Source organism: Stegostoma tigrinum, chromosome 25 (assembly GCF_030684315.1).
Source record: "Stegostoma tigrinum isolate sSteTig4 chromosome 25, sSteTig4.hap1, whole genome shotgun sequence".
Lineage (NCBI taxonomy): Eukaryota > Metazoa > Chordata > Chondrichthyes > Orectolobiformes > Stegostomatidae > Stegostoma > Stegostoma tigrinum.
This window is the reverse complement of record NC_081378.1, coordinates 31,013,137-31,157,315: the sequence shown is the minus strand read 5'-3', so window position 1 is coordinate 31,157,315 and position 144,179 is coordinate 31,013,137. Positions and strand designations below refer to the sequence as shown.

General features: G+C 39.5%; 1 long non-coding RNA gene across 2 annotated transcripts; it reads left to right on the top strand.

Moving 5' to 3' along the window:
- The first annotated feature begins 37,021 nt into the window (after nucleotides 1-37,021).
- Nucleotides 37,022-138,784, top strand: LOC125463322 (uncharacterized). Of its 2 annotated transcripts, none has more exons than XR_007249808.2 (4): nucleotides 37,022-37,153; nucleotides 70,787-70,943; nucleotides 102,182-102,356; nucleotides 138,252-138,784. It is a non-coding gene; the product is annotated as an uncharacterized LOC125463322 (long non-coding RNA). The 2 variants fall into 2 exon arrangements; XR_007249807.2 differs by lacking the exon at nucleotides 138,252-138,784 and adding an exon at nucleotides 115,796-118,127.
- The last annotated feature ends 5,395 nt before the right edge of the window (nucleotides 138,785-144,179 follow it).

Genomic DNA, 144,179 nt, shown 5'->3' with positions numbered 1-144,179 from the left:
CTATAATCCTTTAGAACTGAGATGTAAAGGGGTTTTCGTCAGTCAGAGGGTGATGAATCTGTGGAACTCATTGCCACAGAAGGCTATGGAGGCCAAGTCATTGAGTACATTTAAGACACAGTCAGAAAGGTTCTTGATTGGTAAAGGGATTAAAGGCTGCAGGAGAAGGTGGGAGAATTGGTTGAGAAACATAACAGCCATGATTGAATGGTAGAACATACCAAATGCACTGAATGGCTTAATTCTGCCACTCTCTTTTATGGCCTTATAGCGAGGGCATAGAACATTTTCTGGACTGGGAGGCTTACGATGTATCATCAAATGATAACACCAATACTGACCAAGTTGCCAGAGACTCCCAGGAGACAGTTACCAGCCTAGGCTAGCTGCAAATGGCCAGAATTATAACAAGGCAAAACATATGTTATTTGACCTTCACCAATTTATATGCTGTAGCTATCCATAATGTTATTGGTTAAGAGTGACCACTGACCAATCTTTATGGAGACAAAGTCCCATTTTCACTTGGTGTGTAACCATGTTACAGTGACAATGGAAAATAAAAAATCAGAACAAATAAATAAACTCAAAATTTGACATCCATTAGGTGCTGTGGGCCAGCAGCAATAGAAGATTTGTTTTTCACATATAACCTGAACTCTCATGGTCCAACAACATGCCTCATCATTGTAACATTACTATCAAGCCAGGGAGGATTGCAGTATTATAGGGCAGGTAATTCACTAATGTATCTAAAGATGTGATGCCAGCCTGAAGAACCTAGAGCACCAGACCATGTATATGATAAACAAGAAAAGCATCATGCAACAGACACTGTTAAATGATCTCACAACCAACAAGACAGATCTAAACTCTGCAGTTTTGACACACACATTTGTGAATGGTGGGGAAAAATTAAATAAGGAACAAGAGAATTCTTGATTTCTTGAACATTCCAATCCTCAATTATGGTAGAGTACAGAATGTTGATGCAAGAGACAATTTGGAAATATTTGAAATTATCTTAACCAGAAATACTAAATGAATGATCCATCTTGGATTGCTTCTCAGGTTCTTGCTACCATTGATGCCAGTCTTTAGCCAATTCAATTCACTCCGCGTGACAGCACAAAGCAGTTAGAAAAAATGCTATGTATCGTCATAAAATGGGGGCTGCAGTGCTGAAGATTTATGCTCCAAGACTAGCCATGCCTCTAACACAACACAACAGCAACTTTGGGAATTTAACCAACAAAATGAAAATTTACTGAGTTGTTTCCTGTCTAGCAAAAGCTAGGCAAATCAAATCTGCTTGATTATTGCCCTGTTAATTTGTTATAAATCATTATAAACCTTCTCATGGTGCTAGTGTCCCTGTCTCAGGGCCAGAGGTCCAGGTTCAAGCCCCTGTTGCTCCTGAGGTGGGTCATAACATCTCTGAACAAGCAGATTGATAAATATCTAAAATATGTGATGGCAGGGCCATTTTGATACAGTAGTTTTGTTCCTACCTCCATGCCAGGAAGTCTGGGATCATGTTCCAGCTGCTGTACTGGTGAGTAACAAAAACTCTGAACAGATTATTCACACATTATCTAGAAAGTGTGATGGCAATGTCATTGAGTCACACTTAATCACAAATCATCTCACGAATGTTCAATTTGGGTTCTACCAGGACCAGTCAGTTCCCAATCCAAATACAGCATAGCTCCTCATGTGGAAAGAAAGAGCTTAACTCCAGAGGTGAAGTAGCAGTGACTGCCCTTGTCATCAAGACAACATTTGACAGAGTCTGGCATCAAAGAGTTGGGACATGATTGAAATCAATGAGGATTTTGGAAAAGTGTTGCCCTTTTTGGAGTCGTGCGTAGTACGAAGATTATGTTTGTGATAAACTAATCATCTCAGCGGCAGGACACTGCTGTCAGAATTACTCAGACCAGATATTTTTAATCAACCTGTTCAGATGCATTATATTGCATGTCTGGAGCAAGTGAATCTTGAACCCTGACCTCCTGGTCCTGAGGTAGAAACATCAACATTGCACCTCAAAAGCCCAATCACTCAGCCCATTATCCTACATCCAATCATCACAAATATTTCATCAATGGCTTTCACTCCATCATACAGTCAATGTGGGATATTTGCTAATGATTGCAGTGTTTAAATTAACTTAATTTAATTTAATTCATCACCCTCCTGAAGATGAAGCACTTCTTTCCCCATATGACAAGTTCAGGACAATATTTAAGCTTAAGCTGGTAAGGGACAAATATTAACTGTGCTAAATAAGTGCCACGCAAAGAGCATCATTAGCAGTAGAAATTCAAGTAGCTTCAAAGTCTGACAGTTTCATTTCTGAGGAAGGGTCATATTGAACTTGAAACATTAACTCTGTTTCTCCCTCCACAAGTGCTGCCAGGCTTGTTGAGTTTCTCCAGGGCTTTCTGTTTTTATTTCCAATACTTGATCTTCCATTTTCATTGCAAAATCCTCTACCATAAACATTCCGGAGCTGACTATTGGCAGGAGATTTAAGTGATTCAACTGCATAAGTACTATGGCTGCAAACAGCAAATCAGAGATTGGATGCTCTACTGTGAGTGAGACACCATCTAATCCCCCAAATCTTTTACACCGTCATACAGCTGAGTTCAGGAGTGTCATAGAATACTCTCTCTTTGATTGTTCATGAGTGCAGATTAAAACCACTGAAGAAGCAATGTGTACTATCTGTAAGATGTTCTACAGCTACCTGCCGAGGCTTCTTAAGTAGCATTGCTTATGCCATGACACTGTACTTCCACCATGGGACACAGAAACATGGTAAAACTGTCCCCTTCAAGTCATACATTGTCTTGCCTTGTAAATATATCACCATTTCTTCACTGTTATTTGTCGAATTCTGTAAATACCTTGCTCCCATGAGGACTGACAGTTCAAGAATGCAGCTCACCATCACCTTCAAGGACAACTTGTGCTGGGCAATAAAAGCTAGCTTAACAAATATAAAACACTTGCTGCAAATGAAAAAATATAAAAGTAATGTTTGGAAATTCCCAGCACTAGTAAGGTATAAATGTATATGGATTTATCCAAATGCAGTATATTAGCATTTGGATCAGAAACAATGATGGAAAAGCTCCCAAACGACCAATGGTGTTGTAATTTTTGGAAATGTCAAATCTTACTAGTTAGCAGGATCTATCTGTGTTTATAAATGTTGTGTTTTATGCTAGTTTATTGCACTAATAGCAAAAACTGCTAAACATTAACCATTCTGTAAACATCCTTCAACTTCATACATAGACATTTGATCCTTTTAAAATCCCACAGATTGAGAAAGTAAGAGGAGCAGGGCAGCTGGCACCTTAGTGAACAAGGCATCCTGTCTTCTTAAGGATTGAGAATGAGTGCAAATGAAAGTGAATGAATTCAGCAGTGAATTGGGTAAAGAAAGTAAAATAAAGAGAGGAGAGAGGCGGAGAGAGAGAGAAAAAAAACAAAAAGTAAAACTTGAATTATATTTTAAATTTGACATTCATATAATCTCCATTAAAAATTAAAACCTGAAAGAATGAGAGGTTTTTTTAAAAATTCATAACACTTAATTTTCAGCACCAAAGAGATTACTTATAAGATATGCATGCTTGTCATTCTGTTCCAGCACTAATTATCTGTGCTGGCATTAGTTTATTCTTAATGCAAGCTACGAGTAGCTTCATAATATTTAATTCATGTCAATAAAGGGGCCAAGAACAAAGCGAATGATGGAATGCTACAATTTGAATTGCGACTTTTGGATATTTGCATTCTACTTCTACAACTGATGTTGCTGTTCTAATTGTGCATAAATGACAGTAAGCACAATGGGTTCTGCTGGCAGAAAAAATATTACTCCTTAGGTTTTCCGGTGGTGCTATTATTTTCTTACTCATCCAAACAATGAAATTCACAATCCATGGATAGACTTAGGAAAGATTATAAAGTGTTTTTTTTTCCTTAGGGCTATAATTTACGGGTTGGAGACAATAAAAAAACTGCAGATGCTGGAATCCAATTAGACAAGCAGGAAGCTGGAAGAACACAGCAAGCCAGGCAGCATCTGGAGAAAAGGAGCAAGCAATGTTTTGAATATCATTCTTTAGGACTGGAATAAGGGTAACACTGAAGAATGGTAATACCTGATACATTAATGGCCCCTTCCCTCCAGATGCTGCCTGTCTTGCTGTGTTCTTCCAGCCTCCTGTGTGTCTGCTCTGCATTTTGTGGGGTTGAGTGTGGTGTTCTTACAGTCTGCTGAGAGTAGGCTAAAGTGATTGGATATGGAACATTAGCTCATCAGTGATAAGAAGTCTGCCCTTGGGACTTGTTGATTATTCTGCTTAACTGTCAATTTCATTCCTTGCAAAACCAGAGCTCAATAGTAAGCACAGTTAGGACTGCAATAACGAGGTCCAAGAAAATGGAGGACTGAAACAGCATGGTAAATCGTGGGACTTTAGAGTGGAAAGGGATATGACAGCACAGGACCTGGGGATAGGGGAATGGGGCTAGGTTTCAATGATGGGCAGTACAGAGAAAGATGGGATGGTGTACAGCGATGAAGAGATAATGCCCCCAGTAAACTCAGGGCAACCCCCTAAAAAGACGTAATACATTACCTTACAACTTTGTCAATTGGACTATATATTAAAAAAAAGCTGCCAACACCAAATGTAGATACTTTTAAACAATCTGCTCAGACATGACACTCCTCTGAAGCACCTCTGGGGCTTAAACTGAAGTATTCTAGCCCAGACACAATGATGCTACCTCAATTTCACAAGATCATGGTGGCATAGACAGGGCCTATACTGGTCAATAAGCTTACCAACAAACTGAATTTACCTTAATTATTTATTCACATTTAGCAGGTTGGCTGTGGATTTCACCACCGACCCACCTGGTGTGTTATGGAGGGCAGCTTTAGTGAGTGGAGGAAAATGGTAGAATATGTCAGGCAGCCAAGCTGATGTACTATCCTATTGATAATACACCCACTGGTGTCATGTGAAATCCAGCATCTATATTTTTAAAACGAGTAGTTATTTCTTCATGTGTACAGTGTGTAATCACCATGGATCCAACGAGCTTCAAATCTCAATGGATATTATTGGCAAAGGAAAGTTTTGTTGATAATAGTGAATGGGTTTTTGATATAAACACAGAATATTCCAAGTTTCAAATAATTTATCAAATATAATGTAATTCAATTTGAATTTAGATTTATAAGTACAACATTTTACAGTCATATTAACAAGTTATTGAGATCAGATGTAGTCACAAGGGCTGACAGAGGAATAACAGCTGAAAATGTCACAAATGAGTGGATACGAAAATAATTTCTACATTTCCTTGCTACAGCTAGGGAATAATTTCTGTTTGTTCTGCAGATGTGCAATTGCAGGGTCTAAGTAGGTCCTTAAATAGCTCTTTAAATAAATTCTCAGCCACCTTACTATTAGTTGCTGAGTGACATTTCCCATCTATGAGTTATCTTTTTGATTGTTATGCTAGTTAATCTTTCATGCGCTGACTCACAAGTAGATGCTGGAGCAGGCTTGTGGTGGCTAGCTGCCAAAATAGAAGTGTTGTTAAACTGGCCAGTCCCTTTCAGGCTACTTCTTAAGTACTCCCCATGGGAGAATGGTTTAAATAGGCAAAGCAGGGTAATTGCAGTTATTTATGAACTGCTGACATGAATCAGAGGGGACTTGTTGAAGCTTGTAAATTTCTGGCTCCAGGTCAAAAGGGCCTATTATAAAATGACTTTTCCCTTTCTCTTTGCATATGTATAAAATAATATTTCTGTGGATACCAAAATTACAATTAATTCCTAAAAAATAATGAAACATGTCTTGAGCATTTCAGTGTTGCTCAGGTATAATTAATAAAAAAAAACTATCCTATTGTGGATGATAAATCCTTTTTAATTGTCTCAGCTTGGCTGCGACTTATACAGAGCTAACCATGGGGCACCACAATTCCCTCAGTAATATAATTAGCATTGAACTATTACAGTCCACAACTCCATTCTATGACAGCAGTCGTAGCATGTAATATAAGTCACTGACTATTACATTTCAATGTAGGCGCATTGTTTGGAGAAACTATTTTGTGTGCTAAAGCTATCAGTCCGAAACCATTGCTCATCATTTTAAGTCATGCATTAACCTAGAAGGACAAACACCCTTGTATTCCTTTTGCCCCATGATGTTATCTCCACATTTTCTGTTAAATAAAATCATGACACTGAAGACCACAAATTAAGGAATTCAACCAATTGAATGCAAAGGAAAATATTTTCAGTGTTTTCTTCAAAATTATATCAATAAAACTGATCTGAACTCTGGAAAACATTTCTACAGTGTTTTATGAATCTGACCAATTTATTAGAGACTTTATTCAAACTTAAGCTAACATTCCATAATTACTTTTTCAGGGATAATTACAGCTTCATACATGGAGACATATTTGACTCATCAATTATTGTGAATTTAGGAATACCACCTACAATTTTTTATTCATTAGTATAAGCAAGATAAAGATGATGGGGACAATATATCCCAACTTTCAAACCATAGTCCTGATTGATGGCGTGCTGCACCAGAATCACAGATTCCTGTAATTGTCATTTTTGTTTCACTTTCCTCCCCATGTTCCAGTCCAGCACCAAGATTGCTGTAGTCAAGCCTTTGGCTTAAGTTCTCTCATTCTGGATAAATCTTTAAACTATTATTTTATCATCCTAAAGCTTTTAAATGTTTTACTAACCATCATTAACTCCTCCTCATTCACATGGCTTTTCTGCATTTCCTCATCTTTGTCCTCTCAAGCACCATCTGCAAACAACTAAATGTCAAAACTTTTACTTTCACTTTCAAACCCCTCTTTCCCCATATCCTGACGTGCAAGCTTTATTCCTCTAATACTGATTTTTCTTCATGCCTCAATTCATCTGTTGTACCATTCATGGTTATCTTTCCTTAATTCATTCATGGGTCGTGAGTGTTGATGGCTGGGCCAGCAATTGTTGCCCTTGAGAATGCATCTTCTTCAATTGCTGCAGTCCATTTGATGTATGTAGGCCAACATGCCATTAGGGAAGGTGTTTCAGGATTTTAACCAAACAGTACTAGAGGCACAATGATATATTTCCAGGTCAGGCTTGGAGGGTAAGTTGCTGGTGATGGTGTTCTCATCCATCTGGTTCCCATGTCTTTCTGATTGTGGTGCTCATAGAAGGTGTTGTCTGAGGAGATTTGGTGGATGTCTGCAGTCCATCTTGTAGATGGCACACACAGCTGCTCCTGTGCTTTGTTGAGGAGGAAGTAAACATTTGCGTATTCAGTGCCAGTCAAGTGAGTTGTTTTGCCAAGGATGGTGTCAAACTTCTTGAATGTTTTTGGTGTTGATTCAACGAGACAAATGGGAAGCAATCCTGCATGCTCCAGACTTGTGCCTTGTAGATGGTGGACTGACAAAAGGTCAGTCAAAATGTGAGTCGCTTTCTACAGTTTTCTTCCTCTGACCTGCTCTTGAAGCAATGGTATTTAAATGGGTAGTCCTGTTCAGTTTCTGATCAAAGATAAACCACAGGATATTGATAGTACAGGGTTCAGTGATGGTAATGGTGTTGAATATCAAAGGATGATGACTAGATTCAGTCTTGTCAGAGATGGCCATTGGCTGTCACATGTACATGTATTATTAGTTACTTGATTGGCCAAGCCTGTGTGCTGTGTGGATCTTATTACTTTTGGACATGAAATGTTGCAGTGCAGTGCCTGAAGAGTCACAAATGATGTTGAACATTGTGTAATCATCAGTGAACATCCCCCACTTCTAACGTTATGATGGAGGAAAGGTCATTGATGAAGCAGTTGAAGATGGTTGGGCCTAGGATCTTACCCTGAAAAGCTCCTGCAAAAATGCCCTGGAGCGGAGATGACTGACCTCCAACATCTGCAATATCTTGCTTTATGCTAGACATTATTCCAACCAGTGGAAAGTTTTCCAATTGTCTCTAGTTCTATGGTATTTCTGGATTCCAAACTTTGTCAAATGTGGCGTGATGTGTCGAGCATTTACTCTAACCACCAGAAATATGTTCTTTTGTCCATGCTTGAAACAAGTCCGTAATGTAGACAGGAGCTGAGAAGCCCTGCAGATTGCAAAACGGAGCATCAGTGAGCTGGTTAATACTAAGCAAGTGTTGCTTCAATTTCCATCATTTTGCTGATTTTCAAGAATAGTCTAATATGATGGTATTTAGCAGGGTTGGATTTATGTACAGAATATACTGGGCCAATTTTCCATATTGTTGAATAGATGCCAGTACTGTAGGCATACTAGAAGAGCTTGGCTCAGGGCATGGCGAATTTTGAAGCACACGTCTTCAGCACTACTGTAATAATTTTATCCAGGTTCATAGTATCAAAAGCCTTAAGCCAGTTGCTGATATCAGCTGTGCAATTCTTAAGCTCATAGCCTCTGAAAATCACTGTGCAGTTCCCTACACCCTGACACCTTCCTCCCTACTTTCAAACATCTTCTCAAAATCCTCTTCTTTCCATTTTTATTATTACTCTTTCCCTTCTCCCCTGGTCAAAATTTACTGTTCACATAGTACTTTGCCATGTTTTCCTGCCTACAGAGGGGGCTAAATCTGTTAACGAATGGCAAATAAGGTGACATTTTCTGTTTTTTGACTCCAGATGGAAAATTACTATTTCTGGATTTCCTAATGATCACTTCCAGTTTGGTCTAATAGTTTGTTATGTTTTTTTAATCTTCTACTTTAGAATACCTCAAATCATTGTCAAGCACTCCAAATAGAAAGGGAAAGGTCTCATGCAGAAGCTTTTGCGTTCTCCAAAGTGATATCTTATCACTAACATTTGCCACTCAGAAATTGAATCAATTTCTACACCTGTCGTAAGTCTGAATGTTCTGAATTAGATTATGAATCTAATGACAACTAGGATTGGATTTTAACTTGTTTTGCACTGTAGTTATTAATCAATTCAGAACTACATTAAAATTTTCCAAACTAACTTTTTGTATTGCTGACTGAGTCAAGATACTAGATTATATATAATCTAGCTACTGCCTAAATGTAAATGTTAGATATGCAAGCTAAACCCAAGTGTGTGCTTCCTGTTTTATTATCCATTTTTTAGTAACAGCCTTCTTGCAAAGATTTGGTTTTGAGTGCAACTAACATCATATTTGGGTTTCACTCCATAGAAAAATGAACAGTAGCATCAAAATGTAGCCAAAGGTATAGAGTTGAACAGTGCCATTTTCTACAATTAGAAAATCAAAATTACCATTGTACAAAATCTATCAGATTCAGAATACATGCTGAGAACTAAATCCAATCAAAATTATACTGCTGAAAGCACATTTGAATCTTATGCTAATTCTTGTGCAAGGAAATGTATTATGTTGTGGGTGCACAGTGAGGGTCTGGGCAGATTATTGACACATTAAATATACACTGAACTAAATTAATAAATTACCCAAGAGCCCACGTGAACTGTTCAGACCCATTCCTTATCATTGTCACCATACTTGAGTATTACAGGGCTTTAGTGCAATGAGGGAGGATCTTTAACTCAGCTACTAGAAACAGATTTACCTTCAAGCTTTCACTTAAGTGGTTGATATGGCATAAAAGCAAAAAAAATTAAAAAGGAACATCACACTTACAGTGTATTAGATACATAGATGTTTTTTAAGGCACATAAATCCCTATATTGAGTTTTAAAATGCTCGTGCTTGTGTGAGATAAGAAGAAAATTTTATAATAGCTATTGATTTATATATCTGATATGGAAGAAAACAAACATCTAAGCATCTCTTCACTTTAAATATTATTTCAACATTGCTTATATTTTTGTTATTTCTTGGCAACGGCATTGCTGTCAAACACCATGCCAGGTAATCTCATTTCTGCCAATGATAATTATCTATGCTAGAGATGCTTTCCAGTGAAAATATTCATTGCAAGTAACTGAAAAGAACAATACATGAGCTACTGACAGATTAATACAATGCCTGGAAGCTAGAACATGTAGGCATAAAGACGTTTTATGTTCGAGTGAAAGATATTGCTATAAAAAGCAATAAAACTACCACTGCAAAGTTAAGTTATCAGCATCCCAAATCTGTACATCCATAGATGTCCTGGCATTTGTTCTGCTGCAGTCATTAACATTCATTCAATCCAGTGCAGTTAGCAGAACTGAAAATTGCAAGTCATAACCTTCAGTCTAAACGTATGGTCCATCCATTGGATGGTGAAATAGGAAACAAATGTATCAACATCACATTGTATACTTTCTGATTATTTTATTGAATATATTTCAATGAAATTGTGGGCAAACCTCATTCAAAAGGTTTACAAAGATTTATGGTATTCTTGTAACCCAGCAATGTATTACTTATTGATCTTTAATCTCTCTGACATGCATTCATCTTCAGCTTAGATTAATGAGGCAGAAACTTCTACTGTCTTCTGGATGTAATGGTCTACATGAATGATGTTGTTAATCTTAATTGGCTAATTGTCTTGAATTCCCAGCAGCGCTGTGGCAAACCTTTTGAGCAAGAGCCTCATTCTACACTCCTGACACATTCAAGAATGCATCTCATAAAAATGTACACTTTTAGCGCAGGATTTTTATCCAGAAAAATTGTGTTATAATTTGCTAGGACATAGGGGCATGTTTATCCAATTGTTGGTAATCTCTGATCTAACACCACTTGAGATTTTGTGGCAGTCGAACAGCTTCATAGGATTGGCAAAGGTTTGGAATATTGAAGGATTGTGGAGTGAAAGATGGGAGACCAGCCAGCCTGAACTGAAGCAGAAACCTTGATGTGAATTTTAGCAACAGCCGGCCTGAAACATGGTTAAAGCGAACAATATTACTGGAGGATGAGGAGTGATAAGCACTACAAGCAAACTAATTGTAACTTTGAAAAGCCCAACTTGGTGGAAACCCTATTCAAGAAGCAATAAACTTTGCGGAGACTTGACAGGAAAGAAAAGTTGAAAGTGGGGTGTTCATTTTCAAGCACAAAGGAATTATGTGTGAGTTGTGATTTGGTAGGTGGATGGGAAGTGATGATTTGTCTTTTTTTTAAATGAGAGCCAATAAAACAAGCCGACTGATCGGAATATTAGTTGGAAAAGAGACAACAGAGAATAAAGTTAAATAGAGGAAGTAATATCTGCCCAGAAAATAGATGGATGGAGACAGGACAGAAACAAGAGAGAGACCAGGTAGGATTTGTAGATGCTTTGGTTTATCAGGCAACAAAAAAAGAAAACAACAGAATGGCTGTTAGTGTGAAAGAGGTAAATGAGCTATTCATTCCTGTTACATGAAGTGAGAGAGTTGCAGTATGGGGAGATATTTAACAAGGCTGTAGCATAAGGGGTGTCTTTGCTTCCAAATATAGGGTCGTGTCTGCTTTTATAGAACAGAGGGACATCCTGTGAACTTTAATTCGGTCATGTCTAGGGATGCATTTGTTATGTTCTGTTCCTGATTAACATTCATCAACTGGTACGGTTCCAGGTGTGATACATCAAAATGCCAGACTTCCAGTGAAGAAGAGGGATGAATTTGAACATGTTCTTTACTGACCCCCTCTCTCAGTTGGGCACAAGAAGATTATATTTTTAAAAGGTTACCTTGCCATATGGATACCTTTCTCCCAGTCAATTGAATTTGTTTTATCAGGAACTATTGAAGCAGATGTCACAATGACATTGATCGAGCAGTTGATTTTGAGATTGTTGGCTTTGAGGGTTGGATAAAATGATTTTGGCCTGGTTCCTATTGATTGGTAACTGGTTGGCAGCATTCAAAGTGAAAAGGCGTCTTTTCATCTTTACCTGCAGTGCAGACTTCGTTAACACAGTCTCATACTGCAACCTTCACAGCACATTTGTCCACAGATCAGTGTATCAGATCAGTTACAGGCACAGACCAGCAATTATAGTCACTATAGCCAAGCCTGTAGGAGACACCTTCCTGTTTGGGCCAAGAGGTGGCAGTGGGTAGTGAATACTTAGCCTCTCATTATCCCCTTCATTTTAGTGTTTCTGCCTAACATTTGCCTGGTTCCGATTATGGCATGGTCCCTTGGTTCTGCTGCTATGCCTGGGTCTCGGAGACCCACACAACCAGCCAGAAAATTAGAGAGAATGCTGGCAATATTCAATAGGTCTACACATCATTCTGGCAGATGGTCACTTAATTTTCTTCTGCAGTTCTTTTCTTTGCATTGCAGTCAACTTTTAATTCAAAGGATTCTTTTTAAGTTTAAAATCTCCATCAGAATTTCGGAATCTGATCACAAAACTGGCTAAACTAATTGTACACCAAACACATTGATTTCCACCCCCTAGGCTTGAAGCTCTAGTGATGGCTATACGCCAGGTACAATTAATCCAGACTGAAGCCTTTTTCCCCTGGAAGCAAAGGCATCAAAGTTGAAGATGCAACAGCCGTGCATATTCAAAAGCTCTAAGACATTGTGTGAAAAGGAAATTCAAAAAAAAAGCAGAGAGGTATTTGCAGGTGCAATTATAATGACAAAAGGGAAATCTTTAATATACATTGTTAGCGATATGTAATGTCCTTTACTGCTCTTATTTCTACTTTTATTATCAATATCTTCTTTTAGAAATGCAATTAAAATCAAATAGATTAATTTAAGAAAATATTGGCACCTTGATATTAAATGAATTGAATTTTAGATTTTTTGCTGACTGCTCCACTGAAATGTTCAATGGTGACAACAATTCCAATTTCAGTTTAGGGGACTTATCCAAGCATGGGAATTCCTTAGTACAAAAGATTTGGTTATAAGAACTTTCCCGTATTGACCACCACACGGGTAACGCATGTTACAATCTGGTAACTTTTAGTGCAGATGTTCAAGTATCTTTATACTTGTGAGTGTCTCTCATTTAAAATGATATTTCTAAAGTAAATACTCAGGCAGCCAAAAATGGCAGATCTATTACTGAAGTGTGATCAAGTCTCTTTTCTTCCACCATACATGGGACAAACAAACTTCACACATCATTTTCTGAGGCTGCTGCAACCAAGTATGTTGTTCTGATTACTTGAATAGTTTTGTCATGATAATGGTGTGGAGTAAGTGATTTATTTTACCAATCTTCAGATTAGATTGGGAATCTATTAATTTCAGACTGCTCTCTATTTGGTCATTCCCTTGTAAGCTTCAAGAGTTATGAAGAAGGAGGATAATAGAGATGCTGACAGAACTGTTCAGATTGAATTTCTCTTTCCAGACAAGAGGATGTCTGTCCAATAATAACCATTATTTCAAACTGTCAATAGAAGCCTGCAGTAAATGAAGATACTTCATTCAATATCCTTTTCTTTTTCTCTTGCGTGATTGTAACACCTGAGACAACAGTGATAACATTAAATTGCAAAAAGCAGATATCACATCATTGTAGAAATAAATACAAAGTGTATCTACATATCTCAAATTTCTAGGTGTTTAGCTGGTTTGTGCAATATATCATATAAATAACTTCACTGTTTCATTTATTTTTTTGAAGATCGTGGTTTGATATCAGTGGATAATGTTCAAAAGTTCCTATTTTCTATTAATACAGTAAACTGTAAAAACTTGCAAATGTTGTAGTTCATTCTCCCTGAAATTTTGTATTGTTTAATCCCATGTTGATGTCTTCTGGATCAGATTTGTTCTCACTTTGTTCCATTCTTATTAGTTTGCATTATTACAGTATTTCTTTAGTACCAATGATATTGAATAAGTCCACACAAAATTCTGCTATAGTTCCTTCAACACCTTGCACAACATAAAATGGTACCTTTTTCAAATGTACATTGTTCACATAGAAAAAAAAAGTAGTTACCTCAGAATGTAAATTGTGACTATAACTTCTTGATATTGTGAACTAAAGCTTTATTAAACATAAATCATCACATGTCTCCTTAAAAATCTTCAAAAAAATTGAGTGAAAACAGTGAAGCTGCTCTTATGGTATATCATTTTATAAATCTTCAGTTGGTTTGTGCAAATTTGAGGCACGGGATAAGTGCTACGCGATGCACCAAATATAACTTTAAAAAACAATATAAGCACAGTCTGTATAAATGATGTTCAAACATATTTAAGATCTTCACTGCTCCAATTGCCAGATATGATGAAAAAGAAATCAGAACAAAATCTAGTTCTGCTGAAAAATGGAATGAAGGGGATAGTCTTCACCCTGCTTGTCTGTAGAAACTGGGCATGTAGTTCAATTTGCCCAGAAACTTTACTGGCCTCTTCTTCATGGTTATGATTCAATACTTCTTTCAGCAGAAGGAAAGAGGCACATCAGGATCTTTTGATTGGTGAATAAAATTTAAAAACAAAGAGTAGACGTTCTTCATTTACAAACACAATCTGCACCATCTTTGGATCGAAATCTGCTGTGATTTGCCGAGACTGGGCAGTCTTCATGATGAATGACTTTGAAAGAAGCATTTTTAACAGATAGGCTCAGTAACTTTCTCGTCATATACTGAATAAAATCATTTTCTGGCATGTGCTGTGGCCTAAGAAAACGCCTTATACAAAGTTCTGAATTCATCATTCATGTCCTGTGGGAAATTATATTCCTGGAGCCATTCTTCAATGGCAACCAACACAGTGCCTTTATTTTGTAGTGGAATGTAGAATAAAAGAAACAAATAGAAAGCCTGGAAAAGACTACATAGCTTTAATGTTCAAATGTATGTAACTCAATTTATATTTCATTATAAGATCATATTTCATCTTAATTTTTTCTCATAAACTACTAAATGGTTCAAACTATGTCAGGCAATATTGAAAACTAAAGGACAACATGCAGTGTAAATCATTAAGTGCATTTGTAAATTAAGGAACTTTATTTAAGTGTGCTGATGTATATGTGTGATTACAAAAATGTATTCAAATCTATAAAACAACTACCACTCACATCTTTGTTTTACCTTTGACAAGGTAAAACATCTCAATGACATTCATGGAGGTATTACTTAAATAAAATTTCCAGGAGATTTTGCCCCAGATTTTCCAATGACCAGACAGTTGTTAGCATTAGTCTAAGTTATACATGGCGACCCTGCAGAATCCCCATCATGGCAGATTCTGAAGGAACTGCCCAGGGACTTGAAAATTCTGCTGGGCAATTCCTCTGGGCCTGAAATCCTCAGAAAGGGTCCATTTAAATCACAGAATTTGGACAGTTCTGACGCAGTAAGCAAATGATTACTCAGGCAAAGTTAGAAAATTAAAAACATAGTCTAACACCTAACGAACTGTTCAACTGATACCATGCTTATTTCACATACCCACCAATTACACATCCCCCAGTCCGAGCCTTGATCGATCTGACAACCCCATCTCTCCATGCTTCCCTCCCCATAACTGACACCCAACCCCACTCCAAACTCAATATACCCCTATCCTTGATCTAGACCCTTTCCTAGCACCTTACCCACTTGACACCTTAGCCTCACACTTGCATTATATACTTACCATGTGGCAGGAGCCATCAAAGCAGCTGCCTGAGATTCAGGACCTTTAAACTTCAGCTCACTGCTGTGAAAAGGGTCATGGTTTACCTTGCCCCTCTTGTTCTGCATTACAAAGCGACTATCACAATGGAAGTAACACTCCACATTTCTGAAAGAGTCCTGATCAAATCTCCCCTCAGGAATGTGGAGCTCCTTTTTATTTATAAAAGAATGAAGACTGAGATTCCTAACCCCAGTTGGGATCTCCACTGTCTGGAAAATATGGCCCATGAGGAGTGATAATTAGAAACTTGATCAAAGAGACATGTTTTGAGAACTTTGGAGGAGGGGAGATGTAGAGATTAGAATAGGTTTAGACAATGTATTCCAGATCTTTGGGCTGAGACAGATGAAGGCAGAACCATCCTATTATTTAAATAAAACATCCAGGGAATTTCCTGTGTTGAAATATCCAGTCAGGGTGATCTCTGTCAAGTTATTTGTGTTTTTATAGCTGCCGTGCACATGGATGCCAAAATCCCTCTGTTCCTCTAAACTGCCGAGAATCCTGCCATTAACCCTGTATTCTGCACTCAAATTGGACCTTCCAGAATGAATCACTTCACACTTTTCTGGGTTGAATTCCATCTGCCACTTCTTTGCCCAGCTCTGCATCCTGACAATGTCCCATTGCAACCTACAACAAACCTCCACGCTGTCCACAACTCCACCAACCTTCGTGACATCAGCAAACTTACTACACCCTCCACTTCCTCATCCAAGTCATTTATAAAGATCATAAAGAGCCAAGGTCCCAAAACAGATCCCTGTGGAACACCGCTGATCACTGAGCTCCAGGCTGAATACTTTCCATCTACTACCAAACTCTGTTGGGCAGCCAGTTTTATATCCAGGCAGCCAGATTTCCCTGAATCCCATATCTCCTTACTTTCTGAACGAGCCTACCATGTGGAACCTTATCGAATACCTTGCTAAAATCCATATACACCACATCCACTTCTGTAACTTCATCAACGTGTTTTGTCATATCCTCAAAGAATTCAATAAGTTTTGTGAGGCATGACCTGCCCCTCACAAAGCCATGCTTGCTATTTCTAATCAAACTGTGCTTTTACAAATAATTATGAATACTATCTCTCAGGACCGTCTCCAATAATTTGACCACCACAGAAGCAAGACTGACTGGTCTGTAATTTCCAGGATTATCCCTATTCTCTTTCTTGAACAAGGGAATGACATTTGCCACCTTCCAATCTTCTGGCACCAATGCAGTGGACAGTGATGATGCAAATATCATTGCCAAAGGGGCAGAAAACACTTCCCTCACTTCCGGTTGAAACCTCAGGTATATCCTGTCTGGCCCAGGGGACTTATCTATGCTCATGTTTTTCAAGATTTCAGGCATATCCTCCTTCCTATCAACAGCCTATTCGAGCATAGTTTGACAAACCATTTCAAGCTGTCCTCACAAACATCAAAGTCATTCTCACGGTGAATACTGAAGCAAAGAATTCATTAAGGATCTCCCTTACCTCCTCTGACTCGGCACACAAGTTCCCTCTGCTATCCTTCATTGACCCTACCCTCACTCTGGCCATCCTCTTTTTCCTCACATAAGTATAGAAAGCCTTGGGGTTTTCCTTGCTCCTGTCTGCCAAGGCTTTATCATATCCCCTTCTAGCTCTCTTGAGTCCATTCTTCAGTTCCTTCCTAGCTACCTTGTAGATCTCTAGAGCCCTGTCCAATCCTTGCTTCCTCAACCTTAAGGAAGCTTCCTTTTTCCTCTTGACTAGGTGTTCAACATGTCTTGTCATCCGAGGTTCCTTCACCTTACCATTCTTTCCTTGCCTCATTGGGACAAACCTATCTAGTACCTGTAGCAACTGCTCCCTAAACAACCTCCACATTTCTGTTGTGCATTTCCCTGAAACATCTGATTCCAACTGGTGCTCCGTAGTTCTTCCCTAATGGTGTTGTAATTCCCCCTCCCCCAATGAAATACTTTCCCATACTGACTGGTCCTATCCCTCTCCATGACTATAGCAAAAGTTGGGGATTTAATTATATGATATATCAGTACATAAAGCTCTTATAATAATTTATCATTAGAATTTGTTGCTGTTCCTTTTACATAATGTAACAAATGCAATATAGCCCTAGGTGACCAGAATTGATTTGAGACTCTTGTGATCTACAGCATTGTATCCGAAGAACCAGGTAATGAAGTGTACCTCTGAATCAACATTAGAATTCTAGGATTCTTACGCACAATAATTTCTTATTACAAAGTTTTCATGTGAAGTCCTTAATTCATGCATTCAAAATGATCACATTTCTCTAGTTCACATAAGCAGCCTCAGTTCGCATGTTCCAACTTAATTACTTCATTTAAAGAAAATATTTGCGAACAACCCATTAGACAAACACTGTGGCAGTTTTTTTTTCAGAGCTAGGTGATTACTAGTTTTTGCTTGTATTATGAGCTAGATTAAATTCCCACAAAATATATGAAGAAGATAGCCTAACCCCTAACTTTTTCTTATTTTAACAGTAAGTGTAAGGCATTGCAATTTGATTGGTCAAGCTAATGTATTTTAAGCAAAACACATTTTATTTTACACTACAGTTAAAATACAGACAAAATCAAAATAATAGAATTGGCTTAACTGTAACTCTAATGATATGGTTAACAAAATTATATATATTTATATAAATAAACTCTTCCAATGTAGGAACACCCCATAAACACATCCATGGCAAAGGCAAATTCAGTAAAACACATTGCCTCACATGTAATTCTAGGAGCAGAAAGGGAACCCCAACTTTTAGCTGTAACAGAGAGAGGAATAAAAGTTTCCACATTCAGCTTCAAGACCCCAGCAACTGCATAAAGCTAGAACTAAAATTCTGGTTCTGTGGGAATTAAACCCCAACCATTCAGGCTGGTTCTATTGTTCCAGCTTTAAAAAAAAGGCCTCACAAGATGTTTACTTTATTGGATTTGAATAGACTGCTCAAAACATCTGTCTCAAACATGCTTTACAAATAAAAACCCAGGACAAAATATATCTCTTAAAGCCATACTTGACAGATTCGTAATAGCTCAGAGATGGTAATCAGTAGTGAAGACATGATGATTTTCACTGACCTCAAAAGAAGCTGCTTAGAAGGTCCAGTGATATCAATAGCACAGCTTGATGTCATTTTGAATCTAGCACCAAAAGAAAGAAATTTCATGGTAGCCATCATTACTCTGATGTAATGAGATAAACAGAAAATTCTGACCAGGTTCCTATACTTAGCAAGAATTATTGTTTATTACAACTAAGTAGGTTCTAGCCACAGATAAGCAAAGCTATGAACTTTCAATAACTGTAATGGTTGAAACTACTAAACCCCTACACGTATATAGAATCAGATATATACCAAAAAAATAAAATTTGTTATAAGTAGAGGAAAAGGTCAGTGAGGAAAAGCAGTTTAATGGCACTAGTCCACTGGCTTCAATGTTGATTCAGCGATACACTTCACTGCCTGGGTCTTTGGGTGCAACACTGTAGATCATAAGAGTCTCAAAATCAATTCTGGTCACCTAGGGCTATATTGCATCTGTTACATTATTAAAAGGAACAGCAAAAAATGCTAATGATAAATTATTATAAGAGCTTTATGTACTGATGTGTTACATAATTAAATGTCAATCCTTATGAAAAATGATTGTGTTTTATTGGCTTGAAAACCTTCTTAGGCATTGTGTCCAACGCAGCACTCTGTGTCTAATAAGTAGACTTGCATTCTCTAGGTTATTTGTAGTTCTAAAAAAGTATTCAGGATTTTGTAGAAGTGAATATGAAAGAGTAAAAACTATCCCATAGAGGCAACAAAGTTTAAAATGTAAGCAGGTCTCAGTTTTAAATAGAGAATCAGCACTGCTATAGGGAGAAATAAAACTAAAACAAATATATTACCTTTCCTTTATTATTTATTACCAAAGGCTTAATTTCACACTAAGTTCACTGCATGGTTTCACAACTTAGTTTCCCTCCTTTTCTCCTCCTTCGTATATTTTTTGCTTGTATGTTACTTCTGCTTACTTCATTGAGACCACAAGTACTGAGTTCATAGTATCGAAACAATGATGTGAGTTTGCAAGGATGAGAAAGAATGTTGAAAGGATGAGAAGTATTCTCTAGCTAATTGCTCACCTCTTAATCGAACAGCAGAAGAAATATTGAGATTCTTTTTTGGGTTGCATCTCTTGTTGCACACACCCAAATTAACTGTCAATAAAGCAAAAGGCTTTAGCCTGAACAGGCAATATTTGTAATATTTATTCTATGAATCAAAATTTTTTTTAAATCCCCACTGCCACCCGTGTGTCCCGCCCCCATCACCCCCACCACCCCTGTCAGAATCTGAAAACTGATTGGAGTTATGGTTTGTAAAGTAGAAGCCTTTTCTTTTAAAGAAAAGCATTTTAAAATAAGCTGTTAAGCTTACTTATGCAATCAAGTTTGAGTTACCACTCCCATAACCCGTGGTCTTTCACTTCTGGGACCTAGATTCAAATTTTACCTAAAATCATGGAAAGAAGGCCTCTTCTGATTGCTGTACAAGTTGTGTGAAAAGTGTTTGGAAGCTTAATTCCGTTCTGAGTGAACAGACATCCACAGCAGCAAACTGATGACACAGATTTACCACTCATTATCATTTATAAGTACAATGCAGTTGGTGAGGAAAATCACGTGAGCACAATATGAAAGGACAGTTCTGCTCAGGTTGAACATGAAGCAACCTGGTGTGCATGGTGAATGTAGCCGTACTTTATGCTTTGAATAAATAATGGTGTTACCATGCATTATGCTGCTATGCATCAATCCACAGAATTGTGTTGCTTCCATAGATTTTAACCTACATCAATGATCCTACACGGGTTCAGTGAACTATGGGGTTGTGTTGAAAGTGGATCGCTGTTCTGTGCTCTAGAGGCTGCCCTACCTAGCCAGTGTGCTCCTGCTCTGATTCTGCTGCAACTCTATCTTACCCTATCTTAACAGTAACCTACACTCACTAATCAGTTAATCCTGTAAACTCTTGATTTACATTCTAGAATACATGATCACCTCTACCTGTTCTGTACAATGTTTACATTCATCACCTTTCTAAAAGTCCTAATAGTGTGGTATAAACTGTGGGATGTAAACTTTTTTTATTGTTAGTTGCGGCAAGCTTGGATATCTAGGGTTGGGTTAGTAACTGGTGGGTTTTTCAATGTGCCTGGCATTAATTGTTACATTGTAAGCATTTCTGTAGCTATGGTGATTTTGTTTCAAAACAGTTTTGAAGCTTAGTTATACAGGGATGGGTTTTGTGCACTAATGAACTTTTGTTTATTCTAATTTGTTTGTGACCTAGTGTGGTAAATAATGGAGCCTAGAAGATTTGTTGGAGAGTCCTCGGATATTTTTGAACTTGTGGGCAGCACTCTTGGATGAATCACAGAAACCTTCAGTTTCACTCTTAACCATAGGTACTGTTTTATTCCTGTGAAGGTCTTGAAACTGGATGGCTATATTGAGTAGTGCTACTGAGAAGTGAGAGCGCTGTTGAGGGCTAGGGCCTTAGATTGAAAAGTTAATGTTAGTTCCAGATCAGATGAATACTCAGAAGTAGTTAGTCCAGCTAAGTGCATTGAAGCTCAAGTGTATGATAACTCTAAGAAGAAACTATCACGGTTCCAGTTTAAAAAAAAATTGAAGCTTTAAGATACTTGAATCTACTAAGGTGCTAGCATTCTTGGACACTATTGTGAGTACTATATGAGTGATATTTTGGGTACTGTTACAGGAATGGTGTTTTGAGAACGATGTAGAGTTGTTTTGGCCACTATACTAAAACTGTTTCATTTCTTTGAGGATTAATGAGACTATGTTGTATTTTTGAAATCTTTGAATTTGTATGATAAGTAGATTTTTGGATTATTTAATTACATCTTTGTTCCTTTTTTGTAATAACTTTCCATTTTGTTGTTTAAGAAAAACTAGCATCATTGTATCCTTAATAAAAACCAAAAGAACTGCAGATCCTATAGATCAGGAACAAAAACAGAAGTTGCTGGAAAAGCTCAGCAGGCTTGGCAGCATCTGTGGAGAAAAATCAGAGTTAATGTTTAGAGTCCAGTGTTCTTAGGATGGGTCACCAGACCCGAAACGTTGCCTCCAATTTTTCTTCCCAGATGCTGGCAGATCTCCAGAGTTTTTCCGGCAACTTATGTCGTTGTAGCATTGTATCCTTATGATTCAGTCGGAGACCATCTTGAATAAAACCAAAACAAATAAAGTAATAACATTTGCTGGGATCATGACAAGGCATTGGAATTTTAGACATCAGAGTTGCCAAATTATGTTCATCCTCATCATTAAAGTATTCATTTTCCTTTAGATTACACGACATCTAGCTGTGTAATTCCTGATAGGGGTGTTCATGCTAACAATGAAACCCAAGTTCTACAGGAGGTCAGAATCAGTCAGGTAGGATCTTAATTTCCATGTCATGTTTACATGTATATGGACAGATTGTTGTCCAAAACAAGCATTGTTAGTTAAGAGGATGCTCAAAAGAGTAATCTCTGGAACTCGTGCAAATAATGGGTAGAGAACATGAAGTAAAGGAGATCTCAATTTTCTCCTTGAAGACTAGAGTAATAGCTATCACTCTCCTAGTCCCAGAAAGAGTATTTACAAAAAATAACTTTTAAAAACTTCTATCTTTCTTTATTTGGTCTTCTTCCACATGGGTCGGCCTGATGAGAAAGTCTCAATGCCATCCCTCAGTCAAGTTCATAGTTAGAATAGCAGTCAGTACCCAAAGCTGTAATCTGGGCACAATTTGCATTTTAAAGAGGGATCCCACCAGATTCTACACTGTGATATCATCTGCTGAAAACAATAGTGTGAAGTTAAAAATTGCAGGAATAGAATATGATCTTGACAGTGAAGGTCTGTCATTTTAGTTGCCCTCTACCCACATTGTTTCTATTTCCTTTTCTTTCTAAGCACCTCTTGGCAGTGAGAAATCTCAAATTTGACCTCTAATTAACCTTGAGAAGGGAACTTATCAAAAATGTATCAGATAAATCATTTGAAAATTCACCATTTCTGCCTAGACAGCATTATATGTTCAGTTTGCGAAATTGTCTTACATCAATCAGTTCCGATTACATTGACATTTACACCAATTCCATCCAAAGATGGATTGAAATAAACTCTTTTCTTGCCAAACTATCAAAGAAATCAGATGGTGTTATGAACTAATATCTTTTTCTTAAAGCATTAACATTAGTAGCATAATCCCAAATAGTAAGTATGTAGTTCTTTAGTAAATATGATTAACTGATGCAAAGAATAATAAATAATGAAGGTTACAAAAACAGTCCAACTATATCACAGTAATTTGTCATTTATCAGCTTTGCAGACCATAATTTGAATTTTAAAGTTATTGTCTGAGATTAATCATAAATTAGTGTTGCCAATTAATAACAAATTTCCCATCTAGCTGGCAAGCGAATAGTAACAGATTTGAGTGCGTTAGGTGTATTAATGTCTAATTAGTCAATTCCTTTAAGTGATCTTAGGAATCATCTCAGGATTGCAAGGGCTCCTTTCCTTGTCAGTTAATAGTATAGACCAAAATCTTCCAGACTCCAGAACTCTGGAGACCGGATATTCCTGATTATACTTTCAATTACTTGCATACTCTTAAGACCTGGCTAGCACCCAATCAGACCCATCCACCTCCTTGACAATCTGATTGTTCTCCTGACCTGACATCTACACACTGACCCCTTGCCTACTCCCCCATCCACCCACCGCCACCACCACTGATCTAATCCAGATACCATATCAGCTACAACCTTCTACCTGCCTGGCTTGACTAGATTACACTCCCAATATGACCCAACCTAAATATCTCCACAACTTCCCAACCAAAGCTTGACTTAAATACTCACATTTGTCAACTTTGTCCACCAAACTGTTTATGCCCCTTATTCATTTTCCCACTTGAGTGCCATGATCCTAGATGAGGCTGTCAAAGTTATTTTGTGATCTGGCTTAGGATAAAGAACATTTTTAAAATTTGTTTTAATGTGGACAAGATTTGAAAATCACAGATATGCATGAAGAGAACCAAGCCACAAGGTTCCATGGTTTTGAAACAAAAAATAGAGTTTACAATCAAAAGCTTAGAAAAGTAAAACAATCTAATGTGTATGTGTGTACATCCACTCAAAGATGTTTGTCACAAACTGCCTCAAGGTCTGCTCATGTCATTATGGTTCAATCTCTTCCAACACTTCGTTCCCCAGTAATGCTGAGACTATTCATAACAAATTATTGTACTGGCACAATTTCAACTTTTTACAAACAACCAGGTTTATTGAGGTCAGGCTACCCTTGAATTCCTCTCACTACCCTTTTTCGCCATCATTGCAACCCGAGCTAATCTACTTCTGAGGCTGTGTTCCACCATTTCGGCCCAGCAATACCCCTGCATCTAAACTTAGACATAGACTCAAGATTCTAAGCCATGTTACTACCAGTAGCTGGTCACCTCTCAGCTTTTCAAACTCTTTCCATAAGACTGCATCCATTGGCTTTAACAAGGCTTTGTTCCATAAACTAAGCACTGGTGCAATTACAGCATTCCAATTGTCCTGAGCAAAACTTTACCACCAACAGGCCATCCATTTTCCTACCCGTATGGAACCAGCTAACATCAATATGGACTTAATTGTTCTGACTCCTCTCTTTTGCTGACAAAAATGAGCATCGAAATGTTGTTCCAAAAGGGTCACACTCCTGTTCCTGAGCAAAATTGAATGTAGCACCCATTGGAAACTTCTGCACCTTCAATGATACAATACCTCTATCCATAGGAATCAAATTTCACAGGATAGGAACTTGGAAAAATTGATTTTATCATAATATTACTGGTAGTTTATTTAATATCTGTATACATAGACCATTTATTAATATTATTATAGTAGCACATATAGCAGAGCAATTTAAGAATCACTTGCTTTAAGGGCCATGGGAGTAGCTCTTCTAATGTCTAATTTCAGTTCTTGCTTTGGAAATATATTAACTTAAGAAATATATCTCTCGCACCCAGGACTGTGAAAGATCAGCAGGGGTTTTTGACACATGCTTACCATATTTCAAGGATGTCATTTTTTTTGGCAATTTACATCAGAGGTAATCATTATTTTCAACAAAAAATGCAAAACAAATGTCACAGGCTTTTCTCAACTCGAAATATTTTGAGCGTCCGGAATGAAAGGAAGAGTTCTAAACTGGGGGAAGGCCAACTGTACCAAGATTCGGCAGGATCTGGGGAACGTAAATTGGGACAAACTGTTTGAAGGTAAATCCACATTTGATATGTGGGAGGCTTTTAAAGAGAGGTTGATTAGCGTGTAGGAGAGACATGTTCCTATGAAAATGATGAATGGGAAAGGCATGATTAGGGAACCATGGATGACAGGTGAAATTGTGAGACTAGCGAAGACGAAAAAGGAAGCATACATGAGGTCTACGCGACTGAAGACAGACGAAGCTTTGGAAGAATATGGGGAATGTAAGGCAAATTTGAAACGAGGGATAAAGAGGGCTAAGAGAGGCCATGAGATATTGCTGGCAAACATGGTTAAGGAAAATCCCAAAGCCTTTTTTTTTCATATATAAAGAGCAAGAAGGTAAATAGAGAAAGGATTGGCCCACCTAAGGACAAAGAAGGAAAATTAAGTGCTGAGCCAGAGAAAATGGGTGACATTCTTAACGAGTACTTTGCATCAGTATTCACCAAGGAGAGGGACATGACAGATATTGAGGTTAGGGATACATGTTTGCTTACTCTAGGTCAAGTTAACATAAGGAAGGAGGAAGTGTTGGGTATCCTAAAAGACATTAAGGTGGACAAGTCCCCTGGTCCGGATGGGATCTATCCCAGGTTGTTGAGGGAAGTGAGAGAGGAAATAGCCGGGGCCTTAACAGATATCTTTGCAGCATCCTTAGACACGAGTGAGGTCCCAGAAGAATGGAGACTTGCTAATGTTGTCCCCTTGTTGAAGAAGGGTAGCAAGGATAATCCAGGTAATTATCGACCGGTGAGCCTGATGTCAGTGGTTGGGAAGCTACTGGAGAAGATACTGAGGGATACCATCTATTCCCATTTGGAAGAAAATGTGCTTATCAGTGATAGGCAACATGGTTTTGTTCGGGGAAGGTCATGTCTTACCAACTTATTAGAATTCTTTGAGGACGTGACAAAGTTGATTGATGAGGGAAAGGCTGTAGATGTCACTTACATGGACTTCAGTAACGCATTTGATAAGGTTCCCCATGGCAGGCTGATGGAGAAAGTGAAGTCACATGGGGTCCAGGGTGTGCTAGCTAGATGGATAAAAAACTGGCTGGGCAACAGGAAACAGAGAGCATTAGTAGAAGAGAGTTTCTCAAATTGGAGACCTGTGACTAGTGGTGTTCCACAGGGATCTGTGCTGGGACCACTGTTGTTTGTGATATACATAAATGATTTGGAAGAAGGTGTAGGTGGTCTGATCAGTAAGTTTGCTGATGACACTAAGATTGGTGGAGTAGCAGATAGTGAAGGGGACTGTCAGAGATTACAGCAGAATATAGATAGACTGGAGAGTTGGGCAGATAAATGGCAGATGGAGTTCAATCCGGGCAAATGCGAGGTGATGCATTTCGGAAGATCAAATTCAAGGGCGAACTATTCAGTAAATGGAAAAGTCCTAGGTAAAATTGATGAACAGAGATCTGGGTGTTCAGGTCAATTGTTTCCTGAAGGTGGCAATGCAGGTCAATAGAATGGTCAAGAAGGCATATGGTATGCTTTCCTTCATTGGACAGGGTATTGAGTACAAGAGTTGGCAGGCCATGTTACAGTTGTATAAGACTTTGGTTCGGCCACATTTGGAGTACTGTGTACAGTTCCGGTCGCCACATTACCAAAAGGATGTGGATGATTTGGGGAGAGTGCAGAGGAGGTTCACCAGGATGTTGCCTGGTGTGGAGGGTGCTAGCTATGAAGAGACGTTGAGTAGATTAGGATTATTTTCATTAGAAAGGCGGACATTGAGGGGGGACCTGATTGAGGTCTACAAAATCATGAGGGGTATAGACAGGGTGGATAGCAAGAAGCTTTTTCCCAGATTGGGGGACTCAATTACTAGGGGTCATGAGTTCAAAGTGAGAGGAGGAAAGTTTAAGGGAGACGTGTGTGGAAAGTTCTTCATGCAGAGAGTGGTGGGTGCCTGGAACACTTTGTCAGCGGAGGTGGTAGACGCAGACACATTAGCATCTTTTAAGATATATCTGGACAGGTACATGGATGGGCGGGGAGCAAATGGACACAGACCCTTAGAAAATAGATGACAGTTAGACAGAGGATCTTGATCGGCGAGGGCTTGGAGGGCCAAAGGGCCTGTTCCTGTACTGTAATTTTCTTTGTTCTTTTTCTTTGTTCTTTGAAAGCAATGGCTAAATTGGAGCAAATTGCAACAGAAATATTTATGAGTCTCCAATTAAACAGAAATATTTTAATGCGTTAATAATTTCACCAAAGATGTAAGTGAAATGGTCTTTAAGGGTCAGGCCAACTCATCATGCAAACAACCCAACATTTCAAATCCTAGATGACCACAAGAGATAAACTACATCTATGTGCATGGAAGTATCTCTGCAAAGATTACAGTTTTTGAAAACTATGGAATTGGCAGAGGTGTCTCCATTCCAGATAATCAAGGCGGAAGATTAAATCCTATTTCAAGAGATTAAATAACAAAAGGTTTTAAATTGTAATCTTTCTTCCCCAAACCCCATCGCAAATATTCCCTTTAGCTCTTCTTTCCACTCCCACCAACACATTTTACATGCCATTTCTATAATTTCACAGATCATATGAAAGGTCACAATCCTGAAAATTTAACAAAAGCCAAATTTTTCCTGGGTGCTCCAGGTTCTCAAAAATAGGATTGTTTGGGGTTCAAAAAAAAGGTTATTTGTAGGGAACCTGCTCTTGTACCTGAGATGTTCCCTTAATTGGCCAGATAATGACCAGAGGGTGGATATGCCATCCAGTTAAGGATGGTGTGTGTATAAGTCATCAAAGTAAGTTGCCCTCCAGCCATTATAATTAAGTGAGGGACAAGGCAACACATTCTCTTCAAGTTCTTCTACTTTAACATAAAATTAGACCCAGCACCTGTCAGTGTGGCCAATCCTGAAGAAAAGTTTGAGGGACATTTTAGCCAGTGAATGAGTGACGCGGATTTGGGATTGGAGGCGGGACTGGGACTTGGAGGAAGATGGGGATGTGGTGGTTTAATGTGGAATGGAGTGGATGAGCTGGGGCAACGAGGGCCGCTGGGGAGAAAATCGAGAGCAGTGCACAATTCATGTGTGCATTTGTGCATTGTGCATGCATGGAACTCAAAACAGTGCAAATCTGGGACAAGCAGCATTGGGACTTCAAGCATCCCAAGACACAGGAATTCACCCCAAATATGACAATCCTGTCGTACCAGGATATCCAACTACCCTGATCCAGGCCTTCTTGGAGTACTGGGCACTCAAATCTGCCTCATGGCAGCTTCCCCATTCCCTGCCAATTCAGGCTGACTGGAGAACCTCTGACAATAGGCTTTAATTAACTCTTGAAAAAGCTGGCATCCCCATCCCTTTCCAGAAAAAATGCCCAGGAACAGAAGGAAAATTAACTGTCATTTAATCCCATTCCCACCTCTCTCTGTGTCTGTCCCATTGAGGTCTAAAAATCCAGCTTTCTGTCGCTCTCCCTATAGATACTGCCTGACCTGTTGAATATTCTAAGCACTTGCTGTTTTGATTTCAGTTTCCAACATGCACAATATTTTGCTTTTGATCCCAAAAATAGGGAAAATATGTTTTTATTTAGTTTTTGTGTTCTGACCGAAGGTTCTGTCTTGTGTATGTCTGTAGATTACATTTTTGAAAAATGAGAAAGGAAGATTTGAATGTACAATATGGTCTAACTGTGCTTTTATCCAGGAGTATTATTGAGAAATAAAATATTATTGCAGGAATATCATTGTCATATATGACTCATTCTTAAATTAATTGTGTTTCTCATCTCTGTGCAGTCAACTCACTGCAACAATTAACAATACAAATTTCTCATGATGTGAAAAATATCGTCATAGAGAAAAATTAATTTCTCTGGGGTCAAATCTTCTTTTTGTTGAGTTTTTACTGTTAAGAAATGTCTTTTGGATTTAAGTTGTGGGAGAATGAAGCTTTCCTTTCAATAAATATTCCCTTGAACAATGGATTATTAGCATGTATTTGTGACAGTTTGCTGCATTTGTTCGCTAAATTCAGGATTTCTTTTAAAAACAATGTCCTGTGCTATATATAAAAATATAGATTAAAGAAAGTTTGACTCAGAAAATCCATTTTGTTAAAAAGGTGTCTAAATGATTAACCTGCAACCTAAACGCATCCTAAATGAATCACATCAATTCATTGAATCGTACAAACCTCCCGCAACAAGGTGACATTGATGACATTCACAACTTGACATTTGCAGCAGTTTACTTTATTTTTAAGTCTGACCTACAAATTAGAAAATATTGTAAATAATTAACAACCTTTCCTTAATGTTAAAATGTGTTTGATTTCCTAAAAAAAAAATCCTTTGCGTAAATTCAATCTGGACATGGTGACAAATCCTTATTCTATCCATGATTCCAATCCATTCTTCTTCTTCTCCACACACCATTGATTTCCTGCATCCTGGAGAATTGCGATACAATCAAACAGAATAATTTCACAACTGCATAATCTCTACATAGGTAAACAACAACTTATGTTTTATAGCACCTTCAATTTTATGAAATGCCCTGCTTCACAGGAGCATTCAGAAATAAAGTATGACAATGAATTACATAAGGAGGTATTAGATCAAATTAGCAAATGTTTGTTAAAAGAGGTAAGTATTGAGAAGTGACTAGAGGAGGAAAGCATAGCACAGAGGTGCAGAACTGTATCCCCGAAGTCATGGCATAAGCAACTGAGGTCATGTCAAACGATGGTGAAGCAGTTGTAGTTGTGAATGCACAAAAGGCCTATATTAAAACAGGGCAGATATTCCAAAGGGTTTACAAGGCTGGCGGGCATTATATGGTGGGATTTTAAAAACTCTAGCAAGCAGATCAGAAGTTATGATTACAAGTATCATATTATCTTACATTAGAAGTGTTCTCAGAATGTTAAGGTGTAAAGTATGTGTAAACTGTAAAAAAAAACTACAATAAATTATTATACAACAATTCAGGAAAATTCAGTTTCAAGAAAAGGCTGTTTGGTTTATCAGAGAATATTTCTCATTTTTGAGAAGATTTGTAGCTCAGGTTGCAGTTCTGGATGTGAGTTTGATCGCTGAGCTGGAAGGTTAGTTTTCAGACGTTTCGTCACCATTCTAGGTAACATCATCAGTGGGCGTCCGACAAAGCGCTGTTGTTATGTCCCGCTTTCTATTCATCTATTTAGGTTTCCTTGGGTTGGTGATGTCATTTCCTGGGTTGGTGATGTCATTTCCTGCTCTTTTTCTCAGTGGATGGTAGATTGGCTCCAAATCAATATGTTTGTTGATGGAGTTCCGGTTGGAGTGCCATGATTCTAGGAATTCTTGTGCATGTCTCTGTTTGGCTCGTCCTAGGATGGATGTGTTGTCCCAATCAAAGTGGTGTCCTTCCTCATCTGTATGTAAGGATGCTAGTGATAGTGGGTCATGTCGTTTTGTGGCTAGTTGATGTTCCTGTATCCTGGTGGCTAGCTTTCTGCCTGTTTGTCCAATGTAGTGTTTGTCACAGTTCTTGCAAGGTATTTTTGCAAAAAATACAAAAAGAAGCTTGCAAGAACTGTGACAAACACTACATTGGACAAACAGGCAGAAAGCTAGCCACCAGGATACATGAACATCAACTAGCCACAAAACGACATGACCCACTATCACTAGTATCCTTACATACAGGTGAGGAAGGACACCACTTTGATTGGGACAACACATCCATCCTAGGACAAGCCAAACAGAGACCCGCATGAGAACTCCAAGAAGCATGGCATTCCAACTGGAACTCCATCAACAAACATATTGATTTGGAGCCGATCTACCATCCACTGAGAAAAAGAGCAGGAAATGACATCACCAATGCAGGAAATGACATCACCAACCCAAGGAAACGTAAACAAATAAATAGAAAGCAGGACATAACACCAGCACTTTGTCGGAGGCTCACTGATGATGTTACCTAGAATGGTGACGAAACGTCTGAAAACTAACCTTCCAACTCAGCAAGCAAACTCACATCCAATATTTCTCATGTTCAAATGGTTATAGAGTGGGAGTTTAATGCTTGTTTTAGGAACAAATTAAATAGGAGCAGAAGTAGTCCATTTGGCCCTTTGATTCCACTGAACCATTCAATAACGTCATGGCCCTTTTGCTCAGTGTTCTAAATTCCACATTCCCTTCAATTTCTGGAAACATATGCATTTCTAATCTAAAAGTTTCTATTTTGGCCTGGGCCATAGATGAGACCAACACTAGAGTGGGATAGTATATATCATGCATTTCAAGACATTATCTGATATTGGTCCAATTATGGAGGCACTTTCTTTTGATAAAAAAAGTAATATATTACGTGGACCAAGATCAGAGGTCTGAAGGATAAAAGCACAGCCAAGACCAAGGGAATAACCTCCCCTTTTGGTTGCCTGCAATTTTCTTGTAATGTCTTTGGCAATGAAGCAAGTGCAGAAATCCCTGAAAAATAATTGGTTTATCAAAGTGTTCACATCTTATCCACCAACATTGGGTCAGAGATATTAAACATTTACCTTCTGACTGTCTGCATTGAATAATATATTGCAACTTGTGCCTTAAGCACTTGTGCTTGTGTTTTCTGTTTTCTGTTAGCACATGATCTAAAATAAATAGTATTTAATCTCCTGGGGAAACTAAAAACATCAACAGAAAAGGCCAGCCAAGCCAGATTAATAAATAAAATCAAATAAGTGAAACTAACATCCTTATCTTAAATTGAGCTCATTGTATTACTCAGAAGATAAGTTTTCAGAAAGTTCTCTTTGTGCCTTGGACACATTTTACCCTCAAGCAACATCATCAAAAACAAATTACCTACTTTTCATCTAATAGCTTGATTTTAAATCTTGTTGTGTACAAATTGGGAGCTGTGGGTCCTTACTCGGTGACAGTGATTATAGTCCGTAAGCACCATCATTTCCTGTGAAGCACTTTGAGCCATCATGAGGTCAGGAAATGCCCTACACAAATGCGAACCAACTGGACATTTGCTATATCAATTCAATATAACCTGGCTTTGTCATGAGACAAATGTATTTGTTTTAATGCCAAGATGCATGCAACAAATTAAGTCAAAAGTGAACTTATACAGTCCTTTATGCTTTCTGTAACATTGGACAGGATTTTCTTGTGGGTTTCAGGTTGAGACATGAAGTACAATGGGGGACCCAAGCAAGCCCTAGCCAAGAGCCAATTCAGGGAACTGTTTTCCTGTAATATGCCTCTTAATTTGGTCACATCAAAACTCAAAATTCAATTAAGGGTGATGGCGAGACTCCTGATGCTTTAAGCCCATGCACAAGGAAAGGTGGTTACTCCGGATGCAGACTGGTGATAAAGAGAGCACTGAGGTGCCGAAAGAGGACTAAATTGGAAATAAAATTTCAGATGAACTAAACTGGCATGAAACTTAGATCAGAAGGTAAATCTCTCGGGAGGGTTCATTGTTCCTTTCCTATTTGCAACTCTGTCTTTGGGGAATAGAGACTTTAAAACTTATTTTACTGCAAGGAGGCTTCCTCTGTAGAGTTGGTGAGTTCAGCATGTGGTTGGGTGTTACTCCAATGTCAGTAAAATGAATATCTATATCACACTTTATTAGAGTTTGAAGCATACAAATTGGCTGCCTACCTCCATTTAGTAAGCAACTGATCTGTCTCATCTGCTAATGCTAGGAAACTTACCTTCATAATAGAAATACATCAGGCATGAATCACTGCCAGAGTTACATCTCCTTGTCTCAAATCCAAATACCAGTGAGTGTTATTTTTCACAGTTACTATATCAATGTACTTTTAAGAAACATGCTTATTTCATCATTATTGGATCAGAGCACGTGACTTGAGGATAAAAAGGTCTCAGCCTCCATCTTAATTGGAGTGATTTAGAGCATGACACACTGAGAAAAACATATTACGTATTATAACCAGATAACTTAACATTGGTTCAGACACTGAACAGTAAGCGAATGTTCTATATATGAGCATTGAACATCTGTTGGATCTTTCAATACCAAGTTACCCATGTCTAGTTCTTATGTAATGGGGATAACAGAAACATTGTCAGATCAGATGCAAATAAATATCTGAAGGTAAAAAGGACAACTACCGGGAAAAGGAAATTTCATATTTAATATGTTTGTTACAATTGATCATGTTAAATCATAATTAAGGAGGTCAGAGACTAAAAACACTGCAGCGGGTAACTCATCAAAGCCAGTCGCAGTATTCAAGGTCCAAGTCTGGAGTATGATGAAGTACTCACCACTTGTCTGAATGGATGAAACTCCAACAACACTCAAGAGGCATGGTACCATTCAAGGCAAAGCAGCCTACTTGATTGCCATTACATCCACAAGTATCCACTCCCTCCACCACTGATGCTCAGTAGCAGCTGTATATACCATCTACAAGATGAACTACAGAAATTCACTAAAGATCCTCAGACAGCACCTTCCAAAACCATCACCACTTCTATCTAGAAGGCCAAGGGCAGCAAATTCATGGGAGCATTGCCACTAGCAAGATCTCTTCAAAATAACTCACCATTCTGACTTGGAAGTGTATCACTGTTCCTCCACTATTGTTGGGTCAAAATCCTGGAATGCCCTCCCTAAATGTATTGATTATGTACCTATAACACATGGAATGCAGCAGTTCAAGAGGTCAGCTCACCATCACATCTGAAGGGAATATAGGGATGGGCAATAAATGATAGCCCAGCCCGTGATACCCACACCCCATGGGTGAATAAAACAATCTGATAATTTGAGGTGTATTGAAGGAAGACAGAATATACTTTTCTTCCATTTCATTATTTTAAAATGAAAAATATAGTATTTTAAAAATAACAACCTAAGATGATCAAAGAACATGAATGAAATTTTTTAAAATTACATTTTGCTGGGTAGAAGATCAATGTTCACTTTGTACACATAATCAACATTCAGCAGGCATCTGCTGTTCTCTTTATGACCTTTTACATCTGATCAATAAAGCTGTCAACCAGCTTTACATCTGATTGTCTTTGATACTGCAAGGAGTCATCCGATTTTGTTAGTACAGCATTAGTATGGTGTTGGGGCTTCTATAATCATATTGATGATCTCTTTTACATTGTGTACTTGGCTTTCTTAGATTATGTCCCAAGATTCATAAATAGTAGCTACAAAATTATGCAGAGTAGGGTCTTAGCTAACATGTACCTGAATATTATGGCGCAAAAATGCCAAAAAAAAGACATAGGATTCTTAAGGGAGAAGATGGGCTATTGCTAGACTATTATTCCAGAAACTCAGCTAATGTTCTGGGAAGGCCAAAGGAACTACGGATGCTGTAAATCAGAAACAAACAGGAATTGCTGGAAAAGCTCAGCAGGTCTGGCAGCATCTGTGAAGAGAGATCAGAGCTAACATTTCTGAGGAAGGATCACTGGACCTGAAAAATTTATGTTGATTTCTCTTCACATATGCTGCCAGACCTGCTGAGCTTTTCCAGCAGTTTCTGTGTTTGCTAATGTTCTGGGGACCTAGGTTTGAAACCCCCCATGGCAGATGGTGGAATTAGAATTCAATAAAACAAAAATCTGCAATGGAAAATCTAATCACGACCATGATACCATTGTCAGTTGTGGAAAAATCCATCTGGTTCACTGATGTCCTTCAGAGAAGCAAATCAGCCATCTTCACCTCGTCTGTGACTCCAGACCCACAGCAATATGATTGCCACTTTTTTGGACTCTGAAATGGCCTAGCAGGCACTGTTGATCCTTCTTGGGAGGAATGGATTTTTTTTTCCCTTATTCATTCACGGGAGGAAAGTGTCACCAACTAGGCAGCATTTATTGCCCATCCCTAATTGCCCAGAGGGCAGTTAAGAGTCAATCACATTGCTATGGGTCTGGAGTCGCATATAGGCCAGGCTAGTTAAGGATGGCAGTTTCCTTCCTAAAGGACATTAGTGAACCAGGTGGGTTTTTCCGACAATCGACAAAGGATTTGTGGCCATCATCGGCTTGTTAATTCCAGATAGTTATTGAATTCAAATTCCACCATGTGACATGGCAGGCTTCGAACCCAAATCCCCGGAACATTATCTGGGTCTCTGGATTAATAGTCCAGCAATAATACCACTAGGCCATCACCTCCCCTTCTGGAGTGAGTCGTGTTGTCGCAAGAATTCCTCAACATCATCAAGGGCACCAGAATAGAAGAGGATGAGACAATGATATGCTTTGATGTAACCGCAATATTTACATTCAGAAACATCGACCTAGCCAAAGAGACAATTGCCACACTGCTGGATAAATTAGGAAGGCAGGCACTCCATGTCACCAACAGCATCAACAAGGATACCAACCTGCAACTCCTGGATCTGTGCCTCACAACCCTTTTCACCTTCAATGACCGTATACTCAAACAAACCAACGGAATACCGTTGGGATCCCCAATATCAGGACTGATTGCAGAAGCAGTAATGCAAATGTTAGAACGGACAATGCTACCCATTATACAACCCAAATTGTGGATTTGCTATGTAGATGACTCCTTCATGATTATCAAACACACAAGACGAAAAGAAACCCACTGACATATAAACAACATGCTCACCGAAATAAAATTCACAAATGAAGAAGAAGAGAACAATAACCAACTACCCTTCCCAGACATAATGGTAGAACGTAAGAACAATGGGGAATGCCAGACTGGCGTATACAGAGAGACTACACATTACAGACTATATACTTAATTACTCCAGCAACCACGCCAACACCCATAAATGAAGCTGCATCAAGACATTATCCAAATGAACCACAACACACTGAAGCAGTCCAGAATTGTGCAAAGCACAGCAGGAGCACTTATAAGACGTTTTTAAGAGGAATGGATAATCAAAAAGCACAATATGCCATTACCTCCACAACAGATCACAAGAAGACACAACACAACCAGACACACTAGTCACCCTACCATACATAAGGAACATATCAGAGATTACTACAAGACTACGCAGACCCCTAGGCATCAGGGTAACCCACAAACCAGTGACAGTTACTGATGAATGTAAAGGATCTGATCCCCACAACCAATGAAACTAACATATACAAATTACCATGCACAACCAATTAAACTAACATATACAAATTACCATGCACAACCAATTAAACTAACATATACAAATTACCATGCAAGGACTGTGAGAAACATTACATAGGCCAAACAGGAAGAAAATTGACAATAATGATACATGAACACCAACTAGCCACCAAGAGGCATGACCAGTTCTCACTGGTCTCAAAACACGTGGACAAAGTGGGACACAAATTTGACTGGGACAACACATCCATTATAGCACAAGCCAAACAGAGACAGGCTAGGGAATTCGTGGAGGCCTGGCATTCCAACTGGAACTCCATCAACAAACACATTGAGTTGGACCCAATATACAAACCGCTGAAAAACAGAACCGGACGTGATGCCAACCACACCAGTAAACCGAGGCATATAAATAACAAGCAGGACAGAACACTGATGCTTCACTGGAAGAGCACTGATGATGTTATGTAGCAAGGTGACGAAACGTCTGCATCAAACACACAGGCTCAGCAAGCACATTAAAAAGTTGATTATTCTCATGATTCTTTGTAATCAACAAAAAAAGAGTTGGATCTAATGCTGAACTCTACTCAATTATTTTTGAATGAATTGTCTATTTCCACCCATTTCAAGGCATCTAATATTTCTAAGCACTACCGCTCAGCTAATGCCTTGTCAGGTGCAGTATAAATGACAGTATTACATTCGTTTGGCTGTTGCACAACAATGTTAGTTGTGACTGAGACTTAGCACTCCATGCACTAACTGTTGGGGGAGGGTATTGTTGTGGCAACTGGCTTGTTGCTCCTAGCTGCAAGAACTTTCACTGGCTTAAGCTCTAATCAGCCGTTTAAGAGATTCGTAGTAAGCTTTGCAGTAAATCACAAGCCTCAATACTAAAATTTGTCCCTGCCAAGCAAAAGCAAGGCCAGCAGCTTCTGGGTCTTAGCCCCAAGTTCCAAGTGTTTAAACAGTGAGAGGGTAAGTGCTTTTCTTTCAGTTCTCATGTGGGAGGTTTGGTGAAAAGTGAGGGCATGACGTGTGGGATTCACAGGTAAGGTCATGGAAGGCTTCAAGTTGCCACCTGTTGCATCCCCTATTCCTATACCTAATTTACACATAAATGGGCCATTTGGACCCTACCTCACTATGGTGAAACCAAGTATTTATGGCAGAACTGAGTTCGGGCCCTTAAGCGGCCATTCATTGACCACTCAAGGAACTTATTTGGTGGCAAGTGGAGAAAGTCCTCAATGAACCTTTGCACCCAGCATTGAATAGCTGAGGTGGTGAAAAAGGGGCAAATCTCTCTTGGGGGCCAACACATCCTTTCTTATTTGCCTTTGTTTGTACTTTCCTCACCAGCTTCAGGAAGGGTGAAATAGTACAGAATCACTGTAAAAATACTAATCTGCTGTCATCGATGATTAGATAAATAGCAGGCAATGAAATCAGCAGTACCAGAGAGAAAGGAAATTGGAAAAAGAAATTGCTCTGCTCTCTATACAGACACACATGAACTAATGTAAGATAATAAAGTGTGAGAGATAATGGGAACTGCAGATGCTGGAGAATCCTAGGCCCGAAACGTCAGCTTTTGTGCTCCCGAGATGCTGCTTGGCCTGCTGTGTTCATCCAGCTTCACACTTTATTATGTTGGATTCTCCAGCATCTGCAGTTCCCATTATCACTCACACATCAACTAATGTTCCCTGGCCTCTCCACTCAAACTTCTCCAAGTGTTTAACCTGATTGTCCAGAAAATGATTATCTTCATTTGGGGTGTCAAGAAATCACATAATTAAATATTATTAATTATTTTTAAAGCTCAAACTATCAACTGACTTCACAATGCCCCAGTATAAAGGGGCACAGAACATAAAGCTGCAACTCTTGGCACTTATTTCAGCCTTGAAGTCATCATTATTCATTCTGTATAGGATTCATAATTGAAACAATTAGTGAATTCCAAATGGCGAGACTTTGTCACTGCAAGCCTCAAAATTCTTCAGAATACAATGATGAACTCCTATTCCAGCGTTCTGCAAGGGAGTATCAGTTAAAGGACTTGCAGTACCAGATGTTGTTAAGTGTCAACATTCAATTCTAGCCTGCTACTCGCAAGGGACTCATTGCACAGGTTTCATTTTGGTTAAGCCAGTTTGGGGTCAATGAAAAGTGGTTCCAAGGGTCACAGTATTTGAAAAGAGAGACAGATGCAGACTCTGCACTACTAGCGCTGATTTTTAGTTGTTCTGTAGGTGTGGGGTCAGGAGCAATTGGATGTAAAACCTGGGCACTAGGAAAATGAGTAAGTCATTGGCCCTGTGCCATGAAAGGTTTGGATAAAGTGTACAAACATCTGTTTTACATTTGAAGCTGAAGGATCACACCATTCATTTAAATTATTATTGCACAATACCTGTGTATGCTCTGAAATTAAAACTGGCATTTGGCGTAATGCAAGTATCTTTCTTTATGTCTGATGACTTTCATTTAAAGAATATTCTATGGCACAATCACAGAGTTATCATTATTGTCAGAAAATTGCAACTTCTTAGAAACTAGAAACTAAAGTTCAAGTGTGTACCATAATTCAGCTTATTAGGCTATTCCTGATGGTTTTATAAATCATGGTTCACCTCTCTTTCTTTGTGAGGCTTTATATGATGGAAATATTATAGTAAGTTCTCACTATAAAAAGTATATTTTGAAGCATTCCTGCAACACAAGCCATCAAACTTGATGCATTAAAAATTACTTTACTAGATATATTTTATTGCATTCAGCTTAAGTTGCCCACAAAGTATTCATGTGGGTGCATTTTCTTTAAGTTAAAGATATTGAACCAAAGTTTTAAATTATTTAACACCTCTATTGCCAACTAACTTATCTTTTTCCTAAAAGATAAATGAGCTGGTCAATTCCTTCCTAACAACCATATTTTCCTTTAAAAATTTACTTTAACAAGTTATGATCCATGCTCAATAATCTGGAGAATTGCTTTAATATATGGCATAATATAATCAAATAATAGAATAGAGTTTAAGGGATCCAATGGCCAGAGAATCTTATATCTCTTTTTAACATCACAGTCTTTGGGAACATGGGATGCAGTTTTAAGATGATCACACATTTCAGCATTTCTTCACTAACATAAATAATTTGCCCCTTAAAAGAACAGTTTTAGTTCTACATATTACAATTTATCTTAGTATTCAACCATGTTGAACACTGATGCATAATTCTAAATTAATCCTGTTCTTACTGGTTTCACAACAGAAGTTTATTTTTAATAAAAGTCAATGAAGACTTACTTCATCAAGTTTTTTATCCTTGATTTCCCTTCTGGATTGAAGGGTAAATATACATTCGCTTCCCCACACAGATTTATGGTTATAGTCAGGGCCAATTGAGATCAATGGAGCTGTTGGGCATATTTAAATTGCAATCCTGCAGTTTTGCCAGCTGTTCAAAACTAGCCTGCAGAATTAGTTGTAGGATCAGTGAGAAAACCTTTTGCTCTGTCCAATAAAATCATTGTTTTCTTCTTTTGTTTTTGGTGCAATCCCTCAGGATCGAGAATGAATTGTCTTCTCTGTAGTCCAGCAAGGAATCTGGACTTTTTTGATGTCATTAAAGCTATTGGCTCTGTCAGCTTGCGAAGGCTTTTGGAGTATTCTGGTCAAATTCAACTCACCATCCTCAGCTCACTCCATGATGTCACACAACCTGTGCTCCTCACCAACAGGGACACTACAAACCCCATCTTTGTGAAAGACGGGGTCAAACAACATTGCAGCAAAATTCTTCTCCATTTTCCTCACTGCAATGCTGCCACCTCACCTCCAGCAAAGAACCCACAGCATAGAGATAATCTGCAGAATAGACAAGGAACTATACAACCTCCCCAACTTTCTGTCCAAAACCAAAATAACCTGACCTTCAGTCATTAAAGTCTCCTTATACACACTACATGTGTGTATGTGTGTGCTGACTCAAAGATTGGTCCTTAGGTCATTGTCAAATCCTTTCACCAAACACCTGGAAAACCAAGGTCCTCTTCTAACCAGCTCCCACAACACATCTTCCCCATTGACTAAGATGGGAAAAGGTAGCCTATTTTCCATATCTTGCAGCCTCCTCTTGATGAATACAGATATAAATAACTAAATTCACCATTGTTTCCAGTATGCAAAATTAGCTTTTGAGGAAAATATTATTTCAGAACTAGGGTCTCAAATTCAAGACTAAGTTCAGTTTTATTAGGAGCCATGATACCGTGTTTGTATATACTTTGGAGACTTGGACAAACTCCAGCATGCACCTTAAGATAATTACATCTATTGTATGTTATGTGAAACATTAGCATCCCTCTATCTAAATGGGATGATGCACATACAGCAAGTCAAACTTGTTTAGTGTGGACTAACTTCATGTGGGGCAAATTTGATGTTGGCCAAAGAGGTGTGACTGCGAGAGGCAGGTCTTAGCACAAATGCTTCATTTTAAGTGGTTGTCAGGTATCGTAGTGGGCTGTTGCTTTCAGTGTTAGAAACTACTGCCAATGAACTGTAACTGCTGATTGTCATATTAGTGCACTTTGGCTGACAGGTAATATAGCTATTTCCCTCTGTCATCAGCTTAGGTTTCCCAGGTACAAAATCAATGTCTTGGGCCTTTGTGTCACAGTTGTTCACATCCATCCTAGTCACCTTCTGACTCCGGTTATATGGATGTTCATCGTCCATCCTGCATATGTGACTAAGCCAGGAAAGTTGCGTCTGATTGATAAGTGTCAACATACTTAGGGGATTTGTCTTTCAGAGAATTGCTGTATTGTGACAAAATCAGGTTACACCTGCAGGATTTGACTGTCATAAAATAACTAATGCTTTGATAACATAACCCTGCACATTCCAAAGAGACTGGCTGTATCCCTAGGCGAGAAAGGAGTTGAGGCCATAAACCATCTACATTGAGCAGAGCCAGAGCAATGACATAATTTATAACTAGAAAGAAAAAGCAAAGACACTTATATATTGCTTAGAATGGCTGAAAAACAGAAAGGTAAAGACTTCCCCTTTTCAAAACTGGCAGAATTTTGTGAGGATTGAACGCTCACAGTTGTACTGGCAGTTTGGTGAAAGAGAATTAATCTTTCCAGGCCTAGGTGCCAGGTTGTATTAGTTGTTTAGTATTTAATATAATACTGTAGACTAACTGTATAAGAACAATATTATTAGTTAATATGTATTAATGCTTACCGTTTCAAGTCACTCAAACTCAAATCACACAGGTGTTATTGTCAGACAAATAACATTCTGTAATGACAGTAACCACAGTATAATTAGATTTATGGCATTTTATATATATCTAATATATGTATTAATCAAACACGACTAGAAAACCCTAAAGGGCATTGCAAAAAAAAAGTAGTTTTCTCTTCTTCACACAATTGTTGCAGATTTAATCTAGTTCTGATCTAATTTCGGTATGAAAGATGCTAGTTACTTTAGACAAATTGGTCTATAGTGTAGTGGAATCCTATCCTATAAATGTCTATTCACTCCAAATCTTTAAACTCACTTGGAGAAAAAGATAGCACAGAGGGATTACATACAGATTGCCCAAACAAATATTCAATATTTCTTTTAGGACGCTAAGAATGATCCAGCAAGCAGAATCCTTGTTCTGGGAATAGATAATTGAAGAAAAAATGGACAGTCCATTAACCAGAATTGATTAAAGCACAAGAGGAGATTATATTTATTCAATTGATTGAAGATTGCTTAGTTTGGTACAGAAAATAAAGAGCAGGGAGGGCTTTTGTTTGAAATTAGTGATTTATTCTTGTTAAAAAGTTTTGCAGCTAACAATTGAGAGGTGACAATTGAGCATTTGTTTTCCAAATTTTATTTTATCAGTGTATGTGAGTTAGATGCTCTTTGGAGTTTCAGTGCAGACCAATGGTCTGAATGGCCTTTTTTGAACTGCAAGGATTCTACGACCACAGAATTTGGATCTGATTTGTTGGTTCACGATTGCTTAGCTCTGATAATTGCACGCTTCTCCTGTTGTTTGGTATGCAAGTAGTCTTGTGTTGAAGCGTCAAAGTTTGCCAGCTCATTTTTTAGGAGTGCCTGGCACTGCTCCTGGAATATCCTCCAGGGTTGATATTTCAGTTTAATGATTATCAGAGAGGAGGGAATATGCTGAGCCATGAGGTTGAAAATTGTGTTTGAATACAAGTCAGCTGTTGCTGATGGCCCACAGCACTTCATGAATACTCAGTTTACAGTTGCTGGATCTGTTTGAAATCTATTCCACCTAGCTTGCTAGAGACCACTGTCAAAGTGAACAAAGGTCATTGTCTCCACAAGGACTGTGCAGTGGTCTTTCCTGCAAATGCCGCCATGAACAGATTAATCTGCAACTCGTACATTAGTGAGGGAGACATCATTTAAGTTTTTCCTCCTGGATGGTTTCACTCAGTTGCTCCACAGATCCAGTTTAGAAGTTATGTGCTTTAGGACTTGGCCATCTTTTTCTGTGAAGGTGCTTCAAAACTATTTTATATGGTGGAAATTAAAGCATATACCCATCCACTTCATTCTATGCCTCATCACCCGCAGCATTCAAATGGAAGAGTATTGATTTATCAGCTGGGGTGGTGAGGAATTAGCGGTAGTAAGCATGGATTTACTTGCCATATTTGACCTTATGTTATAAGGTGTCACGGGGTCTGGAATCAGTTGAGAATTTTGAGACCAGCTCCCTTCCAAACGTATACCACTTACTACCTCTGGTGCATCCAAACTGCGAGTGGAGTAGGAAATACCCAGGGAGGATATACATGCTCCAGGAATCATACCTTTCAGACAATGTCAGAGGGCTGTTTGACCAGTCTGCGGGACAGCTGCCCCAGTTTTTGCACAAGCTGCCAATTATTTGTAATGAGAACTTAATAGTGTCAACAGGGCTGTGATTCCAGTATTGTTTACAATATCAAAGATGATGCTGTAATGATTATAAAATGGTCAGCTGCTGGACGTCATACAATGTGAATTCCCTGTTTGCAGCTGTTAGTCTGGTCCAGTCGGGGAGTCCTGACTGAAATATGAAAAGGGGAGTGTCATAATTGCTATCTCTGAATGAGGCAGTACTAAAGTCAAGAACTATTCATGTGTAAATGAAGGGTGATTTAGTAATGGATACCAGCTTCTGTGGAATTATTTCAGATGCCAGATGGTCTGTCCAGTTTCATTCTTTTCTTTAAAGTTTGTAGCTCCTGACAGAATTGAAGTCATTTAAGAGTCAACATATTGCTGAGTGTCTGGAGGCACTTGCAGGATAAAGTGGGTAAGGAAGGCAGATATCCTTGCCTCAAGGTCTTCATGAACCAGAAGGATTTTTAAAGCAGTCACTATTATACTAGCTTTTTCCATAATTCCAGATTTATTTTATTAAATGTATTCCAATTCCATTGACTGCAATGATGTGATTTGAACCCATAACCTCAGAGTATTAGCTAGGGCCTCTGGACTGCCAGCCTAGTGAGATTACCACAATGTCACTACCTCCCCCTAAATGTGCTATTGATTCTGCTTTTAAATACATATTTATCATTTAATCTATAAATTCTGTCATATGCAAAATGGTTAGAAATTGTATTAAGAAATACATACCACAAGACTGAATGATAATGTAGGTTTTATTTAAAAGTGATCCCAAATGGGTAGTTTATAGCCATATTTTTTTATTGCACTTTGTTTTTTCACAAGGTAGCCAGCCACAATTCTGAAGTGGACTCAATAAATCTGTGAATTTAGTTAAAATGAAAAGTGAAGCTGACAGAAGCCTGATTCTGATCAAGATGCAGCAATTGTGTTGCAAGCAGCCAGTATATAAAAGCTGACAGTTCATTTAGGTTTGATGATGCATATCCAGGGTGGTTGACATTTGGCAAATTTTAGTCATGTAATTTTCAGTAGCTAGGCAAAAATGAAATGAATGTACACCCTCATGCCAAACCTGAAAAATATCTCTGTATTGCTTCAAGCAGAATCAACCTTGGCTCAGTGGTAACACTCTTGCTCTGAGACCAAAGGCTCAAGCAACTCTCTAGTGACTTGACCATATTATTTTGGCTGATACTTTGGTGTAGTAGTGAGGGAGCAGAGATGTTACATTCAAAACCCATGCACTTTATCAGGTAGATTTAAAAAATAATGTGGCACTATTTGAAATAGAATAGGGACATTCTCCTAAAGTCCTGGACAATGTTTTTAAAGGGAGATATACTGACAAGATGATTGGACAAAAGTATGGCTGAGAGATTTCAATATGGCAAAGAGTGAGGTCTTCAGTTATGAATCTGAGAAAATTAAATTATGAATTCTGCAATTGAGATGTGAAGCATAGATGAAGAAAGACTTGATTGTTGGTTCTTTATCATTCAAACAATTTGAATTGCAGGGTCACTTCGGAAAATTCAAAATGATTAAAATGATACACTGAATATTAAAAAGTCACAAATAAATTTAAATTGCTGTGGATGCTGGATATCTGAAATAAAACAGAAAATTTGGAAATGTTTAATAGATCTGGCATGGTCTTTGAAGAGAACAAAAAAGCTGAATTAACATTCAATGTCAATAAAATGTCAAAATGAAAAGTTTATCACTATTACCAATCAAATTTGATTGATTCTGAATATTTAGGGAATGGGAAGTGGGGCAGTGCTAAGAATGAAGGGCTACAATTACCAGATTAAGCATGAGAGCCATAAAGCAATGATCAGAAGAAGCCTTTTCACATCCTGTGAATAAATGGATAGAAATAAAAGAGGTAAATACTTGAGTTTATTATTTATGGAATTGCAATAGGATACCACAAAGCTGTGTTTGCCTTTTTTTACTCTCACTAAACTAAATTGAATGAATCTTGCAAAGAAAATCTTGAACAAGAAGCAAGGACTAATGTCCCTTTTTAAAATCATAAATGTATACCTTTAATCTCTTTTTATTATCAGCTTAGTAAAGAAAAATAAATTACTATGTTTAAATTTTCTCTTGTTTTATATTTTGATTTGATTGATCTTCAGATTTGAAAACATTTGTGTCACAAGTCTTCATTTTCATTATGTTTCCTATAAGTGCCTATGATATAATCATATTGATTTCCAGTCGCTGTAGCACCAGGACCGTTCTATCAAAATGCATAAGACTGCGACAAAACACATTGTTGTTTTGTACTATTGTTGGTTTTTAACTTCGTTTTCACCTTCACTCTCTTTGTAGAAGAACTTTTTGAGAGTTACTTCATTAATGAGCTTTAATGGCTCCCCTTGTGTAGGAGTCAGGGCCATTGATTTGAAGTATGGAAAGAGGTTATGACATTAGGAATTACTTAGGGAACAAGTGTGTGACAACTGGAGATTTTGGCATTTGTGATCGTTGAAGCGGATCTTCACTGTTAGCAAAACTAAATCCTTAGGATCAGCTGAAAATCCTAACCTATCATCTTTTGGAGACTTATATAAAACAGGCTTTTGGGGCAATCTTTCAATAGATTTGCTTCTCAATAACTAAGGATTGGTGTTCATCAATCAATTTTCTACATTGTGAAAAGTTTAATTAATTTATAATGTATGTAATATATATGTAGAGAGATTAGGTTGCGTGGGCCTGTATTCACTGAAGTTCAGAATGAAAGGAGATCTCATTGGAATGTGTACAATTCTGTCAGGGCTTGAGTGCCTGGATGCAGGGATGTCATGCAGTTCCAGAACAAGAGGTCACCATGTCAGGATATGCACCAGGCCATTCTGGATTCAGACAAGGAGAAATTTCTTCACTTAGACCATGATAAACCTACGGAATTCTCTACCACAGAAAACTAAAGAGGCAAAACCACTGAAATTATTTAAGAAAGAAATACATTGATTTTTAGAGGCTTTAGATGTCAAAGGATATGGGGAGATAGTGGGTGTATGGAATGAGATAGAGGAACAGCCATGACAATGTTAAATGGCAGAGTGGGCTTGATGAGCAGAATGGTCTACTCTTGCTTCTATTTTCTATGTTTCTATTATGTGTGTGCACACGGCTGCTTTTGATTCTATATGCACTTGGAACAAATTTATTAATTTTAATATACGTATGGAAAATTCATTTAAACAAATTAAACTATTGTGGCTCAGAAATTGCATTAAAAACAATGGTGATGCTACCAGCATGCACCATGTGTGAATCATGTAGAAATTTTTGATTTCATATTTGCAGTGTCAAGTGCGGAAATTAGTAAGTTGCAATATGTGATGCCCTGGCTCCACAAACAAACTTACAACAGTACCTCATTAGTATATTCACATTTGAAGATATTTAAGGGCATGAAATTGTCATCCTTATCTATTAAACAAGCTAGAAAGAGTTAGGTGCATTTGGGTGTAAGTGGATTTATAATACAGTAATGTGGGATAATCTCTGCCAAATAACCATTGTAGCACTGAATGGTTAATTTTACAAATATGGAGTCTTCTTCCATTGAAAATGATTTATTTCTGGAGATTTTATAAGTATGATGTTACTTTTATTTTCCCTTTGTTTCTCTTATCAATCTCACTAGATGTAAAATTTTGACTTCTCTTTGGATTTTGTTTTTCATATGTGGGTCCCTAGCGAGCCATCATTACCCACATCCCATGAACAATTTTTTTTTAAAACTACAATGAAACAAAAGTTTTTAATATTTACTTCTTGCTTTAGACTTTGTATGTGCCAAGGGAATTATTTAATTCTGGTTCACTGAAGAGTCACTCAGTTTCTTGTTTTGCTCATATGTACATACATACCATAAGTCCTCTTTAGAGGATGATAAGTGCATTATGCCCATAATAGCCCATGTCTTTAAGTATCCTGAGAGGATATTTATTGAGAAAAATAAGTGGGTGGGATGGGGCAGTGAAGGAATGCGTTGGTGGTAAATGTCATTTGATGTACTTGGAGCTACTCAACCTTCTAAAATTCACATTAGTGGCTTGATCATATGTCAAATTTCAATTGGCTCCACAGTTGATGTCCTACTCCTATTAACATGTTTGTGGATCAATCTTACAACAAAAATGAATGCACTGAAAGCCTATCTGCGAATAAGAAAACCTAATAGCTTCACAAAACAAAGATAAAACTTTTATTATACTCCTTGATAAAATACCAGGAGAAAAAATTACCTTCTCTAAACTTTTCTTCCTCAGAAGTAACTGTCCTTACCCAAAGCAATAGCTTAAGCCTGGTATTATTATTTGTAATTTGAGAAGTATAGTTATAATTTTGAATAGAACTCGGGTTCTATATTTTCCAGTATAGCCTTCAAACTCTCACCCCTACTCATGGTTCCTAACTGGAGTCGTTCACATTTCAGAACATTCTATAGGCAGTTGTGGTTTTAATCTGTTCAACAAAAAAGTTCTTCAGATGTAATCCTGTGCCCTTATGGGGCTGACATTGTTGTTTAAGGTTTAACCCAGCATTCAACAAGCTTTCAATGAATGGCGATAATAAATGGCATACCTCCATTATCTTTGTCATCCTGACTTCAGATACAGAGGAGAATTGCATTGCCCATAATCACAGCTAAAATACATCAATTCCAACAACATCCAGAGATCAAATCTGGAATCACACTAGTTTCTACAATAGTTGTCCATACCATGCACAATTGTAACCCATTAAGCATTTTAAAAAATCAGATAATCAGACATTTATCAAAGCATGCAAAGTAATAAGTCTATATTATAATTTATTATGAAATGATTTTTGTATTTGTCATGTGGTTATACTCTAATAATCCCTAGTGGATTCTTTCCAGAAATTGACTGTCATTTTTGTTGAGTTTCAAGAAGAATTTCTTTCTGTGAGACCTAGTAAATTTTCTAACATCCCAGACTCACTTCAATAACTGTCTGCCACACCCCTATGGAGCTCCACTCGACTGATGTTTGCCCAATTCTTCCACTCACTGTGGGCAGAAATACTTGCCACTGCCATGATGCCTCAGAATTCCTGGTTCTGGCATTTTTAAAAGGCTGAGCATCCAGTCAATTGCTGGCTGTCCAAACTGTCCTGCACAGATCATGTCATTCACCTCTCATTTGTCAGCTGAGGGGTAATTGGTGACCCATATTCTGGACAATGAGCTGAAAGTCCTGGTCGATGGTATCATGAAGGGATGGCCATTCTCCTTCTCTACACCTCATGGAGGAGCCCACGACACCAGCCCCTGCAAGCCTGGTCTATTGTTGCCCCCTGGGTCACTGGAGTCTCACTGTTGAGATGAAAGCCAAGCACAATGGGATGAAGGCCAATGATGTTCTCCTCTCCTCAGGATAGTGACCACATTTCTTAACTACCCTTCACACTCTCTATGTCTCTCTGCTAGTGCACCTACCTCCCATCAAGCACTATTGCATGCCACACCTTCCTCATTCACTCTTAACCATCCTAATCCCCCACACTTTCAAGCCTACATGATTATCCAAATGTCACCCAGGCCAACCCAGCCAAGTCTTGATATGATTTCACCAGATATTTTTAGAATACAACCATAAGGCAAATACAAAAATTGCTTCATGGCCAATGATAATATAGATTTACCCCTTTGCATGCTTTTATATGTTTCTGGTTATCTGATTTCTTTTATGCTTAATGGGTAACTACAGCGCATGGTGTGGACAATGAATGTAGGAACTTGTGTGATTCCAGATTTGCTCTCTGGATTATGTTGGACAGAATCCCTCCATACCATCTGTGGACCTGGGACAGCAGTAAGATATAGTGGGAAGGAAAACAAACAAAAAAAAACCTTGAAAGTGCACATAGCGGGTACAGGTGACATGTCACTGTAAATATTTTGTTATATTTGTCAGTATATGTTCATTTTGAACATGTTATATGTCCAAGGGATGGCAATAACCTAGTGGTATTTTTGCTGGGCTGTTAATCAAGGGACCCAGGTAACATTCTGGGGACCCGGGTTCCAATCCCTCCACAGCAGAAGGTGGAAATTAAATTCGATAAATTTCTGGAATCTGGTGATGACCATGAATCCATTGTTGGGAAAACTGATCTGGCTCACTAATGTCCTTCAGGGAAGGAAACTGCCATCCTTACCTGGTCTGGCCTACATCTGACTCCAGGCCCACAGAAATGTGGTTGACTCTGAGCTGCATTCTGGGCAATTAGGGGTGGGTGATAAACACTGGCCTAGCCAGGGGCACTCTTATCATGTGAACAAATAAAGGGGAAAAACGGTATCATTAGTTGTGGGAGCAAATGTTTCTCTGACCAACACTACAATCATTAATGATACAAAGCCTAACTATCTGAGAGTGAGTGAGGTTTTATTGTTTGAAGGTGTGAAGTATGTATTGGATTTGGTCCTTGAAAGTGATCATAATGCTTACAGTATAATCAGAAATGTGGTGCCTTTGTGCACATTTCAATAGGCCAAATTAAATGTTGTTTCCAGCAAACATGTCAAAGCAGCAGCTTTGAACTTAGAACTCCTTTGTGGAACATAGATGCCCTATGTTGTTCCAGATGATCAAGGTACTTTGAGGAGATGCCAAGGCCAAAATGATAATGTTCCAGCAAGTCATGATCAGGTAAAAACCTAAAAAACTCATCGTGCCATATCAGCAATACGGTTGGAACGTGGCAGCCAAACTGTGGAGTTGCAAACATTTCTATTGAAAATCTGAGGCCATGAAAAGATAATGTACAAAACCTTCTTGGCTGGAACAAAATTAAAACAGCTTATTTTTTTTTTCAAATGCAAAGCACAATAGATCCATGGCAGGCATCATCTCTCTGGCCCTGCATTCATCCCTGGAATGTCTGAATAACAAGGACACTTACATTAGACTAATAATTATTGACTTTAGCTCCACCTTCAACACCATAATTCCAACAAAATTTATCTCCAAAGTCCAAGACCTAGGACTCTGCTCCCCACCTCTGCAACAGTATCTTTGGCTTCCTAACCAAAGACTGCAGTCAGTAAGGTTAGACAATAATACCTCCTCCAAAATAACCTTCAATGCAGGTGCCCCACTAGACTGTATATTCAGCCCCCTACTGTACTCCTTATAGACTCATGACTCAGTGGCAAAATTCAGCTGTAACTCCATTTACAAATTTGCTGATGACATCACCTTTGTGGGTCAGATCTCAAACAATGAAGAGACAGAATATAGACCAGAGATGGACGGCTTAGTGGAATGTTGTAAAGACAACAATTACTCCCTTGCTGTTAGCAAAATGAAAGAACTGGTTATCGACTTCAAGAAGTATAGTGGAGGACATGCCTCTGTCGATGTCAATGGTGCTGGCGTGGAGATAATCAAGACAGTCAAATCCCTAGGAATAAATATCACTAACAATCTATCCTGGTTCATCCACATCAATGCTACAGTGAAGAATGCTCACCAGTGCTTTTACTTCCTCAGAAGTCTATTGAAATTCAGAACGTTCACAATGGCTCTTACCAATTTTTATAGTGCACCATAGAAAACATTTATTCAGATGGATCATGGCTTGGTGTAGCAACTCCTCTGTCCAAGACCACAAGAGATTGTAGAGAGTTGTGAACACAGCCTGGTCTATCATAAAACAAAACATCCTTCCATCCATTGATTCCAATTGCACTTCTGCTGCCCCATGAAAGCAACCAACATAATCAAAGATCCCTCCCACCCTGATTATACTTTCTTCCACTCTTATCTATTGGGCAAAAGATACAAAACTTTGAAAAAATGTAACAACAGATTTAAGAACAGCTTTTTGTCCGCTGTTACCAGACGTATGTAAGACTTATTATATATATCAACATATATTAGTGTTGATCTTTCTCTGCACCTTCTCTACAGCAGTGACCCTATATCTTGCATGCTGTTCTATTACTCTGAAGTACTTATGTAAGGTACAAAAACAATACTTTTCATTATATCTTACGACATGTGACAATAAATAAATCAAATCAAAACAAATCCATGCCAAGCATTAAGTTCCCCGCAGGAATTTCTATGCATGTCTATGACAGTGATTGGATTAATGCAGAATGAATGAGAATGGAGGGAGGTTGGCATTGACAATGTGTAGAACAGGTGTCTTTGAGGCCTATATAAAAGTCCAAAGAATCTCTACAGTGTAAGAAGCAGGTCATTTGGCCCATTAAGTCTGCACTGACCTTCCAAAGAACAGCCTACCCAGATCCACTCTATCCCTGTAACCCTGCATTTCCCCTGGTTAACCCACCTAGCCTGTACATCCCTACACAATATGGGCATTTTAGCATGGCCAATCCACCGAACCAGCACATCTTTGAACTGTTGGAGGAAACCAGATTTCCTGGAGGAAAACCGTGCGGACACAGGGAGAATATGGAGACTCCATGCAGACAGTCACCCAAGGCTGGAATTGAACCTTGGTCTCTGGTGCTGTGGTCCACTGTGCTCCCCTCCCTCCCACCCACCCGCTTATCAGTTGGTGAAATCGTCAAATTCCATGTAATTCATGAGTGTGAAAGGTGCCAATGACAAAATAACACCTAGATTAGTTATGATCTAAGATCCAATCTCCACTCTGGCTGTGTGTCTCAACGTTCGATGGTCGTAGTCATGCCAAATTGGATGGTTAATAGGAAAAAAATAGTTTCACACGGAGTAACAAAATGTGTGAAGAGAAAATCAGAATTGACATTCTGTGTCTGATGACCCTTCGTCAGAACTGAGTCACTGGACCCAAAACCCCTGATTTTCTCTTCACAGATGCTGCCAGACCTGCTGAGCTTTTCCAGCAACTTTGTTTCGTTCCTGATTTACAGCAGCTGTTTTGGGTTTTATTTTGCAACAAAATGTGTGGTGTTTTTTCTTGATTTTTAAAATGGTTTTCTTGGATTGCAAATCTTGGAACGCAATTACTGTGCCAAATCTTCAACAAGTCAGTGAAAATAAGAGTGCAAAACGTGTAATACTATGAATGAAGATGAAGATGATGTGTGCTGAAGGGTACCTCTAAAACTGGATGCATTAAATTTGATCCAAAATAAGATCTTAATGACGATAGCATAATAAAAGTGATTCAAAATAAATTTGATGAACTCTGTTTAGTTGCTGAAGATAATGAATTTGATGGCTTTTAAAAGGTTGTGATTTCAGTTAAAGATATTGTATGAGAGATCAATTTATTCATTGAATGGTTTCAAGTTAATTGACTGAACTGGTATCAAGATTTTTACACACCTGACAAATGGCGAATGCCTACACTATGTTTCACACTACATGCTTTAAGCATAAGTGGATACCTGTTTTTCGAAGGAGGTTTTACAAATTTCAACAATCAACTTATACAGCATAACCTACAGCACTTTACAATGAAATGTGAGCTTCTACCAGGCTTGTGTACAACAATATTCAGGTTAATTTTTTGAAAAGTGAAATGGGATCATTGCAAGTTAAAAAAAAAACTCATTTTAAATTTTTATGTCAGAACTTTCCAATGAACCAAAATAAAAACATATGAAGTGCATCATAAATCAATTCAAGTGCTTTATTATTTCAATATAGATTCTATTCAAATTAATTGTCTTCCACATTTCTAATGTCCTCTTTGCAATTTCATAAATAATTCAAACAGTCTTCATTTTAAGCAAACTATGTCATAACGATGACAATTTCTTAAATTGGAGCTTAATACTTCTGTTACTCTAACACTCCTATTTAATGTAATTGAAATTAGTATGATGCTATACTTCACTGATGCAGAGACTTGGAACAGTCACAAAACAGAGACCTACGGATCCAGTCTGCTAATGCACCTTGGCGGGGATGGGAAATCTCAACATACTAAAACATAGTTTGTTTTAAAAAGGTATCAAAGATTGAAAATAAAGATAGAGCCCGATGATGTGCACATTAGGTGGATTAGCCATTGCTAACTTGTACAGTGCTCTCCAAGAATAAGCAAGCTAGGTGGATAAGTAATGATAAATGTGCGATTAAAGGCATAGGGTTATGGGTGGGGCTGGGTGGGATGGTCTTTTGAGGGCTGAAGTGCTGACTTGATGGGCCAAATGGTCTATTTCCACACTCTAGGGATTCTATGATTCTCTGGTTCTACAATCCTGTAGGAATATGGGGATTAACAGTAGGCCTTTCAGCCCCTTGAACCTGCTCTGCCATTCTAGATCGTGGCTGTCCATCTAACTAATCACAATTTCTCCACATTTTGCGCATGTTCTTGACTTTATTAGTTTCTGGAAATATGATAATCACTATCTTGAATATGCCCAAGAGTCAGCTTCTATGGCTTTCTGGAACAAAGATTTCCAGAGATTCACCACTCTCCAAATGAAGCAATCCCTCCTTATGTCAGTCATAAATAGCTTGTCTTTATTCTGAGACTATTTGTAGAGGAAACCTTGTACATCCATATGTTCTGGCCCTTTAAAAATATCATAAGTTTCCATGAGATGATCTTGTATTCTATTAAATGCTCGAAAATACAGGCACAGTTTTCTCATTTTCTACTCAAAGGAGCATTTTGTTGTCTGAGGAATTAGCCTGGTGAATCCCCACTGCACTCACTTAATAACAAGTACATCCTTCCTTAGGTGAGGGTCCAAAAATGCACACAATGTTCGATGTGTTTTGTCACTGGGATCTATAACATGGAAGTAAGATATTTTCCCTCCTGTACTCAGCAAGAGTTTAAGCTTGTTTGATGAATCGTACACTGCTTTAATTACTAAGGAATTAATTTGAAACTACATGGCAGCTTTCTGGACAGCACAGCAAGATAGTAATGGATTTATATTTTACTTAAAAGTCACTCACAGACTAAAATGATTCAAAGATGAAATGTCAACATACAGCTTCAGTAGAGGATGATATAAAAAGTTGCTGATCTTCTTTAAACCAGGTTTTATTTTAGTCTTGTGAAATAAATTACAGTTCAATCATGCTGATTTCTATCATGAGGCCAAGGAGGAAACTATTTTCCATTTCTTAATCATATGAATAACTTTCTTTGCAATTGTTTGTAACCTCAAGAATGACTTGGATTAAGTTGAATAATGATAGGATACAAAGGACAGGATGATATACAAGTGAGGACCATGTATTAATGAGCCATGTTGTTGGAGGGTATTTTGTATTAGCAAAGTGAATGTCATTAGTTTTATGTACATGGTTGTGGAAGACACTCTCAAAAGACCAGTTCCTCTGGCTCAGCTCACTTCAAGTGCTGTTATTGTCATCGTTCGACAACTGTTGGATCTTCTTCAACAATTTATTCATGACACATGACAGTACTTTTAAGAACAACGTAAAGCTTGCTGCTGTATTTCTGACCATCCATTAATTTTCAATGACTTGTATGAACTGCTACTGCGTCAGTGTACTGCATGCAGAATTTGAATACCATTAGCTAATGCAGAAACGAATTCATCTACATTTTGATGACACTTCTGCTTTCAATGGTCCCACTCCTGTCCTCCAGGAACTTGTCTGACTGTTCTTTAAGTATTTTTTATTTATCTGAACATTGTTGATACGTGTTCTTAAAATGGGAGCATGAACATTGGGATGTCCAAATATTCAGGAGTTGAACACTTTATTAAAAACTGTAAAACTCTTGGCATTGCCCAGCCACAAATATTGAAAGATGCTGTCATTGGTTTGCTGGTTTTAAACACCTGACCTGAGTGAGTTATGTCTTTAGGAAATGTACAATATACAAAATTGGAGTAGAATTTCTTCATAGAATTTTTGGCTGATATGGTTACGGGGACAGGTTACAGTTTTCAGATTTCCAGCAAAAATACTGTTTTAGTTACAAATGCACAAATCCCTATTGCCACATTATCATTAACCTGCACCACCTGAAACCAGCATGTTATTTTAAAATGGTACCTTATCCTCTACCCATTGGTCTACCTTTATCGTCAGATTCCCTGATTGCCCTGCAACCTTAATCTCTGCCTTCAACTTCTGCTACCTCTGGGTTAGGCACATCAGCCTGCATCCTCTCCCAGTGCCATTTACAAACTTAAGTTGAAGGTGGTAGGGAAGGAGAGTTCCAGAGTGATGGAACTGTGAAGAGAAAAATAATTATCATGATAAATTGACGGGTTGGAGCAGAAAAAGGTAGGGGCTAAGCCAAAGAAATGTCAATATAAACTGAAAGGTGAGGGTCTGGATTTACTTGTTTGGATAATTGCCATGGCCTTTACTGCAAGGCAATTAGAGTAGAAGAATAAAGAAGCTTTGTTACAATTACAAACAGCTTTGGAAGGAACATATTTGGAGAATGTGCAATGTTAGTAAGCTGTTATATTTCTTACATTGAAAGCAGTACGATACATATTTATTAAATTGCTACTGGGATGAAAGGACATGGGGCTGAGTTAATGGTTTATACATTGTCTGAAGTTCAGAAGAATGAGAAGTGATCTTATTGAAGGGGCTTGGCAACCACACTATGTGGATGTTTCCGCTGAATAGGGGAATCGAGAACATTAGTCATAATCTCAGATTAAGCATGAAGTGGGGGGAAGAGGAGTGAGCATTCAAGACTAAAATGGAGAGAGGTATATTCGTTCAAAGTGTTGTACATCTGTGGACATCAGCGGGTTGTGGCTGCTTAGTCATTGAATTTATTGATAGCTGAGATAGGCAGACTTTTTGTTTACGTGTGGATCAAGAATATAGAGAGGGGTCAAGAAACTAGTGTTGAAGCCATGATCTTATTGAATAATAGAGTAGGCTTGGCCGACAGTATGGTTTACTCTTGCCCCCATTTCTTGTGTAAACTTATGATCATAGTTTGGAAATCCTTCTTTCATAATTCTGCATCTCCTTCCATGATTTGACATCTTTGAATAAAAACATCTCAAAGCATGAGATTGTCAATGATCTTGTAGATCTTATTAAGGCATACTGCAAAATGGACTTTGTAATTTGGACCTTTGATCTATTTAAAGATCTGAACATTGCTTTAAGATGCCATTGCAATGGATGTATGCAAACTTATATTGCAACATCAGGCAATAGAGAACTATCCTGAATCAATTATTACCATTTCAAGTATTCAAAATTTTTACCCTAACTATACACCTCCCAAAATGATTTGCTGCAAATGCTGCATAATATTTTGACGTGGCTTTGCACAAGTTCATGGGACCTCCTGGATCCCTAATCTTTATCTCTAAGTACAACTCCAAAATTCTTATATGCATTTATCAAGTGAACTGCCTTCTTGAATAAGTTACGTGTCCGTATATCCAGGATCCTTTGTTTCTTATTCTATTTAATAATTCATTTCATAAAATACTTTTCACATGGAATTGTGCAAAATGTGGCCTGGATAATCAAATGGATTAAAGGCAGTAGGTGCTGGAAGGATATGACGAATAGCCCTCCATAAGGATTTGTTGTAGCCACCTAATTTAATATAAATAATTTATTGAAAAATCTCAACTGTTTTGTTCATTGATTTTTTGAAAACTCAAGGAGTGAATTGCATGGTTTTCTTTGGGAAGAATAATCTGAATTAACAACCTGCTTTCATTTGGCATTAGTTTCATCATAATCACAGGACCCTCCACTGAGTGGCCGTATGTATGAACAGCAAGTCAAGCTGTTGAAGTGAAGACTTTATATTCCATTGTTTTTTTGTTGTATACAGACTGTATAGACTCAATAAAAGTATCAAATGGATAGCATGCCAAATGTTATGTATTACATTGTAGATTGCAAGTGTGAGGCTGGAAGGAGATACAATAATCAGAAGTAGCAAGTTGAAGAGGCAGGTCAGGATGGAACAGAACAAAAATGAGGAATGCCTGTTGGATTAAATTGCATCTATTTCAATGTAAGAGGACTGACAGGTAAGGTTGATGAACTCAGGGCATGGGTAAGTACGTGGGCATGGGATATTATAGCCATTACAGAAACATGGCTAAGGGAGGGACAGGACTGGCAGCTAAATGTGCCAGGGTGTAAGTGCTTTATGTGGGACGTGGTGGAGAAAAGAGAAGAAGGGAGTTGAGTTTTTGATTGAATTACGTATTGCAGCAGTAGTCAGAGATGAAATAACTGAGGGATCACGTGGTGAGGCTTTGTGAGTGGAGCTAAGAAATAAGAAGGGGATGGTGGCATTATTGGGATTGTACTATAGGCCCTAGACAGTCAACGGGAATTAGAGAAACAAATATTCAGGGCGATTGCGGAGACTTGCAGGAGCACGAGGTTTGTTGTAGTTAGGAATTTTAATTTTCCTGACATAGACTGGGACTGCCATAGTTTTAAGGCTTTATGTTGGATGGAATTTGTTAAATGTGTTCAGGGAAGTTTCCTCAAGCATTATGCAGTGGTTCCTACTCAGAAAGGGACAAAATTCAACCTACTCTTGGGAAATAGGGCATGGCAGATGTCTGAGGTGACAGTGAGGAGCATTTAGGGAGGAGTGGTTGTAGTTCTATTAATTTTAAAATAGTTATGGAGAGGGACAAAACTGGTCTACTCGTGCGAGTCTAATTTGAGGTAAGACAACTATTGATGGAATTTGACAGGAGCTTACAGGGGTTGATTGGAATAATTTGTTTGCAGGCAAAGGAACCTCTGGCAAGTGGGAGGCCTTTAAAAGTGTGATAGCTAGAGTTCAAGGTCTCTCTGTTCCTGTGAAGCTAAGGGCAAGGCTTTCAGAAGTGGGGAACTCTGGATGACCAGAGATATTGAGGCTTTGACCAGAAAAAAGAAAGAAGCATTGCTCAGATATGGGCAGCTAGGATCACAGAATTCCACGGAGGTGTATGGGGTTACAGGAGTTTACTGAAGAACGAAATCAGGAGGGCATAAAGGAGGAACATTATAGCTTTGGTTGAGAAGATTAGGCTTAAACAAAGAGCTTCTTTAAGTTTATTAAAGGAAAAAAGAGTAACTAGAAAGTGAATAGGACCCATCAAGGACTGAAATGGACACGTATGTGTGGAACCGCAGGAGATGGATGAGGTCCTCAATGAATATTTCTCCTCTGTGTTTACCGCGGAGAAAGGCATAAAGTCTTGGGAACTTGGGGAAATTAGTGGCGATATCTTGAGGATAATATGTATCACCGTAGAGGAGGAGTTGGAAGTAATAGAACGTACAAAGGTGGATAAATCTCCTGGTCCTGATCAGAGGGGGTACTGACTGATATATTTGCCTAATTGTTAGCCACAGATGAGATCCTGGACGACTGCAGGGGAGAAAATGTTGTGTCCTTCTTCAAGAAGGGCTGTAAAAAGAAACCTGGGAATTATAGACTAGCAAACCTAACATCTGCAGTAGGTAGGTTAATTGAGAAGATTCTGAGGGATAAAATAAATATGCACTTGGAAAAATGGGTTTGATTAAGAGCACTCAGCATGGTTTCATGCATGGAAGATCATACGTCACAAATTTGTTCTTTGATGAAGCGACCAAGACGGTTGATGAGGGCAGCATGGTAGGCGTAGTCTATATGGATTTCAGTAAGGCCTGTGATAAGTTTCCACATGATAGGCTGATCTAGAAGGTTAGATTGTGTGGAACCCAGGGAGAGCTAGCAAATTGGATGCACAATTGGTTTGGTGGTAGGAGGGAGAGAGTAATAGTGGAAGCATGTTTGTTAGATGGGAGGCCTGTGGCTTGTGGTGTGCCTCCAAAGTTGGCATTGGGCCCATTGCTGTTTGTTATCTATATCAATGATTTGGATGAGAATGTACAAGGCATAACTAGAACATTTGCAGATGACACTAAAATAGGCAGTATCGTGGACAGTGAGGAAGATTATCAGAAATTGTAGCTGGGGAAATGGGCGAAGAAATGGCAAATGAATTTTAATGCAGGTAAGTGTGAGGTGTTGCATTTTGGAAAGTCAGATCGAGGTAGGAGTTTCATGGTGAATAGTAGGGCCTTAAGAAGTGTAGTGGAACAAAGGAACCTTGGAGTTCAGGTGCACGGTTCTCTGAAAGTGGAGTCACAGGTAGGCAGGGCAGTGAAGAAGGCTTTTAGCACACTGGCCTTCATCAGTCAGGGCACTGAGTATAGAAGTTGGAAAGTTATGCTGCAATTGTACAGGACATTGGCAAGGCTGCACTTGGTGTATTGTGTTCAGTTTTAGTCACCTTGCTACAGGAAGAGTGTAATTAAATTGGACAGAGTGCAGAGGAAATTTACATGTATGTTGCCAGGACTCAAGTGAATGCATTATCAGGAGAAGTTGGACAAGCTTTTCTATAGAGCATAGGAGACTGAGGGATGTGGATCTTATAGAAATGTATAAGATCATGAGAGGCATGGATCATGAATGCACTCAGTCTTTTTCCCAGGGTTGGGGAATTGAGGGCTAGAGGGCATCATTTTAAGGTAAGGGGGGAAAGAATAAATGGGAACCTGAGGGGCAACTTGTTTGCACAGGATGGTGATATGCATATGGAATGAGCTGCCAGTGGAAATAGTTGAGGTGAGTACATTAACAACATTTAAAAGGCATTTGAATGAATACATGGATCGGAAAGATTTCAAAGGATATGGGCCAAGTGCATGGAAGTAGAGTTGGCATGGATGGACACTTTGGTCAACATGGACCAGTTTGGGCTGAATGGCCTATTCCATGCTGTACAGCATCTGAAGAAGCAGGTGGAGAAGAATGTAGGAAGAGAACGTTTAGAGTTAGAAGCTTAATGCTCTGTCAGCCAACTACTCAACCTTGAGGTGTTTCAGTCCTAGGCACAGTCCTTAACACTTTACTGATGATGACTATTTGATAAAGCTGAAGCTGAATTTAGATTCTGTGTGGTGGCTAAGCAGTTACCATGGATTACAGCCATTTTCAAGAAACAGCCTATTGGTAAAAAAAAGGGAATCGTTATCTTTAAATTAATGCCACTATTAACTTTTATTTGCCCTTGAACACGAGTGATTTATCCAGCTATGGCCAGAGGGGCTTGTCTAAAATCTTGCATTGGAATGGAACTATTAAATATGTTCAGTCATGGGCACCAGCATTACTTGATATTGACAGTTAGTTTACTTTGAACTGCTAACTTCCCCGAGGAATACTGATTGCACAAAAATTGCTATCCATGCAATTCTGGAAGCCTTTTCTTTGTGACTGGAATAATGTATTTTCCTATTTGACTTGTTTACCAAATTGTGCCAATATAAAAATAACTTCTGATGACCAGTTTAATATAATCACTATGCACAGATAATTTAAAAATTATCTGGGCAGCGCGGTGGCACAGTATTTAGCACTGTCACTTCACAGTGCCAGGGACCCAGGTTTGATTCCAACCTTGGACAACTGCCTGCATGAGGTTTGTATCCTTTCCCTGTGTTTTTATGGGTTTCCTTTGGCTATTCCTGTTTGTTCTGTCAGTCCAAAGATTTGCAGGCTAGGTGGATCAGCCACAGGAAATGCAGAGGTACAAGGATAGAGGGGGCTGGATCTGGGTAGGTTGCTCTTCAGAGAATGAGTGTAAATTTTATGGGCCAAATGGCCTGCTTCCACACTGCAGGGATTCAATGAAAAAGAAACTATGACTTTCAATTGATATTTACTCAAAGGATGATACGAGATTATTCCCCATTTTAAAATTTGTGCTGTAACAAAATGCTAAAATATTGTTGACTATGCACTATCTTTAAAGGCAACTTATTCTGCAAAGCATAAGATGGAATTTTTAACACACTGAATGTCACACTTTTTTTTTAAAGTAGACTTTCAATTCTTCTGGTCTTTATTCAAAATTTACTCTCACCTAAGAGGTTATTCAAGATCTTGTTGAAAGTTTCAACTTCATAATGGTCTTTCGTGGCATGTGTTTTCCTGGAAACTACTTCTCAATCAATGCAGGCAATTCTTACAGCCTCATGTTAAGTCCCCAACTCTAATTTGGCCATTCCAATCTGAGCATAAGATGCCATCAGCATCCTTGTGCAATGCACTTTAGAGACTGTGGGGTCTCTATTTCTTGGCTCTGGGCAGATTTATTATCTATTTACAAGGATTTCTTTGAAACCCTCCTTCCTCAATACTTATTTACATGGCAATGTGAATCACATGGGCTTTGTAACCAAATACCATCCACGAGAGCTGGATTCCCTTCCATCTTGGAACGAAAGGTTGCTACCATTATCTACACATGTAACTGCCTTGCATCTTCTTCCTTTAAACTCTAAAGATCAATTCATATGCTGTCAGGCAGATTTTAGAGCAGATCACAAGATTCCTCTCATTTTACCTTAAATTAAGACAGACCCAAAACACAGTAATTTTATAAACCTCGTAAGTGAACAATGTATATACTTTGCATTCGTACATCCTCACTAAATTTCTCCTCCAGATGACTTGTGCAAATTAGAAGAGGAAGGACTTCCTCCTCTGGACCTCGTTCGCCAGGGTTTCCAGTGTCGCTTTCATCAAATATTGTATTATATTGCTCTACATGAGCCTTCCTACAAAATATTGCTTGTATAAGAGCATACCACATCTTCGGCAAAAGTGGCTCTGTGACATACACGGCTTGCAAAAATGATGAATCTACAGCATCTTTTCACCATTTCCAGGATCTGCAAATGAAATAAATTAACGATTAAGATCAAAATTGAATACTAAATCCAGAGTTTCAACAAGTTACTTGCTTTAACACCTTCAGCATCTGTTTTTACCCATCATACTTTAAACTTTCTTTTGTCTGAGAAACTTGTTAAAACATTGAACATTTTGAAGGGAATTGACAGGCTGAGTTCTGAAATGTTCTATTCCCATTCAGGAGAGACTATAAGTATAGAACATGGCTTAAAGTTGGAAGTCTTGTTATTAAGATAGAGACGAGAAGAATTTCTTTATCACAGAGGGTCATTAGGCAGTGGAATTATATTTCACCAGAACATGCTGGAGGGTCATTGAATTCTGGTTGGCCTTCTATAGGAAAGATGTTGTCAAACTTGAGATGGTGCAAAAATGATTTACGTGAATGTTGCTGGGACTGGATTATTTGAGCCATAGGGAGAGATTGAATAGGCTGGGACATTTTTCCCTGGAATGTCGGAGACTGAGGGGTTACTTTATTGTGGTTTACAAAATCAAGTCGGACATGGATAGGGTAAACAAGTAAGATCTTTTTCCTAATGCGGAAGTGTCCAAAACTAGAGGACATAGGATTAAGTTGAGAGGGGCAAGATTTAAAAAGGACCTGAAAGGTAATGTTTTCATGCAGGCGGAACAAGCTGCCAGAGGAAGTGCTAAGATGGGTACCAGGATGGGTAAGAGAGGTTTAGAGGGATATGGGTCAAATGTTGGCAAATGGGACCCGTTCAGATTGGGATGTCTGGTCAGCAAGGATGATTTGGATTGGAGGGTGTGTTGTGTGCTATATAACTCCATCACACTATCCATGGCTAAGCTAGATTCATTCCTTTTGTAGCTAAGGGAGTTAAGGGTTATGGAGAGATGGTGGTGCAGGATCTGTAGAAGGGAGGTGCAGACCACAACCAGATCAGCCATGATCTTATTGAATATTGGAGTCAAATCGATGGGCCAAAAGTCTTATTTCTGTTTCTACATCCAGCATCTCATGATCTTGGTGGCCATCCAGAAAATATGTAGTGTTTTAATATTCATTTTACAGCGTATTTCACTGCACATTCACAATGAGAACCAAGAATATTAACACTTTTACACTTGGCAAAATATAAAGAAAATTGTACTGCCTTAAATTATCCTATCATACTTAAATAGATTAACATACAATTACATAATGACAGCTAAACACCAAGGGTGAAAAGCTAGTGGGTGGATTAAACCCAGGCAATGAAAACAATTAATGACTTTTTAGTGAAAATATATTTGTTTGCTTAGATTAATTTGTTTTGGTTCATGAGCAAACAAAGAGCTTATGTTCATACTGTACATTTCATACTCTTGGAATATCCCATGATGTGCCAGCAAATGTGATTACAACTGATATTACTTTGCTTCCTTATATATGTAGGCTCTATCATTGGATTTTTCTCACTGAATCTTTCTGTTCCTCCAATTCATTCTCCTCCTGAAGGGCCCTCTTAAAACTTTAACCAAGTGTTCTGTCCAAATCGTCTGTTGTGCATTTTCCTCACCCTGTGAATTGCTTTGGGACGTTTTATTATATTGAAAGCTGTTACATAAATGCAAGTGCTTGTCCAATGTAACTGTGATAATTTGTACACCATAATATTCCAAAACCACTGTTAGGAAAAATGAGCAGATGATGTGTTTGATGGAAAATGAATTTTTTTTGGGACAGAGAGGAGATATGATTAAATAATGCAAAATGCATTCTTCGTAAAGGCATTTCTTAAGCAGTTAACTGAAAGATGCAGCAGCTCTAACAATGCAAGACGCTCCATGCATTGCATTGGTTAGCCTACATTACATATTGAACTCCTGAAATGGGCCTTGAAACCAATTCATTCCAATCTTCAAAATAATAATTTTGACAGTTTAATTAATCATGGAATAGCACTTAATATACAGTTATAATGGAAATTTGAAATGGACTCAATCACATGCAAGAAGATTTAAAATTGCAGAAGGTTTCTTTTGGAAAATTCTTCAATATGAATTAAACAAATATTCTTACTAAGGTCTTACTTTCATGTATGACTGATTGTGAGGAATATTGTTTCCTACTTAAGAGTTGAGGTAACTTGGATCGATTCACTGCCATTCTCCCTTATTGGGATTAATCTGAATTACTCATTCTAAGTGGGGAAGGATGTCTCTATGAAGTTTTCAGCAGAAAAGGGGCTCAGTCTTGTTGGACAGGGTAGGTTTGTTACATGGAACTTGATAGCTAGTTGCATTACATCACATCAGACTTACCTGACAATCTCTTGACAGACCCCAGGCTAGACATAAGAACAATTTCACATTACTATTTAGCTACATGAGACCATGCAGTTGGAACAATCATTTAGAGACCTGAAACTGTTCAAGAGAATCAGAACACATGTCACCTCCTCCCAGGGATAACCTTTTATATTCTGATGGGTGGAACTTATCTCATAATGTCAGTTAACACTTTCCAATGCTAACTGCCTCATGCAACGCCTACTCTTGTTAATTCCATAGAATGCAGTTCATTAGAAATAATAGACAAATAAAAGAAAATAACAAATAATTGACAAGTACATAAACTGATAGATAGGAAGAAACTACTCCCCTTAGTAGAGAAGTAATAAACAGGTGCATAGATTTACAATAAAGAGCAAGTCGTTTGGAAGAGATTTAATGAAGACTTGTTTCACCCAGAGGGTGATGGGTTTCTGCAACCACTGCCTGAGAGTGTGGTGCAGGTGAAAACCACCACAACATTGAAGAAGTATTTAAATGAATACTTGGAATGGCATGACACACAAGATTATGGGCCAAGTGTTGGACAACAGGACAAGCGTAAATAGATGCTTGATGACCAGCGCAGACATCATTGACTGAAGGGCCTTATTCCATGCTGCAAAAATGCTGTGATTTTATGAATCTATGACTGATCACATTAGCCTTAGCTGTGTACAGTGGATGTGCCATGATTCAGTTGCTTTCCCATCAGCAATGTACGAAATCAAGGTCTACATCACTGAAAAAAGGATGAATTTAGAACATGGTAAGATAAGACTTGTAAAGTTGATAGCTTTAAAATGAGTATGAATAAATAATCAGGTTTTCAAAAAAAATCCTGCTAGTACTGCTAAAATACTTACTTTGAACAAACAGAATGTTTGCAGAAATAGTTGCTGCTTCAGCAAGTTTCCACTTTAAATATCTGCTAATTAATTATCATATATTACACTACTATATTATTGGTGATAGTACATGCACTGGAGACTAAAGTTTTTAAAATAATTTCACTAAAGGATTGTAATTTACTCTGTGCTCTGTGAGTTTTGTTATGTTTTTGATTTTATGTTAGTAAATCTGAGAGTCCGTTATGCCATATGACTGTTTAAAATCTTTAGGCCGCAGTCAGCAGGTTTGTGTTATGCATGGACTCATTTGTTGATGTTTTTTAAATGTGTTTTTCCCCTGTATTTTTGAAATTTTCTTCAGCAAATTGGTAAAGATTGTTACAGAGCTCCATCTAGAGGACTGCTTCAATTTCATAAATATTCCTGGATGACTGATTTGAGAAATATGTCAAGATTTAAGCATTTTTACAGAGAGTAAAAGCCCAAATAGTCTACCCCCCACAAAAATTTGTTGATGCATTCATAGTGAATTTGCCAATTTGAGGCATTTGCCAAGGGAGTGGCCTGTCCCAATTAACTTGAAAGATTGAAGATTGTTTTTAGCGTATAATAAATATATATCATATTAGAAAAATACTAAGGCTGCAGTGAGATCTCACATCAGTTACAAACAAATTTGAACTGAAGGGTATAACATTAAAAATTGTGCTACCTGTTTAAAGGTATTGTGTTCTTTCAAAATCCTCTTCCCATATAACATAATTAAGAAGATATTTGGCAAACCTTTTGAGGTTGTTATCAATGAGCATGATTATGCAAGAACTGTTATGGTGTAAAATTGCATTACTTGCAGGGATATCAATAGGCAGATTTTCTGACTTATTTCTCTCGACAAGAAAAGGAGGCTTTCCTGAATTTAGAGCTATTTAAAAAATTGTCATTGTCTGTAGTAACAATTGACACAGAAATTGAAGCCCCATCCTTGTTGTGATATTGGTTCAAACCCTGTGGGAATCTACAATGTGGCTTACATTGTGGGTGCTGGCGAAGATGTAGGCACAATGGAACAATGTTGTCACGTCATGATCAGAACAAAGTATTCCTAATTGCTCAACTCCTTAGATTATTACATAGAATGGACAAAGCCTAAGATAATTTTGTTTTAACTATTTTAAGGGGAAGTGGGCATTGCAACAAGCCCAACATTTGTTTTCCATGCCTAACGGTCTTTGATCTGTGTGGCTTGCTGGGCAGTTCAGAGTCAACCGCATTGCTGCAGATCTGGAGCCACATGTAGCGCAGACAAAATAAGGATGTCAAATTTCCTTCTCTAAAGGATAATAGCGAACCTGGTGGTTTTTTGTTAATGATAAGCAATGGCCATTTCCTGGCACTGATGCTCAGGCTAGATTTATCCTCTGAATATATAGTATACATTCTATAAATAGTACACGAGAAGAAGCAGAGCAGATAGGTGAATTCTTTTCTGATTGCTTCCCTTTTGCTCTTCTTAATCAAACTGCTGTTTTCTGAGTTTGACTGAAACTGTGAAAGAAAAATAATTTTGGACATCTTAACACCAGCACATAAAAACAGGAGGACAGATCCTGTGTCTCCTGCTTAAAGCACTTTAACCAATTAGGTTAAGAATTGTTATAGTACTGCTTAATACACAGCCGACTTTGGGAAAGATAGATACACGTGCAACCAAAGAGACTTGTCTGTCCATGTTAGCTCATTCAGCAGCCTACTGATACATTTGTCAACACCTCTTTGCAATCTTTCAAGCAGGTCAGAGATTTGCTAGTCAGGTACTTTCTGAGTGTATGGGTAGCTTAATAAAGTAGACGTACCTCAGATGCTACTGTGACTGAAGAGCTACTAAAATTGAAAGATAATTATATACAGGTTTGTGGAACCATTCTTTCAGCTCAACTGTCTAATGCTGTTATCTTCAGGAATGGAATTGAAAAATAAGTTTTCTGCTTAATTTTTAGTCATATCAGCATTAAGGGAAACTTTCCACGTATTATATGTGTTGCCAAAAATATTTTCATTGAAAATATCTTCATTTTCATTTTCTTTGTTTATTTGTATCGTTGTAAGATAGTTGTTGATTACTGCCAGAGTACAATGTAGCAACTTTACATTTGTTAAATAATACATTTAAGAATTCTTACTTTTTACCATTACCTTTCTTATTTGAGTATGATAAAAACAAGAGAATTTTAGTTACACCTCAGCTATTCTTTTTCTCAAACACATGTGAAAATGAAAAAGTTCCATTGTTACTTTTTTGTGTCAGTCTTGTGTCAATCCTAGTAGTTTGTGACTGAACCAGAAGATTAATCTAAGACAGATACCTTGCTGGGTTAGACATTGCTGAAGTCGCTGTTCATTAGCAAGCACCATTACAAAACATTTCAATTTACTTTACAGTTCATCAATTCAAATGTTGCTTGGAAATAATTACTTCTCTGCAATCTTAATATATTTCAAGAAGCAGAAAGATATGATCTTGGGCAAAACCAATTTTTCCTCTGGACATGATCTGGGCAGATGGAATATTACCCCATTTCAGGACTGTCTATCACTGACCCAAGCATACCAATTTATGAAAGATGCGTTGCTGCATACAGCACACAGAGGAAAATCCCACAGCGTATAAAGTTACAAGGAGAATTTTTGTTAAGAACTGTTCCCTGTGCTAGATGCTAGTACAGTAAAAGCTAAGCATCTTACATTACCAGCAGTGGTCCTGTGATATTTGTCGTGCTGTATGAATATATTTTTCTTTTGCTGAGAAAATATGGTTTCTGCATTAGAAAGACTAGTTGTTGACATATTTGTGATTGAAATTATCTTCATTTATTGTTAAATTTCTGGTGCTTATGAGTCATTCCAAATCAACACAGCTGGCAGAATATTTATTCCCTATAGCATGGCAGCGTGAATACGGAACTGATCCTGAAAGAATCATAAAAACATGACTGTAGTCTTTATGCACAAACTCTATCGAGATGTTCAACCTAACCCTAATTTTTATTATAAACTTCCTTTTAACAAAATAATATTCCAATTCTGGCTAATAATACTGTAGTATTGGATCTCCATATATCACTTTCCCAAAACTTCACTTAAAATCCTTTTCCTTCGTTGGGGAATGCAGTTGTTGGTACCTCAACAGACATCACCTGTTGAGATTAGGATCATGCCATCTGGGAAATGTCAGGTACAAATCTCAATCTGCAACTCCATGGCAATAGAGTGATTCATTGTTAAGTAACAAATATGTTTTCCCTTATTTTCTACATGGAGAAAGTGTGCCACACTGTGGTCAGAACATTTAGCTGCATCAATGCGAATATACAGAGATGGATTTCTTTTGAAAACTTTGGTGAAAAAGAACCAACAAAATCTACTTGTAATTAAGTGTGTTTAAAATTACGATTCATTCGAAATGTAATATCAGGCATCTCTTCATATTCTGATAAAAAATGATGCAGTTTCCGAATATAAGCAGATTATCTGCCAGCAGCAATACTGATAACTATTTCTTTAAAGGTTGTGGACAACAGCACAGCTGGTGAGATGTGAATAGTATCTTAAGTCATTTTCATTTATCAGCTTCAATTATAGCTTGTTATGAAATATTAAAAGTGAGCATATTCCTCAACATGTATTATTATCCCACAACTACTTCAGGCTACTTATTTGTTTGATCTTCTCTTGTTGTTTGTCGTGCCTTGTAGATTTCCTAAAGCCATCTGTTTGGAATACAGGGAAAAGTTTTAAATGAAAATAAATGATGAAATCATCATCCCAAATCTTTACACTGATATTCAAGCTTTTCTGTGAGTTTAGCTGATCCAATGACGGCCATCAGTTGAAAACCTAGCTGGGACTTTCAAATGGAAATAAACACAGATGTGTTTGTATCTATTTTTAAAACATCAAATATGCATTACTTAATATTAGCTCAAAATATGTGAGTACCCTGCGCTTCTATCAGTAAGGAAAAAGAAACTGATTTTCTTTCCAACTGATTGGAAAAGAAGCATGTGTGTCACATGTTTGACAAGAACTCTATCAGAAGAGACTGTGAGATGAGGGAGAAGTGTCTGAGACAAGAAAATTAGGTATCTTCAACAGCTTCCTCCCCATCAGTGACCACTTACCTCAGCTCTGGCTCTTCCAATTAACAGCCAGCACCTTCTTCACATGAAGTTAGAACAGATTGGTGTGCTTCTCCCCCTCTATTATGCTGCCTCTGGTGTGGGACACGTTATCATGCTATGTCACTGAGTGTTTTGTTGAGAGTTGCGGCTGTCAGTGGTTGACTGGCAGGATATGTAGGTCATGAGATGTATCTTTCAAACCTATACCAGTGCTTATATGTGCACAGGCAAGATTAAATTTATGGATGTTAGGGATAAGTTCTAATTGATGGAAATTGCTAGCATGATAGAGATGGCAGTTGTGGTCATTAGAAAGGTGACTGTGGCAATTTCGATAGATTGTAGCATTTAAATGGAATTCACAATCTTTGACCACTTACGTGAGATCAATATGCTACGTGCGGCACATTATCCATGTGTTCCAGACAGATCTACTGGTATAGCATTGTGCCTTGTCTCATTTTGGCATGTTTCAGGAGGCCATCAGACTCCCTGCCCCAATTCCCCCATATCCCCACTCCAAGAGGTTTCAGAGCATCTCTCTCTTTTCCATCATTTCCTCAAAGACCAGCAGGGCAGCATTCCTGAACCTTTGTTCTTTAGTCAGCCACAGTTGGTTGCTGGACAGCACATTATTTCAAAAGCTCTCAGCACCTCTGTCAGCCACAATGTCTCTTCCCTTTAATAGGCACAGCTCAATTTTAAGTAGTATGCACTAGCTTCAGGTATTCCTAGAAAGTAGCCAGTAGTCTTTTTGTGAAAACTGATAGTAGGAACTGCAGATGCTGGAGAATCTGAAATAACAAGGTGTAGAGCTGGATGAACACAGCAGGCCAAGCAGCATCATAGGAGCAGGAGAGCTGACATTTCGGGCCTAGACCCTTCTTCAGAAAACTGATTATGCTTGCAGTCAATGATCAGTGCAGCCAAAAGACAGCACAAATTTGGCACGCTATCTATATTTTACAGAATAGATACAGACAATCACAGCACATGTTTTCTGAAACTGACACGTACATTCTCACTGAGTCTATCTTAGAATATTTTATATAATTTAGTATCATGTGAAGAAAGCAAATAGTAAGTGAGGAAATAAGACAAATATAAATGGCAATATTAACAGATTAGTAATTCCAAGCCCCAAGCTAATGTTTGGGAGCAGGGGTTGAATTAAATTGAAACTGGTAATAAAAGCTATCCTAATGGTGTCAGACCATGTAATCATTGCCAAAATGTTCCAGATCTTCTTTGGGGAAATATGCCAACTTATCAGCTCTGGTGTTTCTGTGACACCAGATCGACAACAATGTTATTGACTCTTAACTGTCCTCTGTGCATTAAGGATGAGCAATTAATTCTGGCCTAGCCAGTGATGCCCACATCTCACGCAGAAAGGAAAGGTAAGAAATGCATTTTATTTATAATCTTTAAATTTCTCCTACAGAATTAAAATCTGAAATAATAAATCTCTACTGTGGTAAAAATAAGTTTTTAGTACCAGAGAAATCATTTGGTAGCTTTTCATTATTTGGCCATAGCATGCAAAGCCAATATTTATCATCAATGCTTAATTACACTTGAGAGGTAAAGTCAGCTTCTTGAATCTTTTCTGTTTATTTTACACAGCTTTGCTCATACTACTGTTCAGAAGGAAACTCAAGGATTTTATTCAGCAACAGTTAAGGCACAGCAGTATATTCAAAGCCAGGATGCTGAGTGACTTGGAGAGGCAACTTTAGGTTGGGATGTTCTCATGCCTGTCCTGTCCTTGATCGTCAAACAGGTAAATGTCATAGTTTTGGAAGGTGCCATAAAGGAACCTGCCATTTTCTGGATTATACACACTGGTCATATTGTATGCCAATGTCAGAGGCAGTGACTGTTTAATTTGTGGATGATGTTGATCTTCTTGAATATTGTTGGAACTATATTCACCTGGATAGATGGAGAGGATTTAATCACCCTCCTGACTTATATATTGTAGATCAATGGCAGACTTTGAGTTTTCAGGAGATGAGTTTCTAACTGCAGCCTCTTACCTGTTCTCACAGCTAGCTAATTTTCTGGTCATTGGTAACCCTAGGGTATTGATGGTGGTGGATTAAATGATTGTTAATCCATTTGAATGTCAAAGAGAGGTAGATATTATTTGGCACTTGTGTGTAAATGTCATTTGCTACTTAGCAACAGCCCAAGGCCAGATGTTGAGAAAGGTGTCGACCTCTGTGCAATCAACAGTAAACTTCTGACCTTATGATGGCAGAAAGGTTGTAAATGAAGCACCTGAAGATGGTTGTGATGCAATGGCAGAATATTTATCTTTGGAGTAGGAGACCCAAGTTCAAATCTGACCTGCTCTAGACTTGTATAATAACGTGTTATTATGCCATAACACCGAGCAATTAGTTATCGTAGTAAGTTTGTTGAAAAGCAGGGAAATTTGAATAACAACACCTTGATTTCTGTATTCAAAAAATTCTGTATGAGCTTGGGTGGTCAAAGATTCTGCTGATTTACAAATTAGCAACAGCAAATATAGTTAGCCTTGCCAACTAGTAAATCTGTGAAACTTTCAGAAAATAGCATTAATTTTTAAGTTAAATTAAAACCAAACATGAAATATGCATTCTAAATTGAGTGCACTAACCAAGCAATTTGTTGATCTTGTTAAATAAATTAAATCTCTACCTAAGGAAGGTGACAAAGAATAAGAATTCATTGTATGTAACATTCTGCTGAGATTTCCAATTGTCCTGATCTTATTCCTAGAAAGATAAAAGTGTCTACAGCTGACAGGAAGATAAACAATTTTTATAAATTCTACTCATTCAAATACCTTTCAGAATTGTTGCTTTCAAACTAATTTTTTTTGTTTACTTTGTCTGCCATTTCTTCATGCTTTGTTATGAATTCCCTATACTCATCTTCCATAGCACGAACACTTTCTTAACTTTTTTTTCATATTTATGAAGAAACATTTCTTATCTGTTTTTATATCTTTGGCGAGCTTTTTCTCATAATCTATTTTTTCTCTCCTTATTAATCTTTTGGTATTTTTTAAGGTTCTGCCCAATTGTGAGACCTAGAACCCATCTTTGTACAAATATATGTCTTTTCTTTGAGTTGAATACTACCTTTGACTTTTTTTACTGACCAATGAATGGCATGTCCATCCTTTTGGTATCTATCCTGCACTTTCTAGAAAATCCCTTTAAATGTTTGCCAAATTTCCTTCACTCTGATGGATATGAGTATTTGTGAGTCCCTTCCTCAAAATGCACGTTTAAATTTCTTTTTAAGGCTGAGGTTGATAGATTCTTGGTTATCAAGATTGAAAGAGTATGGGGGCATGCAGGGATGCAGAACTGAGACTTAAAGCAGATCAGCTATGATCATGTTGATTGGTAGAGCAAGTTCAAAGGGCCAAGTGGTCTATTTTCAATCACTGTTTGTATATTCATATGTTTTAAAGTTTTCTCTGTGAGAGTCAAATACGTGTCTCCTTAATATGATGCCCAAATCTCCTCAGATTTTGTTCAGGTGAAATTCCTTTGCTCATGAAAATGAGCATACTGCTTGTTTTTACCTTCCCTAAATGATCATGAGGGAATGTATCTTTGAAAATAAATATCTTTAATACATGTCGCTTCTGAGGATGCAGTTTAATTAGGAAGTTCCTAAATTTATGAGGTTAGGAAACATATCAGCCATGATTGAATAATGGAGCAAATTCAATGTGCTGAATGGCCTAATTCTGCTCCTACACCTTATGGGTGTTTTTTTTTCAAAAATGATGAATTTCACATTAGTTTTCAGTGACTAGCTATATTCATAAGTTATTGTCAAATACCCAAATATTATGATAAATGTGCCTAACATACATTCTCCCAAATATTTCACATTATTTATCTGTTTAATACATTAATAGATTGCAAACCTAGTTTGCACTTTATTTTAGTAAAGGGGAAAGCGTGTGTGACAAATACTTCAATAAGTATTTAGAAAAAAAATCATTATGGTGTTAGAGATAATGCTAACGTTAAACAATTGACATTTGTAATATTACATCTTAGCTGATGTGTTTTTGGTGTATTATAATTCTATAGTTTTCACAATTGCCCTCTTTTCAGCAGCTATATTGACTAAGACTCCAAGGCAAAATTTTCACAATGACTGGAGTGGTTAATGACTTATGCAGTAGATTTATAATGTTATGCCTGGGCAATAATCCAGTAGAGCCAATTGTTCAGTCTTTAAAAAATCCATATGAATTTTGTTCATTTACATAAATCATTGAGGGCTAATGCTTAAGTTCAAAGTTCTGAGAGCTGGCTCTTAGAGAGTTGGATCAGTGTCCAGCATGCTGCATACGTAAATAAAAGATGACCATTGATAGGATACCAGCCTCTGTGGAGTTATTTCTGGAATATTTGTCTTTATCAAAAAGGGATTGAATTTTAAAGAGAGGAATTTTATGCCTTTGAGATAACAAGCTGTAGAGCTAGATGAACACAGCAGGCCAATCAGCATCAGAAGTTTCTAGGTCTAGGACCGAAACATCAGCTTTCCTGTTCCTCTGATGCTGCTTGGCCTGCTGTGTTCATTCAGCTCTACACCTTGTTATCTCAGATTCTCCAGCATCTGCAGTTCAGACTATCTTTGGAACAATTTTATGCTTCTGTTCTACAGAACCTCATTAGATACCATTTAGAGTTTTAGTTTTGATCACTGAATCTCGGGAAGGATATATTGGGCTTGTAGATGATATAGTTTCATCAAAATTGCACCAAGAGTTTGAAAATTGCTTTATATGCCTATATTGAACAAATTTGCCTCTTAAATTTAGAAGGCTAGAGGATGTTCTGATCAAAGTATTAAAACTACTAAGATATTTGATCAGGTAGATGTAGAGAAAATGTTTCCTGTGAAGAAGGAATCAATGACAAGGAGGTACAATCTGTAAATTAGAGCTACAGAGTTGAGATACAGCTCAGCCGTGCTCTGGAAAAGCAGACTTATGATACAGCTGAGTAGCCATTCATACATTCTTACGTACATCATGAAAATCATGGTTTGGTATTCCTGCTGGTTTTCACTAGTTGTAGATTATAGTTGATGTTCTGATTACCCAATGTCACTGATGACCAACTGTTGACATTAATGATAATTGATTAACTGTCTCCTGGTGATGTATTGATTGATCACTTCTTCTGCTGACTAGCTGCTTAATATCTGCTGACTAGGTGTATTCTTCACCTGACTAATTGTTACTTGAATTGACTTTGGTTTCCACCTAACTCCCAGCATGGCTGCTTTGATGATTTGTTGTAATCAATAGCTGTGAGACTGATCATTTATCACACTGGTTGTTCTTTTGCCTTATGCCCATTATATTTCCACGTGTAATTTCCCCTGCAGCCGACATAACCTTTCTGACAAGAGGTTAATTTAGCGTAACTGCATCTTTTTACATTTGGACCTGATGTAATCCCTTTGATCAAGCAGAACTCGGCATGAACCTGTGATAGTTTCAGTTTTGAGTTTTTAAAGCATGTTTTTGTCACACACCGGCCAGAAGATTAGAATAAAAATACAAACCTACGTGTCAATGTGTTCTGTAGCATCTATAAACCCAATGAACAGTTGTATGTTTTTATTCAGTTCCTATCAATGTCACTTATAGATTGGCTATATTTACTTGTTTTCTTTTTCATTTGTTTATGATGTGTGAGTGTGCTAGCAAGGCAGAATTTAGTGGCCATTTCTAATTGATTTTGAAAAGGTGATGCAGAGTGTATTCTTGAACTAACACAGACAACGTAGTAAAGATACATTGCGAATGTTGTTAGGGTAGGAGGTATAGGACTTTAACTCAATGGCAGTGAAGTATGAAGTCCAGAATGGTGTGTTATCTGAGGGCTACTTGCATGTAGCAATACCATCATGCATCTATTGTCCACATTGTCAGAGAGATTGTGGCATTGGAAGATATAGTGGAAGGAGCTATGATGAGTTGCAGCAATGTACCTTGCAGATGGTACACACTGCTTTTACTTCAAGTCAAGGTTGGAGGGAATGTATGCTTCTTTATGCACTGGCTATATGTTCCCATTTACAGGTAAAGTGCTGTTTGTTTGGTTTTCAGTGGCCAAGGATGAATTTTCTCATGTAACCTTCTGCATTCTTCCTTACTGTTTCGCTTTAGCCCTGTTTGAAGCGTGAGCAAGATTGTATCTTCACTCTGCATTCATCTTAGTTTTTTATAAAGGTGTCATGAACCATGTTTCAAAGGAATGCTCCTTATCTCTCCGCAGCCAACCACGTATGGCTCAAGGGTCTTGGAATGAGGCAGGAACCTATAAGGTCTCTGTTTAAAAAAAAGGCAACTCCCTGGATCTGGGAAAGACCTGTAGAATTTGGCACCTGTGGACACAAATAGGTTGAAGAATGGATGCCTTTAACTGTAACCATCTCCGTACCTCTGGCGTGCTCTCAAACCAACATGAATGCAGTGGAAAGTGATCAGTACCTGGGGTAAGCCATTGATCGTGAAGAATCCCATTGCCTGAACTGCTTGGTCCTCATCGTCATGAAGAGCTGTGATTTAGAGAAAGTGACATCTGAAGGTTGGGAGATGCCGCACAGCTTCCCAGTGTTTCTGGAAATGAGCTACTGGCGTAAAAATTCAGGACAGCTACAACGTTGACCATGCATTTAGGCTACAAAGGAGTCCAGCCTCTTCCCCGCAGTGGTCTCCCTGTGAAATCCGTGAATGTCAGAAAGGTAACAAAATTTTATTGAAGGTACTCCTGAGATGTCACAATCATAACAATGAGCTATGATGTTATAGTGTAACAAGGAGGCTTCTGAAGGAGGCCATTGTCATGTCTCCTTAACTAGCAACTTATTCAATTGTACATTACATGACTAAAGTTTCATGCTGCTTTGGGTCTGGAAGTCTGCCATTAAGTGACCATGACAGCATTATCCCCATCCCCAAGCCAAAGAATCCCTTCCATTTCACAAACAATTTTACTTGTGCTCTTACATTTCAGTGTGAGAATCTGGTAGCTGCAAAGTGTTGTCTTCTTGCTGTGGGATGTATTTGTTAAATAACAACTTTCATAGTCTACTTTTAAGTTCTTTGCTTTCATGACATCTGTTTAGCTGACATAATAAGAAGGGAAATATATGCACAATATAACGCATGTGATTGCGTGAGGCTGTAATATGTGGCCTTAATTCTTAGACAATAAATAACCTGTAGATGAATTGCCAGTTGAAGCCAGAAGGGGGCATTACTGAATCAGTGGTGGCATGATTACTGCAATTGCCTCTATCAGTGCCTCATAATCCCAGTTTTTTATGTCACCCCAAAGATAAAAAACAACAATGACAGTGCCCACTTCACTTGCAGTTGCAGCCATTTTGTGAACTTACTGTTCAATTAACTTTTGATCGATTGTGGCAAAGTTCTAACTTAATTCCAGTGTGAGTATGTTGCAGGTTCTACCTGTAAGACATGAATTTCTTCCTATCCTTCGTGTTCTTCTTGGTCATTCTGTCGCTGTGGACCTGATGATCCTTCAGCCTTGCCTCATTTTTGTTGCTAATGTACCCACTCTACCCCCAGCGTGTACACAACTGGGAATTCTTGTGGCCCTACACCATCGGCTTGTAGAGAACAGAGTAACTAAAACCTATGTGTACACTTTACACCTTCAAGAGCTCCAAGTCCCCTACCTTATTCACTACGAGAGGCTATCCTGCTATCTATGATATGCCTCTATCACAATGACCAATCCCTCAGAGCCCTCGTGCAACGAAGATCATCTCCAAATCTGAGTTGCCTGCTTCCCCCACAATTCAATGGATTGCCCCGATATGTCCATTGACCATTACTGATCAAACTCCCAGGACTGACTTTGGCATACCCCTGGACTGAAGTCACAACTGACTTACTTGTATGCTACAGGCTGCTTGCATTTGACATGCAGAATACACCATGGCCTAATCCTTGGAATGCAGGGACACAGATACCCAGTTCTGAGTATGACAAAGTGACAGGCTGATTATGGTTTATCACACGAGCACTTGACTGACTGCGGTGGTAACCTCTTACTGACTGTGGCCCCCTTTCACTCTACCAAGGTCCGATCCCCCATGACTTTCTCCAGCACTTGAAGCAGAGGCAACGTGTCGGCCATGTAAACTGCAACAGATCCTTTTAAAAAAATATCTGGGATTCATAAGCACAAGCTCTTGCTTGGCCAAATCCTTTGTGCGCCACGTTTCATTGAAATCTACCCATTAGTTTTTGATCCACTTTGTTTAAAGATAGACAAGCTAACAAACAATGATATAAAAAATGATTCTGCCCACCTTCAGAGCAAGAGGTGATAAAGCGTTTGAAAGTACATTCACTTGTAACATCACTTTTGCTGCTGATGTAAAATATTCTGAGCAGGTCGACCCTTCAGTTTATGTCTTACCCTATTTTCACTTGCTTTGATGTCAGAAATCAACTAAATTTTGCCCATTTTGCATCATTGGCAAAAGCCCTATAGCATCTGCATAGTTCACTAAATGGCATCAAACAATATTGTATCAGGCCTGTTGAGGCCAGATTTAGAAACATGCTGAAATAAAAAGAATGATTACAATGCAGGGGCTGAGCATTGTTCCCATGATTATTGATTATTCAGTACTAACCATTGCAAAATACATATACTCATTGAATTATTTTGGGAACCCTGAAGGAGGTTTTAATGGAAGACTCATACTTACGTAGCACTTGTTAACAAATATTCCAAAGCCCTTAATAGCCAATAAAGTGTTTTTTTTTCAGCTGTAGTCACTATTATAAGGCAGGAAACTCGACTGTTCAGCAAGAACTTTGTAACGCCAGTGTGATAATAATCAGATAACCTGATTTCCTGATAGCGAATTTTGAGAAGATTTTCTGATATTGCCAGAGGAATAAATATTGGCCAGGGCACTGGAGATAATTGCTCCATTCCTCAAATTAGCAACAAGAAATCTTGCACATCCATTCGAGAGGAAGGGTTCTCAATTTAACATATTACCCGAAGAACAGCACCTCAGACACGATTGCACATCTTCAGTATAGCACTGTGTTAGTCTACATTATGTTTAGGTCCTGAAGTGGGATGGAAACTTCCAACTCTCTGAGTCAGAGGCAACAGTAATGCTAATTGAGCCACTGCTGTCATGTAATGTTCAAAAGTAATAGTAGCATGCATAAAGATATGGAAAATTTATTTGGAGAGGGAAACAACATGTGCCATAATCAGACCAAAAAATTATCACAACAGAAAAATTACAATCTGCCCAATTTCTGAGCTAATAATGACTCACAGGAGATTAAAAAAAGAACAGAAATAGATCATGCAAGTTCTGACAAAATCAATCAGTTTCATACAGTTGGAAAGGAGAGATTACATCCAGACTGAGACACAGATAGGGGGAGCATATAGTTTGGGAAATTTGGAGACAACATGGGAATTTGGTGTAGAGAGGAAGACGTGCATTTTCTGGGCTCATAATTTATAAGGCTTGCTTATTAACAGGATAAATCAAAGCCCAGGGTCAGGGGCCTGCCACAAAAGAGTGTCATCACAGGTAAACCTTAAGTTCACTGGTTGGTGATAGCTACTAATTTGACTATCTGTTTCAGGTTACTTTCAGATTAAAGGTAAGTAGCAAGTAGGGAACGGGTGAAAAATCTAACTTCAGGCACTGCAGACAACTACGAGAAGGGGTTCAGCCAACACAGGACTGAGTTTGTTGTATTTAAATGCATGCAGTATACAAAGCAAGGTAAGTGAGTTTGTAGCACAGATCGAAATACCAAAGAATGCATGTCCTATTGAAAGGACATGCAGATGGGAAGAGGGAATGGAGTTGCCTTGTTTGAAAGAAGTGAAATTAAACTGATAGCAAGAAGTGATAAAGGGTGGAAGGTATAAAATCTGTGTGGCTAAAGTTGAGAATCCACAAAGGAAAAAAGACCCTGATGGAAATTATGTACATCCTTCCAACAGTTGTTAGGATTGGCGGCAGAACATAAATCAGGTGATCGAAAAACCATGTATGAAAGGCACTATTACAATAATCATGGGGAGCATTCAATACACTGATGGACCGGGAAAATCACATGGGTGACGAACTCCAAGAAAAGGAACTTGTGAAATGGAAATAGTCAGTTGTGGATTAAGTGATGTGTAATGAGGCAGACTTCACTGGGGGGCTGAAAGAGAAGGAACCCCTTGGGGGAATTGACCACAATACAATAGAATTCACCCTGCAGTTTGAGAGGGAGAAGCTGGAATCAGATGGCATATATTACAATTGAGTAAAGGTAACTACCAAGACATGATGGAGGAGATGGCCAGAATTGATTAAAGGGGAGCCTAGCAACAAGATGGTGAAGCATCATTAGCAGTAGTTTCTGGGGATAATTCAGGATGCACAGCAGAAATTCATCCCAAGGAAGAAGAACCATATTAAGGGGAAAAAAGGCAACCATAGTTGACAAGGGAAGTTAGAAACTGCATAAGAGCAGAAGGAAAAGTGCACAATGTGGTGAAGATTAATAGGAAGCTATAGGTTTGGAAAGCCGTTAAAACCAATGGAGCATAACTAAAAAAGCAATAATGGGGGAAGTATGTGAAATATGAGAGTAATCTTACAAGTAATATAAAAGAAGATTGACGGAGATCTTTTTAGATATCTGAAAAGTAAGAGAGAGGCAAGATTGGATGTCGGATACTGGAAAATAAGGCTGAAGAAGTAATCATAAGGAACAAAGAAATGACAGTACTTTGTATCAGTTTTCACACTGAAAGGCACCAGCAACATATCAGAACTTCAAGGGAGTTGGGGGCAGAGTGAGCGTTTTGGCCATCACTAAGGAGAGGGTGCCAGGGAAACTGAAATGTCTGAAGTGGGGTAAATCAAATGGATTAGATGTACGACACCCCAGAGTTCTGAAGGAGGTAGCTGAGGAGATTGCAGAGGCATTTGTGGTGATCTTTCAGGGATCACTGGAGTCAGACAGGGTTCCAGACATCTGGAAAAAAGGCTAATGTAACACACCTGTTTAAGGAGGGAGGGATGCAGAAGACAGGAAGCTGAAGGTCTGTTAGCCTGATTGTAGTTGTTTATAAGATTTTAGAGACCATTCTTCAAGTTAAGATTGTAGAGTGTTTGGAAATATAGGGTAAATAGGAATGAGGTTTAGTCAGGAGGAGGTGATACCTGATGAATCTATACTAATTCTTTGAGGAGGTAATGAGCAAGTTAGAAGAACCAATGGATGTAATGTATTTGGATCTCCAGAAGGCTGTTAACATGGTGCCACGCAGAAGGCTGCAAAATGAGCTAAGAGCCAGTGGTGGTAGGGGCAAGGTAAAGGAATGGATAGAGGATTGGCTCACTGGCATGAGGCAGAGAGTAGGGGTAAATGCGTATTTTTCAGGATGGCAGTTGGTGACTGGTTGGATTCAGCAGGGGTCAGTGATGGGGCCGCAACTATTCACATAATATATTAATGATCTGTGCAAACAAACTGATGGAATTATTGCTAATTTTCCAGATGACAAAGATAGTAGAGGGATAGGTAGTGTTCAGGAAGTGGGGAGGGCACTGAAGGACTTGGGCAGGCCAGGAGAATGGGCAAAGTGGCAGATGGAATAAAAGCTACTCAGCGATAGCAAATATAAAAGCTGGAGTCGGAGTCAACACAGTGTGGAGCTGCAAGAACACAGCAGGTCAGGTAGTGTCAGAGGAACAGGAAAGTTAACGGTATGGGTTGGGACCATTCTTCAGAACTGGATGGGGGAAGGAAGCAGGGAAATAAATAGAGGGATGACTGATGGGGCTAGGGGAAGGTAGGTGAATGGTTATAGGTGGATGTAGTAGGAGGTGGTGAATCTGAGGTTGGGGTGAAAGGTGTTTGTAATGTTGATGAACTGTTCCAGCTCCTCATGGGAGCACGAGGCATTCCAGGTGAATATGAGGTTCTCAACCAAGAATGCACCAGTTTTAAAATCTCCACAAACCCAGCCTCATCCCACCTCCAAACCTCCCTCTCATCCCTGCCTCCTTGGCCTGACACAACCTGTCAATCTTCTTCCCTGCCTATCCACTCCATCCTCCCCACTGACCAGTCCCAGCTACCGCCCACCTGCATCCGTCTATCACCATCCCACCTCCTAGCTCCCAGCCCCAACCATCCTCCCTCTCACCTCCTTGACCTGACACAACTTGTCCATCTTCTCTCCCACCAACTTGCCCCTCCCACCTCACTGATCAATCCTCACCACTCCCTACATGCATCCACCCATCACTACCACACCTACATTTCCCAAACCCCACCCCTCCTCTCTACATTTATTTCCCAGATCCCTTCCCCCTCCCCAAATCTGAAGAAGGTCCTGAACCAAAATGTCAACTATCTTGCTCCTCTGAAGCTGTCTGGCCTGCTGGGTTCCTCCAGCTCCACAGTGTCTTGATGCAGATGGAATACAATCTGTGAAGGTGTGAGCTTATGCACTTTGGCAGGAAGAAAGCAGCATTGGTTATTTTCTAAATGGGAAAAGGTGGCAGAAATCTGAAGCACAAAGGGACTTGTGAGTTCCAGTTCATGATTCTTTTAAGATTAACAAGCAGGTTCAGTTGGTGATCAGAAAGGCTAATGCAGTGTTAGCATTTATTTAAAGAGGGCTAGTACAAAACAATAGGAATTTACCCCTGAGGCTGTATAAAGCTGTGGTCAGAACGCATTTGGGATATTGTGAGTAATTTTGGGCCCCTTTTCTGAGGAAGAATGTTTTTGTGTTGCAGTAGGACTAGAGGAGGCTTACAAGAATGATCCCAGGGATGAGGGGCTTGTCATTTGAGGAGCAGTCAAAGACCCCTGGTCTGTACTCAATGGAGTTTAGAACAAGAGGGAGATCTCATTGTAACTTACAGATTACCGAGAAGCCTGGATAGATTGGACATGGAGAAGTTGTTTTGATAGTAAGAGAGACTAGTACCTGAGTGTGGAGCCACAGAGTGAGGGGATGAACATTTAGAACCAAGATGAGGAGGAATTACTTCAGCAGAGGGAGATTAATCTGTGGAACTCATTGTCAGAAAAGACAATTGAGGTCAAGTCATTGAGTGTATTTAAGACGGTCATAGATAGGTTCTTGTTTGGTAAAGGGATCAAGAATTCTGGGGAGAGGGCAGGATAATGGAGTTCAGAAACTTCTTAGCCATGATCGAACGATAGAGCAGACTTGAGGAGCTGAATGGCCTAAATTCTGTTATGGTGTTATGATCTAAAATTCATTTACCATTGATCATTACAAAATAATATCTTAGGGATAAAACAATGTGTTAAAAAGTGGTGAGGGGAGTGTTAAGAACGCAAGCTAAAGTAATGCCTCCAAGGACTGTCTGTGTTTGCACATTCTCCCTGTGTCTGCGTGGGTTTCCTCCGGGTGTTCCAGTTTCCACCCACAGTCCAAAGATATGCATGCTAGGTGAATTAGCCATGCTAAATTGCCCGTAGTGCTCAGGCATGTGTAGATTAGGTAAGTTATGGGGGGGGGTGGTTCTGGGTGGGATGCTTTCAGGTTCGGTGTGGACTGGTTGAGCTGAAGGGACTGTTTCCACACTGCAGGGATTCTATGAAGTCTGTTTACCACACTCTCAGGGAGGCAATGGCCTACTGGTATTATTGCTGGACTGTTAATCCAGAGACCGAGATCATGTCCTGGAGATCTGGGTTCGAATCACACTACAGCAGATGGTGGAATTTGAATTCAATAAAATAACTGGAATTAAGAATCTAATGATGACTGTGAATCCATTTCTGATTTTTGGAAAAACCTATCTGATTCTCTAATGTCCTTTAGGAAAGGAAACTGCCATCCTTACCTGTTCTGGCCTACATATGACTCCAGGCCCACTGCAATGTGCTTGTCTCTGAAGTGCCCTCTAGGCAATTAGGGATGGGCAATAAATGTTGCCTAGATAGTGATACCCCCATCCCGTGGATGAATAAAGAAAAGAAAATTCTGTCCACTCTCGGTTAGGACTACATCAAAAAAACTAAACAGAGCCGCAAAACCTGCTTTCAACATATTGTTTTCAAGCAAGTTATTCTAAAACATAGTCTAAAAAATGACACTGCCACCTAATATTAACTTTAAATCAAATATAAATCAAAAGTGTTCAAGTACACTACAATTTCATCAACATCTGTAAAGTCACATGATCGGTTGATATTTCTGCAATTGACTCTTCAGCATAACTGTAAAGTTGGTTACTTAAAATTTCAAAACAAATTAACAGCGTGGGAAGTGGATAAGAAGAATAAGTACAAGCCATGAATCAGAAATAGTGATCTCTGCAGAAAAGATGAGCTTGAATGGACTTTGTACAAAAATTAGCTTGGAAGTAAGTAAGTAAAAGAGAAAGTCATGGGAAAGAGGTAATCCTTTTGTAATCGCTGCAGTTGAAATTTCCAGTCCTCCACTCACGCCTGTGTTGTATAGCTGTTGATAACTACATCTGTTCTAGTATGTTGTATTTACAGCTTCTGATGACATTTGCTGCACGTTGAGAGTCCAAAAGGATGTTTGAATGACCGCTTGGCCAAGTTACCTCTTTGTTTGCCAGTATGGTCTTGTCTATTCATGGTTCACCTTTTACCTTCTGCCACTTTATCACATTTCTACATTCCTTCACTCAAGTACAAGCCTAACTTCATAAACAATACAGTTGACATTTAGTGTCCCTTCTATCAAACAGTATTTGGTAGCCAGCAAGAGACGCCTACTGACCAGAAGCTCAATAGCCCTCATGGGAAATTCAATGTGACAGATTACAACCAACATGGCTTAGGGAAGGAGTTCCCGAAGATGTGTCAACCTACATATAGAGTGCATAGAAACACAATAGCAACAAAAGTACTTGTTGGATTAATGTGACAATATTAAAGGAGAAATAAGCAACCCAGAGCATTACAGGACAAAAAGTAATCAATCACCAAGAAAAATAAAGCTGAGTGGCTTGCCGTGAACTGGTAAATATGATGTCCAAAGACCACACATAATTTTATTGGTGTTATTGGCCTATTCATTTAATGTTTAATTGACATGAAAGAGACAGTGAATTGAATTTCTTTCAGACTTAAAAGAGTACAGTAATTATAGTTTTATTTTTTAATAGAAGTGTACTTGACTGATAGAACCCGAGAGCCCAATTGTTTCTAGATGCACTTGCACAAAACACAATAGGTAGCAATTCACAGATTTAAGAAAAACATTGTGCTCTTTTCAACATATCATATGTCACTTGGCCAAACATATCTATTATTTCATCTTTGTTGATTCTCTTGGCTCTCCACATGCCAAGTCACTTAGTTCTAAACTCTTATTTACCTGGCTTTCAACCTGGTTAAATCCATAACTTTCACCAGCTCCACATTTCAGCTTTAGGTCTTTTGACTGATGACTCTGAAACCTCCTTCTAAGAGTCCCTCACATGGTAAAAGAGCTTACTGTCTCCTGGAAATGCTTCCCTAATCCAACTTGTGTCACTGTTACCTTTCAGCTTACAAAAAGTATTATTTAAACACATTTACAATCATCGCATTAAAGTGACATTATTTTTGGGTGTCAGTGCAGTATTTCTGAAAGTTAGATATCTGAAGATTGGGTGGCACAATCCCTTAGTGGTTAATACTGTTGCTTTGCAGCACCCGGGTTTGATTCTACCCTTGGGCAACTGTCTGCGTGGAGTTTGTACATTCTCCTCGTGTCTGTGTGGGTTTCCCCCTGGTGCTCTGGTTTCCTCCCACAGTCAAAAGACATGCAGGTTAGGGTGGATTAGTTATGCTAAATTGCCTACAGTGTGCAGGCTAGGTAGATTAGTTATGGGAAATGCAGAATTAAAGGGATTGCATGAGCCACTCTTTGGCAGGTCAGTGTGGATTTGATAGGCTGAATGGCCTGCTTCTACACTGTAAGGATTTTGAGATCATCTAGCTCAGGGCAATTTGTTTATGTGTTTTCAATTACCGCTGTTGTTAGCACATTGCATTCTGTAACTTGAGGCATTTAAGCATTATGGTAAATTGTAAGTTCCTTCCTGAGATTAATTTTGTCGATTTTATCTTGTGACATTTAATTTTGAGCTGCAAGTCAGAAATTGTAAGAATTCCCCAGTTAAAGACTCCTTCCTCAGAAACATTATCCTGGATACAGATACATTTTTAGCCATCCCCAGGTATGCAGTTGCAGCGCACGTTCTATCTGAAACAAGAGGTTATGTCCTTTTGCAAATTCTTTGCAGTGTTTAGAATGGGTTTCAGAATTTTCAATCAGTATAGCTGATGCTATTGAGATACAACAAAATTTTTCATATTGCCTGTATTAGATGCAATCCCATTGCTCTCTTTGATTTTTCTCATAATTCCAGTTTTATTTAACTGAATTATTTCTTCATAAAATCTTTGAGGGAACAAGATTTGAACATTTTGAAATTTGTTAAATTTTTGCGTATTGATAAAGGAGGTAGATACTGCAATAGCGCATACACTAGTAGTAATCTTCCAAGAAATCTTAAATTCTGGAAAAGTCACAGATGATTGGAAAATTGCCAATGCCAAAAGGAGACAAAAAAAGCAACTATAGATCAATTATCTTAAATGGGGAAAATGTTAGTCTATCATAGCTGATATTGTAGCGGAGTATTTAAAAATGCATAATTTGATCAAATAAAGCCAGCATGAAGGGGAAATCATGTCTGGCAAATTTTATACAAATTTTTACAGAGCTGACAAGCTGGAAAGATAGACAGAAATCAGTGAATGTAGTAGATTTTCAGAAGGCTTTTCTTAGGATTCAGCTGTTCGGGTTAATTTATAAGCCCACAGTGATAGAATAGTTTATTAGCAGAGATACATGATTGCCCAGCTCTTAAAAGACAGAGAACTGGTCATTTTCAGGATCTCACAGGGATTAATAATAGGTCCTCAATTATTTATAAAATAGATTAATGACTTGGATGAGGAAAGTGAATGTACTATGGAAAAGTGTGCAGATGACATGCAAAAATGTGGAAAGGCAAGAGGTGAGGATGACACAAGGAAAGCCTACGTTAACTGCACAAGCGAAAACTTAGCAGTTAGAATATAATGTGGGAAAATGTGAGGTTACACACATTGGCAGTAGAATGGAGGACCTGAACATTATTTAACTGGACAAAGACTACCAATAGCTGCGACACAGAGGAATTTGAGAGTCCTCCTATATAAATCACAAAGGGGAAGACAAATGGATGGCAGCTTTTGTTTCAAAGGATACAGAGTATGAACAGAGGAAAGTCTTGCTAAACCTATAGTAAGCATCTTCAACATCTTTGACACTACGAACAGTTTTGGCCCTCTTATTTAAAAATAATGCTACTGGCATTGGATGCAGTCCAGAAAAGATGTGGAGGGATTTTCTTATGAGCAGAAGTTGAGTAGGTTGGGCCTGTACTCAATAGAGTTTAGAAGAATGAGAGTTGACCTTATTAAAAGCTATAAGATTGTTAGAGGACTTGACAGCACAGTTGTGGAGTGTTTGTTTGTTTTGTATGAAAGTCAAGGACAATAGGGCATAATCTCAGAGTAAGATGTCACCAAGTTAGTAAAGATATGCAGAGGAATTTCCTCTCTCAGGGGGTAATGAATCTGTGCAATTCTTTGCCACACAGGACAATAGAGGTTGGATTATTTTTAAGACTGAGATAGACATTCTTTTAACCAGTAAGGTAATCAAGAATTATCATCAAAAGGCAGGAAATTGGAATTAAGGATTATCAGATCAGATATGATCTTATTGAATGGCAGAACAGGTTTGATGGGTCAAATGACTTATGCTCCTACATTCTTATGGCCTGATGATATCTTTACGCTGGAACAGCAAACACTAGAGGGAAGGCTCTGATGATGGGTCTAGGCCCGAAACATCAGCTTTTGTGCTCCTGAGATGCTGCTGGGCTTGCTGTGTTCATCCAGCCTCACATTTTATTAACTGCATCACATTTTATAAAGCATCTGCAGTTCCCATTATCACAGCAAACACTAGATTATCATTTCAACTTCAAATTGACTCACAAAAGTTTGTTTAACTTTGCAATCATGCCTGTTGCAAATTAAGAGTAACCGCACTACAGATTTGCTTTGATATGAATAATGTGCAGCACAACTTAAAACTGATTTTTTTTTAACTTTCTTGAGCAGAATTGCAATTGTTTTCCTGAAGGAGCTCCTCCACAATTGAGAGATATAGACGAGGGTTTCTTTTTCACTCAGTGCAGTTCTGAAGCTGTTTGTTCACTAGCCCTGCCAGGAGTCCCGATCTATATTGAGGGCTGAACCTCAACTGTTGAACCCCAGAAGCCGCTCACTACCTTTGAGCCACTGCAATGTTAAATTTTCCAGGCGGAAAGGAAACCAATGAAAGGTTATCTTCTCACCTATTCACAAAGCTTAGGAGCAGAATTGGTAATGACACAATTTATGTATGAGGTGGAGTGTTGCTCATTTTTTCATCCTCTGATGCCAAGTGGGTCTGATGAGAATTTGCATGGTGCACACTACATCCACTACCAGCAACCCTATTAATGACATAAATCTCAGTTTGCAATTTAGATGTCCTTTGCCTGATTGCAATCATTAAATGCGAGCCCTTGGTTGTGGTGTAAAAGCTTATTTATATCTCTGCCCTAAAAATATTTACTGAGCATGTCTATTATCTATGTCATTGTAACTTCAGATCATATAGAATTGGCGCCTGAGTCTACTGGGTTCCAGATGGTATCCTTTCTTCCCAAGCCTTGGCAATGGTTATGTTTAATAAAGCCAGTTAATTTCATTCAGATGAGTGTACACTTTAGCATATAGACTATCTTCATGATGGCGTTCTCCAGACCAATAGATCCATAGGCCAGAAGCAAAGAGTATCTGAAGTGAAGCCCAGACACAGACTGTACTACAGACAAAGAACAAAGCTGGCCCAATGATCCCATCAAGAATGGGGGGCAATGCTGGAACAGGGGATCAACAATATCAGAAAGCAGTAAGCAACTGACTTCAAGGCCCATTTAAGCACCGAATTATGGAAGGGGAACTGAAAAGGGAACATGAAGAGGCACACGAAAAGGAATATGGCAAACAATAGAAAAATAAATCAATCAGTTGCAGGAAGAAATCTCCACAGATTGGACATCTTTACTGAAAGGGATAATCACACAAGTGAGAAGAGTTATGCATTGATTATAAAGAAAACAAGCATTTCAGTGCCAAATACCAAATAGAAAATAGATTAATAATGTAAAATGTTTTGTTATTATTAGGTCCCCTAGGAAGCACAGAGGGCTCTGAGCAGGCTACAGCGTGGGTAAACTATCATTGACTGTTTAGGAGATAACACACTATAATGATGTCATTGCTCCAATTTAAACTTGTAAAAACATTAACCAAGTTTCCAGATTGTACTGTGCTGGTGAATATCATTTGTATTCAGATCAACTTTCGCATTTTGCAGTTTTACAGAACCACGTAGGAATTGCTTAGCAGGCTACATTCAGTACACTTTCATGTGCTATTACTAGGCAGCTCTGCCAGTCTGTTGCTCTTTTTAAACTGAAAACAATTATTTTAATGGTCAGCTTCCAGAGAAGAAAGTGGGTTTGATCTGATTTTGGACTAAATCTAAGAAGTTTCATTGTGGCTCAATCTCCTTTCAATTTTAGTTTTTATTCACTTTCATTGATGCAAAAAGTGGAAAGGGTGCTTATTGGTTGTCAATCCATCCATCTTACACATTGTCGGGATTAAAGCTAATATGACTTAAAAGTAATCCTTCAATACGACCTACTGGATGAACTGTAGCCAGTCTCAGCAATCCTAAGCACAACTACCTTCTTTATACTAAAAGATCGTTCCCTTGGTAAAACTGGAATCAGAAGCAATATCCAAATGCAGTTTAATTCATTGCAATATTTTTCCCAGCACCAACTCTTAACAAGATTTCTGATCCAACTAGCCCACTTCAGGATAGCAAATACAAATTTAACCTACTTTTTTTAAAAATGTGTTAACCTCTGTGAAATGAGATTAAATTGTAAGGTTTCAAAGGAGCTGTTTGTCAGTTTAAAGTGTTGGAATTTTACATTCCTTTGCAAACACTCAGTGATTACAAGGTATCCCTGGCATTATAAAGTCACTATTTCTGGGTACCACCTATTACTTTTTTATTTACACAAAAGGGGTTAATTATGAAAGTAGCTTCCCAACTTGTCATATTTTGGTTTGTCTACTGGACTTGACTTCAGCATTGAACTGTGAATGCATAATGACCTGAATGGTAAGGACAATCAGTCTAGAATTTGATATTGTTACGCCAATCAGATCAACTGAACATTAAGGCAAGAAGCTGTGTATGGAAAGTTTTTAATTAACTTACATAAATAAATAAATATTTACTTTAACTTCTGCACAGTGGGCTGTCGAATTGTAAGGCAGAATATTATTGCCGAATATTTCTGGTTGTGCTAAGTATCCATTGAAACTTCTGAAATAGTGTGGGGGAGATCAGTACAGCTGTTGACATTAGAATTTTACAGCAACAAGCAATACACATATCTCAAAGAAAGCCCCTGCAATTACCTTGGTACTACTTGAAGATAAGAAATATAATCAATCAAATCAATATCAAAACCTTACTGTCCTTCAAGCAGCTGGTGCAGTGTGCCTGACAGGAAGAGGCAGAGAACATGAATATTACCTTTCACACTTGGAAGGGTATCAGACAGATGTTGATACCACTTATGCTTGACTATATGTTATCTCAGGTAACAAACACCGTAGCATGTCAGGAGCTTGTGAGACAGATATATTGAAGTATATTTAACACACTATTTAAAAGGTTCTGATTTCACAGACTTAAACACATGATCTGGTTTTGTGCTTACTGATGGTACTGTACACCATATGTCATCAACCAACTTCATTGACTCCATTACACAGAAATTATTAACTATAGGTGATATAAATTACTTAATGCTAGAATATGACATGTCTTAATGGGACAAGCTGATTGATTCACCATCTCCACCACTATTTTTCTCTTTAAACAATACGAACCCACATGTTTGTTTATTTCTCACTTTATTTAGATGTTAATTTCGGCATTGTTTCCTATGATGCGAAGATTTATTTGGATCTCCAGCCATGATGCACAGTGGTGAGTCAATCATGGAGTCCCCCGTGTTATGAGGAAGAAGAAAAGCTGGTGATCAAGGGCAGCGAAAGCAGAATATGTCATTAACATGACACATATTGCTGCCAGCAAGTGTCGTGTTAATGATAATGATCTAATGTTCAATTACTCGTCAGGGATTGATTAGCTGAGTGCATTAGTAAGAAACTCTTTGAATAATCTATAGCAGCTAAAACAGTATGGTTTCCCTTTAACAATCACACCAAATAATTTGTTTGCAGTTCTTCAACACAACTACCAGAACTTTTATTGTTCATCCTGTTCCATGCATTTATAGGTCACTCAGAATACTGATGCCTGAGTGTAGCGGGGATTTCCTAAGAAGAATATGTTCCTCCTGCATCTTATCTACACTAAAACATGTACTGTGATATCAGAGAACTTAGGTGTCATATTTGAACCTCTTCCAGTCATCTTCTTCAATTGGGTTAGAGACGAAAGAACTGCAGATGCTAGAATCCAAGGTAGACAAACAGGAAGCTGGAAGAACACAACAAGCCAGGCAACATCTGGAGGAACATCGTGAAGAACGGTATACCTGAAACATTGACTGTTCCTTTCCCCCAGATGCTGCCTGGCTTGCTGTGTTCTTCTAGCCTCCTGTTTGTCTAGCATCTTCTTCAAGAAAACAGCTTCCCTACTTCCTGCAACACAACAGGGATCTCTCTTTTAGAAAGACCTGCCTGCTTCTGAGTGGTATCAATTAAGGCTAAATTCTTGTCCGCTCCAACTCAGAAAATCCAAGCACCTGCTTAAACCACTACAGTCTATCATCAAAATATCTTGCTTGTCGAGTTAATGAACTGAGAAACTCAGATTACACGAAATAATTCAGCCTGGGCAACTGCGGAAATGATGTCATCCAACATGCTCAACACCATACTTTAACTTCAAAACTGAAAATTTTGACATAATAATGTTTATGATGCATAAAATTTAAAAAGAAAATGAGTAAATTGCAAAAAAAAGTAGGAACTTCTAAAAAATCCACAATGCAGAAAGTAATCAGCTCTTAACAACATTTTTCTGCTCACTCTCAAAGGCAGGTTCCCTACACTGCTTCAGTGATGAACATTTGACAGAAACTATGCCTTGGTCACTGCAGATTAGCCTTTGAAGTTTTACATGATAGCACTCAGGCATGTGAGCATCACTGATTCGATCAGATGTATTGTCTACCCCTAATTGCCTTGAGAGCAGAGGTCACCTTCTGAAGTCCATGTGGTGTAAGTACACACGCACTGCTGTGACACATGGAGTTTCAGGACTTTGGTCTGGCAACAGTGAAGGGATGATGATAAAGTTCCAAGTCAAGTTGTTGTGTAACACAGGGGTGTTGTACTCCCAGGCACTTGCTGCTCTTGTCCTTGTAGGTGGTAGAGATCACAGGTTTGAATGTTCTGTTGATGGAGACTTGCAGAAGGGCTCTAGTGCTCCTTGTAGAGTATACATTTCTGTCACTGCATCGGTGAAGGAGGGAATGAATGTTTAAGGTGGTGGATTTGAGCTAATTTTTGGTTGCTTGTGTAATCTTATGGATTCATGCCGATATTTAAGGGTAGTTATAGGTTTCTAAACAAAATACAAAGAAAGTAAAACCATAAATGAAAATGCTACAATAAATGTTGAACCTAGGCTACAGAATGGAAGATTTTGCCCCAATGGAAATATAGTGACCTAACAAGGTAATCATTCTTGCTTTTAAGATATAAAATATTAATCGCAAAGGCAGTGAAATTATCAAAAAAAACATAAATGAAAGCATATGTTCCGTGATAATTTAACTGCAATTTTTGCTTTACTTCATAACTCGCCTATTTGTTTGAAATTCATCACCCCTCTGCACATTGTATTTGCGATATCACTCTGTTCAGTGATTTGTCAAATGTGAGTATCTTTTGCATAATATGTATAATGATATAGATTGAAAGCTGTGGCCCAGTTGAAAAATGGTAAACTGACAAGATATAAACATTGATTTTAAAATTTAATGTATTAATCATAAAGGCAGTGAAATTATCAACAAAAGTAATAAATTAAAGTATACTTTCTGTGATAATATAAGTGTAATTAAATTATTTGCTACCAGTATGTATCACATTAATGATAATGATCTAGTATTCAATTACTCATCAAGGATTGATTAATCGAGTAGATTAGTTTATTTGACACAGTGAAACACGTTGTAGTTTATGAAGCAGATATTACAGCCAACCAAATGACTTCTGTGTGCAGCATACGGGCCTACAACAATCACTAGGTAGAGTCACAACACACATGGAACCCTTAAAAATGAACTGTCTTCGATGCAAAGCACACATACAATAATATGTTACACTAAATAGCTTGCATAATGGAAGAAAGCAATACCTTTGAATATTGCTTGGCGATCTAAAAAGTGATGCCACTTCCGCTTGGGAAACTGCAGCCCAATGGTCTCAATGCGGACTTCACTTGCATCAAAATCTCCCCACCCCAACCTCATCCTAAGACCAGCCCAGCTTGTTCCTGCCCCCTTGACCTGTCCATCTCTTCTCCCTCCTATCCACACCTCCCACCTCACTGACCAACACTCACCCCCAATTCCTACCTACTAGCCTCATCCCTGCCTCCTTGACCTGTCCATCTTCCCTCCCACCTATCTGGTCCTCCCTCCCAACTGACCAACCCCATCCCAAATCCCTACCTACACTCACCTTTACTGGCTCCATCTCTGCCTCCTTGACCTGTCCATCTTCTCTCCACCTATCTGCTCCTCTACCAACCTTTCATCATCGCCTCCCCCTTGCTCTAATTATTTCAGGATCCCCTTCCCCTACCCCATTTCTGAAGAAAGGTCCAGACCCGAAACATCAGCTTTCCTGCTCCTCTGGTGCTGCATGACCTGCTGTGTTCATCCAGCTCTACACTTTGTTATCTAAAAAGTGATGGATTGTTTTACACATGTTGAGGCCAAGAAATCTTGATATCCTCATTGAACTTTTATTGTAACTTTGGCAAATTAGAACATCTGTCATCTCCACAGTACTGGATAATACACTAACATCAGCAAAATCTTCCATTCTACAGCCTAGGTTCAACATTGGTTGCGATAGTAGCCATGACTTCTCCTCAGGTTGTGGGAGTTGGCTCTTTTCATGTAATTACATGTTTCTCAGTTCATTACATATGTATTCTTTGGTAGTTTAATGAATATTGCAACAGGCCAGCCAGAAATTTGATATCCCTGTCATTACCTTATATGGTGGAGGGTCCTGATACCATATTTGAATGTATTCATACATTGCAAACCAGGAGCATCATGCATGCATTCAGAACGGATGTCTGCAACCAACCTTCCACTGTCTCTGGCCAGCCTGTCACCCTTTCCCAGACAGACTTTCGCCCTAAGCCTGACATACTTTCACGCCCCCTAGGCTCCTTGACCTTTTTCAGTTAAGCTTTCCTCCCTTGGTTATCTTCCGTCCCCAGTACACCTTATACTATTGCTAGCAATAGGCTTGGCATAGACAAATGCTTTTCAACAAAGGCAAAAAACAACAGTCATTGATTCCTATGCTCAGCAACGATCTCAATTTTGCATACTTTTTAAGTGCAGCTGGAAATTGAATTGGGTTTGTAGCGATCATTCACAAAGAAATTAATTAGAAAGTGAAATTTAATTCCAGCAAGCTAGCCCCTTAACAAGCACACATATGATGAAAAAGGACTTCCTAATATTTGCAATTTAGAACCTTGAAACATTTTTAAAGATTGAAAGCTTAATCACAAGCTTTCACCTCATTCTTGGGAACCTGATTTTCAAGTACATTGTACAATACATTCCCCTGCCTGCCTTTCTTCCTGCTCTGACTCATATCTTTAAAAGACCATTGACTCAGGATGCGCAGAATCATTTCCAAATGCAGCTTAGGGACTCCTAGATTTAGCCTCTTCTTTGGACCCCAGAGTTGGACCAGTACCACCACCCCTGGTTTCACTTCACTCATGAGAAATATATCAGTATTACCTGGGATATGGGGCTTTTTTAATTCACTCGTGGGATGTAGGCATGCTGGCTGGCCAACATTTATTACCTGTTGGCCTTGAGAAAGTGGAGGTGAACTGCCTTCTTGAACTGCAGCAGTCAGCATGCTGTAGGTTGACTCACAATGCCCTTACGGAGACAATTCCAGGATTTTGACGGTGAAGGAAAGACAATATATTTCCAAGTCAGGACAATGACTGACTTGGATGGAACACGCAGGGTAGTTTTCTCACATAACTGCTGCTCTTGTCCTTCTAGATGGAAGTGGTTGTGGGTTTGGAAGGTGCTGTCTAAGGATTGTTGGTGACAAAAAATGTGAGAAAAACAAAGTGTTTTGCTTTAAATGTACTCCAAGCATCTCCCTGGCATAGGGGTTTGACAAGTAGCAGCCACCATTTAATTTTCTTACCTCAAATGAAAGCCCAAGGGCATAACAGAGTTATACGTTAAAATATGTAAAGAATGTCAAGCAAATATCATTGCGAGCTAACCCTGATGTTGATTTTAAAAAGAGGAAGTGTTTGTAAAACTAATTTCTTTACCATTTCTAAAAAATGGGAGATTAATTGTGCCCAAATTAGAGCAGATCATCAGTTGAAAGATGCAAAATTCATACTTTACAGCATACTATCAGGAAATTAAGAACGTATTAATATTTATAATGTGATGTTCCATCAAGGGACTTCTGAAACTATCATGAAACAATAATAGCAGGGAAAATGCAAAAAAAATTGCATGTTTTAAGTGACGAGTAGAAATTTGGAAATGTGTAAGAAGGGCAGGTCTTTCAAGTTATGGATGTTTAATGGTTGCCACAGACAGTACAAAGAGGCACTTACAGCTATTTCATTAAGTACAATTACATTTTTCCAGACTTCCCTCTTTTCATTAAAAAAAATCAGAAAAAGCATGCATTATTATTTGTAGTTCCAAATCACTCACGTTTCCAGATACAAATGGTCACCAAGAAAATTAACACTAATTAACACTAATGTTATCACACAATTTTGACAATCTCTGTAGATGTCTGGAAGATGGTCTTTGAAGCGTGCAGCTACACTAGTACACTGTTGCTGGCTGTTCCTTTGCTATCCGCTTACTCCTACAGCAACGAACCTTCACCACAGAGTGTGGTTTGCTGATGAGTGCCATTGCCATGGTAACTGCTGTTGCTGATCCCTTTCTGTTGCTGGAGAACAGTGGATTTCTGCAACTGATGATCATTCCTTTTGCTGTGTAGATCCACTGCCTGTAATGAAGGAATTGCTTTTCTAGCTATAAACATACATCACCTGATTGTTCATTTTTAGTATGTGTGATTGAGATGGCAACTGCTCTGAACAGTTCCCAAGTCGCCACGTAGGTTGAGTTTTGTTGATAATGTAAACATTTGCATTCTAAATGACTATTAAATGCTCAACTCTGGCCATGACTTAGCTTTCTGTCATTCCTCCTTGATTTTGCCAATCATGCATATTACTGGCCGCAGTAGTTATTTTACAATTAGAAGAATAGTTTGGGTAGGCATTATATCAGTCTTTGCACTGGGCATTTTACTGCCTTCAGTATATATATTTTTCACTCAAGGGTTATCTTATATAAATTTGTGCTGGATTTGTTCTTTTGTATTTTATGATTCCTTTTAGTAATCTGACTGTCTTTTCATCTTTTCCATATAAGATGGGTTATTGTGGAGAGGAAGTATAGTGTTGAATTTCCTAATCTTTTATAAGACAGATAAATTCTTTACTCGTGAATTGTGGGCTATTGCCCCTCACTACATTGTCTAGAATGCCACAAAAAATCCAAGTGTGCAGTCAGACATTCTACTAACTTATTGTTAGTCATTGATGTCAGCTGGCCTAATTCCCAATCATCAGAAAACTAGTCAAAACTGAAAACATAATCAGTTCCTGTGAGAGTGAAGAAGTCTCCTATAAGCTTTATCTTTGGTATGTTTGGGATGTCATATGTCATAAATGACTCCTTAGTTGGATTAATTTGGTATTAGTTACAAACGCTGCCTTGGCTAATGTAGTCTTTAATCTCATTATCAGGGCTTGGCCAATTGAGAACGTCCCTCACCTTCCTGAGGTTAGACTCATTCCCTTGATGGCCTGCAGGGATATGCCAAATATATCTTTTGTATTCTTCTTCGAGATAAAGATCTATTCCTTTGTGCACAATGTCATTTTGGGCTTTCACTTCCTCTGCATGCCCAGTGTTGTCTTAGAGCGACCAATATGTCCTTGATTTTCTCAAACCTTTTATCACTACTTCATACAGAACATGGAGAGTTCACTTTTGTTCTGTAGCTTGCTAAATTTGAGCAAGACATTTGAGTTTCAGATTTAATCTTCCTGCTGGATTGATGACCTTTGGAGCATATTGAGTTGTTGCTTTTCATTGATTTTTGGAAGATTTCACACTCTCTCGAAGTATCCTCAACTTTCTGCACAGAATGTTGATCCTGAAAGTACGTTGACAAAGTACATCTATTTTCTTTGCTTGTATGTCATGTCCAGATTACGTATTGACAAACAAACTAGCATTTTTTTGAAGAACATAAACAGAAAATGTCAGCAGGTCTGGTAGCATATATGAAGAGAAATTAGAGTCAATATTTTAGTCCAGTAACCTTTTTACAGAACAGTGGCTAGGAAAATGCTTTCGTTTGCAGAAGACAAGGTGGGGGAAGGGGGTTAAAGAGTAAATGATAGGTAGAGATAGAGCCCAAAGAGAGAGAAGGACAGGTTGGTCAGATAAAAGACAGGATAACAGTCAGCCTGGAGAATGGATAGCTGCTCATGGGGACTATTAGTTGCTAACAATGGGCTGAGTGTAATACTGGCCATATGATAACAAGGCCTGATGTGTGCAGGTTGGAGTAAGCACATGAACAAAAGTACCTTAAGCCCTAAAATTGTGAACTCAATATTGAGCCCTGAAGGCTGTGGAGCTCCCAAGTGCTGTTCTTGCAGCTTGCGCTGAGCTTCTCTGGACCATTGCAGCATGCTTGAGGCAGAGATGTTAGCCGGGGAACATAGCAGTGTAATGAAGTGGCAGGAGGCTCAGAGCCATTTTTGCAGACAGAACATAGATGTCTGCAAAGCAATCACCTAGTCTTCATTTCATCTCCTCAGTGTAGAGCAGACGACTCTTTTTCTTTGCTGGGTAAAACTATTTTTAACTCTCAAGATCGACTGTGTGTCTATCAGGTTTGATAATGTTGTCTGTTGTGACTGCTTTGTTAGCAGCAGTATTTCTGAGACATGTTACAAGAATGTGAAGAATTGTTGGTTACTCTCATGAGAAACTTACACCAGCAAGAATAATAAAATGTGGAGGTGCTGGTGTTGGGCTGGAGTGGATAAACTCAGCAGTCACATGGCACCAGATTATAGTCCATCTGATTTATTTGGAATCACATAAAACTTGTGGCATGTAGGCCCTTTGTCAGGTGCAGTGGGAGAGCAGGATACACAGGCACAGAGTTTACAGGCAGAGAGATCAAGGGCAGAGAGATCAAAAGATACAACTAATGTGAGTGGACTATCAGATGATAAATCTCTGCAGGTGACCAAGAATGGTGAGTGAAGTGTTTATCAAGTCAATGTGAGCGATAAGAATGTACAGAATGTGACATCTCAGGTCAGACACTGAATTGTAGGTATGAGGCTTTGTTCAGAATCTGTCTCAGAGTTTTAACTGGAATCAGGCTAGTTTTATTCTGTAAGCTGGAATTTAAAAGATGATACATGGCTGACTTCTGTCACAACGCTGCAGATCTCTTACAGAAACTCAGCTCCGACGGATCAGTCAAACGACAAAAATTCCTCGGCACAATGGATGTTTCGGCACCTTACACCAGGATCCCCCACAATGACAGCATTACTGCCATAGCCTCAGTATTCAATACCAACAACTTCCAATTTTCAGGCACCATCCTACAATTCATCCGTTTCATCCTCAAGCACAATGTCTTCACCTTCAACAACCAATTCTCCATCTAGACATATGGAACAGCCATGGCGAGCAAATTTACATCCCAATACACCAACATTTTCATGCACAAGTTTGAGCAAGATTCCTTTGCTACACAGAACCTCCAACCAATGCTTTACACCAGATACATTGAAAAAATTTTCTTCCTTTGGACTCATGGCGAGGAATCACTGAAATAACTACATAGCTTTATCAACAAGTTTTACCCCACCATCAGATTTATCATGGACTACTCTTCAGAATCAGTCTATTCTTGAATACATTACGTCTTCATCAATGATGGACACCTCAGGGTCTTACTCCATGGTAAGTCCACAGATAAGCTCACAACGTTGCACTTCTCTAGCTTTCACCCTAAAATATTAAGGATGCCATACTTTATGGACAAGCCCTGCACATACATAGGATCAACTCAGATGAGGAAGAACGTGACGGACACCTGAAGTTTTTGAAAGGTGCCCTAATAAGGATTTGATGCTCAACTCATCAATTGCCACAGTGAAAAACCGCAAAGACCTTATCAGAAGACAGACACAGGATAAGATCGATAGAGTACCCTGCATTACCCAGTACTTCCATGGAGCAGAGAAACTACGCCTTGTTCTTCACAGCCTTTAACATGGCATCAATGACAATGAATATTTCACCAAGATCTTCCGTACACCTCCAATTCTTGCCTTCCAACAACTGCCAAAACTTAAACAGGCCATTGTTCTCAATAAACCATCCAGCCTTCAGGACAACATCGAACGCAACAGCATACAAACCTGTCATGACAAACTCTGCAATACATATCAGATTATTGACATGGAAATCACCGTCACACATGGGAACACTAACCATCACATTCACCACAGATACTTATGCCACTACGCCAATGTTGTCTATCTCATATGCTACAGGCAAGGATGCCCCCAGACGTGGTATATTGGTGAGACCATGCAGAAAACAACAAGGAATGAATGGACACCAAGCAACAATTGCCAGACAGGTTTGTTCCCTCCCAATGGGGGAGCACCTCAGGATTAGGGACATTCAGCCTCCGATCTTTGAGCAAGCTCCCTCAAAGGTGAACTCCAGGATACGCAACAATGTAGAATCGCTGAGCAGAGACTGATAGCCAAGTTTTGTACCATAAAAATGGACTCAACTATGATCTTGGGTTCATGTTGCACTACAGGTCACCCCCACCACAGTGCTCTATATCTGTAAAATTTTCCTTACTTTCCTGTTTTGACAGCGTCTCCTTGATAAATTGTTATGATGCCTCTACCTTGATTAATTTGTACAGTTTTGAATTACGTATTATACTCTCTCTCTCTCTCTCTCTCTCTCTCTCTCTCACACACACACACACACACACACACACACACACACACACACACACACACACACACACACACATACATGCATTCTCTCACACACACATTCACACTCATACACAATCTCTTTCAAGTGCACAGAGACACACACACACATCTATGGGGTGAATAATTTCATCCAAGATATTTGTTTATTGGCAGATACTTTCCATTCTGTTCAAAAGAACACACAATTTGTAGTCACAGTCAGTCAGTGTAGCATCTTAATAAATTCCAGCTTTCAGAATAAAACTAGATTGATTCCAGGATAAAATTCTGAGGCAGATTCTGGACAAAGCCTCACACCTACAATTCAGCCTCTGACCTGAGATGTCACCTTTTGTATATTCCTATCGGTCTGCCTGTTTGTCATGACAGTGCAGCATTGACATTGACCTTATAAACATTTCATACACCATCTCTGACACTCTTGGTCACCTGCAAAGATTTATCATCTGACAGTCCACTCACAACAGTTATATGATCTTTTGATCTCTCTGCCCTTGATCTCTCTGCCTATAAACTCTGTGTCCATGTGTCCTGCTCTCCCACTGCACCTGACGAAAGGGCTGTGTTCCAAAAGCTTATGCGATCACAAATAAACCCGTTGGACTAAAAGCTGGTGTCATGTGACTTCTGACTTTGATCAAGAATAAAATGCTCAATGAGAAGCTCATGCCAGTTTTGAAATTAACTTTTGATATGCTTCCAAAAATGTGACTTTCAGATACTGAGTTATGTGAATATGGTTATGGAATTGTTTATATAATTTTTAAAAGTTATTTAGCATGTTGTAAAAGTGTTTTAAAAAGCTAGAAGACCTTTGCCTATGTTGGTAATTTTAATAATTATAAGTAAGTGACAAATGTGTACAATATAAGGAAAAGAGAGGAAACTCTTTAGCCCAAACTCATTGCCTGCTTTGCCATTATTTCTTGCAGTAAGCCTGAGACAGAGATATTCGCTAGGGAGCAAGGCGGTGTGTTGAAGTGACAAGCAACTAGAAGCTCAGAGTCTTTTTTTCTTGACAGAATGTAGTTGTTCTGCAAAGCAGTCACTCAGTCTATGCTTCCTTTCCCCAATGTAGAAGAGACCACATTGTAAGCAGTGCATGTAGTAGACTAGATTGAGTGAGGTGCAAGTAAATCACTGTGTTTGTGGCCCTGGATAGCGAGGAGGGAGGAAGTAAATTGCAAGTGTTATATCTTTTGCAGTTGCATGGGAAGGTTCTATGAGGCTAGTGGGATGATGGGTGTTGGGAATGCAGGTGAACCAGGGTGCCTAAGAGGCACACTTCTTGCAGAAGGCTGACAAGGGAGCAGAGGGGACTATGTATCTGGTGGGAGCATCATGTTGGAGGTGGTGGAAATGGTCCTCTGGATATGGATTCTGGTGGATGGTAAGTGATAATAAGGGAGACCCTATCACTGTTGTGGGCGGGAAGAGAGGGGTTGAGGCTGAAGTGCAGGGGATGGGTCAAACACAGCTGAGAGCCCTGTCAACTACAGTTCTGGGGAGTCCTCGGTTGAGGAAGAAGGTGGACATTTCCGAGGCTTCCTTGTCAAAGTTCACATTATCACAGCAGATGTGATGGAAATGGAAAATGTGAGAGAATGCAACAGGATCTTCACAGGAAGTGGGGTGGAAGGATGTGTGGTCATGGTAACTGTGGGAGTTGGTGGGGTTGTGTCATAGCGGCATGCTGGCAATGCCATTGGACTAGTGCTCTGGTGGCATAGCACGTGGTGAAATTTTAATTTGTTAAACATCTGGAATTTAAAAATAGCCTAAAATCATCCATTTACCAACCATATTAAAATAAAAACCCTATCATTAATGTCCTTTGGGAAAGCGAATCTGTCATACTTACCTGCTTTAGCTTACATATGACTCTGCATCCGTAGCAATGGGGCTGACTCTTAGCTACCTCTCTGAAATAATACTAGCAAACCATTCAATTCAGGGGCCAATAAGGGATGGGCTTAATAATACTGACCAAGCCTACAAAACCCACATATTATGAATGAATTAAAAATAGTAACCAATCTTTACATGATGAGTAGTAGAAACTTCTGCCTTGGGAAGTTTATTCAGTGATGACATGAGATAGTCAGCTCTTTTGTAAGGCTTGTTGAGCTTCTTTATAACTATGTATAGTGTTAATTTTCATGTATTTTTTCACAACAATCATGCTGGTAATTCAGTCTGCAATAACTGTCATTTTCTTGAGTACTCCCTCCTTTTCCAGCTCTCCTGTTTTATTTTTCCTTCCTTGTAGGACTTGAGAGCAGCTGGAACTCTCCTCAACAAATTTGGCTTCACAGTTTAGTCTCCTTCAAGATGATATTCATGGGCTGTGATACCCAGCATGGAGTGAATCTCATGACAACGTGTAGCTGGGCCTCCAAGATGAGTATGCCTACACCAGATTTGATCAACCTGAGGACTTACAGGTAATTATCACAGACACACACATCAGGATAGATTAGTTTGAGTAACTACAATATTCCTTGAGCAAGTTCCTTTTAATGTCGTAAAGCATAGTGATTGTTAAAAAGGGAATGTGACATGTACTTCTGGACAGACACATCAACAAGACATCTGAGACCTGTAAAGACATCATTGTAATCCTTAATTTCTGTTTACATCTGTTCAACAGTCAGTAACTGGGTTCCCTATGAATTGTTGCAAAACTATTCTGGCACACATATGCTTACTACGACAAGATTTAGACTTCATTCAAAGAACAAAGAACAAAGAAAATTACAACACAAGAACAGGCCCTTCAGCCCTTCAAGCCTGCGCCGATCCAGATCCTCTATTTAAACCTGTCACTTATATTCCAAGTATCTGTATCCCTCTGCTCCTTTCCCATTCATATATCTGTCTAGATACATTTTACACGACACTATCATGCCTGCCTCTACCACCTCCCTGGCAAAATGTTCCAGGTACCCACTACCCTCTGCGTAAAGGACTTTTCACTCATATCTCCCTTAAACATTTTTCGTCTTGAAATTGTGACCCCTAGTAATTGAACCTGCACACTGGGAAAAAGCTTCTTGCTATCCACCCTGCCTATACCTCTCATGATTTTGTAGACCTCAATCAGGTCCTCCCTCAACCTCTGTCTTTCTAATGTAGATAATCCTAATCTACTCAACCTTTCTTCATAGCTAGCACCCTCCATGCCAGGCAACAACCTGGTGAACCTCCTCTGCACCCTCTCCAAAGCATCCACATCCTTTCGGTAATGTGGCAACCAGAAATATTCTCAGCATTCCAAAGCCCTATACAACTGTGACATGACCTGCAAACTCCTCTACTCAATACCCTGTCCGATGAATGAAAGCATGCCGTATGCCCTCTTGACTACTCTGTCAACCTGCATTGCCACCTTCAGGGTACAATGGGCCTGAACACCCAGATCTCTCTGTGCATGAATTTTCCCCAGGGCTTTTCCATTTACCGTACAGTTTGCTCTTGAATTGGATCTTCCAAAATGCATCATCTCACATTTGCTGGATTGAAACTCCATCTGCCATTTCACTGCTCAATTCTGCAATCTATCCAATCAACTCAAGTGAGTGGATTCTGTTTAACTCCTGATATCTGGAACATCAGATCTTCATTATTTCCAATGCTTTGGGCTCTTTTCTTAATTTACCATATTGGAATGAGTATCATTCTATTGTACAGGCTCAATCTTACTTTCAAGAGCTTAACTTTGGGCCAGCATCTTGAGCCACTTAACACAGGTCTGCAAAGCTCATGATGTTGCACAAAACAGCAGTGTCTCTCTTCCAGTTCACTTTTATTTGATGCATCCTTTGTGTAGTCATCATTCTAATAGGCGGAATCTATAAGCTTCAGATTGAATGACACCAACTTATTATATGTTTTTCTTATTCGTTCATGGGATGAGGGCGTTGTTGGATAGGCAGCATTTATTGCCCATCCCTAATTGCCCAAAAAGCAATTAAGAGCCAACCACATTGCTGTGGGTCTGGAATCATTTATAGGCCAGGTAAGGAAGACAGTTTCCTTCCCTAATATTAGAGAACCAGATGGGTTTTGTTTCCCCTGACAATTGACAATAGATTCATGGTGATCATGAGACTCTTAATTCCAGATATTTATTGAATTCAAACTCCATGATCTGCTGTGGCAGGGTTCACACCCAGCTCCCCAGAGCACTATCTGGGTCTCCGGATTAACAGCCCAGCAATGATACCACAGGGCCATTGCCTCCCCATGTCATACCTAATGTATGATATACTGTGATTTGTCAGAATCCTTACTGACATCTATCCAGCAGCCATTTATATCACCGTGTTCTCTTCTTCTTCACTAAACTTTTGTGTGCAAAGTGATTCAGCTTCTTCCATATGAGCACAGCTTTCCTCATGTTCTTTCCTCATTATTCTTGTTTTCTTATGTGTTATCCACTGCAATATTTCCATCCAACCATTTCCATTAAGGGTTATTGTATAAGTATTTCTTCCAATATGCAGTTCTCATCCTGACTGGAATGTCTTTCAGCATAATGCAAAGCCTTTGTTTTGCTTTCCAACTAATGCACTCCAGCTGATAATTAAAAAACTTAGAGCATTTAAACATGTTGAGAATGAACTTATTTTTTCTGTCAGGGACATACTTTCTCAGCAGAATTTCTTATACCCAAGTATGTTGTGAAATAGCTTGTCTATTTCGCAGTTGTCCAATCTCAGAATTCAACCAGATGCATCAATGTAGTCATATACTGATCAATAGTCTTCTCCTCTTTTATAAGCTCAACAGTTGAACTCATTCCATTCTTAAACAATAGCAAATTAGTGCAGATGCTGGAATCATAAGTCACATTAGAAAGTTCAATATCTATTTTCAAGAACTCCAATGTTTCTGCTGTCTTGGAATTTTGCTTCTCGGTGAGATCTAGACTGCAATATACATTGAAGCACTCTTTTCCCAACAGTAACAGCAAGTTTGGTACCCTTATTTGTTTACGCATTTTAAAATTAACTCTGTATGTATATCATAATTTTGACACTGACTATGGAGAGAAAAGAAACGATTCAGATCTTGCTCCTTTTAATTCCCACAGCAGCAGGGAGTAAACAAAACACAGTCATTTTGGCTCACCTGTAAATCAATGCTAGAGACCATGGGGGAGGGAGGATGATGTCTTCAGACTTTCATAAGCTGCTCAGTACAAGGAAGCTGCCAGATAACCTTCAGTTGGTAGAGTTTTGATGCTCAATTACCTCTTACATCTCTTGGCTTCCATGTACATGTGTAATTGCAGTTGGAGTTTAGTTGGATGCCATCTCATTCTAGTTCGACTGAAACCATCTTGACTGAGGAAGGACCTGGGTTTGAATCTAGCCTTGGGTGACTGTCTTTGTGGAGTTGACATTTTCTCCCATGTCTGCCTGGATTTCCATCAAGTACTCCCGCAACCGAAAGATTTGCAGGTTAGGTGGGTAGTCATGGTAAATACGGGGCTGTTGGGATAGAGTAGCGGGGGGAATGGATCTTCAGAGCATCAAAGCATCAACGCTGGATATCTACTGCAGGAATTCATCTCTATGTTCACCTTTCTTCCGATTTTTATCAATTCATCTCCCAAATTCCCTCATTTTTCTTATCTCCAAGACAATTCAGGATGGCCAAAACAAAGGCCTATCCAGTGATACATACATCTGAATACTAAAACATTTCAGTACAATTTCACAATCCAGTCCTCTAGTCAAAGAGTATAGAGGGTCGACAGGAAAGTCACATTGAGGCCACAATCAGCTCAGCCATGATCTACTCAAATGGCAGAGTTGGATTGGGGAGCTGAGTAGTGTACTCCTGCTTTGAATTTAAATGTTTGAATGGACCTTCCCCAAAAGCCCAGGCTTGTATTCACATAGATTAACTGAGGTTTCATAACTCTTTTAAGATCCAACTCCTTATATTTCTCACATTTTTCAAGACATATCACTTAATCACATCTGTAAGTTACAAGGTAATTGCCTCATTCATAATTTGCACAAATCATGTTCCAATGCAGGTTCTTATGGAATGTTATGTAGTGCCCTGAGCCAAATTGCATGCCATTTATCATCTTTATTTTCAGGATCCTTTGTCAAGCTGGTTTTCGCTAAATTTACCTATGTAACAGGTCTGGACCCGATACGTCAGCTTTCCTGCTCCTCTGATGCTGCTTGGCCTGCTGTGTTCATCCAGCTCCACACCTTGTTATATCAGATCCTCCAGCAATGACAGTTCCTACTATCTCTCACAACTTCAACAGCTGTTTTAAAGAGTGCACATTTTCCTGGACACTGCTTCTTTCACTCTGCAGCAGCAAATACAGTCTTCTTAAAAGTCAGTTTACAATTCACATCCAAAATAAGGATGTACATGTCCTTGCCACTTAGTTCAACTAACTGACCATTCTTCATTTGTGAGCCTTGAAAGAAAATATTACCACAGGAGCTGATCCTGGAAAAACACATAGTTAATATGTATGTATGTAGTCCAACTCGGGAAGGGGCCATACTGGACCTGGTGTTGGGGAATGAACCAGGCCAGGTGGTTGAAATTACAGTGGGGACTACTTTGGAAATAGCGACCATAATTCCGTATGTTTTACAATACTCATGGACAAGGATAGGAGTGGTCCTAAAGGAAGAGTTCTAAACTGGGGGAAGGCCAACTATACCAAGATTTGGCAGGATCTGCGGAATGTAGATTGAGACAAACTGTTTGAAGGTAAATCCACATTTGATATGTGGGAGGCTTTTAAAGAGAGGTTGATTAGCGTGCAGGAGAGACATGTTCCTGTGAAAATGAGGAATAGAAAAGGCAAGATTATGGAGCCATGGATGACAGGTGAAATTGTGAGACTAGCAAAGAGGAAAAAGGAAGCATACATGAGGTCTAGGCGACTGAAGACAGATGAAACTTTGGAAGAATATGGGGAATGTAGAGCGAATCTGAAATGAGGGATTAAGAGGGCTAAAAGAGGACATGAGATATTGCTGGCAATAATGGTTAAGGAAAATCACAAAGCCTTTTATTCATATATAAAGAGGAAGAGGGTAACTAGAGAAATGATTGGCCAACTTAGGGAGAAAGAAGGAAAGTTATGCGCTGAGTCAGAGAATATAGGTGACATTCTTAATGAGTACTTTGCATCGGTATTCACCAAGGAGAGGGACATGACAGATGTTGAGGTTAGGGATAGATGTTTGCTTACTCTTGGTCAAGTTGACATAAGGAAGGAGGAAGTGTTGGGTATCCTAAAAGACATTAAGGTGGACAAGTCCCCTGGTCCGGATGGGATCTATCCCAGGTTATTGAGGGAAGTGAGAGAGGAAATAGCCGGGGCCTTAACAGATATCTTTGCAGCATCCTTAGACACGGCTGAGGTCCCAGAGGACTGGAGACTTGCTAATGTTGTCCCCTTGTTTAAGAAGGGTGGCAAGGATAATCCAGGTAATTATCAACCGGTGAGCCTGACGTCAGTGGTTGGGAAGCTACTGGAGAAGACACTGAGGGATAGGATCTATTCCCATTTGGAAGAAAATGAGCTTATCAGTGATAGGCAACATCGTTTTGTGCAGGGAAGGTCATGTCATACCAACTTAATAGAATTCTTTGAGGACGTGACAAAGTTGATTGATGAGGGAAAGGCTGTAGATGTCACATACATGGACTTCAGTAAGGCATTTGATAAGGTTCCCCATGGCAGGCTGATGGAGAAAGTGAAGTCACATGGGGTCTAGGGTGTACTAGCTAGATGGATAAAAAAACTGGCCGGGCAACAGGAAACAGAGATCTTTAGTAGAAGAGAGTTTCTCACATTGGAGACCTGTGACTAGTGGTGTTCCACAGGGATCTGTGCTGGGACCACTGTTGTTTGTGATATACATAAATGATTTGGAGGAAGTTGTAGATGGTCTGATCAGCAAGTTTGCAGATGACACTAAGATTGGTGGAGTAGCAGATAGTGCAGGGGACTGTCAGAGATTACAGCAGAATATAGATAGACTGGAGAGTTGGGCAGATAAATGGCAGATGGAGTTCAATTCAGGCAAATGCGAGGTGATGCATTTTGGAAGATCTAATTCAAGGCGAACTATACAGCAAATGGAAAAGTCCTAGGGAAAATTGGTGAACAGAGAAATCTGGGTGTTCAGATCCATTGTTTGCTGAAGGTGGCAATGCAGGTCAATAGAGTGGTCAAGAAGGCATTCGGCATGCTTTCCTTCATCGGACGGGGTATTGAGTACAAGAGTTGGTAGGTCATGTTACAGTTGTATAGGACTTTAGTTCGGCCACATTTGGAGTACTGTGTAGAGTTCTGGTCGCCACATTACCAAAAGGATGTGGACGCTTTGGAGAGGGTGCACAGGAGTTTCACCAGGATGTTGCCTGGTATGGGAGGTGCTAGCTTAGAAGAGAGGTTGAGTAGATTAAGATTATTTTCATTAGAAAGACGGAGATTGAGGGGGTGGCCTGATTGAGGTCAACAAAATCATGAGGGGTATTGACAGGATGGATAGCAAGAAGCTTTTTCCCAGATTGGGGGACTCAATTACTATGGGTCATGAGTTCAAAGTGAGAGGAGGAAAGTTTAAGGGAGATAGATTAGATTAGATTCCCTACAGTGTGGAAATAGGCTCTTTGGCCCAACAAGTCCACACCGCCACCTAGAGCATCCCACCCAGACGCTCCCCACCACAACCCAAACACCCCTGAACACTACGGGCAATTTAGCGTGGCCGATCCACCTAACCTGCTCATCTTTGGACTGTGGGAAGAAACCAGAGCACCCGAAGGAAACCCACGCAGACATAGGGACAATGTGCAAACTCCACAACAGACAGTTACCCGAGGCTGGAATTGAACCTGGGTCCCTGGCACTGTGAGGCTGCAGTGCTAACCATTGAACCACCGTGCTGCCCTATGTGTGGAGAGTTCTTTACACAGGGTGGTGAGTGCCTGGAATGCGTTGCCAGCAGAGGTGGTAGACGTAGACACGTTAGCGTCTTTTAAGGTATATCTGGACAGGTACATGGATGAGCGTGGAGCAAATGGACACAGACCTTTAGAAAATAGATGACAGGTTAGACAGGATCTCGATCGGTGCAGGCTTGGAGGGCCGAAGGGCCTGTTCCTGTGCTGCAATTTTCTTTGTTCTTTGTTCTTTGTCTACGTATATACTGTTGCCACAATATTCTTTGGTTTGTTACCAAGAGACAGACAGGAAACCTAAATGCAAATGCTTGAGACTTCTACTTTAGATTATCTAAGTTGCAGTTAGTTAGGAGAATATTGCCAGGTAAGAAATTGTAAGATTTCACTGCCTTTTCCACAGGTAACCCGGGCCAGCTCAACATGCCACGTACTAAAGTGCCATCAAAGAAATGTTGGTTTTGAGAGGTTATCAGAGTCACTTTAGTTGTGTCCACACCGACCCTCCAAACAGAACCCCTCCCTGGATCCAAATCACCCTCAATCCCATTCCTGTAACTCTTGCCTTTACCATGACTAATCTATCTAGCCAGAACATGTTTATCCAGTAATTGGTGTCTGCTAAACCTGAGGGTCACCATGCCTCAGGTGAGGAATTGAGAAATTTAATCTTTCATGGTAACCTCAGACACAAACAAGAAATGGATCTTCTATGTTGGTGCCACTCCAAATCACAACTAGCTGTCCAGCCAACTGACATAACCAACTTTTTAAAAATCAACCTGCTCAGGTATGTGGGGTGGTTGTGCTTTGAACTTGGACCTTCTGGCTCAAAGTTGGCATTGTGTCACAAGAGCCCTATCTTTGTTTAGCAAACCTTTGGGACAAAATTGAATGTAAGTGACATAATCAGCAACAAAAACATGCAGCCATTAGCCACTTTAATAACAGATTAATACAAAAGACTTAACTAAGTTATAAAGCCAGCAGCGTTGTAAGGAAAAGCAAAACATCTTTTTTACACTCCATTATTAGAGTAATTTTTGCAGTAATTGTAAATAAACTAGACAAAAATGACGGAAGAAACAGTGGGAAAAGAGTCAGGATTGAAATAATTAATAATGAGTTATTTTTGTAGGTTGAGTTTTTACATGTATATAGACTGATGTAGACATATAATAAGAAACTTCCTGAATAAGTAATGACATTAATATTTCATCGGCACTGTTACTGGCTTCATTTCCTTTAAGGCAGAAAGCAAATGAATCCTGCAGGAGATACAAAATGTGCCTCCTATTTCCATTTTTAATGTTTCAATTTCTCACTCAAGGTGAGAAACATAGAAACATAGAAGGCAGGAGCAGGAGGAGGCCATTTTCCCCTTTGAGCCTGCTCCACAATTCATCATGATCATGTCTAATCGTCCAACTCAACAGCCTAATCTAGTTTTCTCCTCATAACCTTTGATCCCCTTTGCCCCAAGTGCTATATCTGGCCACCTCTTGAATACATTCAATGTTTTGGCATCAACTAATTCTCGTGGTAATGAATTCCATAGGCTCGCCATCTTTGGATGAAGAAATGTCTGCTTATCTCTGTCCTAAATCATCAACCCTGAATCCTCAGACTATGACCCCTGGTCCTGGACACACCCACCATTGGGAACATCTTCCCTGCATCTACTCTATCTTGTCCTGTTAGAATTTTATAAGTCTCTATGGAGCCCCTCATTCATCTGAACACCAGCAAAAACAATCCTATCCTAGTCAATCTCTCCTCATACATCAGACCTGCCATCCCCAGAATCAGCCTGCTAAACCTTTGTTGCACTCTCCCAAGCATCCTTCCTTGGAAAAAGAGATCAAAGCCGCACAGAATATTCTTGGTGTGGTCTCACCAAGGACCTGTATAACTGCAACAATACACCCCTGCTCCTGTAGTCAAAACCTCTCTCTAAGCAGGCCAACATATCATTTGCCTTCTTTACCACCTGCTACACCTCCATGCTTACCTTCAGCGACTGGTGCACAAGGACACCCAGGTCCGACACACTCCCCTCTCCCAATTTACAGCCATTCAAGTAGTAATTTGCCTTCTTATTTTTGCTTCCAAAGTGAATAACCTCACATTTATCAAAATTATGCTGCATCTGCCATTGATTCGCCCACTCATCCAATTTATCCAGATTATGCTGAAGGATCTCTGCATCTTCATCATAGCTCACTCTTCCACCCAACTTGGTATCATCTGAAAACTTGGAGATATTACATTTTGTTCCCTCATCAAAATCGTTCATAAATATTGTGAATAGTTGGAGTCCTAGCACCGATCACTATGGCACCTCACTAGTTACTGCCTGTCAATTTGAAAAGGAGGCATTAATTCCTACTCTTTGTTTCCTTTCTGCAAACCAGCTCTCTATTCTTCTGAACACATTTCCCCCAATTCCATGCACTTTCATCTTGCACAGTGATCTCTTATTTGGGAATTTGTCAAACGTTTTCTGAAAGTCCAAATATACCATATCGACTGGCTCCCCTTGTCAACTTTACTAATTACATCTTTATAGAACTCCAACAAATTTGTCAAGCATGATTTCTCCTTCTTAAATACACCCTGACTCTGTCTGGTTCTGCCACTGCTTTCAAAATGCTCTGTTATAAATTCTTTGATAATGGATTTGAGAATTTTCCCTACTAACGATGTCAAGCTTACTGGTCTGTAATTCCCTGTTTTCTCTTTACTTCCCTTTTCGAATATTGGAATGACATTCTGCAGGGACAGTTCCAGAATCTATAGAATCCTGGATGATTGCCACCAATATTTCCAGTATTTCTAGAGCCACTTCCTTAAAGTATTCTGAGATGTACATTCTCAGGCCCTGAGGATTTATCCACCTTCAATCCCATCAATTTTCCTAGCACCATTTCTCTACCAATATTGATCTCCCTCAATTCTTCTCTCTCACTAAATCTTGCATTCTCCACCAGTTCTAGTGTCTGATTAGTGTTCTGTCTTGTGAACACAGAACCAAAATATGCATTCAGTTGCTCAGCCATTCATTTGTCCCCTGTTATAGATTGCCCCACAGTTGACTTAGACGGCTTACATTTATCTTCACCATTCTCTTTCTCTTCTTGTACCTACAGAAACTCTTTATGTCAGTCTCCATGTCCCCTGCAAGCGTACTTTTATGCTGTACTTTCACCTTCTTAATCAATCCCGTGGCCCTTCTTTGCTGAATTCTTAAATGGTCCCAATCCTCACACTTGTTTTTTTGTCCCGTCTGTTTCCTTCTTCCTTGGATCAGATACTATCTCTAATTTCCTTTGCAAGCCATGAATTGGCCCTCTTACCTATTTTGCTTTAGTGCCAGACAGGAATAAACAGTTGTTGCAGTTTCCCCAAGCATTCTTTGAAAGTTTGCCTTTGCCTGTCGACCACCATTCCTTTAAATAACTCTCCCCAATCTGTCAAGGCCAATTCATGCCTCATATCTTCATAGTTTCCTTTACCAAGATTAATTATCCGAGTCTCCAAATCAAATGCCTCATTCTCCATCATATTTTATGACATATAATTCTGTCATATTATGTCTGCTTGTCCCAAAGGGGTCTCGCACAGTTAGATTAGCATTGATTCCCTTCTCATTAAACAGTCCCCAGTTTAAGATGGCCTGCTCTCTGGTTGTTTCCTCTACTACTTCAACAACAACAACAACAGTTGCTCCACTCCGCTTCCACGTTCATAGTCCCCCAACCCTGCACAGCTCGTTTCTAATTCCTGCCAAAACTCCACAAACAGGACTGTCTGGGCAAACTCATTTTTTCAGCCTGCTGGTACCCCGCAGAACTCATCTCCTCCTTCCTTGACTCAGTCTTCTCCCCCCGCTCCAATCCCTACTTACATACATCCATGATTCATCTGATGCCTTACGTCAGCTGCAAAAATTCCAGTTTACCTGCTCCAGCTATCTTCTCTTCTCCATGGATGTGCAATCCATTTACACATCCATTCTCCACCAGGAGGATCTTAGGGCTCTCCATTTCCTGGAGCAAAGACCTGAACCATCCCCACCCACCACCAGCCTCCTCCACTTGGCTGAGCTTGTCCTCACCCTCAACAAATTCTCTTTTAACTCCTCTTATTTTCTTCAGGTAAGAGTGGTTGCCATGTGTACCTACATGGACCCTAGTTATGCCTATCTCTTCGTGGGGTACATGGACTTGTTCCAGCCCTATTCCGGCCCCCACCCACAACTCTTTCTCCCATACATCGATGATATCATTGGTGCTACTTCCCTCTCTCGTCTGGAATTGGAAAACATCATCAGTTTTGCCTCCAATTTCCACCCTGCCCTCACTTTCACCCGGTCTATGTCTAACTCTTCCCTTCCCTTCCTCAACATTTCTGTTTCCATTTCTGGGGATAGACTGACCACTAATATCCATTACAAGGCCACTGACTCCCACAGCTACTTGCACTATACATCCTCACATCCCACTTCCTGTAAAGACTCCATCCCATTCTCTCAGTTCCTCCGTCTCCATCGCATATGTTCAGATGAGGCCAATTTTGACAAGGGAGCCTCCAAAACGTCCACCTTCTTTCTCAACCGAGGATTCCCCAACTCCGTTGTTGACAGGGCCCTCAACCAGTTCTGACCCATCTCCTGCATTTCCACCCTCACCCCTTCTCTTCCGTCCTGCAACAGCAATAGGGCTCCCCTTATCCTCACCTACCATCCCACCAGCATCCACACCCAGAAGGTCATCAGACATCATTTCCGCCACCTCTAGCAAGATGTCACCACTAGACACATATTCTCCTCCCCTCCCTTGTCCGCCTTTCGCAGGGACCATTCCCTCTGGGACACCCTGGTCCACACTTCGTTGACCCCCAACATCTCCTCACAGCCCTAGGGCACCTTCCTCTGTAACTGATGAAGATGCAACACCTGCCCATTTACCTCCTCCGTCCCAAGTCTCCAAGGGCCCAAACATACCTTCCAAGTGAAGCAACACTTCACCTGCACTTCCCAGAATCTAGTCTACTGCATTCGCTGCTCACAACGTGGTCTCCTCTACATTGGTGAAACGAAGAGTAGACTTGGCGACCGATTCACAGAACGTCTACATTCTGTTCGCAAAAAAGACCCTGAACTACCTATTGTCTGCCACTTCAATGCATCACCCTGCTCCCTGGCCAACATCTCTGTCTTTGGCTTGCTACAATGTTCCAGTGAAGCCCGACGCCAGCTGGAGAAACAATGCCTCATTTTCCGCTTGGGGGTCCTACGGCCCTCCGAACTCAATATTGAGTTCAATAATTTCAGGGTCTAAACTCTCCCATGTCCCAGCCCCCCACCCCACACACCAGGCATTATTACCACATAGCCTGCCATTACACGCCCCCTGTTGGTAGTCACTAACAGTCCCCATTAACAACTATTCACCCTCCCAACCTGATCGTTAGCCACTCCTTCATCTGTCCAACTGTTTTTCTCTCTCTATGGGCTCTATCCACAGAACATCACATTACAGCAGTACAGGCCCTTCGGCCCTCGATGTTGTGCCAACCTGTCATACCGATCTCAAGCCCATCTAACCTACTCTATTCCATGTACATCCATATGCTTGTCCAATGATGACTTAAATGTACTTAAGGTTGGCGAATCTACTACCGTTGCAGGCAAAGCGTTCCATTCCCTTACTACTCTCTGAGTAAAGAAACTACCTCTGGCATCTGTCCTATATCTTTCACCCCTCAATTTAAAGCTATGCCCCCTCGTGCTCGCTGTCACCATCCTAGGAAAAAGGCTCTCCCTATCCACCCTATCTAACCCTCTGATTATTTTATATGTCTCAATTGAGTCACGTCTCAACCTTCTTCTCTCTAACGAAAACAGCTTCAAGTCCCTCAGCCTTTCCTCGTAAGATCTTCCCTCCATACCAGGCAACATCCTAGTAAATCTCCTCTGCACCCTTTCCAAAGCTTCCACATCCTTCTTATAATGCAGTGACCAGAACTGTACGCAATACTCCAAGTGCGGCCACACCAGAGTTTTGTACAGCTGCAGCATAACCTCTTGGTTCTGGAACTCGATCCCTCTATTAATAAAAGCTAAAACACTGTATGCCTATCTTACTCCTTACCCAACCCACCTCCTTACTTTCTGCATATAAACTAATGTTTTCCCAGCCACCATCAGTTCTGGGGAAGGGTCACCAGACCCAAAACGTTAACTCTGTTTTTTCCTTCACAGATGCTGCCAGACCTGTTGAACTTTTCCAGCAATTTTGTTTTTGTTCCTGGCTCCTCTACATATTGATCAAGAAAACCATTCCATCTATATTCCAGGAACTGTTCCTCTATGGCACTGTGGCTAATTTGATTTTCCAAATCTACACGCAGATTAAAATCACCCATGATCACTTGCATTCCGTTATTACATGTATCTACAATTTCCAGTTTAAAACCATTTGCAACATCACCACTGTAGTTTGAGTATCTATTTATGAGACGCAGAAATGTGGAAAATTATGATCAAGCTCAAAAAATAGGAATACCATTTGTAGATGATCATTTAAAATATGAGAAGATCACAGACCATTTTAAACATTGGATCATTAGAATGTTCTTAGAATTGGGTAGTGCAAAGACAAACCACATGTGTTGCAGAATAGGAAAGAGATGGAATCTTCACAGTTCCTGAATGAGAGTCAGCTGGGCAGACAATGAGATCAGAAGGACAAAAATCTTAATTTCAAGTGGAACAAATCCAACTCTACAACCAAGATTTGAATGTGAATTCACAATCATTAGTGAGCATTGAACAGCCTATTTGCATTCATTAGTATGCCATTATTACCTAACTTCGTTACATTGATATGCATTTCCTCCTTTTTCCCACATTGGGTAGAAACTAGCTGTCAATGATTGCCATTAAGAAGACAATGGTGCCTACCTGCTGCCTCCGGTTTGACGCTTGCTCCTTCAGGTGTCCATCTAAGACTGCAGCCACCATATCTGGACATGGTCAATGTGCATGATGCCTCCTCCAACACCTCTCCAACTCCATACGGTCCCATCCATGGATGTTGACGTCAGACACATGGCAGCCTCACTGCACCCTTGTGGCACAACTCTGATCTAATTACAAAACAACTCAGTATTTGAGTTCTTTGCTTTGGAACACACCAGTATGAATCACAGTAATGCTGCTGCCAGAACATTGTTCAGGGGCAAGCACCCATCTCTTAGATTCAGTCAAGGTTCATCCCAGGTCTTCTTGGTTGGTTCTTCAAGCTCACTGCATTGTGCATACTTAAATGCTTACAGCATCTCCGTATGTCCTTGTATTTTGTCTTTTGCTGTCAGAACTAGAACTTAAAAGCTCACAGCACTTCTGTATTGCCTTGCTTTTTCAGCATAGTCACAGAGCTAGGTGGTTTGTCATAGTTGTCAGCAGTGATCAGTCAAGAGGGTGGACATGTTATTTGCTACACCATCTCACATTTGTTCCAAGTGCTTGCCGTGTATGTGGCAAATACTCTGAATATGTTTCAATAGAATGCCATCTCTCAAAGGCTCATGTGAGTGGTCCTCAGTCAAGTCAGAGAAGCCAGCCTTCAGTCAGAGAGTCCCAGTACAGTGAGTCAAGGGCAGTCTCCACTCACTTGGACATGGCTAGTCAGCTGCTTGAGTTGGTCAGAGTTCGAGGTTTCCTGTAATAATGGGCCTGGTCATGGGCAGTGGTTATCCTGTAGGCCTGGGTCAGCCAGTCTGAGGTATTGTGATAAATCAGTCAGGGACTTACACAAGGATCAGTCAGGGTTTGGACAGTCATCTGCTGGGGCTGTCAGGTTGTGTCGATTGAGGGAATGGCCCACTATCCATTCCAGGGCTATGTCCTCGTAAAGTCAAGGGGATCCTGTTAGGAGGCACATCTGTGGTTGGGAAGTTAATTGTAGGGAGTGGAGGCAGCATGCAGAATTACGGAGTGAATGACAATTGTAAAGGGTGGTATCTCAAGGTAGGGAACAATGGAGGGGAAGGAGTATTCCAGGGGCCAATGACAGCTCTACTTTAGCTTTCATGGTCTATATAATTCTGTTTGGCATGATGACACAGTATGCCTGGGGCTCTGGGAATGAAGTGAGAAAAAGAAAAGTTAAGTGATTGAGCTGATGGAAACATGGGACATGTCCCAGGCAAGGGGGTTGACCGGCAGGAAACCAGGAAAGAATATGGTTACCAGAACTGAGAGACTGACTCTATGAAACATGATTGGTTTTCCTTCTATTACCAGCCAAAGAGCAAACTGCACAATGAAGATAAAAATGGCTGTAACTAGGTGGAGTTAGTGTTTCATTCTGTGACAGACCAGGCTCCACTTTTGTGCGATGAGGTTGCTCAAAGGGCAATAATTTTAAACAGACACCCACACAGTACAAATGAAAGACACCTGTGAGCACTAAATGCTACGATTGAACTGAATGATTTGGCCTACCATGCGGAGTTCAGATCCTGGTCCCAAAATCTCTTGATCATATAATGCAATATTACAAATCAATACCACTAAAGTTGTAATGCACAAGCAATGTAATGTAGCCTGGAAAAGTTGATTCCTGTTGCTAAAGTAGCAATCATCGTTTAAGCCCACTTAACCTGCATCTTTCGCGACTCGGACCATCAAAATCATGTACTGCTATGGATATTGGCTCTGTATCTTTATGCAGTTATGGCTAAATGACTCTTGCTCACACAGTTGATGATAAAAGTGAAAATGTATTCAAACATGGGAGAATGTATTTACAGTGAAGTTTCTCTTCTTGCATCTGTGAGCCCCTCAGAAGGTCTTTTACATGCTGTCTGTCCGATTACGTTTCAATCAGTTGCATGGATTACAGCTGGGTGGAGACCCTGTCATACAATGGAGTCTGTTGGCCTTCAAGGTTTGGTGAAGCAATCTCAAAAGGATTTGGGGCTAAAGGGCCCAGACATGCTGCATGTGACTTAGTGCGCTTTCCACAGCTTGAACTCCAAAGGGGCTGAAGGGCACAGGCAAGTTGGAGGTGGAAAGTTTCTCATATCGAAAAACTCTAACTTTGTTGAATACTTTAACACCTCTGTCCCAATGGTTGAATTGGCCCAATCCAGTTGAATCTTAAGGTTTGAGAAAGAGTTGAAAGATGACCAAAGAAAGATGTTAACGTGATTAATATGTGTTGTTCCATTCAAAATTAAGCAGATATCTGGATTGAAAAGCTTGGGCAGTTAAATAGAGTTGTTCACTTCACTCTACTACTGCTAGTCAGAACACTGACTTGTTAAGGTTATCGAGAACCATTCTGGAGGAGTTCCTGTCTCTGGATTTAGCATTTTAAGTTATGAGTTAAGTATTTATGATTAATTTGTAAGAGTGTACTCCACACATGTTTTCAAAAAATTAATGGAAGAGTCATAAATTAAATTCTTTAAATGACGAGTGGAAATGTGTATTATCTCCTTAAATCATCTCAGTCATGCAATAGCCACATTCAAAATGAATTCAGATTTTGCAGCAATGACAGCTGAAATGAATTATTTCCCCTTTTTAAATATATATTCATGTAAACTTTGTGAGTCTTTGCAAATCTATCAATTAATTCCACTGAGCATCAGAAAGGAACTGTTAAGCAAACAGTTCAGTGCTCAAGGGCTTATTTAAGTAAAACTATCCACTTTTTTTTTACAAAATGCAAATGAACAGTCCATTAAACATCAACATTTCTGGATGTTTTCTTTTCCATTGTCAACATTTTGACACCAAAGCCATTGATTTAGCAAATGTTCTTAATTGATGTTGAAGCGAAAAGGAGCCGTGTTTGGTCTTAACAGCACATGATGTGCCACTAAACCAAATTACTTCAACTCGTATCATTTAACAATTGACCGATCTACAGTTGGCACTTCATATTATATGATTCTGTATTTTCTGACCAAGTTGACAAAATTTCCCTAACTATTGATGGATTTATTAATAAGGCAGCAAGCAGCAGTTACCCTGCTATTTTAAATATTAATTTGTCTTCAAACAAAACATTATAAAGTTAATATCTAACCTCATCTTTGAGAATAGGGCAGTAGTCTGAAAACTGCGCTCATCATCATGCATTTTTATCAAAATGCCAGTCATATTAACATGCCTCTGGATATTGGCAAAACTGCCATGTAATTTCAATCCCTATCGTGTTTTAGGTTATCACATATATTTTTTGGGACGATATAACTTGTGGTGGAAAAGTGACAGTTAAACTCTTTATTCAGATTTGCTATATCACTAAAGGAAAAGTTAAGGGAGAGAATAATGAAAATGGTTATATTACTGCTGAGTCCATGCTTATTGGAATTTATTATGTAATAATCTTATTCTCTTCTGATTTTTCAGCACCAGTTTTGTATTGAACAGAACAATGCATAGAAACTCAGTCTCACTTCTTTACATGCTAAACAACTAAAGAATTTTCAAATAGGTGGATTAGGCTTCAGGAAGTACAATAATTAAAAGCTGGAATTGCAACATTTGTCCAGTTGATATAGGCAAAAGGAGTCCAGGACCCATACCTGAAATAGGAGTAGCCCCTTTACAATTGCAAAGTAGGGAGCCAAAAGGCAGTAGGGGACTGTTTTCCATGACACAGATAAAGCTAGCACAAGCTACATTCATGTTTAGAGAATCCAAAAACATTCTTTAAAAGTTGTTTTTTTAATGGAATATTTGTGACAAGAGCATCGTTAAATATTATAGCTGATGCAGTGGATGTTCTCAGATTTGATGTTGAACAGTTGATGTTGAGAACGAAAACAAAGTTGCTGGAAAAGCTCAGCAGGTCTGACAGCATCTGTGGAGGAGAAAACAGAGTTAATGTTTCGGTTCCGGTGACCCTTCCTCAGATGCTGCCATACCTGCAGAGCTTTCCAGCAACTATATTTTTGTTCCTGATTTACAGAATCTGCAGTTCTTCTGGTTTTTGTTTTAGTTGATTCTTGTTATTATAGCTTGATTGACTGAGCCCTTTAGAAAGTAACTGACTGGCAACGCTTAGAATATTTTCTCCCCCATTTTCTTTACCTGCAGTGCGGGGATATTTAGATTTTTTTTCTCTCAAAAGTTATAATTCTCACAGCACATTAGTTCACATATTAAAACATCTGGCTATTAACATTCAAAGACCAGGGTTAAAAGACACTATTTCCTCCAGTTCCTGTGAATTCAAAGGGAGAAAGTATCAATATGTCTCTTACCCAGACTGCTGTCGTTCCTTTTACCTTCATGCTCACATTCCGAGAAACTCACAAGAGATGACAAATTCAGTTTGGACTGCAATTTCTCTCTTTAAAGCTTCTTTTACACCTCATTAAGTGTGACATTCCACAATCTCTCTTAATAGGAGGGCACAAATTTATCATAGATAATGGGAACTGCAGATGCTGGAGATTTCCAAGATAATAAAATGTGAGGCTGGATGAACACAGCAGGCCAAGCAGCATCTCAGGAGCACAAAAGCTGACGTTTTGGGCTGAGACCCTTCATCAAAGAGGGGGATGGGGAGAGGGAACTGGAATAAATAGGGAGAGAGGGGGAGGCGGACAGAAGATGGAGAGTAAAGAAGATAGGTGGAGAGCACAAAAGCTGACATTTCGGGCCTAGACCCTTCATCAGAGAGGGGGATGGGGAGAGGGAACTGGAATAAATAGGGAGAGAGGGGGAGGCGGACCGAAGATGGAGAGTAAAGAAGATAGGTGGAGACAAATTTATGTCTACTATCGACATTTGACTGCATGACCTTTACAGAATAAAAACCATGAGTTAGTTAAGGTTTTATGCGTCCACAGGAGATATGGTATTGTAATCCATGGTCATGACAGACTCAATCTCCATCACTATTCCTACCAAACTAAATTACAAATCTGATTACTATCACCATTCTTCTCTATTCTAGCCCACCTCCTTATCACCCTCACTCTTTTCCCATTATAACTTCAACTGATCAATAGACAAAATCTATCAATCTTATATACAGTAATGTTCTTCAGAAGTTCTGCCAATAGTGTTTCCACTGTCTGATGAATCTTAAATAAAATGCTTCCTTTGAATGCTGTGTTATGCTTTTCTGTTTATCAAGTTATGTCAGATGGAGTTTAAGATAAATGCAAAGTGTTGCATTTTGGGTAGACAAACCAGGGTAGGGCTTACACAGTTAATGGTAGGGCCCCAGGGAGTATTTTTGATCAGAGAGACGTAGGAGTGCAGATATCCCGTTCTTTGAAAGTGGCATCACAGGTCGATAGGATGGTGAAGAAGGCATTTGGTTGCTTTCATCGGTCAGAATATTGAGTATAGGTGTTGGGACATCATGTTATAGCTGTACAATACATTGGCAAAGCCACATTTGGAGTACTACATACAATTCTGATTACCCTGCAAAAGGAATGATGTTGTTAACCTGGAAAGGATGCCAAAAAGATTGACAAGAACATTACTGAAGCTGGCGTTGTAAGGAAATGACACAGTGGCTCAGTGGTTAGCACTGCTGCCTCATAGCACCAAGGGCTTGGGTTCAATTCCACCCTCAGGCATCTGTCTATGTGGAGTTTATGCATTTTCCCTGTGTCTGTGTGAGTTTCATCCCACACTCCAAAGATGTGCAGGTGAGGTAGATTGTCTGCAGTATTCAGAGATGTGTATTTATGTGGGTTGTAGGGAAACAGATTGGGTTGGTGTGGGCTTGTTGGGCTGAAAGACCTGTTTCCACACTGTGTAATAAACACACTCTTCAAACAAATCAATCACCTTTCATGCTGCTTGTCACTGAAGAGGTTTGCAGTGTATACATCATTTCAGATTCTGCTCCTGCCATCCCTATTTATGTATGTTTTGGTCAACAGATATTTTCATTTATTGGATTACTTTCACTTATTCACTCTAACTCATTATTTTTTACTTAATACATTTAAGATGTTTTCTTCTGCCCTATCTTTTAAAGATATTATACAGTTAAAAAAAAACTGTACGTTAGAGCTCAGATGAGTGATTACTTTTGTTACTTTAAACTGGTCATGAGGTTGCGGTGTGATCAGACCTCATACCAACAAAAGGAACAAACGTTGGTTGCTCAACCCTTTGAGAATGCTTCATCATTCAATAAGATCGTGGCAGATCTGATTTGACCTCAATGTTACAGTCCTGTATATCCACAAGAATCTTTCATCTTTAATCAAGCATCAATCTACCTCTGCCCTTATAAGATATATAAAGACTCTGCATCCACTGCCTTTTGAGAAAGGCAATCACAAAGACACTCAACCCTCCAAGAGAAAAAAAAGCCTGTCTTAAATAAGCGATCAATTATTTCCAAACTATGGCTTCTACTTCTAGATTTTCCCACAAGACGAAATGTTCTTTTAATATTTACCCAGATGTCCTCAGGATCTTACATGGCTCAATTAGGTCACTTCTGTCTCCTTTAAACTCCAGAGGATACAGGCATGGCTTGCCGAGCCTTTCCTCACGAGACAATCTGTTAATTCCAGGTATTAATCTACAAAATCTTCTCTGGACTGCGTCTACTGTATTAGTATCACTCCTTAAGTACAATAACCAATACTGGGCAAAGTATTCCAAATGCAGCCTCATCAATGCCTTGTATAACTAAAGCATAACCTCCCTACATTGTATTCAATTCCCATCACAGTAAAGCATACCATTCTATTAGTTTTCCTGATTATGTGCACACAAATTTTGTGACTCATGCAGTAGGACACACTAAATGTCTTTACATCTTAGTATTCTGTAACCACTCATTGTTTAGACATTATGGATCTTTTTTGCTTGTTCTACCCAAATGGGCAATTTCACATTTTCCCACATCAAAGTCCATTTTGCAGTTCTTTGCCCACCAATCTATAATCCTTTGTCGGCTAATTATGTTCTCTTTACAACTCCCTTTCCTACCTATCTTTGTGCCATCAGCAAATTCAGCTACAATACCTTCGGTCCCTTCATCCACATCATCGTATAAACTGTGAAGAGTTAGCCGTCAGTATTATTTGCCTGGTAATTTTAATTTTCTTGATTTCCTCCTTCCTAATTCATGATTTACAGCTTTTTCCAGAATGTTATTCGTATACTGTACACAGTGAGGGCTGACATGAAACATCTGTTCAATTTTCTGCCAACTCTTTATCCTCCATTACTAACTACCAAGACTTATTTTCTATAGAACCAACACTTCCTTCATTAACGCTTATTTTTAAATAGATGAAGAAATGTTTCTTATCAGTTTTAATGCGTTTGGTTAATTTTCTCTCGTGCTGTAATTATTCCCTCCTCATTAAACTTCACGAAACGTTTCCCTTATTTTAAATATTCTGGCCAATCTTCTGGACATGCCATCTACCTGTTTACAATTATGTTTATTTTTCCTTTGGTTTTGCCACCTTCTTTTGCTTTCTTCATTTAACATGGATTCTGGGTTTGTCAGTGTTCCCCACTAATTTTGTTTCTTCCACACAGACCTGTGGGGACGGTGCAGGGCAATGAGCTCTGGAACTGGAGGTTAATGTCATTGTCACATCAGTACACTGATCTGTGCAGAAAATCTCAGAGTACCTTCCTATTTGCCAACTGAAAATGTACTTTGACCTTAAGAAATTCCTGAACTAGAAGTCTCAAGTGCCTCAGTTTTCTAAAGTCTTTCCCAATTTAGAGATGAGTCTACGTCTCTATTCTTCCTACCAAAGTGCATTAGCACATACTTTCCCACATAGGACAAAGAGGTGATAGATGGAATACATTCTCCTAGCCTGCCCAAGCCTTTTTGCAGGATCCCCGCTTCCTCAAAACTACCATCTTCCACCTATCTTTGTGTCATCCACAAACTCAACAACAAAGCTCTCAGTTCCTTCATCTGGATCATAAATGTGTAATATGAATGTTTATGGCCCTAACACTGAATTTTGTGGATGGCTATTCTTCTATTGGGTGCCATCCTGAAGAAGACCTCTTTATTGCCACTCTCTGTCTTCTGCCAGTCAGCCAATTAACTATCTATGCCATTACCTTACCTCGAACATCATGGGCTCATTTTTTAGCAGCCTCCTGTGAGGCACCTTGTCAAAAGCCTTCTGGAAATCCAAATAGATCATGTCCACTGCCTCTTCTTTCTCTGATATGCTCATGAGCTCAAAAGAATTAATTTACGTCGTATTCAGGGAGATGTAGATTAGGTGAGTTATAGGAGGATGGGTCTGGGTGGAATGCTCTGAGGATTGGTGTGGACTTGAAGGGCCTGTTTCCACATGATAGGGATTCTATGAAATTCCAACAGGTTTGTTGGGTATCACCTCCCCTTGAGTAAACCATGCTGACTTAGCACTATTTTACAATTCACTTTTAAGTACTTGGCATTCTTGTCCTTAATAGGGTCTCTAAAATCTTACAGATGCCCAAAGTCATACTAAACAACCTATAACTTCATGTCTTCTGCCTCCCTCCTTTCTTAAACAGGCGTGTTACATTAGCCATTTTCCAGTCCTCTTGGACCCTCCCTGACTGCAGTGATTCCTGAAAGACGCTTCCCCAATCTTGCCAGCTACTTCCTTCAGTCATCCATGGTGCAATGCATTTGTCAAGGTGATTTATTCAACTTCAGACTTTTTGGCTTCCCAGCACCTTCTCCTTAATGATGGCCACTGCACTCACCTCCGTCCTTTGACTCTCTTGAATTTCTGGTATAATGCTGGTGTCTTCCATTGTGAAAACTGATATTAAGTATCTGTTCAGTTCTTCCGCCATTTCCTTGTACTCCATGACTACTTCTCCAGCCTCATTTTCTTGCTGTCCAATGTCCACTGTTGCCTGTCTCTTTCGGACATCTTAAAAAGAAACATACTTTTGCAATCTTCAGTTACATTACTAGCTAACTTAGCCTTATCTCATGTATTTTCACCATCTTAAATAAACCTGAGATACTCATGCTAGTTAAGCTTCAGTAGTGATTATCACCTATTTAGGCCTTATTCAGGCTTCAGGTGGTTGACAGATAACTGTCTCCCAGCCAACTGTGTCAAGTCATAGTGTCCCTATAGTGTGGACACAGGCCATTCGGCCTAACAAGTCCACACCAACCATCCGAAGGGTCTCACACACAGGCACATCTCCCATCCAATATTTCCCATGGCTAACATATGTAACCTACACATCCCTGGCCACTATGGGTCAATTTAGCACAGCCAATCCCCTTAACCTGCACATCTTTAGACCGCGGGAGGAAACTGGAACACCCGAAGGAAACCCACACAGTTGCCCAAGCATGGAATCAAACCCAGTCCCCCGGTGCTGTGAGGCAGGAGTGCTAACCACCAAGCCACTGTGCTGCTCCTTATTAGCCTTTTAACCACACTGCAGAATTTTAAACTGTTCAAATGGAGAAACAAGTAGCCTTGCTTCCATTCTTCTCTCCCTTAGCAGAATACAATAATATCATGATCACCTCCACCCGGGGCTTATCGCTATGAGGTCAGTAATTAATGTGCTCTTAAGTAACTGAGAGAGTATCAGGGATAATGGGAACTGCAGATGCTGGAGAATCCAAGATAACAAAGTGTGGAGCTGGATGACACAGCAGGCCAAGCAGCATCTCAGGAGCACAAAAGCTGATATTTCGGGCCTAGACCCTTTATCAGAAAAGGGGGATGGGGAGAGGGCTCTGAAATAAATAGGGAGAGGGGGGAGGCTGATCGAAGATGGATAGAGCAGAAGATAGGTGGAGAGGAGACTGACAAGTTAAATGGGCGGGGATGGAGCCTGTAGAGGTGAGTGTCGATAGGTAGGGAGGGGATAGGTCTGTCAGGGGAGGACGGAAAGGTCAAGAGGGCAGGGTGAGGTTAGAAGGTCAGGAATGGAGGTGCAGTTTGAGGTGGGGGGGGGATAGGTGAGAGGAAGAACAGGTTAGGGAGGTGGGGACGAGCTGGGCTGGTTTTGGGATGCAGTGGAGGAGGGGAGATTTTGAAGCTGGTAAAATCCACATTGATACCATTGGGCTGCAGGGTTCCCATGCGGAATATGAGTTGCTGTTCCTGCAACCTGCAGGTGGCATAACTGTGTCACTGCAGGAGGCCCATGATGGACATGTTGTCTAAAGAATGGGAGGGGGAGTTGAAGTGGTTTGCGACTGGGAGGTGCAGTTGTTTAGTGCGAACCAAGCATAGGTGTTCAGCAAAGCGGTCCCCACGCCTCCGCTTGTTTTCCCCGATGTAGAGGAAGCCACAACGGGTACAGCGGATGCGGAATACCACATTGGCAGATGTGCAGGCGAACATCTGCTTGATGTGGAAAGTTTTCTTGGGGCCTGGGATGGGGGTGAGGGAGGAGGTGTGGGGTCAAGTGTAGCATTTCCTGCAGTTGCAGGGGAAAGTGCCGGGTATGGTGGGGCTGGAGGGGAGCGTGGAACGAACAAGGGAGTCATGGAGAGAGTGGTCTCTCCAGAAAGCAAACAAGGGTGGGGATGGAAAAATGTCTTTGGTGGTGGGGTCAGATTGTAGATGGCAGAAATGTCAGAGGATGATGCATTGGATCTGGAGGTTGGTGGGGTGGTATGTGAGGACGAGGGGGATTCTCTTTTCGCGGTTATTGCGGGGATGGGGTTTGAGGGATGAGTTGCAGGAAATGCAGGAGACATGGTCGAGGGCGTTCTTGACCACTGCCGGGTGGAAGTTGCGGTCATTGAAAAACGAGGACATCTGGGATGTACAGAAGTGGAATGCCTTATCCTGGGAGCAGATGCGGCAGAGTCGAAGGAATTGTGAATAGGGGATGGAATTTTTGCAGGAAGGTGGGTGGGAGGAGGTGTATTCTAGGTAGCTGTGGGAGTCGGTGGGCTTGAAATGGATATCGGTTTCTTGGTGGTTGCCTGCAATGGTGACAGGGAGGTCCAGGAAGATGAGGGATGTGTTGGAGATTGTCCAGGTGAACTTGAGGTTGGGGTGGAAGGTGTTGGTGAAGTGGATGAACTGTTCGTTCACAAGCTTCAAAATCTCCCTTCCCCCCACTGCATCCCAAAACCAGCCCAGCTCGTCCCCACCTCCCTAACCTGTTCTTCCTCTCACCTATCCCCTCCTCCCACCTCCAGCCGCACCTCCATTTCCTTCCTTCTAACCTCATTCTGCCATCTTGGCCTTACTGTCCTCCCCTGACTGACCTATCCCCTCCCTCCCTCCCCACCTACACTCACCTCTACAGGCTCTATTCCCGCCCCTTTGACTTGTCTGTCTCCTCTCCACCTGTCTTTTGCTCTATCCATCTTCGGTCCGCCTCCCCCTCTCTCCCTATTTATTCCAGAACCCTCTCCCCATCCCCCTCTCTGATGAAGGGTCTAGGCCCGAAACGTCAGCTTTTGTGCTCCTGAGATGCTGCTTGGCCTGCTGTGTTCATCCAGCTCCACACTTTGGTATCACTTTTAAGTCACTGCTGAGTTATAGTATTGAGTTATGTTGCTTTTCTTTACACATAATTTGTACACTATTGTTAAACTTGAAATATAATAGGAAGGTGATCACTACCTACCACTCAGCGCTCACTTTTGTGTTGGCTTTTTTATTTGCCTGCCATTTTGATATACATCAAGTATCTTGTCTGAATCTAGCTGCTCCTCCTACTGTGCAAAATGCAAACTTTGGGAAACCTGACTAAGGCAGGGAGCAAGGAAAGTCACAATTAAAATAATTGTTCTGTATTATTTGAAATAACTAATTATAGGGGAACGGAAAGGCATTGAAAAAATGCATCATTTCACATTCAAGGTTCTCACGTTATTTTTTCCCGTTGCTCTTGGCGATGATCCTCACTTCTGCATTGTAGATTCTCCAAGTGCTCAGTTAATCAATGCTTCTTCGAGGAATAATCATGAAATTCACCCCATACCTTCACATTACAGCATCTGAGACCACCTTTCTGTATGTAAAATATTTGCACTAATTTCAGTATCCTAAATGATGATGCGAAATGTCATGAATTTGACATGTGTTAACATTGCTTTGACTTGTGAATTAAAAATACTGAAGCACCAGTCCAATTTTTGTCAGATTAAAAGATTGAACATGAATATTGAAAAAAAAAATGGGGGCAGGCATTGGACCATTTCTACAATTATTTGAATAAATTTGACCTTACATAAAACCACTGAGATTCATAATGTGATAGATATTCACTTTGTGAAATTATATGACTGTGAATCAGCAGCTTTTTATAGATCTCTCACTATTTTTATTTTAGTTTATTTTATTTTTATTAGCATTAAGACCAATGTATAACGTGCTGTAGACTCGCTATCACCCCATTTAGCCAATCTCACAAATTCAAGACATATATCATAGCCTTTGAGTTATGTCAATGATCTCTTCGTTAAATAGAATTGATGGAAATCTTCAAGTAATTCTAATAGCAAAAAAGTAGAGATATCTTGAATATGAACTTCCCATTTTACCATTGTGTTTCTGCTTCCAACATTTACTTCTCTTAGCTGACCTAGGTGGTGTTAAAAGCAATCCACATCTCAGTTGTGCAATTTATGAGGCTATAAACAGCCTCTGCATGTTGAGTAAATGGGAGGAATATAAATAAAGATTTACACATCCAATAAATCCATTTCTACCACATAAATTCAAAAGCTTTGAAATATGTCACTATTATATTGTATGATTTTGCTTTGGTTTGGGGGTTATTTCACTAGCTTGTCCTATAATTTACTGACAAGACTACATTTAAGCCTGACTTTGCTGGGCAGGAATTCTCTGAGAACAATGGAGGAGAAGTAATGCACCTCAATTCGCTGAGTCAACCTACAAATGCACTGGGCCTGGGAAAGAATCTCTTGAGATTTTTATTGGGTCCTTAACTGTGTATTCAGACTACACTATTGAACACTGGGCTCATAAAAGGATTCCTAAAGGCATTAGCTGAGTGAAGAACTAGTACAGTGAAAGATAACTGTAGTCTGTCTGTACCAATAGCTGAAGTTTATTTTTCTTCCATGACATAATTGTTACAAATCCAACAAGATGTAATGCAGCTAAATATTTGGCTATCAATGTCTGTTACTTCTCAGATAATGCTATCATAGAGAAAAAAAATCTAACTCCAACTTCTATACAAAGTGTTATTGAATATATATATATTGAAGTAACTTCATAAACACATCCCAGATTATGAGGTATTGTTTTCAAACTTTGCTACTTGACAATTCCATGAACGGATTATTTGTTATGTGTAGAAGAGATCAAATTTTCATTTTCAGAGTTGAAAATTAACCTTCATTGTTAACTGTGCCAACTATTTGCTAGACAGCTAAGTCTCAATCAACAGTTCTCACATGATCTCGAGGGAAGGCAGAAACCAGGAGATGGAGACAAATTAAATTTGAGCCATGGATCTTATTCATCATATGATTGGATGATAACAGAAGTTCCTGTGGGCAAATTGGGCTTCTAACAATATCATTAGACCCACCTCAGGAGTTTAAGCTGAACCCTGAATATGACAGTGGTATGATTTCCTCATTACACCTCATGTGCTGGGAAACGCAGGCTCGGCCACAGTATGTGAAGATTTTATTATATATTTTCTATTTATTTTTCCATTGGGAAAAGCAGAAATGATTTCCCAAGTTTTACAAAGTAAGCTTGTCCTAAGCTTCAATATTCCCCAATTCGCCTAATTCAGATTCTCCTTCCTGACATGTAACTGACTACTGGATAACATTCCCACTCTTTTCCAGGCATGGCTTCACATTGCCTGAATTCCGATGTGATTCCTGGAGAATCAGGCAGGCATATGCTCCTGTATATGGAAGTGAGACCAGGAATTAAATTGTCACTGATGTTAGAATGAGAATTTGTCAGTTACTTGTTCTACATCCTTCCCCCACCTACCTATCAACTTCTCACACAGGAGTAACAATCTGCCCCAGATTGATGTTGATACTGTATGAGATAATCACTGTCAATGTGACTATCACTATCCTCTTTCCTGGCTGGCTCATGGCATACTTAAAAAAAAGGAGGTATTGAGAAGAGGCTCTGATCTTAAATAAGATGTAGTTTATTGTATGTTAGCCATCAGTTACATTAGATATTGTTACAAGGGAAATGAGCAGACATAGTATTCTTCCTCAAGATCCAGAATTTGTTTCTCTTTCTCCACCAACGTCTCCATTTCATTGTCAGAATCTGCAGAAATTTGCGCCATACCCAGCATTAACTCTTTCAAAATCATTAATGGCTCAGAAGTTTCAATCAGGATCAGAAGCACTGCTTGGAATCTTCTAGAGGTATAAGTGACTTGGCTACTATGAGATGTGTAACACTTGCCAAAAATAAGCAAGATTCAGCCCTCTATTTCTAACTCTGATCAGTTTAAAAATTAGCCACAGATGACTTCTGCATTTAGATCCCTGGAGAGGAGCCTCCTTTTGTGAGCCTGTCCAGGAATCCAACATCTTTGATCAGAATCTTTGTAGAGGCCAGACTCTCTTTTGCAACAGTCAGTGTGCCCATGTGCTGTCAGTTAAATGTTCAGTAGCACAGCAGACACTTTGACAGCTTCTGTGAAAAGACACATATGTTAGGTAGGTATGAGATTAGGGTGTCGACTAAGTGATTGAAAGAATGTACCAACTGGGTGATATCCTAGGGAGAGAGTAGAGAGTATGTCAAATGGATGAGGTAGGTATTGTGCCAGGTGGGTACTGTGCCAGGTGGGCAGTGAGCCAGGTAACGAAGAATCTTGTTGGGTGACATGGGTAGGGTGCCAGTTGGATGAACTAGGTAGGGTGCCCGGTGGGTGGGATGTTACATGGGTGAAGTGGGTATGCTGCACAGTAGTTAGAATGAGAGGGTTTCAGCTCAAAAGAAGACAGGGATGTGGGGAATAGAAGTGCAGGATCGGGTTCCATCCAGGCACTGTTACACCTAGCAAGTTGGGCAAGGGTCCAGCTGGGGTGAGGGCATCAGGTCAAACACGTTCTTGTTTTGTCTGGGGAGGAAGTGTCCAGAACATGATGGAATGTTGGTTTAGGACAGGATTTTTCAGGTCTGCGGTGTGGGCAGGAAGACCGTAGGATCGGAACAGGGTCTGTTTGGGGTTGGGGGGTGTCGGCTCCTAGAGGTGAGAGGGGTTGTTGGGAGCCAGGACAGGGAGCTGATCAGACCAAGTGGGAAGAGGGTCAAGTCAGTTCCAATGTGCTTGAATCAAGATCATGTGGAAACAGGTGATTTTGGAAGGTGTCCAGTTAGGAGATGAATGATAAGATCTAGGGAATGTTTTGTTGGGGGTGGGGATGGCAGTGGTGAATTGGAGAGTAAACCAAATTATTATCCAGGAATTAGATTAGATTTCTAACCCTGTAGTGTTTCCTGTGTAACTATTAAACTTAATTAAGTCAGAACTCTTCAAAGTTTCTGAGTTCGTGAGGTTTTGTTTGGAAGGATGCAGGGGAATTGCCAATCAGCATTTTCAATTTTCTGGACAATTCCCACAGAGTTGGTTGCATCAGGGACTCTGTATGTTTCCTGCACACCACACAATCTGCATATGCAGCACCATAATCCCCACTGCATTGCAATCTCAGAATTCTGCGGCATTATCTCATCCAAATGTTGAGGCCAAAATAAAACTTCAATAATCGATTGGAAATTTATTTCCATCCATGAATTAAATTACTTTGACCTTGGTGTGTTAGGATACAACCATTCATGCAAGTATACTGAGATGGGTTGGCTTTCCTCCTGATGGAATAAGGATAATGTCTGTTACTGAATATATTGGAGCAACTATATTAGCATTGAGTAACAAAAAGTGCTGGGGTGGAGGGGTGCAGTGAACCTTGGATAACAAAACACTGTGTTAGACAACTCATGAGATTTTCTGAAACCAGTATATGTCAGTTTAATTGGATGGAATTGATTGTTAGTCACCAACTGAAGCCCTGAAGTAAGGGATGGATAATGTGTTGGTCTGATTGACTTTTCACATGCAGAACTGATGATGGCAAGAAAGCAGCTTTGATTTGAGTTTGCATGCTTGTGGATGTTGAACTATTGTCAAATGTGGCATCATCTCCTGGAGATGGATTTTTACCAGAAAATGGGTTTATTCATCCTGATTGACTTTGTCAAGTTACAAATAGTTAAACTAATTGAATTTATATTGTTACACTCCTTAAACAATATCCAGGCTATAGTTTCTGTGGAAGTTGAATAGAATGCATGTGGGACCCTTCCTCAGAATGGGAAATTTGAATCCTGCGGCCCACAATCAGAAACAAAATTTCTCTTCCAGGAGAAACACGGGAACTTTGAAAAGAGTTGCTCTTCTAATCACAGGCTGGTTCCCTCCCATACTTGCTGTGGATATGCTCACCAGTGAGCTGATCTGTTCACGATGGACAATGAATAAGTAGCCATCAAAAATGAAAATATAGCCCCCTCAAATCAAAGGAAACCCTCAAGCTATTTCATAAAGCACTTTTTTAAAAAAAATTATGTTTGACCCCTGAGCATTTACCAATTCATCTCACACATAAACAGAGTCTAGGTGCAGATTATATGAAAACATCATCGCATTTTATAATTTTTCAATCTCTTTCATGGATGGCCTACGTTTTCTTAGAGGCAGTTAATGCTATCAGGTAGGAATGAAGTTCTGGTGAAGTGAAAGATTCTCAACATGTTGTGAAAATTCTTGTTGTCAAACTTCTAGGAGTTTGATTGTCAAGTGAACTCAAAGTCAGAACAAATTTGAGGGATTCCTTCTCTCTTATGATTTTCCACTTTTAAGGTATTGCTTTATTACTTTGACTGCTTAGATGACTTCAATTAGTTTGATGCCTTTTGATGGAATTGTGTATGCAGAGCAATTCCTAGCTCTTTAAAGCAGACAATAGAATTGCTTCTTCATCTTGAGACATTCCACAAATTCAAGGCCATTTTTCCGAAACAAAGGGAGGTTTACATGTTGATTCCTATCATGATTTTGGTTAAAACCTTGAGAGTTTAATACAACCAGTCAAGTTCTGATGAAGGTAACTATCATAATACAACCGAGGATTGATAGCATCCATTCACATTCACCTTGTGCTCATTGTAATTTCAATGTTTCTTTTGTCCGTGATGAAATAGAATGAGAGGCTGGCTGGTATTCTTTAGTTTTGATTTTGTGTCAATTCCTCCTCACACAAAGGAATGAATGAATTCCCTGGATAGCTGTAAATGTTACATTTAATTAGATATTCATTTGAGACTCAGGATTGTCTGGAGCTCGAAATGCTAAAGGACAGATATTTTACAGTGACTATTTTAACATTGTGTATCCAATTTTAAACAATTTGGCAGAAAGTTCAGAATGTACTGAGGTGTGCCAAATCTAATAAGATTAAATAGAATCGTGGAATCCCTACAGGGTGGAAACAGGCCCTTTGGCCCAGCAAGCCCACACCAATCCTTGGGCATCCCGCCCAGACCCGTTCCCCTATAACCCACCTTAGATATACATCCCTGAACACTACAAGCAATTCAGCATGGCCAATCCACCTAACCTGCACATCTTTGGGCTGTTGGAGGAAACTGTAGCACCCGGAGGAAACCCACACAAACATGGGGAGAATGTGCAAACTCCACACAGATTGATACAACTTAATTGACAATACCACAATCGAGTGAAAAGAAGATGTGTAATTAGCAAGCACCCACATTTCGGAATTGTTGTTTGCGTGATCGATGCACTGTTCACAAAATTTTTTAACCAATATATCCTCAAGCCATTTCATCAATTTTATTTTCAGGTCACACCCTGGGTGGTTCTTGATCGCTGTAATAATGGGTGACTCTGACATTATTACTAATCTCTTCTAGTCAATCATGGGATGAGTTTCTGGATGTACACTAGATCACTTTAATCTCTTACAGTATTTCTTGATGTCAATTCCAATCGTTCAGCAAGTTCCCATTATCTTAAGTGAGTGTTGTGAATGACAAATGCAATGTCATCAGTTCTATATGTTTTGAAGAAATGTCTCTTTGAGCTCACAGGGATATTTTAAAAATTTAATATTTCATGAGATGTGGGTGCCATTGGTTAGGCCAGCCTGGATTACACGTCCCTAATTAGTTTTCAGAAGGTTGTGCTAATGCATCTTTTTCAAACACTGGAAACCTTGGAGTGCAGGTTCGTAACTCCTTGAAAGTATAGTGGCAAGTAGATAAGATAATGAAGAAGGCATTTAGTACACTTGCCTTTAATGGTCAATGCACTGAGTACAAGAGTTTGGAGGTCATGTTGTGGCTGTACAGGATATTGGCTAGCCCACTCTTGGAAAACTGCATTCAGTTCTGGTCTCCCAGCTGTAGGAAGGATGTTGTGAAAATTGAAAGAGTTCAGAAAAGGTTTACAAGGATGTTGCCAAGATTTGAGCTATGAGGGGAGGCTGAAAATGCTGGGCTATTTTCACTGGACTGTCAGAGGCTAATAGAAGTTTATAAAATCATGAGGGACAATGGATATGGTGAATAGCCAAGGCCCTGTCTCCAGTGTAGGGGTGTCCAAAAACAAGACGGCATAGGTTTAAAGTGAGACAGAAAAGATTTAAAAGGAACCTAAGGGATAATCTTTTCACACAGAGGGTGGTGCTGATATGGAATGAGCTGCCAAAGGAAGTGGTGGAGGCTGGTACACTTACTGCATTTAAAAGGCATTTGGGTGGGTATATGAATAGGAAGGGTTTAGATGGATATGGGAAAATGGGAAAATTTAGGATATCTGATCCGCATGGATGAATTGGACCGAAGGGCCTCTTTCCATGCTTACATCTCTGACTCTGAGACTCTATGTGGATGTCACAAGGTAGGCTAGCATTAATTGTCCATTGCTTACTGTTCTTGAACCGAGCAGATTGCTGGGCCATTTCAGGGGACAGTTGAAAGTCAATTACATTGTTATGGATAAAGAGTCCCATGTCGAGCAGAACTGGTGGGAATGGCAGATTTGCTACCCTAAAGAGCATCAGTGAATGAGATGGACAATTACAACAATTGACAATGGTTACACGGAAGCCATTAGACTAGTTTTAATTCCAGACTTGTAAAAATTGAATTCGAATCTCACCATCTGCCATGGTAATATTTGAGCCCATGGGCCTGACTATTAGTCTGGAACTCTGGATTACTAGACGCATGACATTGCCACTGCCTCCCCAGATTTGGATGAGAACTTGTAAGTCGTGGTTTTCTGATGTTTCTTATATTTTTGCTATTCCAGGTGTTGGAGATTATAGGTTTAGAAGATGATGGTGAAGAAGCCTTGATGAGTTGAAGTAGTACATTTGTAAATGGAACTTAATATTGAAGTTGTGTGCCAGTAGTGGAGTGAGTTCATGTTTGTGGTGCTGAACGGGTGACAACCGCTCACTACTTTGTTCCATCAGGTGCCAAGCCTCATCCATCACAGGGGAAAATATTCTATTCCTACATCCCTACTTGGGACCTTTTAGATAGCGAACAGACACTGATAATTTAGGGAGTGAGTTAGATACACAGAATCTGAACTGGCCTTGAAACCAAAATATTCTTATCAATTACATTCTGAGGAAGGGTCACCGAACCCAAAATGTTAACTCTGTTCTTTCCTTCACAAGTGTTGCCAGACCTGTTGAGCTTTTCCAGAAACTTTATTTTTGTTCCTGAATTACAGCAGCCACAGTTCTTTCAGTTTTTATTCAAAATATTCTTATGGCTGGTCTATTCAATTGTAACCTCCAAAATGTTAATAGTGAAGAACTTTGTTGTAATTCAATTGGATGAGGAGGGGAAATTGTTGAATTGTCTCTAGGTGATAGTCACTAATTGAGACTTGTGCATAATGGATGTTATTTGCTGCTTTCTTGGTCCTGCTGGATTTTGACATGGACTGCTTCAGTATTTAAGAATTCATAAATGGCACTGAATATTGTGTAATCATTAAGCATTCCCATTTCTGAAAGTTTGATGGAGGGAAGATGAAATAATTGATATTGGTTAGGCTGAGTGCACAATTTTGAAGAAACTCCTGCAGCGATTTCATGAGAATAACCACCAACAACCACAATTATTTTCCTTTCTGTTGGGTATGACTCCAATGAGAGAGCAGATATTCCCTGTCTCATTGACTTTAGTTTTACATTACTAGTCAGACAGAATTAGAGTTGAGTTCAGGAGCTGTACAGAATACATCTGCTCCCTGTAAAGGCTAGTGAAGAACTCTTCATTTCGACTCAAAACAGTGTACGGCATCATCAGAATTGGTATAGTTAATGCAATACCAACTCTTTTGAAGCCATTGCATTATGAAAGACAGTGCAATTTACTTTGAATTAACTATTAATCAGTGATTGAAAGCTAGTCTCCTTAATGGTGGCTATGAAAATATCACATTCTGTCAGAAAAACTAATTTAGTTCACTATTATGCTTTTAGGAGTGAAGTATGTTGTCTTTACCTACTCTGGCATAGAAATAACCCTCGACCAACAGCAATATCATTTACATTTAAGTGCTTCTGAATTAGTCAAGCAATCCATACGGCTCAGGAACAATTAGGGATGCACAACAAATGCTAATCCTGCCAATGATGCCGACATTCCACGAAGCATTTTTTAACAAAATCTACTGAGGTGAATAAATGCCTTCCTTTCTGAATCATAATGTTTGTTATTTCCATGTACATCAAAGGTTTGATTCCTGTTTTCTTCACGAATAGCCCTGGGCAGACATGGGGGGAAAAAACTTGCTGTAGCCATTAATACCTGCACAGTTATGAACGGTAGTACATATTGCCTTTTCTGTGGTGTCACTGGGAATTGTCGCTATATTTTCAATTGGTGAATGGACCATTTGCTCATCTGTATAGATTTTCCTGAATCTTGGTGAAGTTTCTAATATCTGATTTATAATTATGACCTAAAGGAGACAAATGTATTGAACTTGGGATTCTCACTAATAAATTTACTTCTCAATCTCATAAAATATTATAAAATATCTCATAAAGTCTTTCCTGTAAGTGACCTTTGCACAAATGTTTTTTTTACAAGGCTTTGGAAGTGTCATAAAGTTTGTGTGTGTGTCTGCAGATTATCTCCTATGAATGAATGTAAATAGCTAAATTATGTCTCAGAGCGAACTATTTTAAAAACAAATGTAAAGTTTTTCTTGCTGACAACACATGCAGCAGAATCGAAAATCCTGTTGACCCAATTTGAACCATTACTGCAGACAAATGTGGTAGGAAGAGCCATTCTGACTACAATTAATACATGTAACAAGGAAAGCCTTCCAATTGAAGAAGTTGAAAGTTTTGTCAACTGAATTCCTAATTATACTTAGGCCACATTGTAGCTGGTAAACTAAAGTTTTTCACTGAATCAATATACAAAGAAACAAAGACAAAGAAACAAAGAAACCGACAGCACAGGAACAGGCCCTTTGGCCCTCCAAGCCTGCGCCGATCAAGATCCTCTGTCTAACCTGTCATCTATTTTCTAACGGTGTGTGTCCATTTGCTCCCTGCCCATCCATGTACCTGTCCAAATATATCTTAAAAGACGCAAAAGTGTCTGCGTCTACCACCTCCGCTGGCAATGCGTTCCAGGCACCCACCACCCTCTGCGTAAAGAACTTTCCATGCATATCTCCCCTAAACTTTCCTCCTGTCACTTTGAACTCATGATGCCTAGTAATTGAGTCCCCCACTCTGGGAAAAAGCTTTTTGCTATCCACCCTGTCTATACCCCTCAATATCTGGTATTCCAACAAAGCAAAGTTCACTTCATCAACGTATTTTGAATCTGACAGAACTTTGTAAGTGAGGGTTTCATCTGCCTGTATTTGGTGCTGAGATTGCTACAGATATCTATAGTGGCAGTGCGTATTCATCCCGTATATCTTGGATTTCATCCAACTCTCAAATATCCTTTATCTTGAAGCATCATCAATTTTCTGCCAGTCCTGCATTTGTGATGACAATCAACAAGTCATAAGGATAGACAATGCAATATATTGAAATCTTCTATCTACAGCCTGTATTCTCAGATGAATACCTGCATTCGGGTACTCACTGTGGTTGTTCTCACCAATGAATCACTATCACAATCAAAAGTTTGGGGAGCAAAAAATACCTGCCATTAATATTGTATTTTATGAAGTATTTGATTGATTCACTTTTCTTTTATAAATATCTATGGGATTTTCATGTCGAGATGATAGAAGCATTTCATGTCTGGAACTTATAGCTATTCTGTCTGTTTTTATTTAGTTGTTTATTTGCCCTGTGAGGATGTGCAGAAAAAATGAACAAGTTTGAAACAATCCAACAGTGGGATATGGGATGTGGATGAGAATCGAACAGTCTTCCACCATTTAAAATAATGATTTCAATGAAGCCACGCAGAAAACTCGAACCAGTCAGCACCAAACAAATTCATAGGTACACACATGTGACCAGTCACACAAGGATAGTTATATACAAGATGAATTGCATAACGAAAGAATGGATATAGACAGTAACATTGAATTGCAGCACCTAAATGATTATTAATTCCAACAATTGCTTTTCAAAAATTAACGGTGAAAGAGCATGAACATTTTTTGAGCATTTCTTTGCACTGGAAGGAACCACAAATCTGAGTCCACACAGTGAAAAGCATTATGTTATTTGTGAGAGGAAGATATTATCCAATGTCATTACTTGCCTTCATGTGTATCCTATACAGTCATTTGATTTATGTTAATTGTTTGTATAAAGATTTGACACTGAATTCCCTTAGAAAGATAGTAGGAACTGCCGATGCTGGAGAATCTGAGATTAAATGGTGTGAAGCTGGATGAACACAGCAGGCCAAGCAGCATCAGAGGAGCAGAAAAGCAAAACGTTAGCTTTCCTGCTCCTCTGATGCTGCTTGGCCTGCTGTGTTCATCCAGCTTCACACTGTGTTGTCCCTTGGGGAGATTTGTTCCCAACTCTTCATCTCATTATGGCAACTTCCGTCGAATGGAGACATTTTAAATGATTGCAAATATTGTGCTATGGCCACCAATTGTAGGAAATTCCAAATTTTCAACTTCATGGAAGTAAATTAATGATGATGATTGGCACTTGGTCTGGATGGGATTCTTTTAAAAATTCTTCAATATTGTTCATTTCAAAAAACATCTTACTAGTCAACGGATCAGAATTTTGGCATTCCCTTTCTAACACTATCAATACAGGGACTGCTGCAGTTGAAGATTAAAGGTTTGTTGATATAGTTCAACATAACAAGTGGACTCCACCCTTCCCTTCTTAATATGTATAGAATGTGAAATCCATATACATTCAATGATGCAGTGCATTCTCTTCAGATTTGAGGTGAACTGATAACATGAATGACATTGTACTCATGTGTTACTCTCTTAAACTGCTCATTTGCAAACTGTGGACAATTATCTGATGTTATGGCGTTCATTAACCTATCGATTGGGTAGGTTCTTTGTAGTGATTTTATTGCTAAATCCATTGTGATATTTTATTGATGGTTGTCTTCAATGTACCTTGAGTAATTGTCAATGATATCCATGAAGAACTTTCCTTTAAATTTGAATAAATCCACACTGGATTATCTCATTGCCTTGCTACTAAAGAAGAAGATAAAAATGGTTCATTCTTCTTTTGGCCATTTGCAACACACAGTTAGTAATCATTTCATGTATAGACTAATTGATAGCTGGCTACTGGACTGATTGTGACACTTTTACAAGGTACTTTGTAATTCCCAAATGCCCTTTATCGATACTTCAAAGAGCTGCAAGCTCTGAGTATTGCTAATCTCTCGTTGACAATGAGCAAGTCAATGATGGATGTTTGCACTGTTATTCAAACAGTATTTTCAGAATTTCATATGTCCTTTCTTTGGCTTCTTATGTATCTTGCAGTTGTCTTCTAGTAGCTGGGAAGTATTTATTAACTCTTGTTGTAATGGATTCAAATTCCTCAATAACACTTAAATCTTTTTGTTTTGATTCTCTTGATGGATTCTCTTGTTGTTTTGTAATTCCTTGGCACAATTTCATATCTCATAAGACTTATTCTGAAATGTTTAATTCTGAATGATATTTTGGTGTTTTTTATGTTCAGAAGAGTCACCAATGCAATATGGTCAGTTTCAATTTGAACTGAAATCCCTGTTCATAATCTGAAGTTATTTTCCAAGCACACTTTGTTACTAAAGTTTCTTTCAAACTGCGACATGATACTGTCCTATTTTAGTTGATAATTGAATGAAAAACTAGACTGATCTTTCCATTTTTTTTGCACTTGATAGCAGGCTGTCCTAAATCCTTTTTGAAGATGCACCCACTGCTACTGTAGTTAGCAAATAATGTGGATTTCTGAAGCAAGTAGAAGTTGCTTAGTTTAATCAAAAGTCTTTTCCTAGTTAATCATCCAGTGTAATTGTTGACCCTGGCATAAAAGCTATATCAGTGATTTCTCAGCCTCTAACGCTGATACTGAATTGGGAGTCTATAATGATTTGATATTATTGTCAAAAGTAAAAGAAAGTTATCTAATTTCCTGGATAATAAAATGTGAGGCTGGATGAACACAGCAGGCCAAGCAGCATCTCAGGAGCACAAAAGCTGACGTTTCGGGCCTAGACCCTTCATCAGAGAGGGGGATGGGGGGAGGGAACTGGAATAAATAGGGAGAGAGGGGGAGGCGGACCGAAGATGGAGAGTAAAGAAGCGAGCAGTTTCAAGGCCGAAGAGATTACAAGAGAGTTGCAATGGGAGAGAGATTCCCTGAGGTTGGTCCGGAGGGAGGAGGGTAACTTCTTCAGGTTAGGCATCCCTGGAAGAGGCTTCGCAGTGAGGTTAAAATAGTATCAGAGATAATGGGAACTGCAGATGCTGGAGATTCCAAGATAATAAAATGTGAGGCTGGATGAACACAGCAGGCCAAGCAGCATCTCAGGAGCACAAAAGCTGACGTTTCGGGCCTAGACCCTTCATCAGAGAGGGGGATGGGGGGAGGGAACTGGAATAAATAGGGAGAGAGGGGGAGGCGGACCGAAGATGGAGAGTAAAGAAGCGAGCAGTTTCAAGGCCGAAGAGATTACAAGAGAGTTGCAATGGGAGAGAGATTCCCTGAGGTTGGTCCGGAGGGAGGAGGGTAACTTCTTCAGGTTAGGCATCCCTGGAAGAGGCTTCGCAGTGAGGTTAAAATAGTATCAGAGATAATGGGAACTGCAGATGCTGGAGATTCCAAGATAATAAAATGTGAGGCTGGATGAACACAGCAGGCCAAGCAGCATCTCAGGAGCACAAAAGCTGACGTTTCGGGCCTAGACCCTTCATCAGAGAGGGGGATGGGGGGAGGGAACTGGAATAAATAGGGAGAGAGGGGGAGGCGGACCGAAGATGGAGAGTAAAGAAGCGAGCAGTTTCAAGGCCGAAGAGATTACAAGAGAGTTGCAATGGGAGAGAGATTCCCTGAGGTTGGTCCGGAGGGAGGAGGGTAACTTCTTCAGGTTAGGCATCCCTGGAAGAGGCTTCGCAGTGAGGTTAAAATAGTATCAGAGATAATGGGAACTGCAGATGCTGGAGATTCCAAGATAATAAAATGTGAGGCTGGATGAACACAGCAGGCCAAGCAGCATCTCAGGAGCACAAAAGCTGACGTTTCGGGCCTAGACCCTTCATCAGAGAGGGGGATGGGGGGAGGGAACTGGAATAAATAGGGAGAGAGGGGGAGGCGGACCGAAGATGGAGAGTAAAGAAGCGAGCAGTTTCAAGGCCGAAGAGATTACAAGAGAGTTGCAATGGGAGAGAGATTCCCTGAGGTTGGTCCGGAGGGAGGAGGGTAACTTCTTCAGGTTAGGCATCCCTGGAAGAGGCTTCGCAGTGAGGTTAAAATAGTATCAGAGATAATGGGAACTGCAGATGCTGGAGATTCCAAGATAATAAAATGTGAGGCTGGATGAACACAGCAGGCCAAGCAGCATCTCAGGAGCACAAAAGCTGACGTTTCGGGCCTAGACCCTTCATCAGAGAGGGGGATGGGGGGAGGGAACTGGAATAAATAGGGAGAGAGGGGGAGGCGGACCGAAGATGGAGAGTAAAGAAGCGAGCAGTTTCAAGGCCGAAGAGATTACAAGAGAGTTGCAATGGGAGAGAGATTCCCTGAGGTTGGTCCGGAGGGAGGAGGGTAACTTCTTCAGGTTAGGCATCCCTGGAAGAGGCTTCGCAGTGAGGTTAAAATAGTATCAGAGATAATGGGAACTGCAGATGCTGGAGATTCCAAGATAATAAAATGTGAGGCTGGATGAACACAGCAGGCCAAGCAGCATCTCAGGAGCACAAAAGCTGACGTTTCGGGCCTAGACCCTTCATCAGAGAGGGGGATGGGGGGAGGGAACTGGAATAAATAGGGAGAGAGGGGGAGGCGGACCGAAGATGGAGAGTAAAGAAGCGAGCAGTTTCAAGGCCGAAGAGATTACAAGAGAGTTGCAATGGGAGAGAGATTCCCTGAGGTTGGTCCGGAGGGAGGAGGGTAACTTCTTCAGGTTAGGCATCCCTGGAAGAGGCTTCGCAGTGAGGTTAAAATAGTATCAGAGATAATGGGAACTGCAGATGCTGGAGATTCCAAGATAATAAAATGTGAGGCTGGATGAACACAGCAGGCCAAGCAGCATCTCAGGAGCACAAAAGCTGACGTTTCGGGCCTAGACCCTTCATCAGAGAGGGGGATGGGGGGAGGGAACTGGAATAAATAGGGAGAGAGGGGGAGGCGGACCGAAGATGGAGAGTAAAGAAGCGAGCAGTTTCAAGGCCGAAGAGATTACAAGAGAGTTGCAATGGGAGAGAGATTCCCTGAGGTTGGTCCGGAGGGAGGAGGGTAACTTCTTCAGGTTAGGCATCCCTGGAAGAGGCTTCGCAGTGAGGTTAAAATAGTATCAGAGATAATGGGAACTGCAGATGCTGGAGATTCCAAGATAATAAAATGTGAGGCTGGATGAACACAGCAGGCCAAGCAGCATCTCAGGAGCACAAAAGCTGACGTTTCGGGCCTAGACCCTTCATCAGAGAGGGGGATGGGGGGAGGGAACTGGAATAAATAGGGAGAGAGGGGGAGGCGGACCGAAGATGGAGAGTAAAGAAGCGAGCAGTTTCAAGGCCGAAGAGATTACAAGAGAGTTTATCTAATTTCCTTATGGTTTGGACTCTTAAAAGATACTGATTCATTTTTCTGATATTTAATTTTCCAGTTTGTAATTAATAATCTATTATGGCAGGTGCTAGAAGATGCTTGTTGCTTTTATTTTGTTTTCTTTTCATTGGTGAAAAATAGTGTGAATCTCTTCTTTCTTAGATAACTGACCTATCCCCTCCCTACCTCCCCACCTATACTCTCCTCTCCAACTATCTTCTTTTCTCTCCATCTTTGGTCCGCCTCCCCCTCTCTCCCTATTTATTCCAGAACCCTCACCCCATTCCCCTCTCTGATGAAGGGTCTAGGCCCGAAACATCAGCTTTTGTGCACCTGAGATGCTGCTTGGCCTGCTGTGTTCATCCAGCTTCACGCTTTGTTACCATGAAGCATAAGTGGAACTGTGTTGTGTTCGCACATTGATCATACAGTGCATGTAACTTGTGGGAAAAATTAGATTTGATACTTTAATGAGACAATCTGGCACCAGGTGCTTTTGATTAGAAAAGTTTTTGGTTTGGTTTAAGTAACAGCTTTGTCACAGCATTAGGAGGGGAACGTATTTTGGACTCAGATATCCAAGAGACAATAAGTTAGCCACAACACTCAGTGAGCGAAAGAAAACATGAGCAAAAAGACTTTGAAAAGAGAAACTTGTAAGTTGAACCAAGACCTAAATGTAACTGATCAGCTGTTGATAACGCAGTTGATAATGACAACATATTGCCAAAGAACAAAATAGCTATGAGAATGTCACCTAATTTCCCTTGTCATTTGGTCTCTTGATCTACAGACTTTCTTTCTTTTTGCTTATTTTTAATTTTCCATGTTAGTAATTAATAATCCATTGTGCCACATGATAGATGATAAGTTGGTTGCAGTAGTTTATTTTTCTGGTTTTCTTTTTTATTAACAAAATATGGTGTTTTTTTATTTATCTTACATAATGGTCACAGTCTGGTAAATGAATAGTGATTAAATTGAATATCATATTTGTGA